Here is a 141,862-nt window from a genome sequence, read left to right as displayed (position 1 = left end):
AACTTTGCCGGACATATTTTCAAATAAGCACTTAGAGGAGGACGAATTCGGGGAGTTTGACCCCGACGATTTCTTAGTGTTTGAGACCTCTCTACCCCTCCTCCATTCCAACAAGAGTGATGAAGGCGAGTGCAGGGTGGGAGGGTTATAATTGTAAAATGACAGAAAGGCGATTTTGTTCGGTCTAATACTTATTCTTGATTCTTGTATTTGTAATTTAGTGGTGTTGTAATTGTAGCTTAAGTGGATGATGAGAGTCTACTAGATTTTTAAGGTAAGGTGGGCTTAATGCCTAATGGTGAGTGGAGGGATGTGAGCGTTTCTTGTAAAGCACGCCAGGCGTTGAAAAATGAGAAGATTTTTATTTCAATACATATAGAAATAAACTATGATGCAATCCATGTATCGCATGCACCCTGTGGCAGAGGGTAGTGTAGTGACTAGTGAGGAGGTGGACACTGGACGGGACACATGTTGAGAATTGAGGGCCTGCCCCCTCTCAATCCATGCGGTTGGCTTTGGTCCAAATAACTGGGCTCCACCTTCACCTATCGTCTCACCTTCCAAGTTGGGTCCGGGTCCCTCTCATGGAAGATATTCAGAGATATTCAACATTAACATTCTTGTATACAAAATTGAGTGCGTGTATGGCGTCGGTCGTCTACATCTGTCAAAAGTGTGTAAAATTCAATAAAATTTAAATTGTTACGATATGAATAATAAAATTGAATTTCATGTAAATATTGTTTTTTTTTTTGGTGATAAATTTAAGGTTTAAGATCAAATAAAAAATTTGAAATTAATTGTTTAATTAAATATAAAATATAAAATTTTCTTCCATTGCTTTTGAAAATGACAAAATGTTTTTCTTGTTTTAAATTGTAAATGTATTTATATTTTAAAAAGGTCATGTCCTAGTCCTATGTCCGAGTTAGAAACTTACAACTTAGAAATGGTTTTTTTTTAATTTTTTTTTTTAACTTTAATTACAAGATTCCTTTAAACATGGAATGGTTGTTTATTGGGAAGCTTTTCCATTCTTTTTATATTCTAGGATTCACAAGATGAGACTGCCCCTTTTTTGACTCTTGATTTATCATTTATATTCCGTATTATTTTTTAAATTAAGGTACCCCATACCAATACATGAATTTTTTCTGTTTCCTCAAAAGAGGGTAGACAAGTCGAAGATTGAAGAACGTGAGAAGGGGAGGATAGACTTTGAAATTTCACAAAGTCATGGTGACACTGGCTAATAATAATAAAGGCAGGGCCCACCTTGGCGGCTGCAAATGTGTGAATCCAAATCAAAGAAGGGCTCGGGGAATGGCTCTTGGGAGGAGACTGGGGAGGGATTTGGTAGGCCCAATGGTTGGTAACCAAACCGATCACAATTCAACTAAATCCCATCACATGGCCAATGGCAGTGGCCACCACCTCCACCACCACCACCACCCTACATAGCCCACACCAACAGCCGCCTCCCACTATCACCCATATCATTAATCCATTATGCCGTGACATGGGTTTTGTCTTCTTTTCAGAAATGTTGTTGTTTTTCTTTTCTTTTTCCTTTTCGTTTTTCTTTTTCTTTTTTTGTCTGGATATATTTTCGTGCGCGAGGCGTATGTATGTGGATTGTGGAGTGGGGTGATGTGCTTTTCATATTTGTGTGTGATGAGGCAGATGACGTCACAGCGACTACCAATACGGTCATCGATGGAAGGCTCGTTCACTTTACATGAGCTGCTCAATCTCAAGTTTACACACGGTAGACCTTACAACTTATTTGAAATTTTTTTTTTTAATTTTTAATTTTTTTGGTTTAATTGAAAACGATTTTTTTTTTCAGAATTTAGTCTGAAAATTCATTATTTTTAAATAAAGAAAAATTTAAAACTTTAAAATCAAGTATAAGTGCAAGTCAAGAAAATGATAAAAACCATTGGCCAACCACCTGCTCACATTTTTGTAAAGGAAAACCAAAGACTAGGGAATGGATACAATTATAAATTAATGGGGAAAGTAGGATGAATTTGGAAAGCGTGACCTGGTCCAAAATTGAGGCACGTGCTAGCCTAGGAGGGCCAGGAGAGGCCTGGTGAGTTGGTGTGGTGGGTGGGGCCCAGCCCACACCATTGACGTATGGCCACCATTCCCCATTAATCATGGATTCATGGGCAGTTGACGACAACTTTTAATCAAAATATCAACACATTGTGGATTGATTTTTTTTTTTAATTTTTTTTTTATCATTTAATCCAAATACGAGATTTGTATTTGTCAGGGTCTTGCAAACCAACAGGTTATGGATAAGAAGAAGCTCTGTCCCCTCCCTTCCATTCTACATGCTACTGATATTTTGTTTGTGTTTTGTACATTGACTTAAAAATATGGTTGACAGCTATTTTAAAAAGTATTTTTAATATTTAAAAAATAATAATTATCAAATATTTAAAATGTTTAAAAAATCACTGTCAAAGTGTCAAGTACGTTTTAAATTATAAAAATTAATATTTAGTATTTATAAACTTAAGTCCAATTCATTGATTTTAAATTTAATATCTTAACATAATGCTTGATGAAAAAAATATTAAAAACAGAAAAAATATGGTAAAAAGGTTGATTTTTTTTATATTTAAAATATAATTAAAATTTATACATTTTTAAATTGTTTATTTTTTGTATTCAGAAAGCTTTCATTTTTTTTTTTATTCACTTTTTCTCTTATATTTTTTAAGAATCGAATGTAGGTAAAAGTTGTAAAAGCAGCTTTTGGGAAAAGCGCAGGTGGGTGGAAAGTAGGAGACACCCACCCCGCTCCATGGGACATGGCATGGGAATTTGAATTTCCTAAGAAATTTCCATTGGCAAAAAGAAATTCACTACTTCCTATGTTTGATTGTAGGAAAGCACCGCCAAAATGGAAATTCCAAGGAAGGTAAGAGCCGTGGCTCGTGGGAAAATGGTCTTGGCATTGTGGATGAAGGCAAATGGGAACATGCTTCCGCCTAATGATACAAGGTCCATGGAATCAAAACCCAAACAAATTTCACACCCCTTATTTGTGTGTTCATCGTAAGATTATCAAAAAGTTTCATTCAATTCGAAATCGTTTCAACCTTCGGCCCGAATTTAATTCTATCTTAGAATTTTTCTCACTAAAGCAACAAATTTCATGGTTGTAGAACCTTCAAAAGTTTTCGTATTGTTAGGTCAGGGCCTTGGTATTTTTTTTTCTTTTTTTTTTTGTCATCTATTGAAATGAAAAACAATCTAAACTTCCAACCGATATGAACACCTGCCTCCTTGAATTGATGCCATGGGCCTATGGCCCTTTTCCCACTCTTGTCAAGCATGCATGTAATCATTTTCCATGGACAAGATTGGGGTTGAGGGCCCTTGGATTCTTTCCCATCCACTAGGTATGGAAGATTTGTGAGGCCCAAGTTGGATACTTGGTTGAGTCACTAACCACAATGCCCATATCCTCTACTAAATCACAATTGTTTTTGAAGGAATGAATTGGAGGGTTAAGCTTTTGGGAATGTGAATAAAGGTAAATGGCCACTCATATAATATTGGATTTGGATTTTATGTACTTTTCACTTGATCCTTATTTAAATAAGTTCTAATGCTTTTTGTTGCCAACTGTTCTTGATAGAATCCCTAAAAAAGCAAGAATGATAAGAAGTTGATAATCTTAGTGGGTGATAGGTTTGTGATAAATTAAATATGGTTGGTGTATCCTTTTCACTGTGTATGACACTTTCACATAATTGGAGAAGTATTTTCCTTTTTAAGTTCGAATATTTACTAGATAGAATTTTATAATATAAGGATTCCATCTTTTGTATATTCTATGAAACTTATACTAGTTTTTTTTTTTTTTTTACAATATTCGAATTAATATTTTTGCTTTTTACATGGTGATGAGTAGAATTCAATCATTGTTTTGAAATAAAAGGGTATAAGATGTGCCTTTCATGAGTTAGTTTAAGGGTACATGACGTTCTTTTGATACTTTATAAATTATGAAAGGCCTCAATGTTAAAAAGCCTAAATTCACATCATCAAAATTGACTTTGGTAGTTAGCGAGCTCTCTTTATTGTGAATGGAGATTTAGTGTATGTTTAGTTATCATGATAAGATATGATGGATATATTTTCAACAAAAATATGCATATCTTTATGCCTAAAGGATATATTTTACTTATCTATGGTTGGTTTGTATAAGTAAGAAAATAAATAAAGTAGAAAACATATTATATTTCAATATTTGATATTTGTTTTTTTTTAAAAAAACTATGTTGCCTTCTAATTTTTTTATTAAAAAAATAAAATTTTTATAAATAAAAATATTATTGTAGACCCCAAAATTTGTCCCAATTTCATTTTTATGTTGATTTTGAGTCCCATTTTATCATTAGTTTTAAAATCCTTTTTATTACTATTACTGTTGTTACCAATGTTTTAAAAACCAGACCAGACCGAACCGGCCGATCCAGGTCCAGTCCAACAGATTCAACCGTTTAGGTATTAGACCGGCATCGAACCGCCTAAACCAACGGTCGGACCGGTGACCCGATGGAACTAGACTAGACGGTTCTAAACGAACCGAACAGTTCAAGTTAACCCCTTTATTTTGCAAACATGGAAGGGTTCCATTGGGTTTAAATGTTTTGGGCTAATGACAAGGCCCACACCTACTCCCACAATTTTATAGGTTGAGCCTTGAGCCCAGGTGATGCCTTTGCCTTAAGTGAGGATGGTTTTTATAGGCATCCTTTGCATCCCATTTCCTCTCATGTGGGATTGTTAACTAGCCAAGAGGGCTTGAACCTTGGACCTCAGGTTCTACTATCAGCCTAGGACACCACTCGATTGCATGCATTTTGTTATCTAATATGCCAAACAAAACAATATATATATATATATTAGATTTTAACGTTTTTTATAATATTAAATAAAAATTATGTAATATTTTTAAAAATTATAAAATTAGTTGAAATTTTCATTTTTAATATATTCACATGTAAATATTATACATATTTCATTTAATAAAATTTAAAATATTAATATGATTTAATTTGATAATATCAAAGATATAAAATAATATTATTGATTTTTAATTTATTCATATATATTTTAATTTTTTTATAATTATTTTTAATTTTAATAATATATAAATTACATATTTATGACATCACCGGTTCGATCGTGGTTCGACCACAGATCCAACTAGTGAACCGTGAATCGATAACTTTTCCGATTCGATGACTGGTCCGGATCTGAAAACATTGGTTGTTACTATTATTATTATTATATTTTATTTTTTTATTTCTTTCTTTTCTTTATTTTCTTCCTTTTCTTTTTGGGAAAATTGTGTTTTTGGCCCAACAGGGCCCAAAAATTAAGCTTTAGTCCATATAAGTTGCATATTAAAGCCTAACACTCAAAGAAAGTGTGAAAATTGAGAAGAAGGATATGAAATGTTTAATTTTCCAAAAATGCCCTTTGCTAGCTATTAAAAAAAAAACCCACATTGGAATTTCATTTATGTTGCCCTAATTTTACTCTACATTTCATTTCAAATAGTGGCGTTTTTCATCTTTCCCGATTTTCTCTTTCGCTTCCATTTCATTTGAGGCCAAAGAATGCCCTAATCTCTATGGCGATTTCCTTATCTCTCGATTTCGTCTCTCCTGACCATTTCATTTCGGGGTGTAGACAGTGGTGTTTTTCATCTCTGTTGATACATTGCCCTTGTTGATCCCCACGAGCATTGCCCTCCGCGCCGAATAGTTGGATAGTTGAGGTTAATAGGTTTTGCAATTTCGTTTTATACTTCATTTTGGCTCTTCAGACCATTTGATTTCAACCCAATTACATTGCCCTAATCTCTCTCCTGATTTCAGTTTGCCATTTATCGTTTCCTCGTCGATCCCCACCGATGGTGCCCTCCGTGCTAACCATTGTTGGATATTTGAGGTTAGTAGGTTCTCTAAATCTCGCCCTAGATTTGTTTAATCCTACATTTTGTTTAATTATCGTTGGTAGGAGGAGATGGATTCTTGTTTTCTGTTAACCTACAGTTTACGAAGTCAATTTAGGGTGCTATTAATATTTTTTGCAAACCTATCTATAAACGGAAATAGTTCTTATTTATTATAGTGTTTTTGATGCTGAGATACATAGGTGACTTGTGAATTTTAGGTGCTTGGCTTTTCTCTTTTTTACACTAATGGATTTTTTTGGATGGGTGAACCAAATTCTGGGGATGGAATGTTTCAAAATTATGCACCATCCCTACTTAATTTTTGGATAGTAGTATTCATCTGTACCCTGTTTTATTGGTGATACTCTCTAGTCTGCCCCGTTTTCTATTCCAAGATAATCAGACTTAGTTGTTATTTGCCTTTTATGAGTGGTTACGAATCGTTCTCCTCATGACATAAATTGAAACTATTCATGCACATGAATACAGTGAGTATCTAAATGGAATTCTATGATGGCACTAAGAAATACAATGTGCTGATATTTTTTTTTTTTTATAAATATAACCATGTTACCCTTCAGCCTTGGGAACTAGGGTCATGGGATCAGATTTAATCAACATTAGCTCACACTTACCTGAATATGAGCATAAACAAGTGTCCCATGTGAAGGAATAGATAGCTTATATGACTCATCAACACCAATTTGTAACTGCACAACACACAACAAATTTAATTGGCATAATTGGCATTTCTTCATTAAATTAAATAGAATAGTGCAAACTGAAACAAACTTCGAACAAATTTTAAAGAGAAACATGTGAATATGAAAATAAAGTTGTAATGAAAAGTTAGGCACTGAACTCCAGCAAGTGTTTATCTATCAATTATAATTGTTCTACTACACAAATTATGTTTATCCATCAAGCTAGATTGAGGGTCATGTCCTGTCTAAATTTAGGGTCATTTGGTCTTATTCCGTCTTGTCCTGAATAGATGCCTGCGTCTAGGTTTCAACTAACATATTCATTTTCTAGTCATTTATCCATCTTAACATCTCCATTTCAACATGCTTATTTGATATGGGCAAGCATCATTAGTATAAGGCCTTTATCTAGCAAAATTGCCTTTTAATGTTAACTTAACAACCCCAAACCATTTCCCTACAACAACTTTCCTATTCTAATCTTGGAGCTAATGTTTACTTGATTCTCCATATATCAGTGATCAATTCAAAGAGAACCAAATATGCATTTGGGCATCAATTCTTACAATTCTTCCACTTCTACTCTTGTCAATATTTTAAAATTCTACTCTAGGTTTTTTTTTTTTTGGATAGGCAAACACTAATATATAAAAGATGCCAATCAAAAAACATTGCAAGTACACGAGACAATTCTACTATAGTTAGTGAAGTTATATTTTATAAAATATAAATTTTGTTTAATTTTAAATCCCTAGATTGAAAGGCTCATTTTCATAATTATAACTTAAATAAAATCCAAACGATTTAAAGACCACATAAGGAAAAAAATAAGTATCTAATGTGAACCTTAACATAACCATGATTTGGAATTGATTTGCCTATCCCTCTTTCAATAATCATGTTTTTCAATGTATCAGTTCTTTATCACATTAATATATCTAGTGTCCATGCTCTCATTCAAAACTTTAACTTCTTGTCCTTCCATCCATCAAATCATTTATGAATACAAGTCAATGAAATTGGGATGGATGCAAGAGATAGAAACATTTCAAATAGAGCTCTCACTAACATAAGATTCCTTGCTTTTGATAAAAGTCTATTTCTCTAAGAGGTTGTCTATCTCTTAACATTTTCTATCACTACTATGATCAATGTAAAGAAGATTGAGCAGTTGCTTGTTTGGGATGTGGAAGGAGGGGGTACAAAACCTAGCAACATTGTTTGGTTGTAGGAATGGGTCATTGGAAATGCTTTGTTTAGATTCCTTTGAGGTGAAAACAACATGAAATGCAGAATTGGGGAGGTTAGCATATTAGAAAAACATGTTGAGGTTCGAACTCATGACCTCCTAACAACTAAGGCTCTAATAGCATTTTAAGCTATGAAATTGGCTCAAATCAGCTTGATGTGCATTATTGTCCCATCATTACCTAACATCTACAAACTTTTGAATCAACGTTATAGCTTAACTTTGTATCAAGGGCCAAGTTGTCAGGAAGTCATAAGTTCAAACCTCACTGTATTGTTTATTTCCCCAATTTTTTGAAACTATGTGCAATTCCACAAGAAATAAAGTAAAGACATGCATTTTTCCTGACTTTCATAATTTATGGTTGATATAAATAAATGGTGATTACTTGGGGTTTGTTTGGATATATTTATTAGCTATTTTTTGTGTTTAAAATCATAAATCAAAGCATAGTAGGAATTTTTATAAAAGATGCAAAAACTCTTTAAGATTGATATATAAATTTTTTGTGGGCAAAATTAAGTTATTATAAAATTTTAAATAGTTTAAAATTTCTCATCACTAAAATAATGATTTCTTAAGACATAAGCTAAAGTTAAATTTTTGCATATATAAATTGTTGTTTTTAATATAAATTTTTTAATGCATTATTCAAAATTAAGGTATCATGATTACCAGTAGCATCCCCACTTCACTGCGTCATTTCCCTTTCTACCTTCCATTTCACGTGCTTCTTCTTAATTACTTGTTGTTGGCTTCAAGTTAAACGAATGAAAAAATAGGTCTCACACTTTGTTTGAACAATAGATCTTGGTGATAAAATGTTGGTGGTAGTAATTCGTATGGGAACAATACCTCTTGTGAGACGAAAAAACTTTTTGGATGACATTGAATATGCATAATTGTTTGTTCAACAATATGAAATTTGTGCTTTGTTTTAATAGGTTGATAGACGCAACAAATAAGATATATTGTTAAATTTTTGTGGGAGGCAAACTTGTCCAAAAAAATGATGGGCAATGGGAATACGTGGGTGGAATAAGCAAAGGTATTCACATATATAAAGGAATGTCATTTGAAGATTTCATTCAAAAAATCTTAGAGAAATTCGACATCTCACTTGATGTGATGAAGATGCACTACACCCTCAAGTTCAACTCCAAAGTCATTCAAGATTTAGAATATGAGGATGACTTGGATAACGTGGTTTCCCACAATGATGACTTTATAAATGTATACATAGTAGTCACCCAATGTGGAAGCCATTGAGGCAAATATACCGAACACACAGTTGACATTTGGGTAATGGACTTTAACATGAATGTCTATTTAAAATATTGTGAATATCAATTTTACACATGATGTAGTCTAATTTTGTTAATGTATGTAAATGCAGAGGTTCACCTCTCACGTTTCCTTCCTCTAATGCATCATGCGATGCAATTGCTAATACTATGATGCTACCAAGAGGTTTTGCATCGCGTGGTGTAGATAGTGAGTACGCTCATTTGGAATCGAATCAATTTCATGAGGCAATATTAGGGTCAGGACATACATTTAAAAATGCTGAGGAGTTTTAGAATGCAATATACCAGATGTCATTAGGTGGGAGGTTTGAATACAAGTACAAGAAAAATTCACCTACGCATATGTTCGTAAAGTGTTTGGTTGAGGATTGTCCTTAGAAGATACGCTGTAGAGGGAAATGTAATCTTGTGAGTTCATACTTACCAAGTGAATCATAATCATATAGCTCAAGACGAGTGTTCATCTAAGGTAAGGGTTTCTTCAAAGAGAGGCGTTGTTGTTGTTGAAGATGTGTTTAAAACCACTCCAGAATATCTTGTTGTCAAAGTTGCAAGGATTTTGAAAGTGATCATGGAGTTCAATTGACATATAACCAAGCATGACACCTTAAAGAGAAGGCAAAAGAGCGCATATATGGAGCTCTACGTGAGTCCTACACGTTTTTGCCTCGGTTATGCCATAGACTAAGGGGAATAAACCCTAACACTATTGCAGAGTACATTTCCCATGAATCACTTCATGCAATTGTTCATTGCCCATACATTTTCAATTCAAGGGTTCATCATGGGGTGTCGACCGGTATTGGCTATTGATTCTTACCACCTAAGCGGTTCATATAAGAGAGCTCCTTTGTCCGCCATTGCATATGATGCAAACGATGGAATGTTCCCTCTAGACCTTGGTGTGGTCAATTTAGAAAATTATGAGGACTAGTATTGGTTCTTGGAGAAATTAAAGGGAGTCCTAGATGGTAAAGAAGTAGTTATTATATCAAATAGACATTAGGGAATCTTGCATAGTGTTTTCAAGTTGTTCGGGACATAAAATCATGCATATTGTTATCGACATGTGAAGGAAAACTTTTCTAGCCTCTTGAATATGCAAAACATTAGAGGAAAAAAAGGAAAAAAAAGATGTTTTGTTGCTTTTGGATAGCATTGTGTATGCTAGGTTGGATATAGATTACAACGAGGCATTTGAAAAACTTGTGCGCTTCAATGACAACCTAGAAAAATGGGTTGTGGAAAACAATCCTGAGCATTGGGCAATGCCAAAGTTCCTTAAAAAAACGTTGGGATAAAATGATAACTAATATTGTAGAGTCCTTCAATGCGTGGTTAAGAAATGAGCGCCACCAAACAATTTATACGTTATTGTTAATGCACATGGATAAAGCTTGTAGCCATGTTGGACACCCATATGCGTGGTACAAAAAGTGGAAGAGCGTGGTTGGACAAAAAACAGAAGATAACCTAATGTCAAATATCATGAGGTCTAGTTCGATTAGTGTGTTACCCTATTTGGGGGGGACGTTTAAGGTATTTACTGGGGAAGTTTATTTGGTTGTCGATATGCATCAATGTACATGTACTTGTATGACATGGCAAATGTCCAGATTGCCATGTTCACATGTATGTGCTGTCATCCGCACACTGAGACACGATGTGTATGAGTATATCGACCCATGTTTTCATGCCTCCACTCAACATTTGATTTACTTGGGTCAGTTTCAACCATTACCAATGCACAATATGCCCAAAGTTTGTGAGAATGGGAGTTTACAAGATGGAGTGGGCAACTTATTTCCTGCTCTCCAACCCCCTCATGTGAGACGTCCTCCAGGAAGACCTTGACAAAAATATATTGAGTGATAGTTTTGCCATAAGAAAACAATTCATTGCTCTCGATGCAATAGTATAGGTCACAATCGCTCTAAATGTAATAATCAATTGCTATGACATATCCCTTTTTGTGTTTGTAAGGTTTTCATATTTTGTACCATCCCTCATTATTCCATTCTATGGTATATGGTGGGGGGGGTTGTTGATTTTGGTATGTATGTATTGGCCTCGTTATAGGCATGATGAACTATCTTTTTATTTTCATGATTTAAAGTTGCTTTGATTAACTAATTTGATTGAAAGTACAATTTGAATGTGGTCTCTTTTCACTTGTTGTTTAATTTCATAAGGGTGTCTACATTATTTCGCATTTCTTGTTCGAAGCCTAAATGAGGATGACAATTTGTTATTAAATTATGAACTTATTGCGATTGACGTTTTTTTTTTTTTTTTTTTTTGGAAGGGAGAAGAGGAAAATGGTTGTCCTTTATTATTTCCACATTTTGGTCTTCACTTTTTATCGCATCACGTTCTGGTTGCATCCATTCGAAGCTGTCATGAAGTCTAACATGTAATAAAAATTGTCTTTCAAGGTCTCTTCAATGAGATAACTTGTTACGTAGCTTGCCACTATGGTTATTCTATAGCAATTTATTCATTATGTGGATTATGGTAAGTTGTTAGGTGGATAGTAGTTCATACAAGTGTTTGCTTCCAAAGTGGAAGTTTTATCCCAAATTGCCATATTTTTTTTATTCATTTATTTTTTCCTTAGAAATCTGAATATGGTGTGCCATTACCAAATTTATTAGACCGATGAATGGTATAACTGTTTAAATGAACATTCCCTTTATTATGAGTTCTTCTAGGTGGGAGATAACTACTATAGAACATATTTCAAGTAAATAGTTGTTGCAAGGTTGAAACCTACAGGGATAATTTCATTCTTCAATGGCCTCTACGGAGGTAATGCATTCTTTCATGTTTTTTTTTTTCATCAATTTTTTTCGAGAACTTGAGATTTTAACCTACTTAAGACACTTACTTGCATTGACTGTTAAGGATTGTTTATTACATAAGCATTCACTAATAAATTATTGATCCACATTAATATTTTTTTTAATTCTCTCTTCCCATTAGCTTTTGTGGATGGTGAGAAAAACAAGCGGATTACCTAACTTTATATAAAAGTTATCATTGTTTAATTCAAGTTTGTAGCATAACTTCAATTTATTGGTTACCTCTGCAAGCTATTTCAAGCATGTTAAGAGAAAAAAATATATATATTGACTCATTATCAAGACAAACTATGAGGAGGCAGCTATTCTGCAATTTGTTAGAACATATGGTTCAAATTTTAATTCCACGTTCAATGGCAAAATTTATATACTCTTGTTTATTCTAAGTTCTTTGAAGCAAAATTAAATATGATAGCTACACGACACAATCCTGTAATTGAATCATATGTCTGGTAAAAAAGACTTAAAAAACATAGGCAATTTTATCTGTAAAATTATTATATATTCTTGGTATATAGAGCTTAGTAAAATGAAACTCTTCTTTAATTCTATTGCACTCTTCTTTAATTATATTGTTGGTTTTTTAAGTACTATTTGTGATGGTATCAATGTTGTTGGTTGTTATTGATGATTTAACTTCACTGCACTACTAAAGTTTCAGTAGCACCTTAATTGTTTCCTTCTGCTTTGGTTTCCCATAGCTAGTATTGTTTGTTTTTTCATTCAATTGTATTGCTTTCTTGAGCATTGATGTGTATTCATATTGATGTTTATACTTTTTTGCTGATTAGTAAAATTCATGTCTAAGCTACTAGTGTCACAACAACACTTTACAAATAATACTTTAAAAAGACAAGCTAGTTACATTACTTCTTACATGCAAATCACCATAACTATTTAACCATTTCAAATATATTAATACTAGTCCACTAATTTTTCCACATTTGAAAGAAATAAAAAGGAAATGAAACAATATAATAACACTAATTCAATTTACCCTTTGTTTTTGTTGTTACCTCCTTACAAAAGTCTAGATAAACCATTCGTGCTTCCATGTGGTAAAGATGTATCCAATAATCAGTCCAAAGAGTAGCCCACTTCCATATCCCATCAACACCATTTTCCTATCAAACCCTTTGGCAGGCTCCAGGTCTTGACCCTATTCAGAGGTTGATGTTTGTGGTAATGCTTGTTTAAGATTTCCACATTTCCTTATCAAAGGATTTCTACACAATCCTGGGTTTCCCTCATAGGAACCACTCCAGTATTGCTCTCATTATCATCACATCGTGGCTACATAAAAGAGGTAGAGTTTGTCACCATCAGATTTTAACATAAGAGTAAAATCAATGAGTGCTAAAAAATGAAGAGATACACAAATGATCCCATAATCTCTAATTTACTTTAGCACTCTTGGATAACAAAGTACCTATAATTCAAGGCTTATGCAAGTTGTTGGCTGTTGTTGGGTCTAACTCTCCCTCACTTTTTCAACAAATAGAAAAAACAAGTCAAGAACCTTACCTCTTGAAATTGAAGCTCTAGCTCCAACTTTGACCAACCACATCATGAAAATAGATGAAATCCCATGGCAGTGGCTATTAATTAGATAAAAATGCATAGATTATGAATGTGCAATAACTTCAATGCACAACTCTTTTTGTAGCTCTTTTGTCCACTACAATTTAAACTTATACTATTTATCCATAATACTCAATTAGCAACTGCAGTTATGTTAATGGAATTTGAGACTAATGATCTCCAACAATTTTAATGCAGGCCACCAGATTGTTGACACGATGTTCATCTTCAAGATTCCTAAAACTATACAACAAGTTACCGGATGAGAAATTGGAAGTGGTTCGAAACCTCCAGTTTGGAGGTCTTCTAAACTTAAACTGTAAGGAGATATGACACAATATATGTCTATGGTTGATCCACCATTTTAACGTTGGATTCAAACGAATAGAGATCTTAGCCGATAAAATATATGATCTTACAACTACTGATGTGGGGCTTGTCTTTGGCTTCCTGACAACTAGATAGATTTTATAAATTCCATCAACCCCATTTAATCATCCGTTTGGTACACCCCCAACATGTGAGGAGAGACTCATCAACTTACTTGTTGGGGAGGAGTTTCGAAGATGCTTCATTTACTACGCTTGTGTGACGATATTGGCGCCCACCTAAAATATTGATGGATGTCGAAACTTGTGGCATACCATCCATGAAGATGGTTTCAGAAACGATGTTAACTAGGGCCGATTTGTTATTAACCAACTTGTAGAGAGTATAAGACAATATAAGCAAAGTAATAGTGTATGGGTACATGGTTACATCATTTTTCTATAGGTATTGCACTTCTTTTACATATGTTACTTGGTAACTTTTTAATTGTTAACATCAGTAACACCAAGTCATGATTGCACATATGTTTATTTCCATGGTGCAACTCCATTATGTCATGAAATTCAAGATTCTTTTCGTTCATGTTCCCATGATAGTGCCCCAACTCTTGGCATGGTCAGAAGAGTTGATAAAGCAGCGACTAACTGCTGAGATAAGGGAGTTTAGCAGTTTGGACATGGCAAGGTAGTCATATAGTCTATATGCATGCAAAAATGTAATTTGATGACATGCAAGTTGAACACCTTAAAGGTTTATATGTTCTTAACAAGTGTCATGTTCTCAATTGTAGGGGTTCCATGAATCGTCACCGCCACCTACACATGTGGAGGCCGAGAGTAGGCCCACAAGTAGTGATGTACACATGATTTTTTGTTATTTTACGAGTTTAATCCGTCTCAATGGAATTATAATTGGGTTTACTTGTCGAAATATTATAAATTAGGGGTTTTAAAGATTTTTTTTGAAGAGTTTTACACTAAATAATTTGGTGGAATTTGGTTAACATGTGACAGGAAATCTTGGAGCAGTACCATGAAGTAGAAGGTGCAATAACGACATATCAAAAGGGCATACAACAACAGTTTGACGTCATGCATGAGCTGATGCATAGATTGGGTGCCAAATGGCAAGAAGTGTACATTCGAGTGTTGTTGGTCACTCTAGGTATGTATCCAATGTCTTTCCCGTGCCCAAGAAGCATGCAAACTCTACCCAATATGACATGACATGGTATGGCATGACACAAAAAAGGTACCAGACACTCCAATTCGACAACCAGCCCCAGATTTTCATATGGAGGCCGGAGGGTCAAAGTTAACACTTAATGGTAACATTCTGGGGGACATTCATTATTGCAGCAGTTCTTAAAAAAAAATACTAATATTATAGTGTCCTTCATTGAACTAATTAGTTGTTAGTCCAAATTAACAGATGAAGAAGAAATAGTCGTCTATAACCACTTTTCTTTGCGTTCTATGATTCTGGCCCCATCCAAGAGGGGTGGGAGGCGATGGAGAATGCATCGAATGGTTCTCAATCTGTTGTCACCATTCATAGCACAACCACAAACCCGACAGTCTGCCATAAAGATGGACATGAAACAAGTAGTTGCAATTGTATTTGATGGAGATTTGGACCTAAGGTATGTTGAACCATATATTACTCCAATTTCAATTGTATGAACCTGAAAAAATTTGTATTACCCTAACATATATGATTTTGGTGAAAGTGAGGAACTTGGCAATGCATGACATGAGTTTAAGCAGAGGCAACCTTACCTCTTTCGAATGAGACAAATGGATTGGGAATGATGTTAATGTCACAATTTTTCCATGATCTTGTATTATTTTAAGTTTCATATTCACGTAACAACTTGTCATTAGTGATTGTTAATATTGCTTACATATTAATCATTTTTTTAGGTCGTGGATGCATATTGTAGGATGCTGCAATTTGAAGATGTATCAAAGACAAAACTGTTTCTTTCGCCATACATAGCTGTAATGAAGAATTTTTATGGAGACAGAATTTCAATGATTAGTTGTTATAACATGTACACAAGTTTTGCTAAATTTGAAAGCTTTAATTGTTTTCATATGATATGCAGGAAATGGTCATGCGCTCCAACACCAAACATTTGACGTGATAAGCAATAATAATCCGTTTTGAGCTATATTTGTATCCCCTAGATGTTTCATACCGGAATGTTAATGAGGTGAGGTAGACTGCATTGTTTTATGTTTGTAATATTGTAATCTCATTAACCCAATATTTTTTGTAATTCATTGTAAGTCGAATAATGCAGGTCTACTTACCGATTCTTATAAATAACCATTGGATGTTATATGTATATGACCTGTAGAACAAGATAATCCAGCTCCTAGATTCTCGGCCATGAAGGAAAATGAGTTGTATGAGTGGAATACAACATAATTTGGTAAAGTAGCTTGTAGTTGTGTATACTTTGTTGCATTGTACATAAGAAGGGAAGTTTGAATCTACTTTGTTTGATTGTTTCAGGCGAAGGTTGTTTTATGGCTTGCTATCTACAAGAAGGAAGTGGTGGATATAGACTTCAAGACGTTTAGTTTCGTCACGCCAGACGTACCAACCCAGCCAAATGAGTGAGTGTTTAAATGAGTGACTAAATCTTTTTTTTCTCGAATGAAGAAGGATCTAAAGGCAAGATCTATGGTGAATTAGATAAATGAGCTTGAATTACAAAGGTAATTTGATCCAATTGATTGATTAATTGAATTTTGGGGATTTTTCTCTTCAAATTATCTTAGATGATTACTACAATGTAAACTAAGTAGATTCATTAAATTCTTAAAGTTAGATTTGATGAGATTGAATAGTTGCATTGTGTGAATCATTGGAAGATAATTTAAGATGAATTGAAGATATGATTTGAATTGATCTTTTGGATTAAATAACCTAATTTGAAGATAAATTAGATCTAGACTTAAAACTACATCCAAAATCGGTTTAGATGAGAATTTAGGTTTTCAATCTAACTTGATGAAAATTAGATCTCAACATCTATTCACTATGGAAATTGTTTTCTAGAAAATCCTAATTTCAAGAATTTCATCTCTTATTAATTTTCTTATATTTTACATTTCATTTTTCTTCTCAATTTGAGACCATTGTTAAATTGATTTTTCACCATGAATTTTCAAATCAATTTCACTTGATCACAATCATTTCTTATCCTCTCATTCAAGCCTTAATTACCAAGAATAATCCATCCTAGTAGACGACACTTAAAAACTACTATATTATGGTAGTTTGTACTAAAACCATTTTTTATCGGGTACAAGCTACTCTAGAGTAGTGAATTAGGTTATAAATTGTGTTTTGATGTAATAAATCAGAAAAATCAAGCGATCACATTCAGAGCCACCTTACTCAGATTAGGTGTTCAGAGCCACCTTACTCAATTTAGGCGTTCAAAGTCACCTTGTCCAGTTTAAGCGTTCAAAGCTACCTTTATCAATTTAGGCGTTCAAAGCCACCTTGCTCAGTTTAGGCATTCAGAGCCACATTTATTAGTTTAGGCGTTCAGAGTCACTTTGCTCAGTTCCACCTTTCTCAATTAGGCGTTCAGAGCTACCTTATTCGGTTTAGGCGTTCAGAGCCACCTTGCTCAATTTAGGCGTCCATAGTCACCTTGCTCTGTTTAGGCATTCAGAGCTACCTTTATCAGTTCAAGCATTCAAAGCCATAGTTTCTAGAGTCTATCATCCTCCATTGTGTGTGATATAGTCTATTGAGCTAATAGCATGTGTTTTGATCGTATCATTGGTACTCCTCGCCTTGTGCCCTTGTATAGAGCATGTGTAGTTTTCCTTCTGTATGTGTTTGTTCATATGCTCCTTGGTGCTTCGGCTGCTACTCGACTCTGACATCGATTTTTGAGTCACTTTTGGAGACTTTTCTAAGGGAGTCTGGATTCATAGTGTAACTTTAAAGGCACCTTAAGAGTTTTCGTTATTGCCATTTTTGTAGGATTTTAGAGTTTATTGTTCTTGTTTTGGTTTAAGACAGCCCGTGTCATACTATAACAAATTTGATGGTTTTTCTTGTTCTTTGGCAGAGCTCACTTCGTTTCGCTTGTGTATACAATCACTTTACTCGTGGACTCTACCAAAGAGGGGCATATTTGTACCCCCAAAATTTGTCTCAATTTTATTTTTACGTTGATTTTGAGCCCAATTTTATCCTTAGTTTTTAATTCTCGATTACATCTTATATTTTTAACACACTCACCATTTAATTATTTATTTTTATTATTTTGTTATTTTATTATTATTATTACTATAACTGTTGTTGTTGTTATTATTATTATTATATTTTTATTTTAGTTTTTTTCTTTTTTCTTTCTTTTCTCTCTCCCCTCTCATATCTCTTCCTACCTTCCCCAACCACTCCACTTACTCCCTCATTCTCTCACCACCATACCTTCCTAATAGATAACCTGACCCCAGATTCATATTCAATTTTTGTAGACATATTTTTTCTAAATAAAGAGTCACAAAGATTTTCATTTTTATTTTGTTTTCCTTTAAAAAAAACTAAAATAAGTGACGACTCCAAGCCTTTAAAAAAAAAATCAAAATTTCACAAGATAAATGAAAAGCAAGTTTCGCCGTCTAGTGAAGATGCATATGAAAAACGCGGGTCCACAATTATATTATGTTGTTAAATATATATATATATATATATATATATATATATATATATATATATATTATTTTATGTTATATTTTATATATTTTTTTAATTCTTTTCTTTTTTAGACTTCAATCTTAATTTCTTAATAAAAAAGTTATTTTAAAAAATGATTAATATAATTTTTTTTTTAAATAGATGAAAAAAATGAATTTATAACTCATGAATTTGGATATCTCATATTTCAATTTAGGATTATGACGATCCATGTCTATGAGATACAAATAAGAGTTTGGATAATATATCTTACTATTTATCATATCTCATATTTGATTTAATATAATTTTATCTCTTATTTTATCACATATTTATATATGATTAATCAAACATAACTTTAAATTAGTGTTTGACATTGTTTTTAAGTATTTGAAAATATTTTTACTTCAAGCATTTGTAGTAGAAGTGTTTTTTTTTTTAAATATTTTCAAGAGAATCACCAACCAAGTGTTTCATTAGAAAATAATATAAGTAATTTTTCCAAATTTTAAGGTTGTGTTGGGTTCCAAAAAAAATACTAAGGAAAGAAAAAAAAAATATAAAGGAAAATGATTTTTTTTCATGTTTGGTTGTCCTGTGAAAAATATAAAAGAAAATCAAATTTAATTAAAATTTTATGTATGTTTAAATTATTTAATCTTTATATGGATGAGTTAAAATAAATAAAATGAGTTTGAAGTAAAAATAAAAATAATTTATCTACTTTTAATCTATTTTTTATTTTTCTTCACTTTTTCTTTCCTTATATTTTTCCTTTGTATTTTCTTTCCCTTACATTTTCCCTTAAATTTCCCTCCGGGAATCAAACATAGCCTAAAAGTATTTCTCTTAAATTTTACAAAATATTTAACCTTTTTTTAGGTTAAAAACGTTTTTTAAAAATAGTGTAAAATCAGATATTGTGTTAACATATGAAATTTGACTTGAAATGAGGTTGGGTTAAAAGTGGTTTAGTATAATTTTTTATATTAAAAATAGTAAAAATATAATTGTGGACCCCGTATTTCTGCTCATGCGCTTCCACTCGATGACGAGCTCGCTTTTTATTTGAAAAATGATTTATTTATTAAGAAAATGACTTGGAGTTGCCACTTATTTTTGTTTTATTTTTAAAGGGTAAATAAAATAAGAAAGAAAAACCATAAGTGTAACTCCTTATTTGGAAAAAAAGTGGTCTGTGAAAAACCAAATATGGGCTCGAGAGTCAGGTTACTTATCAGGAATGTACGAATAAGACCGTAGCACCCCTCTAAGTCCCTAAAAACGGGTCTCTACTAATGAGATGAATCAAGCATAGCGATTGATAAGTAAATCAATGGATACCAAATGAAAAATCAAAACAAAATACCTGAATGAATAAGAGAGGCGAAGAGTGTGCCTGAGTGATAAGCTGATTTACTTCATGGAAAACAAAAGTCAGTGAACAAACAAAGAATAATCACATGCATGTCATAGAGCGGAATAAATCAATCATGTATAACAATCAAATCAATCAATCAATCAATCTTAAAATCACATATGTTGGGCTCCCACCAAAGCTCCATTTATTTTTGCATGAATCAATTCCATAAATTCCATCAGTTGGAATTACGAAATTTAATTCTTGTTTATTTTAAAACATTTTAAAAATCAGAGGAAATGTGAAAATTGCTTGCCAGAAAGAGAAATGACAGCAAAATTTTATTAAAATGGATTCTTGGAACCTAAAAAAATGCTAAATATGATAAATTGAAGAGTTGAAATTATTTGGAAAATCAAAATTTGGAAGATTATATGCAAAATGGAGTTTGAGAATTATTACTTATTTTTTTTCCTTTTAAAATCAAAGATGAAACAATGAGAAGAGAAGACACATGGCCCCAAAAAGGGCCATGCATAGTTGGCCATGCAGTGAGATTGGATGCTTGAATAGTCATCGGATCAGACAATGGCGTTATGGGGCCCTGCTCACCCTTGGGATCCCGGTCGAATAATGATCTTGATCATGATACTAAGGGCACCCTATCTGAGGAGAACATGTCTCACAACTGAGTTAATGTAATCCCTAACAGGTTGACCAGTGGAGACCAAATACCCAACAAACTGATGACGGGGCCGTTCAAACTCCACCACCTTGATTGGAAGGTACTTGTAAGCCTTCTCCACAAAACAACGATGGGATGAATTAACCTCCTCTGCGGCAAGGAAACGTTACCTGTATGGTGCTTCAGCCTTAAAAAGAAAGAATCTCTAACATGACTTTCAATGCAAGTTCAGTATCAAAGTCATTTCAAATCAAAACCTTCTTCAGCTTTCGACAGGTCATGTATGGGAAACGAATAAGGCGATCAAGGCGGGAAACTAGGATTTCTCGTCTGTCCTCTAGTTTTGGGTAATGGATTTGGGTCCACTTTAGTACAAAACCATAAGCAGCATCCTCAGAAACAAACTGGAGATCATCACTGGACAACACTAACTTAAGAACGGTAGAACAATCCATTCCCCAAGATGAATCAAAGCTATGGCCAGCTTTAAGAAATCTCGTTTCCTTTATGCTCACGAAGTGCCATCACAACACGCAATTCCAGTTTTATGCAGACTTCATCCTTCAACAAATACCCCAAAGCCTGATACTCCAGCATGAGGTGATCCATTTCTGTGATCTAAGGCCTGTCCTTTATCTTCTTCTTGTCAGGGCAAATGTTAACATGGAAAACCAAAGTATTATTGTCTTCAATCTTTCTCAACCCCTCCTAGAGTTTTTTGGATCCCAGGTTCCATTTCCAAGAGAATTGACCACATGATAGTAGACATTGGAAGCTATTTGGGCTGCGAGTCTCTTCTGGGCTTCCTTAAATGATAACACATACTTTTCATCTGGAATCCTCTTCTTGAGATCGTAAAGCAAAACATGCTAAAAAAAAAAATCATTGGGTTCTCACTCCGGATTGCAGCTTTTATCAAGCCCTTGGCACTGTAAGGGGTTAAGCACGCCACAATTTGGATTCTAGGTATTGATTGAAAATATGATTCAAGGCGTTGTGAGCGCTCAATCCCAAGTTGCTGACCAACTCCATTGGGTCTTCTGATAACCACTTGTATTTTGAACTGGTCACCAGATATATAGTGGAGCATGCCACAGTTGTTGGAGAGATATAAGAATAAAAGGTTTATGAAAGACATTGGAAAAGGAGAATAGAAGAGAGGATAAACCCAGTTAAAGTTGGAAGGAGACGGGGTTGGGACCCTAGGGTTTCATCAATCACGAGACATTTCTAGAATATCGACGTGGGGTGTTGAGTTGTTCATCATGTGACCATTTCACAGTTCAATGCATCCTTGTGCACCACACAATCGTTTAAGAGTTCCTAATGGATATCAACTTAACTACAGTGTTATAGACAGAGAGGAAGCTGCGAACAAATCCAAATATCGAGTCAGAAGCACAAACGCTTAGAGCTCCTGTGTCTTAAGCGGAATCCCATGCTTATTCTCTTCAGTCGTCCATGTCATCATCCAAATTGTTTCATCGAATTCTAATGGATGATTAGCAGCAGCAAGGACCATCACCCTTGCATTATGATCAATGGTAAAACCTTCCAATAAATTCCTAAACTCAGTTTTCATGTTTGCCATTGTTTCATGGTTTGTTGTCTCACACTGACCCAAAAGGTATCAACCTCAGCAATGAAGATAACAGTAGGTTGGAATGGGTGGTGCCATGAGAAAAATGGGTATAGGGAAGGGTTGGTGGAATGGGTATTGGAAATGTAGTAAGAGAATGGGTTTTGTGGGTGTTGAGAGATAAATAGGTAGGAAATGGGTGGTGAACGAGTTAGTGAGAGAAAATGGGTTCGGTGGTAGTGAGTATGAGGATGTAGAGAGAGATGAGGGTGGTGATGAGTTGGGTATGGTGAAGTGTGAAAGTTGGGAAGGCATAGTGATGGGTAAGATGGTATGTGGAGGTGGGGAAATGAGAGTGGCCCCGCGTAGAAAGGTTCATGCAAGCGGGAAGTAATGGGAATGAATGGGAGGTAGGTCAGATGATGGTAGGTTCGATGAATAAGGTCTATAGGTATGTAGGATAGAAAAAAAATATGAAGGTGGCCATGCGTTTTGGTCTTCATACACGTGGGGAATGATGGAAATGAGTTGGATGGTGGGCACGTTAATGGGCATGGAAGATATGGGATATGATTAGTGGGATGGGTAGTGGAATATAGTGAGATAAATGGGTTTAAGGGGTATGATGGGTCTTGACACTAGGTATGGTGGAGTATGAAGGGTGGAAAGGTGATGAGATGGAGTGGTTTTGACAGTGGAGACAAGGGCATGGGGAACTTATGCATTGAGAAAATCATGTTTCGAACACACTGACGAACCATGGCTGCAATATTATCTTATAAATGGTTCTCAAATGGTAACCAAAAAGCAATAGTCAAGGCAAATGGCATGATGATGAATCCCCTGTAGCTTGATTTGTTGTTAGTCCCACATCAAGGCTGGATGTTAGAAGCTCCATTTTGCTGATAGTAACTGTTGAATGCATGGGAAACTACATTATCTGGTACAAAACAAGGTTGGCTAGGCTGAATAGCAGAGCAGCCCAAATTCCTATGATCACAACTTCGAAGGCGTACACATCTGATTGATGTGTCACCACTTCGATGGATTGGAATTCCGGCAACATATATCCTCTGACACCCTCGAATTGCATCGCTCTGCCATTCGTTCGCTTCAACTCCGGAGATTTCGTTGACAAAAATGACTTTTCTTCCACGATTTCGCTTTCATATTTAGAAACCTGGGGCTGCAACTGATTCTCGTCGATTTCGCCGCATGATTGGGTCGTTCCAAAATGGCATATCTTGGCGTTGTGCAAAGTCTCTACAATGGGTGTACGGTTACTCTTTACAGGTTCTATAATGACAATGTTGTTACTGATACAGGGGGTCGTTTTCATTTGTTTCTCCATAGACTTCATCAGAGGAGTTGTTGACATGAGTCTGGGCTGCAAGGTGCATTATTGCATCAATGGACTTAGTGATGAGAAGGAAGTTGACAAAGCCAGCACTACTAATATTCCCCTTGACAATCGTGACACTCAATTCCCATCGTGGACCTTAGATGTCATGCCATACACCAAGTCAGAATTATCAATAACAGAAGGCCTCTTCACATCACTAGAGCTAACTGAATCACAATACTCTGACAAAATTGATACGTCTATGTTATTTGTCAGGTCTTGGTTCACATACTCCAACCATTGTAGCCACCATTTTTGAGTGACCAAATAAAAAGTATCTCCCTCCTTGATGTGAGCCTCGACAGAAATCACAAAGTCTCTAATCGTGAGCCTCTCTTCCTCCATACTCACCTGCTCTTAGCATTGGCATCCCCTTTTACTTTTCTCTGGCACAGAACTTATCCATTTTTGTCCGCCTAAAAAAAATCTCAACCCATATACAACATTTGTGAAACATTTACCATAAAACTAGGAAAAATGAGTAAGAACAAATGGTGGAAGAAAAAAACATAAGAAGGAGGAAGGTAACAAAACATGAGAAATAGAAACCTAATGAAACCACATCTCAGGATCAATCAATGGGCTCATGCTGGTGGAAAAAAACATAAACAAATTCAAAGCAAAAATGCAACCCCTATTTCTAGATGCTCCAAAGTGAATAGAATAAGGGTTTTCATTAGTTTTTCAAGCTAAATCAATGAAACAGAGGGAGAATCAGAGACAAAGGTGCTTAAACGACCCAAAAACATCCAGCAAAATAGCATCCAAAATGATAAAATTACATAGCTCACAATGAACATACCTGGAGTGTCTCTTCGAACTCGATTTAATGGTCCTTAAGCTCCCTTTCATTTCCGAGAACCAATCTAGAAATCTCTGCTCTTCAACTTCAACTTTCTCCTCTCAGCTATCTTTTTCCTCAAGCTTCCTTCTCTTTTCCTGTAACCAGCCTGCAACTCCCAGAAAAAAAAGTTGCTCCCCAAAGCCACCCTACACTCCTCTCTAACCACTCAAAAAAATATCATTTTTTTTTCTGGCTTGCCCCCCCAACCCTAAAAAAATATCTTACCCCCTCTGTAACCAGCTATCTTAAAGGAATATCTCTCCTTCAACAGAATATCCTCCTCTCTCTCTCTAATCAGTAACAAAATCACCTCCTCTCTAACAACCTCACTCTACTCAGAATATTCCATAACAAGTGTCATTTCTCCATTGCATCTTCAAACCATTAGCATGATTCTTCCATAACCTCTCTTGGGGTAGCATGTAGCTCTAAAAGATCTATCCACCTGGCAAAAATAACCTACAGAAAAGAGCCCCAAAATGGGGGTCTACAAATATGCCCCTCTTCGGTAAAGCTCACGAATGTAAGGAATATGAACACTAGAGTGAAAAGAAAGTGTGAATAATGAGTGGAATGATGTGAGCTCTACCGAAGAACCAAGAAGACCCCCAAAGGGACACGAGCAAGACACAAGCTCGCTCAAGCCAACAGAAGAACCAAAAAGGGCTTTAACCCTAAAAGTAAAGTGGATCTCTCAAAGCGCTCCTGAAGTCGCACTAAGGATTTAGACTCCCTCTAAGGCGTCTCCAAAAGTGACTCGAAAAACCATATCAAATATGAGTAACGATTGAACCACTTTGGAGTACAAGAACGAATGCGTCCAAAAGAGACTGCCCTATGTGAACTACATGAGAATGCTAAGTGTAAAGTGCCCAACAACATGACTTAAATATGTGTCGCGAACTCAAAGGACTATGTCACGTGTAGTGGAAAGGGAAATCTGGAAGAGCAATGATGAATAGGCAATAAGCACAAGGTAACGAGGTGAGGAAAATGAGGACAAGTGCAAACCCATGAAGGTAAGATGTGCAATGTCAGTGAATACGAATGCCAGGAGCTATGACTCTGAATGATACGACTGAGGAGAAATGACTCTGAACGTTAAAAACAAGGAAAGATGGTGACTTTAAGTGCCTGAATGACTATGTACAACGACTATGAATGCCAAAACTGAGAAAGATGGTGACTCAAAATGCATGAATGGGTATGAAAAACAGTTCTCAAATGCCAAACGGAAAATGTGGCTCTGAATGTCGAACTAAAATGAACAATAGCTCTAAACACCAAACTGAAAATGCGATGGCTCTAGACGTCGAAATGAAAATGCGACTATGAATGCCAAACTGAAAATGCGGCTTTGAACACCGAACTAAGGACAAATGACAACTATGAACGCCAAACTAAAAATGTGGCTCTGAATGCTGAGATGAAGATGCGATGGATCTAGATGTTGAACGAAAGAAAGACATGATTACTCTGAGTGTCAAACTGAAAACATGGCTCTGAACACCAAATAGAAGACACGACTCTGAACATCAAATTGAAGATGCGACTCTAAACTCTAAACCAAAGATGTGGCTCTGCACGCCAAACTGAAGATGTGGCTCTAAACGCCAAACTGAAGATATGGCTCTGAACGCCAAACTGAAAGAAGATGCGATGGATCTGGATATTAAGCTAAAGACAAACAACGACTCTGAACGCCAAACTGAAGATGCGACTCTAAATGTTGAACTGAAGACATGGCTCTAAACACCAAATGGAAAAAATGGCTTTAAACGCCAAGCGAAAAATGTGATGGCTCTAGATGTCGAAATGAAAATGCGGCTCTGAACACCGAACTGAAGGTATGACTCTAAACATCGAACTAAAATGAACAACGACTCTGAACGCCAAATGAAAAATCAATGAAACAGAGGAAGAATCAGCAGCAAAGGTGCTTAAATGACCCAAAAACATCCAACAGAATAGCATCCAAAATGATAAAATTACATAGCTCATAGTGAACATACCTGAAGTGTCTCTTCGAACTCAATTTAATGGTCATTGAGCTCTCTTTCCTTTCCAAGAACCAGTCTAGAAATCTCTGTTCTTTAGCTTCAACTCTCTTCTGTCAGCTATCTTTTTCCTCAAGCTTCATTCTTTTTTCCTGTAACCAGCTTGCAACTCCCAAAAAAAAAACTTGCTCCCCAAAGCCACCCTATACTCTTCTCTAACCACCCAGAAAAATATCATCCTTCTTTTTTTTCTCTGGCTTACCCCCCTAAGCCTAAAAAAATATCTTGCCCTTCCTTTTCTTTTTCCCCAAGCCACCCTCATTACCCCTTCTGTAACCAGCTCGCCTAAAGGAATATCTCTCCTTAAATAGAATACCCTCATCCCTCTCTCCAAGAAGACCCCCAAAGGGACACGAGCAAGACACAAGCTCGTTCAGGCCAACAGAAGAACCAAAAAGGGCTTTAACCCTAAAAGTAAAGTGGATCTCTCAAAGCACTCCTGAAGTCGCACTAAGGATTTAGACTCTCTCTAAGACGTCTCCAAAAGTGACTCAAAAAATCATATCAAATATGAGTAAAGGTCGAACCACTTTGGAGTACAAAAACGAATGCATCCAAAGGAGACTGCCCTATGTGAACTACATGAGAATGCTAAATGTAAAGTGTCCAACAACATGACTTAAATATGTGTTGCGAACTCAAAGGACTATGTCACGTGCAGTGGAAAGGGAAATCTGGAAAAACAATGATGAATAGGCAATAAGCACAGGGTAACGAGGTGAGGAAAATGAGGACAAGTGCAAACCCATGAAGGTAAGATGTGCAATGCCAGTGAATACGGATGCCAGGAGTTATGACTCTGAATGATACGATTGAGGAGAAATGACTCTGAACGTCAAAAACAAGGAAAGATGGTGACTTTAAGTGCCTGAATGAATATGTACAACGGCTCTGAATGCCAAAACTAAGAAAGATGGTGACTCAAAATGCATGAATGGGTATGAAAAACGACTCTATAAATGCCAAACGGAAAATGTGGCTATAAACATCGAGCTGAAGGTGTGGCTCTAAACGCTAAACTAAAAATGCGATGGCTCTAGACGTCAAAATGAAAATGCGACTATGAATGCCAAACTGAAAATGCGGCTTTGAACACCGAACTAAGGCCAAATGATAGCTATGAACGCCAAACTAAAATTGTGGCTCTGAACACTGAAATGAAGATGCGATGGATCTAGATGTTGAACGAAAGAAAGACATGATGACTCTAAGTGTCGAACTAAAAACATGGCTCTGAACACCAAATAGAAAACACGACTCTGAACATAAAATTGAAGATGCGGCTCTAAACTCCAAACTAAAAATGTGGCTCTACACGCTAAACTGAAGATGTGGCTCTAAATGCCAAACCAAAAGAAGATGCGATGGATCTGGATATTAAGCTAAAGACAAACGACGACTCTGAACGCCAAACTGAAGATGCGGCTCTGAATGTTGAACTAAAGACATGGCTCTAAACGCCAAATGGAAAAAACGGCTTTGAACGCCAAGCGAAAAATGTGATGGCTCTGGATGTTGAAATGAAAATGCGGCTCTGAACACCGAATTGAAGGTATGACTCTGAACGTCGAACTAAAATGAACAACGACTTTGAACGCCAAATGAAAAATCAATGAAATAGAGGGAGAATCAGCGGCAAAGGTGCTTAAACGACCTAAAAACATCCAATAAAATAGCATCCAAAATGATAAAATTACATAGCTCACAATGAACATACCTGGAGTGTCTCTTCGAACTCGATTTAATGGTCATTAAGCTCCCTTTCCTTTCCAAGAACCAGTCTAGAAATCTCTGCTCTTCAGCTTCAACTCTCTCCTGTCAGCTATCTTTTTCCTCAAGCTTCATTCTTTTTTCCTGTAACCAGCCTGCAACTCCTAAAAAAAAAAAAAAACTTGCTCCCCAAAGCCACCCACTCCTCTCTAACCACCCAGAAAAATATCCTCCTTCCTTTTTTTCTCTGGCTTACCCCCCTAAGCCTAAAAAAATATCTTGCCCCTCCTTTTCTTTTTCCCCAAGCTACCCTCATTACCCCATCTGTAACCAGCTCGCCTAAAGGAATATCTCTCCTTAAATAGAATACCCTCATCCTTCTCTCTAACCAGCAACAAAATCACTTCCTCTCTAACAGCCTCACTCCCTTCAGGATATTCCATAATAGGTGTCATTTCCCCATTGCATCCTTAAACCACTAGCATGATTCTCCCACAACCTTTCTTGGGATAGCACATGGCTCTAAAATAGACCTCCACTTGGCAAAAATAACCTATAGAAAAAAGCCCCAAAATGGGGTCTACAATAATTTTACCTTATTTTCGTAAAATTCAAAAGCAAGAAATCAATAATAATATAAGAAACAACTGAAAAGTCTTCACACAACAAACATAACTATAAGACAAAAATCCTCAATCACTTATTAAAAAAAAATATCTTCATTATAATCATATAATAATATATGACACAAAATTACAACTTAAATAACCATATCGAAATATGGACCCTCTCTCTAAAGCTGTCTATCTTATTTCTATCTATAAAAGTGGCTAGTTATAATCCATCCATAATTTTTAGGAACAAAAAGGAAAATTTTCAAGCATTTTACAAGTGCTCTATTTTTACTCCATGATTATTGACTTGCAGCCGTTGTTATGTTTCTTTCAACTTTTTGAGATTTAGAGTTTTCTACCACACTGCTCTCCTTGTCCATGTGGTCACCACTTGAGCATGTGCACCAGTTTCTATTCGGTATACTTTGGAGATGCAACAACCCAACAACCATCTTTCTACTATTCAAATGTGCATGTTTTTTATACTTGAATTTCTCATTCGAGTACTTCGTTGTCTTTGTAACGCCCAGGCATTTCTTTTAAGGGTAATTTAGGAAATTGTTATTAATAATTTAATTAGTTAATTAATTAATTTAATAAAGTGGAAGAGGGGTAAAAGTGTAATTTTACTAATAAATACCCTAGGTATAAATTAGAAATTTTATTCTTTCCTTTCTTTTCTGAATAGAGTTCCTGTTCGCAGAATTCCAGAGAACGTAAAGTTGGAGTCAGATTTCAGGGTTGAAGAACAGATCTCTATAGGTAAGATTCTAACCCCTAGTTTAATATTTTAGATTTATTGATTAATTTCAAACACATTAGATATATTTTTTTGGAAAACCCCAAATCTAGATTAGGGTTAGATTATTTTTTTTTTAATTCGTTTTAATATCAAATAGTGAAAATCTAAGATTTTGATTTTAGTATTGGAATTTGGGAGATCTTAAGTTTTATTAGAAAAAAAAAAAATTTCCTTGGAAGGTTTTGATTTTAGGTTAGGGTTAATTTTATATAAAAATAAATAAATAAATATATTGTTATTTGTGGTTGAAGAGATTAGAAAATGTTAAAAAAAAAAAAAGAAAGAAAAAAAAAAAAGAAAGGGAGAACGCGTGTGCACAGACGTGTACTGTGCTGGAAGGAGCCTTTATATATATATATATATATATATATATATATATAAAGCATGATGATGGCAATGAAAGGAAAAAAAAAAAAAACTAAACTTGCTTTTTTTTTTGTTTGGTTTGGTGTACCCGAGACATGAGCCTTTATATATATATATATATATATAATTTCTCATCCACCAGTGGGGTGAATGGTTTTTTCTCACCAATTTCCAGTGGGGAAAAAGGGGCTTGGCTTATATCTTGATGGAAATGAAAAAAAAAAAAAAAAGTTGTTTTTTTGGTTTTGTTTGGTATACCCGAGACATTGAGTGGCTTTTGAATTGATTAATTAAAATAATAATATTTAGTTTTAGATTTATAAATAAGATAATAGTAATAATGGTATTTTTGTAATAAATAGAATAAGAGATTTAGCAATATATATATATAGAATTTTATAACGAAATAAAGTTATAATTTAATTCAATTAGTAAGGTGTTATTAGAAACAAATTGGGAATTTATTAGTTTTTTTAAATAAGGAATAGATTAGTTAAATCATAAATAAATAGTAATAATTGTTTCTCTTATGTTATATTAGGTGAAGAGTAGATTATATTTTTTCAGAATTATTCTTCTCCCAAGCTTTCAAGGACTTCTTTTGAGGTAAGGGAAGTTAATGTAATATTTATAAAATTAAATTATTTTATATGTTATTTTGAATTGTGGAAAAGAAAATGATATTTTGTTATCATGCATGGATCAAACTGTTTTGCACTAAATATTATGTTGGAATATTTTGTTTTATTTATGACACAAAATATGAAGATATTATGTTGTGTAAATTTGAATACTTGAACAAAAACATCATTCTGGTTTATTTGGCCCTTGTCAACGGGATATAATAGTTGACTATTCGGCCCTGTTAACGGGATATAATAGTTGACATTTACATTTCATGGTGGGAATGTAATTGATTTGGACCCCAGCCTCTAGGGGTTTCGGTTAGAGGTTACTAGTACTAGTAGTGTTTGGTTCCGTCCACCAGGAACAATTTGAGGCTAGCCACCCATTTGAAAAGTCCCACCTAACTGGGCATTTGACATTTGATAACCAGAGTAATGAAAAATTGAATGGATTTGATTGAGTCTGATGTGAAAGTGTTTGAATTTGATATGAAATTGGTTGGTTGAATTTTGAATATATTGGTATTTTTGAAACTCTGATATTTGATGAGAAAAAAAAAATTGATATCTCCTATTTGAAATGAAAATATTTGATCCATGAATTGCATTAATATTCCTTATTGGGCTGTGAGCTCATTCCCAGTTGTTGAAAATTTTTCAGGTACTCTTAGTTCGGGTGAGGAGTGATGGCTAGGCTGAGGAATGGTCATCATTAGGATTTGACTTAGGATTTTATGTTGGATTTTGTTTAACTATTAGTTATGTTATTTTGGATCTTTTGGTATTTGGAAGTTATTTGGAAATTGAACTTTGAGGATTTTAGATTTTGTTTCCGCTACTCTGAGCAGGTATTTGGTAATTGGTATCATCCAGTTACAATATGACTGTTTGGGTCAGATTATTCTTTAAGCCTTCGGGTTTGAGGTGTGAAATGACCGTCACGCCCTTGGAGTGGGTCTTGGGGCGTGACAGTCTTGCTTTCCTGATATTTTGGTTTTTATTGTATTTTTTGCTACGAAGAGGAACGATGAATTGCTCTGAGGCCTTGCTGAAAATACTATCCCCTTTTGTTGGTTAGTGACTCTGTAAATATTCTCTAGTGTTGACGCTTTTTTAATGTCGGCAAATCCCATCATGGTTTGTGTAGTAGTAAATGTTCTCACATCTAGATGGATAAATTTAGCATGTTGATCAATGATGCAGGACTGATCTAGGTTTGCATTGCTTCTCTTAAACTTGCTACCAACTTGGAAGCTTGTGGTTGGGTCATGGTTGTGCCATTTTTAGGGCTTTAAGAGATCATATGCTGTTTGATGAGGCATCTTATTGTTTGATTTGTATGTGCATGCATGCAGTGTGGCTCTGGGCGACCAGTTGCTCCAATCAAGGCTGGTGGGTCTGGAAGTTGAATATGCTATCTAGAGTCCAAACCAAGATTTAGTGAAAATATTTTTATTAAACTTAATAAAAGCTTCATATTATAATAAATTAAATGATCCCATTTCACACTTACCCAAGAATATGAGTTTCCAGATCAAATTTTGATTTATAATAATATTAATATGTCATTTTATAAATCATAAGTATATTAATTTTATATTTTAATACATATATATATAATTTCTTCTCATTCTGAAAATTCCATGTTCAAGACCAAAAAAGAAAAGAAATGTTTATATATTCTTTTATTTATTTATGATAATTGTTATTATTAATCACCAGATGTTTGGAGCTTTAAATTAAAGAGGTTTGTAACGCTTTCATAAGCTTTTTTTTTTTTTTTTTGTATAAAATTATTATAGAGTATCCGGTTGAACATGACTAAAATAAATTTAAAATTGGAAGAAAAAAAAAACCCTCACTAGTACTTTAAAGAAATGATTTATTTTTAATATTTTTATTCGTCGTTACTCTTTTTTTTTTTTTTTTTAAATGAAGTCCAGAACTTTAGAACAAAGATCAATCCACAAGGAAAAATGATAATTTTACCTATTTAAAAACCTCGAAGGAATGAATTTCTCTAATTTTTTTCAACAATAGTGAATCCGAAATGTAAATGCTTGCCAGCGAGATGCAGTCCCTGTCCTTGTTCCGCAAGAAACAAATAGGCGCGACGTGACGGCCAAGGAAATGGAAAGTCCAACTTGACTACTTTGGTCAAATAAATATAAATAATATAATTAAAAATTTTAATGACATTATTTTTAACCAACAATGAGATCATGAGAGGGACTATAAATGGGCTGCTTCAAGTTCATACCCATCACCTTACATCTCTCTCTGTAGATCTTCATCATGTACATTAGCTCTGTTTCAATTCCAGAAAGTAGGCCGGAAAAGAAATTGATGGCCTCCACGGACGCATCTGCTGTCTTCTCCTCTTCTGATCTGCCTTCGTGTGTTGTTTTTTCTAGTCTGTATAAACAGTCCAACAGACCAAGGCTCCAGATCCTGGTGGCCTAACTAAATAAACAGGCCAGGCCCAATTATAAAATAAACGGGCCGATGGGCCTAGGCCAGTTCATGGCGTAGTCAGTAGGGGAGCTATAAATGGCTATAGCGGTAGCTTGAAGAGTGGTTACTTATACAATCTGAAATTGAAACCCTAGTCGGAGCCGATAGCAGCGTCAGACAGATAAGCGCAAAGCCATACAATCTCAGATGTACGCCTTCGTTATCCTTCTTAATCTTGGTCTCCTTTTTCTTCTTTCTACTCTGCAAATAAGGGTTAGGGTTACGCCGGTGGACTTTTCAATAGTTGCCATGTTTTGATTTGATTTTATCTGTTCGTTGTTCTTGGTATTTGTGGTGTTTTGATGCTTTGTTTTTATTATGTAAATCGATGGTTTAGATCTTAAGTGAATTCTGCTGTCCTCGATGAGGTTTGATTGTATATTTCATATGCGTTACATGGATTTCTCAAATGTTTGCATTGTGGGATGAGTTGAGGGCTTACGATCCGTTTGGATTAGGGAGGAGGAGTTCATTTCCTTTTTTTTAATTGTATATTGTGGGGTTAGGGTTTTTATTAATTAAGAAAATGGGTATCTCGAATTAGGTTGTTTTGTTTGATTGTGATAATGTTATTTGCCAATCGATAGAGCTTTGGATGGGATGCTTCAGGAAAATTAGGTTTATTTGTTTAGTTTTACTTTCCCTACAGATTTTGGTTCAATCATGGCAGACGAAAATCAAAATGAAGTGAAGGATGAAGTGGCAGAAGTAAGTTTCAGTCTTTTAATATTTAACCTATAATTATACCTGCATGTACAATTCATTTTCAAACGGATTGTTGCTCTGTAGCTTGCCCCTTTCGATCCTACTAAGAAGAAGAAGAAGAAGAAGGTTGTAATTCAGGACCCTGCAGATGATTCTGTGGATAAGTTGGCTGAAAAAACCGAAAGCTTGTCAGGTATGTATGGTTAACTGTGATTGGCTGTTTGACAAAGTTATTTCTTAGTTTTTATGATTCGGTTTTTTTTTTTTCCAAGTATTTGTAAAATGCTAGCACACATTACTTTTTATTGGGGACTTACCTTTCTTCACCTGCAGTTTCTGAAGGGGTTGAAAATACCTTCTCTGGTATGAAAAAGAAGAAGAAGAAACCTGTATGTGGGATTGGCATTTTCAATTAACAATTTGAGTTTTGTTAATAGTGCATCTTCAGCAGCAATTGATATATAATTCTTGGAGTTATTTTGTAGGTAGAAACTGATATCTTAAATGACGATGGTGGGGATGGCAAGGAAGATTTGGATGGTAAGAAGTGTAATTTTTAGAGCCTCCAATAGAAAATGTATTACAGAAATAAAAACTAAAAAAATATGCTATGTTGGAAGGAGAGTAGCATTCTAAGGGCATATATATCTGAAACTGAAAGTAAAAATTTGCTATGTTAACATTCTTAAATTGAATTTTAAAGATACGGTTCTCTCTACCCTTTTAGATCATAATGGTGAGGATGAAGAAGGAGAAGGCATTGTCCTACAACCACGGTATCCTTGGGAAGGAAGTGACCGAGACTACAAATATGAGGAGGTATGTGTTTGATTTTAACTTGATTAGGATTTTTTTTTTCCAGATAGTGTGAATAAAGGTTTTTTGAGTTGGGTGTCCTTAATATTATGATCATAATTAGTAGTTTAACATCTTCTGGCACTTAGCATGCTGGATGGTTAAGGTTTGTAAGTTTACAGCTAGTTGAGTTTGATTGGACTGTAGGGGGTTTTAATGTTTGAAGCACTTTTTGTTAATTGGCTTGGAGGCAATTTTAATCCTTGATTTGATATTATTTATTCTATGATAATATGCCTTTCTTCATTTATTTATTTTTACCAAATTATTATTCATGTTGTATTAGTACCATGATGCAGTCCTTGTAGGATATTGACCCTTTTTGTACTGTGCAGCTTCTTGGTAGGGTGTTTAACATTCTTCGGGAGAATAATCCAGAGCTTGCTGGAGATAGGAGGAGAACAGTTATGAGGCCCCCACAAGTCCTTCGTGAAGGCACAAAGAAAACTGTTTTTGTGAACTTCATGGATCTGTGCAAGACGTATGCTCATGTTATTTTGCTTCATCTATTTTATATATATATTTAATTAGCAAGATTTCTGTTGCTCTAGCAAGACTGTATTTGCACTGGATAATTTCATTCTTTCCATTAAGAATACACCCATTAAAATTTCATTCAGCTCCTTTGAATATTAACTTGTGTCTATTCTGATGTTCTGTGGATGTCTTTGGATGCATATATGTTTTTGCTTGTTGTTTATGTTGGTGGGGGAGGGGGGAATCATATCTTGTGGAGGAGCTTTATGTGGTTTGGTTTATCATTTTACTGCCCTAGGTTGCATCAGGTTGATTTGAGCTCATTTTAGTATGCAAATATTTTATTGTGTTCCCACTTTGCATGCAGTGGACTTCCCTTTGGTTCGAATAACAGCTGCTCGTTTGTAGGGATACTCTATATGTCAGGAATGCATTGGTATTTTACCGATGGTGTGTTCTCACATGTGCATTTGTAATGTGTGTGTGTGTAAAGGGGGCTTCCTATAGAAAAGGACTTTAATTAATAAACTCTATTGTGTAATATTATTACCAATTTGGATCATGTCTATAAGAAAACAAGTTCATGGTTTTTAGGAATTTAATATTTATTGGCTAATTTGTATTTCGGTGGTAATTTTGTATGTCCTCTAAACTAAGAATGTTTTTGCATTTTCGGTGGTTTTTAAATTTATGAACAAGGAATGTGCAGAATGGTGAATAATAATCACTAGTGAATATTGTTTTCTACTGCTTTGCAAGATATGTTTCCACAATTATTATTGATTAGCAGAAAGGTGGAGAGAGCATGGGAAGGAGTGTCGGTGTGGGGATAATAAGCTGTACCTATTGCATCCTTTTTCCTTTTCTTGATTTGGGGATTTGCTACATCTGATATTCCTCATACAATGTATGATTCCAATGTCTGTGTTTGGGCCTTGGCTTTCCTTTTGAGACATGAACTACTCCATGACTGCCTCTTATCAATATATTTTCATCGGGGAATTTTTTGCAAAAAGTTTTAGGGTCATAGTGGGAATTCTTGTTAATTCATGTATAATCTTTAGCAATTTGTTCCAATTCACTTGTTCTGAATTCTTGTTTTACCTTGTTCTGCAATCTAGTTCATTGATTGTGATGTTGTTTATATGTTTGGATCTAGATGTTGTTTGAAGTTGTTTTCCTAGGAAATTGTTCTGGCAAGCAAAATATCAAAATTTAACCTGCCTATCTTTTTCTTATTTTTCAGGATGCATAGGCAGCCAGATCATGTCATGGCCTTCTTGCTGGCTGAACTTGGGACAAGTGGATCGCTTGATGGACAGCAAAGATTAGTTGTGAAGGGAAGATTTGCACCAAAGAATTTTGAAGGGATCTTGCGAAGATATATCAGTAAGTATTTGATTATGATTTGATTTATTGTGTTAATGATCTATAAGAGATGGATATTCTCTAAGAGGAATACCAGTAATGCATGAATACACATTCAGAAATTCAGCTGTGTCCCCATAAAGTCAGCCATGGTGGAGACAGGATAAATGAGAGGGCTCTTGTATAGAGAAGAAAATGTTAATAAGTTCAATGCTTTCTGTGAAATGCTGTACTCTTGAGGTGCTTGCTTCAAGCCGTACCAAGTACCATCCTCAAATTTTGGATAAATTTGATAAACTTGAGATTGTTTGGAAGACCTCCAGGGTCATACTATTCTGATGCTTAGATGGCAATCCATGTTTTAGTCAGACTGGCTGAGTAGTACTCTCCAGTTTACCGCACAAATCTGATAGCACTTCTTTAGCTTTTAGTAGCAACGTGGAACTTAAAGATGGAACAGGTTTGTTCTACTTCTTGTCCTGCCACAACAATAAACATATAAACCTCTTCCCAGTCTTAGAGCATGTTTGGCACTGATTTTAGAAAACTTTTCTAACCTTTCTAACAATTGAATGATAAAAATTTTGAAGTGTTAGAAAGGTTAGAAGCGTTTCTTTGAATCATTGCCAAACGGGTTCTTATTTATGTGCATTTATAGATATACTGTTTTCTGCCAATCATTATGTGCTGGTTGACATGGAGTAGCTTGGTGAAGGTTTTTGAAGCGTTTTATGGTTGGTGTTCTATACCAAATATCTGCCTAAGATCCAAAATTTTTGCTGCCATGATGGACACATGGATGTTTCTTGTAGCCTATGACATTCTTAACTCTTTTGATGGCTATTTGGTGTGTCCAGATGAGTATGTAATATGCCTTGGGTGCAAAAGTCCGGACACAATTCTTTCAAAGGAGAATCGTCTCTTCTTTCTCAGATGCGAGCAGGTAATTTATGGTCCCTATACCCTCTGGTTGCACTGTTTCTTTCTCTCCATCTCCTAGGTTATTTATATTAAGGAATTTCTTTCTGTACTGGTATTTGCTTTATTCTTAGTAATATTAAATGAATGGTCTTCAAAGACAACAATATTCAATTATCTAAGGGTGGTTCTGAATTATAGAATGGATTCAATTTCTAACCATCCACTGGAATCTTGGATGGTTCTGTGATGTTAAATTTCTCTTGGATTGGTTACAATGAAGTGAAGTTTCTTTCAAGAACTTGTTGGCTTTCTAATCAAGGGAACACTCTTCTGTTGGTTGGGTTTAGTTCTAAACATTTTAAAATTTATTCATCTTTCCTGGGTTTTCACCTATGGCAACTCATCATGTGGCTCATAAAAGATGATTCTTTACCGTGCCCATGTTTTGCCTAGTCTGCATTTGCATTACCCATGAAAGAAAGCTTCCTAGAAGAAGCTAGTATTGAATTATGGTTGGCTTTTTTTATTAGAACTGCTTTGTATGATCAAATATTTTGTTGGGTCGGCCTGTGATGACTAAAAGAATTTGCCTACATCGTCTGATCCTTCTTATCATGAAGAGGAACGATGGAACGATGAATTGTCCTGAGGCCTTGTTGAAAATACTCCTTATGTTGGTTAGTGAATGCAAATATTCTCTAGCGTTGATGTTTTTTTATTCATCTTTTCTGAGTTTTCACCTATGGCAACTCATCATGTGGCTCATAAAAGATGATTCTTTGCTGTGGCCATGTTTTGCCTAGTCTGCATTTGCATTACTCACGAAAGAAAGAATCCTAGAAGAATCTATAGTATTGAATTATGGGAGGCTTTTTTTCTTAGGAGAACCACTTTGTATGACCGAATCTTTCTGTTGAGTGGGCCTGTGATGATTAAAAGAATTTGCCTACATTGTCTGATCTCCTTATCATGAAGAGGACGATGAATTGTTCTGAGGCCTTGTTGAAAATACTCCCCTTTTGTTGGTTAGTGAATGTGTAAATATTCTCTAGTGTTGATGCTTTTTTAACGTCAGAAAATCCCCATCATGGTTTGTGTAATAGTAAATGTTCTCACATCTAGATGGATAAATTTAGCATGTTGATCAATGATGCACGGCTGATCTAGGTTTGCATTGGTTCTCTTAAACTTGCTACCGTTTTATCATACACCAACTTGGAAGCTTGTGGTTGGGTCATGGTTGGGCCATTTTTAGGGCTTAAGAGATCATATGCTGTTTTCAATTTCTAAGATAAGGCATCTTATTGTTTGATTTGTATGTGCATGCATGCAGTGCGGCTCTGGGCGATCAGTTGCTCCAATCAAGGCTGGTTTTGTGGCTCGTGTTGGTCGGCGGAATACTGGAACATGATTTGGGCAGTTATCCTTTCACCATTTTTGGAGTTGATGAGAAGACTTTTGAGACCCCTTCATGTATGGTTTTATGTTTATCACACACCTCTATGGCTATGGCCGGTTGAAGCCGATTTTGACTGGAAGTTGAATATGCTATAAAATCCTTTTAGTCGTGGGGTATATGGATATGGATGATGTAGAAGGTGTGAATGTTTACTTTGAGCAGGCTTTATATTTGCTTCGTTATATGATCTGACACCCATTTTACATTGTGGAATTCATGGTGTGGGTGTGTGTGAGAATTATATATGTTAATAAGTGCATCGCCACAGTCGAAGCCAATTCTTTTTCCGCTGCCTCATCCTTGGATCTATTGGGTGTTGTTTGTGTTCCAATTAAATTGGAGGCAGCCCTTTGGACCATCTTCCATGATTTTTTCCAGTGCCCAAGCTTTCTTATTAATCGTATTTGAAGGGATTGATTCTCTATTAATTGGACTCGAAAGAATTAAAGTTACAACCTCCTCTTGTTCTTCCAGTGGAATTTGACACATGACCTTCCATACTACTCCCCTGGAAACATCTGTGGCATTGCTAGTATTGTTCTCTATGCATAAGGCACGGTTGATAAGTGGTTTATACTATGTTACAAATTTCATGATACCCTGCCAATTCACGCATTCTTTGAACCAAGCAAATGTGCAACTAAAAATGAATGTAAAAAGTAGTATAGAAGGAACATTTGTGGTGAAACATGTTTGGTTTATTCATGCATTCTTTCAATCAAACAAATGTCCAGGGAAAAATATGTTCCGTTGCCGGGACTTGAACCCGGGTCTCTCGGGTGAGAGCCGAGTATCCTAACCAACTAGACTACAACGGAAGTTGGAAGTTCGTTTCTTCAAGACGATTAATATAGTTTACTCGTTCTGACCTGTAAACTACCTACTTCATTATTTTACTATGGGAGCTGGTCAGATGAAGGACAACAGTGCTCACTTGTTCTTCTACTTATCTATTTATCTTTATCTTTCAATATTCAGCTGCAGCGTTAGCTAGAAAGCCCACGAGCATAACAAGAGCCGAGGAAAAAGGGACTTCGATCACTCTCCCAAACAAACAACTCAGATGGTGACACAATCATCCTGCTGCTCTACCATCTCATTAGTGTCACCTGTGAGTGAATATGCATATGCTGGCTTCAGATAGAGAGTAGTAAGCTACCTTTCCATTATGAGACATGTCAGATTGCAGTCACCCCCATGTGAGAATTGTATTAGGACCAGGTGGATCAGCACCAGAGCCATTCCAACTTCTTACACCTCCACTCCTTCAACTCTTTCTTTCTTGTTTATCTTTACTTAATTATTGAGTTTATAATTAGATTATCATTTAATTTTTTAACTGAATGACAGTTGCTATACATCCTACCTCAATTAACAAGCATTAATTCCTTTTCCCTCTAGTTTCATATTCAAACACCTATCCCTTTTCAATTAGACTCAGAACTACCACTTGGAGATAAAAACTTTTGGAACCAAAGGCCAGGCCATTCATGCAATAAGCTCAACATGATGTGCCCACTGGTGGATGGGGCCTTACACTTGAGAGACATGAATCACCTGGACGTGATTTGGTATAATGCTGCTTTCAAGAACTGGAACATGATTGCAGTCTTTGGTGAGCTGTGTCTACACTCCATTATAGGAGGTTATGGACTCTGGTGGCCCCCCATCATGGCTGTCTTTGTGGAAAGATGTTTAATATATGGAGGTTTTGCAGAAGGATGGGCTATTCCTTTTCTGGGTGTGTTCTCATTCTATTGTTTCTTAAAGGGCTTAATTATTGGTAGATGGCATGTTTGGAAGCAACTTTAATGCATAATCATGATTTTGAGTTTTGGGCATTTGCTAGCTGGCTTGAGCTTCATGTATCATCAAGTGTGGATTACTAGGCCCAAGCCCCTGATTTGCCTGATTTATTCTCCCCTTTGGTTCCCTTGTTAGTTTATAGGTTTAAGGGTGTGTTTGGTATATTGGAATAAACTTGAAAATGAATCATGGAAGAGGAAATTGAAATCATATCAAGAGTGATATTTTAAATTTTCATTTTTGTTCTCATTCTCATTCTAGAAAACAATTCAAACAATTAATGAATGGTAAATGGAATTGACATGCTATTCTTATTCTCTATTCTAATATTCTAAACATAACTTAAGGATATGTTTAATATGCGGAAATAATAACAAGAGTAGGAATATGAACAAAGGAAAATCATAATACTACGTCAAAAAAAATGAATCAATATCCTTACATGGCTGGTTTTAATTTTTATGATAATGATTTTTTTTTTTTCTAATACATAATCCAAATCTTGAACAACTACTTTGATACAATTTGTTGACATTTATGTAAACACAACTATAGTTATTATTGAGCCACATGAGTGAAAGATAGGGTGTTACGTTCATATAAATTTAATATATATGATTGCATCTTCCTAACAATTTAGGTAGTGTTTATTTTTTTATTTAATTTTAAATAGAACCTTAACGTTTAATAGTGTTAAATATTATATTGTTTGTTTTTGTAGTATTTCATTTCTATTAAGTATTAAAAAGTAAAGAAAAAACAATATGTTATTTTTTCTATTTAAAAAAAAACTATATATTTTGGTTTTTTCTATTTAATGAAAAATTTATAATAAATTATGAAAAAAAAAGTAAAAAAACAAATAACTTAAATTCTGAAAACAAATTATTTTCAGCAAAAAACCAAAAAAATAAACATCACCTTAAAGCTTTGGATCAACATAGTATCAAATCACTTTCATATGTTTCTTATTATGTTAATATGCGAATCCAAACAATGTTGCAGGAGAGACATGGTACGAGAAAATTATAACTCAAATAAATTAATAAATATATATTTTTCTCAACAACATTTAAAATAATCTAAACCAATATAATCATATTGAGAAGCTTCTAATAAATTCATATAAATTTAATATATACTATTGACCATACTCCTTAAAGATTGGCTAACATATTGAAAATGCGGCCAAACACAGCCCCTATATATCCACGTGGATGGTGAAGTTGGTTGTGTAATAATGTGAAATGGTAGTGATGCATTTTGCCTAATGGGATTTTTTTGTTTGGCTACATCCCACAAGGAAGGCGGTTGGGCTGCTTTAAATGCCACAATTACAGCAATAAATTAAGCTTAGCTTCTCATTTGTTTTTCTAATCTGATTTTTCTTTTCTTTTTTCTTTTTTCTTTTTGGCTTTTAGGACTAAATTTTATGCTTTCAAGACTCATTTATGAGTTTTATCCAAATATATAGCCATATATTCCTCATTTATTATTATTTATCTATAGAATATTTGATGTTATGATCACGACCAACAATAATTTTACTTGGATTTTTTCAGATATAAATAGATTGAAAGATGGAAAAGTTGTGTTTGCGACCGACTATTTGAAAGTAATATGACAATCAAACTCCAATCAACTGAAATACGAGATTTGACAAGGGGAAAATATTATATTTCTCATGCACTCTTTGTTGACTCCATTTTATGTTCCTAGATTGCCTATTCATACCTCCACGTCAGTTGCAACCCTATCTCCATATCAGCAGGAAGCCTTCCATGTCACATGAGAGACTGAAAATTAATAAGACAAAAAAATCTGAATTTAAAACCTATGAAAAATCACTCAACCTAACAACCAGTTGTAATTTCCCTAATTTGAAACTTTTCTTCTCTCTGATTTGGGAGCATTTCTCTGTCTCTCTTGGTTTCATCACCCACACGATCTCGAGACCCATCTAAAAATTCCTAAAAATTGTCTTATTTGAGAGAAAAAACCATTAATCCAAAACTCCAATCTGCATGTTTCTCTCTTATCCACATAAAAGTGCAATGAAATGGAACATTCCATTCTAAAAACGTTGTTAAAAGACGACTTCAAGAAGCACATCTGTGATTATGAATTTACCATAACAATGCGTACCGAAATGGGAAAGGTGGAATCCAAAATATTGGCTTCGTGAACAAGATATCTCTTCCTGTCACTGAGTTGCATTTTTCCGTAACCCCAAACCAAAATATGATGGTAAATAATTTTCATTTATTGTTCTTTAGTTCATTTCTTTGAAATGGAGCACATCAATGATTTTGGAGTCATTGGTGGACTTGAACTTTTGTGTTGGGTTGTGGGAACCATATTATTCCCAAATAACCATATGACCCATAAGTCATATTGAATCCAAATGGAACTTATAGCATATCTGGTAGTAAGTTGCATTATTATTTTGGGTATTGTATCTTAGGTACTACCTTAGGTATCACCTTAATCTACCTTAGGTACTACCTTAATCGACCTTAGGTACTACCTTAGTTAAAGTTGAGTACTACATATCCAAAGTCTCGGACCTTCCTTTATAACCCTTAGAGCATGTCATTATGTGATTATTTTGTATGTTCAATTGGTTCACCTTTGGTTTTTTGCGAACTGTATCTTAGGTATTACCTTAATAGCTTTTAGGTACCACCTTAATCTACTTTAGATACTACCTTAACCGACCTTAGGTACTACCTTAGTTAAAGTTGGATATTACCTATTCGAAGCCTCGGACCTTCCTTTATGACTCTTAGAGCATGTCATTATGTGATTATTTTGTGTGTTCAATTGATTCACCTTTGTTTTTTTGCAGACTGTACCTTATGTACTACTTTAATAGCCCTTAAGTATCACCTTAATTTACCTTAAGTACTACCTTAATGCACTTTAAGCACTACTTTAATGCATCTTAGGTACTACCTTATTGTATCTTAGATTCTACCTTAATGTACCTAAGGTACTACGTTAGTGTACCTAAGGCTTAATGCACCTTAGGTACTACCTTAATGCACCTTACGTACTATCTTTGTGAACCTTATGCATTACCTTAATGGAGCTTAGGGTAGTTCATTTGTGAACCTTGGGTACTAAGTTTATCGATCCTAGGTAGTTCCTTGTTGCTCAACCATAGCAAAATTTGTTTAGGAAAGCATGGATTAGGCTTCTTTAATAGGATTTAGGAATATGCAACTTTGACAAATTATTTTCTGTTTTTGTTTTAATTAAGTGTATATAATATTCATGTAATCCCTAAGATTAATAAAAAAAAAAATTATATCCAATTTTTTATTCTCTTCAACATATATTAGAGCATCTTATAAACCATGTGTGAACCTTACCCATTGTTGTTTGTGCAAAGAAAAAGAAGAATCGAGAGATAACCAAAAAATCCAATTTCATTGGTCTTTTGATTTATGAAGTTTAGTTCCCCTCTATTTGAGGTGGCTTGGTTTCTTCCCATACAATTAAAGTTGGTCAAATGTTTAAGAGATGTGAGTTTTCTTCTTTTACTATTATTTCCTTCAGGGTTGGTTTCATCCACTATGCCTAGCATATAGATTTTATTTATTTATTTATTTATTATTAACTTTGATGGAACTTGAGTGCTTTTTGTGACTTAGATCATACCCTCCTTGTTAGACACTTTATGTACCATATATCCTCTTAATTTTCCCATACATGTGGGATTGCTTGAAGTTGATAGTACTTAATAGATTGAAAGATCTTGTAAGAATTGGCAGCCTGCAATGGTTTTTGTTTTCAAAAATAAAAGCATACAAACTTAGGCGATAAACGAAGATTTTCCCCCAAAAATATGCTTTTTAAAAACAACCCGCTTTTACCTTGTCATTTATAAAACAAAGAAATATTAGGTATTTTGGGAAATAAGAGTATGGATCGAGGGCAAAACGGTCCTTTGAGTAGGTAAAGTTGCAAAGGGGTTGAGAAGGAGAGGTCCGAAGCTGATTCACGACTCACGAGAAAAGGGCCAAAGGGAGAAGAAGAGTGAGGGGTCACTCACTTTTGTTTGTTTCTTTTATCTATAAATAGGCAAGGAAGTCTTTGACTTCATTCTTCAGTACTCGGATTCAGACTTCATCTTTCCCACCTCCATTTCCTCTTCCTTTCTCTCCATCTCATCTCCACACACTCGCTGTTGTTGAAGCTCTTGCGGCAGCTCAAGGTACGCTCTTCGATTTTTCGATTTTCATATCCAATCTGATAATGTGATTGTTTTTCTGCTTCGGATTTTAGTCATGTGCGTCATTTTATCCTATTCGTTGGATATTTGTTCAAGTTTGGTGCGGAGGAGGATCGCGGAGTACAGATCATTGAATTTTTACTTCTTTTTTTTAAGGAATGTTTTAGTGGAAAATCGAATAGTTTTCCGTGATTCGCGATCGAGGCTTCTGAAATAACTTAAATTTAAAGCAGTTTTTGCAAGGAATGATCTTGTGGAGACTGTTGACTCTTTTTCCAATCGGTTTTACCATCATTTTTCCCTTTTCTTACTTCTTTTATGTCCTCCAATAATTGTTTTTTTTTTAGAAATGTTTTAGTAGGAAATCGAATAGTTTTTCACGATTCGCAACCGAGTTCTATGCAAATTGAACTTAAATTTAAAGCAATTTTTGCCAGGAATGATCTTGTTACTACTGTTGAGTCTTTTTTTTAACCGGTTTTACCATCATTTTTCTGGTTTCTTAGTTCTACATGTCCCCTCCATTGGGTTTTTTTTTTTTTTGGAATGTTTTAGTTGGAAATCGATTATTTTTCCGCGATTCGCAATCGCTGTCTGCAAATTGAACCTGGAGTCAAAAGCAATTCTTGTAAGGTATAATGGTGAAGAGACTCACAGATTCTTTTTCTATCCACTTTTACCATCAATTTTCTGGTTTCTCTACATGTGTCCAAGAATTTATATGACTTTTATTTTTATTTTTGGGTCGGTGTTTTGTGCTTGAAACGCGTGTATATAGCTGGAGCTCTCGCCTGGACAGTTGTCTTAATTTCAAGGTTCAGGCAGAAATTAATCCCCAGAGAAATGCCAAGTCCGCGCGCTTTCTGTGCGCGTGGGGTCACGCTCCATGTTGGTGGTTTTTTCTTGCCTATTTCTTTTCCCCCTTTTTTTTAACACCTTTCTGTTGTTGGTTGGGCGACCTGTAGTTATTGACTTAATTCTGACGCCAATCCAAAAGGATCCAGCCACTTTCTTCAACGGATATCAGCCCCTTGTCGATATAAACTGAGAAGCTTGGATTTACATTTTTCAATCTGCTATCAACAAAAGTATCAATGTAAGTTTTGCCTCTGGAACCGACTCGTTGTTCTAAGTTTTCCATTCTTTTTCATGATGGTTTTATTATCAATTTCAGTTTTTGTTTATAATGTTTATTTTTTTTCAATAACTTATAATAAGTTGATGATTCGATAATATTAAACTTCTTGTTCAGGCCTTTCTTTGATGATTTTTAATCACTCTTTTTTATTGTAGATTGACAGTTCTGAAAATAGTAGGATGCTAGATGGTACCATGCCAGGCTTTTCATATAGTTTGTGGGAATAGTAATTGTGAACTCACGTGCATTGTGCTTAAACTGAAATTAAAGTTCTGTAGTTCAGTTAAGTATGAAATAATCATTTAGGGTTAGGTTCTTCCTAGCACATCAAAGATGAAAAAGTTATGTTATACAAGCCCATTCTGAATTATGTGGCCATCATTTATGAACCTTCCATTTGAAATCATTTTCCAGTTTAAACTTATAATCTCAATATAGATGTTCTGATGTTGCATATTAGCCTCTGATTGAGTATTGTTATTGAAGCCTAGCTGCAGATACATTGCAAAATAAAGCTCTGAGAGTCTATTGGATCCAGCCCTCTAAATCAACTCTCAAACTTCACCAACTTAGCAGCATGGCTTCTTCCTTGGTAAGAAAAGGAACTAATTGGGATATATGGATGTGTATGCTCCTTCTGTCTCTTGTTTCCATTTCTTCTACAATTATTTATGCATCTCCCTCAAGTATTTTCCATAAATTTTTATAGTATACACTTTCTCACTTTAAATTGTTTACCTTGACTGTAATTAAGAAAGCAAAACAACATATATTTCATAAGTATTATTTTGGTTACTCATTCAATTTGGATGAACCTTTGATAATGCTTCTTTGGATTTGTGCTCTCATCCTAAAACTATTATTACATGGGAAAGTATGTATATTTAGAATTATAAATAAATAGAGCAAATAAATTTGTGGTCATCCAAGAATTCACTATCCCAACAAATGAAAATAATCCATGGGATTTGACAATTTGAATGTAGAGTATGAAATCCAATAAATCAACAAACAGGGATTTGTGTAACCTATTAGTTGAATAGAATGTGTGTTGCTATATCCTGGAAAGTTCACAATAGAGGACAAGTACATGAACAGTCATCATGTGGCAATAATGCAGCAAGAATACATTATGCTCCACCCATCCTTCACTTTATGCTTTGTTTTCTTTTCAACAAGGAAAGAGGGGAAGGAAAAGGGAAATTAACCACTTCTTTTGATGCACATGTAAGAACAATATTGATAAAAGCGCCTAATGGAAGGAAATGGTGCACCCCAAGTACACAGGGTATTCAAAGGGCTGCAAAAGGAAACAAAAACAGCATTGACGATCAACAAAACACTACCTGAAGCCCAGCCAGTCAATGAAGTCTAACAAGGATCAAGGATTATCATGTTGAGGCTGATGGGAGTCAAGGGACAATTGAAAGAGGGCATAATTGAGGGAGTGTTTTGAGTGGCTGATCCAAATGCTTCACACCATCAAAGGATCTATGATTACATTCCCACCATATGGTCCAAAACTAACACCAAACTTTCCTTCTCTTCCCAAAGAACTCTCATGCCAGCACAAAAGAGCCTTTCTCACTAAATTGAGGAGAATCCTAGAGATACCAAAAGATGAAAACAAAAGATGCCACAGTCCTCTTGCTTTCCCACAGTGAATGAGGATATGACTAGCAATCTTCTTCTCTCTTACAACCCTAATCCTTAAATCCTAAACCTTAGATGGTAACAATTTGCTGATTACTCTATGGCTGTGGTTATATTAAATTTTAGAACAGAGAATGCACCCCAACAGGGAGGCATTTATTCCAAGTGCCTGCGAGGCAAATCCCCCCTGGGTGATATGCACCCATCCGCACCACTTAAATACTGGTGAGATCATTGTTAGAGGTCTCACTACCACTGAACTACACCCTGGAAGGCTTCCCACTTAAATAATGGGCAGATCATTGTTAAAGGTCTCACTACTGCTGAACTACACCCTGGAAAGCTTCCCTTGCCCCTAATTTTTTTCACAATAAGAACATCTGAATGCATGTTGGCTATTTTGTAGGTCTGGTATGATATTGTGGTTTTTATTTGTTTTTATTTCAGGTTAAGTCACAAAAGAATCTGAAGAGGACAGAATCTAAGAAATCACATTCCTGGTGGTGGGATAGTCATATCAGTCCCAAAAACTCCAAGTGGCTCGCTGATAATCTTGAGGGTGAGCAACTAATACTGCTATTTGTTATTATTCTTGTTAGTTTTCTAATGCCTGACTGCAGAGCATGCTATACAAAGAGATCATAAGAAGGGCACATGCCACCCCTTATGCATCATATATTTTAGGAAATAGTAGAAGTGCAAATATATACAAATGAGCTTAATCCTTAATGTTAGTGATCCATCGTATTTAGGACTTAATCAGCTGGATATCCTTGATTAGGTGGTTTAAACCATCTTATGATGGATGTCCTGAATTGATAGTCCTGGTCCTCAAACTTTGTAGTGACCTAATTATAGTGTCTTGTGTGGATTGCAATCTGTGCTAAAATTAAATTTCAATCCATTCTCTTAGCCATTTCTCTTGAAGTACTGCAGGTTGTTCAATCTTTTTTTTTATTATATTTATTTTCCCTACTATTTCAGACATGCATTGTAATATCGACAGGGTAATGTAGACAGTTCTTTCTAGGAATACCGATAACCTTGTTGTGAGGTCCAATCTTTTATCAACTTTAAGTTTTGATGTTGATGTTCTAACGGAAGTAAGGTTTGTGTTAAGACTTTTAAGATCAAGTAGTGGATAATGGTAGATATTTTTGCCACTGCTCTTGCTCAACACATTAATCTGATAAACCTATAGATATTTGTTGTTAATCCTAATTGTCTCATTGTTGAGACAAAATAATGTTTTGCCAATTACCCTGTGTAAATTTTAAAACAGTTTTTGAATAGAAACTGATAAAAGGGTACTTGGCCTCAGAGATGGACCAGAGTGTGAAACGGATGTTGAAGCTGATTGAAGAGGATGGGGATTCATTTGCAAAAAAGGCTGAGATGTATTATCAGAAGAGACCTGAATTGATCTCTCACGTTGAGGACTTTTACCGCATTTACAGGTCGCTGGCTGAGCGTTATGACCATGTGACAGGAGAACTGAGGAAGAATATTCTATCAGATCTCCAATCTCAGGGCTCAGGCATTTCTGACCTTGGCTCTGAACCAGCCTCTACATGTCCTTCTCCTGATCAAAGGGAGAGGCGACGTAAATCTGGTCGTCGAGCTGCTGGTTTTGATTTCTTCCTCGGCTCAGGTGGGAGCAGCTCTGATCTGTACAACAAAGGAGATGAGTCATCTTCACTATCGGATTCCGAGTCGGGATCTGATGATTCCTCTGTCAACAATTACTTGGGCGTGCCAGGAAAGCAACAGATGCAACAGGAAGAGAATGCAGACAGGTCATTGAGGGGAACCGGAAATGGGAATTGTGAAGATCTACTTGGAAAAATTGCTGGATATGAAGAAGAGCTGAGGGCTGCTAAGGAAAAGATTCAGCTTTCAGAAGAAGAGATCGTTCGGTTGAAAACTGAGCTCCAGAAATATGGACCCTTGAACTTTACAAATAATTTCCAGGCTGAGCTTGTTGAATTACCACCTAGAGATATCAAGATGCAGGAATCCGAGCTGGAGTTTGCAAAAAAACAAGCATCAGAATTTGAAGAAGGGGCTGTTGGGTTGGAAGTGGATTGCTCAGACCCTGGTCTTAAGATTCAAAGCCTAGTGGAAGAGCTGAGAATCACAAAAGAAAGGCTTCAGGGTTCAGAGAAAGAAATTGCAACTTTGATAGATGAACTTGCAAGTAGAGGATCCTCTGAAAGTATCAGCCATATGCAGGAACAGCTTGAATTGACTCATAAAGACATTGCTATGTGGAAAGCCAAGCTCGATAGAGAGAAAAGGGAGGTCTCCAAGCTTCAGGAAAGGGTTGGGAGGTACAAAACTAGTTTATCAGATCGGGAACATGAGATCAGGGAATTAAAAGAAGTCATCTCTGATGCTGACCATAATTTTGAGCTCGAAAAATCACTACTAATGGCCAAAATTTCAAAACTCTTAGACGACCAGTCTCATTTGGAGGAGAAGCTAAAAGAATGGGAACTACGCTGCCAGTCTTTAGAGGAGGAGATCAAGCAAGTAGATGCCGAAAAAAGAGAAACCAAAGCTCGCCTTGAAGAACAGGAAAAGTTATGGAAGACCGAAATCGAGCAGTTAAAGGCAGACACTGCTGAGAGTGGTGATCGCATCAACGACCTGAATAAAAGCCTAGACGCACTAAACTTGAAACATGACACTTTAATGTCGGAAAGAGATGAGCTCAGTGCAAGAGTTCATGCACTTATCTCTGAACTAAGTTCCAGAGATGATCAGAAAATTCAAATGGATAAGTATTTGCACCAACTACGAATAGAACAAGCAGAGCTGGTCGCTGGAGCTGGAGATGCACGTAGACTGGTAGAGGAGCTGAGATCAAAAGCTAAGCAACTGGAGGAGGAGGTTGAGAGGCAAAAGGGTTTAGTCTCAGAAGCAGCAGAAGAGAAGAGGGAGGCGATTCGCCAGCTTTGTTTCTCCCTTGAACATTACAGGAATGACTACAATCGGCTTCGCCAAGCTTTTACAGTCCACAAGCGGCCTGCAGTTTTAACATCCTAATCTGGTATGTGAGCTTGGATAATGTATGTATTGTCTGGATGGTGAAGGTTAAGTTACCCTGAAGTTTCACATAGGCCTTACTTGGATTGCTTTGTGGTTGAAGAGCCCAAAAGTTGCTGGCAACTTTAGGTATTGATGGAGAAATGCTGGAAATAAATTATCTTCTGCCTCAGCTCAGTTAGTCGAGGCTTTCAATGTGCTTGACCCTCTGTGGGTGTGAGTTAAAATAAAGGAAGATGTGAATTTAAAGCCTTTATTGTGGTTCCTAAGGCTTGAAAGAAACAAAGACGATCTTAGAAATCAGAGTTCAAAAATTTTTAAAGTAAAGAAAGGAAGAGTAATGGCAGTTGGCAATCCTGGGAATGGTCAATTTAAATTGACTTTTGAAAGGTAAAAGAAAAGTCCTAAATCACACCTTGTGTTTGGTTACGGTAGAATTTGAGGTGGGGGGACGACGAGAAAGTGAGAAAAAAAAATAGAAAAAAAAAATAAAAATAAATAAATTTAAGTTAATAAATTATTTTTATATATTTATTTAAATTTCTTCTTCTAGGAAAAAATTAAATAATTTAAAATTATATAAAATTTTAATTACATTTTTTCTTTTCCTTTTTTATAATAAATCGAAAAAAAATCCTTAATATTTCATTCCTTTCTTTATATACTTTTTTAAAATTAAGTATAGCATAAATTCTTAAATATTTTCTATCTTTGAAAAAATGGTCTGTTAAGTTTTTTTTCTCTAAAAAAGTAATATTATTATTAGTTTTTTTCTCTAAGTTTTTATAATTTGAATTTACCTGCTAAAAGGTATAAAGTAACAAACTATCTTATAATGTACTAAAAAGTTGCTTTGGAACCCAAAAACCAAAAGTAATGAGCTAATCTCACGGCGAAGCAATATATGGAAAAAATAAAATAAAACGCGCCAGATAGGGGTCGAACCTATGACCTTCTGCTTAGGAAACAGACGCTCTATCCACTGAGCTACAGGCGCTTGTTGTTAAGATGGGTACTTCTACATTTATAATTAAAAAAGAAACGAAGCAATTTCTTAAAATTAGAGAATGGTTACAGTGAAAAGATTGAATTTACCAGTAGCGTCCCAACTCCCAACAAGAGTACTTAATCCCTTGATTAAATAGGTGAAATAAGAATTAGCCTTTCGAGGTTCATGCATCTCATATTCAAAAGTCCATTTGTGGCACAGATCTCTTTTTCCCTTCAAAACCATGAAACACAAGCTCTTCTTAATTCTCAATTGGCATTAAATCGACCAAATATCATAAATTTTCTTTTTCCCAGTTCAGTCGTTGCTTAAAACAAGCATAAAGGTTAACCTTCCTCTGCATCCGTGCCAGATTTACGAGCTCAACCTGAGCTGAATATCAAGACCAAAGCCAAACTCAACCCCAAACCTCCACATGAACACCATGGCTTGTAAATGTTGCGCCTGAGCTTGCTAATCTGAATAAATTCTCGGCATTGCCAACACGCCTCCCCACCCCCACCCCGGCATCGCGTGTGTCTGAATAGGCTTTTCTTCATCACCTTTCGGCTGTTCAGCCAGCATCAAAGCGATTCCCCCAGAACCAAATTAATGTGTATTGACACCAAATTGAAAGATTTTAAGTGATCGACTCTCAAACCATTTCTTGGCAATGCACAAGACTTTAAGAAAACTAACTGCAATTTGTGAAACATGCTGATAATAATAACCAGTCCTACAAACTTTAAAAACATCTATTAAGTAATAACCAGTCCCAGTTACATGAGCTAACTACATTAATTGTGTAAAAACAAACTTACAAAAAGTTCATCATCATTGACATCACCTTGTACCCCAAGCAACACCTACAAATATGCATATTACCCTCATCAATATAACGAGGCAATGTCATGCAAACCACAGGCAGGCACAAGGGCATGAATGTGTCAAACTAGAAAAAACTAACTTCGCAAACAAAAAGATGTTCCGGACCTTGCTATCTTGGATACTTAAGACATAGGATCATTAGCCATCTTTTGTAACAAGAAGTACCAAATGGGAGACCTTTTTATATCAGTCATCCCAAGCATCATCTGCTGCACCTTCTGTCTTGATGCTCGAGGGGCTCATCATGAACCTATACTTTTCCTCTATATTTAATGATGTCGGCCCCATCAATGAGAGATTGGACAATGCAATCCTAGCTTCTTTCTGTGCAGCTGCTGCTTCTCTCTCCTTCTTTCTTGCAACCTAGAAGTCAATAGTGATATCAGATTTACAAAGTCATGGAAAGAAGGGAAAACACTGAAAGTGAAACACCCTTTCAAAGAAAAATCTAGAAATTTAACCTAACTTATCCTCCCATGAGTTAACAAAAAGCTGTTAAAAGTATAGAAAAACAATGTGCAGAAAAAGGGGGGAAACATGGTAAATGTGAAGCAAAAGAAACACATGGATTTTGAAATGCAACTTATAGGGGAAAACCATACTTTCCCAGTTGCAAATGCCACAGTATTCCCAGATCCAACATCAGCAATTGCTTTCCTTATATGAGCCACAAGGAACTACACAATGTGATTGAAGAAGATGAGTCAGTATCTATTAACAGAACTACTGAAGGGAAAACCGAAATAAAGTACAAGGAAAAGGTGGAGTAAGAAGATACCACATCACGATCAGTATAAAAAGAAGTAGCTTGGCCTGTTGATCCTGCACGCCCCGTCCTTCCAATCCGGTGTACATAATTTTCCATTGCCTATAATTGAGGCATGCAGAACTTAAGCTTTAAGCTTGCTATTTTTTATAAGCAAATTAATAGTGACAGAAAGGAGCAGGCAAATGAGTTGCATAAAGAGTCAACAACCATAAGCTTATTTTATATTGTATATTGCCCTTCATATTCAAGAAGATTACTACCTACAAAATATTCTTTCCAAATAACAACACCATTGAATTACTATAATGACAAGTCAGACCAGCAAGAACTCCAAAATCTTTTAGGAACATCCAAGACTTGTTAGTAGGTTTTAGGTGAACTCGGTAAGCAAAAACTTTCACTTGAAGCCATAAATACCTTTGGAAGATCGAGATTAATAACATGGGCGACTCCTGTAACATCCAGACCACGGGACGCAACATCAGTGGCAACCTGCATAGAAAGGTTTAAAAATAAGCTACACAGATAAGTATGGGGTCAAGAACCATCCTGATTCTGAATCAAATCAAGTAAGAAATCATGTTAGAAATCCAGAAGAAGAAATACAAACTAAATGACGAAAATCAGAGAGAATGGGAAAGAAGTGTGAAATGAATATGAGGTCAATGGCCTCACATAATTCTCTGCATAAAGCTAATAATATTGAAAAACAAAATTCAGCATTCATATAAATTTGTCGTCCTCATTATAAAGCCCATTCTCTAAATTGATAAATCTAAACTTAATGATCAATAAAAGAAAGAACAAACAAAGAACTGGACCAAAAGACCTGAAACTCACTAAAACAATAAGGCAAATTAGACTGTTGAATATAATGTATGTATTGCATAGTATACTATCTTTCCTTGTTAATATAGGTCACATGTATGGTAGTTAGGACTCCTAGCCTTGTATATATATATCTCTCAATTGTAAGTAGAGATTACAATGAATGAGAATAAGGTTTTTCTCCTCTCTCTCTCTCTCTCTCAACATGGTATCAGAGCCAAAGGAGAAAACCTAATTTTTTCGGTTTAGCCGTGTACTCAATTCCGGCGAACCGTCGAGTGACCGTGTTTTCACTCCGGTCCCCTCACTCTCTTTCCGAACCACCCCGGACAACCTCATCGCCGTCGGATCTCCACCACGCCGGCAACCTTTTCCGGCGACCTTTTTTCCGGGAAAAGACCACATATTCCGAACCGCCGGAGGCTGATCTACATGCCAGTGGAAACCCCACCGGCAACCGGCATCTCACGCGCCGCCCTTCTCCTCCGGCCTGTCACCCACGCGCCGGCGCGTGACGGCGCGTGGCTCACTTTCCGGCCACTTCCGACACCTCTCCAGGCTCGTCCGGCGCCGTCTTGGCCTTCTAGCCCTCCGGCAGTCCTCCTCGAGCCCTGCATCTCCATTTTTTCCCTGTTTTTGGCTTTCTTGCCATTCCGGCCACCTCCGACAGGGCTCCCCCTCCATCCCCGAGGCTTGGTTGCTGCTTCTCTTCCTCTCTAGGCACGTCACGACCTTTTTTCTCCATTGATTGCACCTCTCACAGCCATCTGAACCCATCTTAGGGCTCTCTTCGATCCAAATACGTGAATATGACCACCAAAAATCAGATCTTTACGTCTGTTCTCGCTGGATCTCCTCTGATTACCTCAGAGAAATTGGTTGGCAGTGAGAATTATCTCTCCTGGTCTGCCTCTGTTGAACTTTGGTTTATGGGTCAAGGATATGAGGATCACTTGGTTACCCAGGAGGCAGATATCCCTGAGGTTGACCGCGCACAGTGGAGGAAGATAGATGCACAGTTGTGTAGTGTATTATGGCAATCGGTTGATCCCCGGATTCTTCTTCATCTTCAGGCCTATAAAACTTGTTTTAAATTTTGGACTCAGGCCAAAGGATTATACACGAATGATATCCAGCGTCTTTATAAGGTGGCTTCTGCTATTGTCCATCTCAGCCAACAGGACTTGGATCTATCTACTTATATTGGTCAGATTGCCTCTCTTAAGGAGCAGTTCTTGACTGTGATGCCTCTTACTCCTGATGTTGGGGCTCAACAAACACAGCTTGACAAGTTCTTCATGGTCCTTACTCTTATTGGCCTCCGTCCAGATCTTGAGCCTATTCGTGATCAGATTCTTGGTAGTTCATCAGTTCCGTCCTTGGATGATGTGTTTGCTCGCCTCCTCCGTATCTCGTCCACTCAGACTTTGCCATCTGATAGCGCTTCAGATTCTTCTGTGTTAGTTTCTCAAACTACCTCTCGAGGAGGACGCAGTGGTACCCGAGGTAGAGGCCAACGTCCTCATTGCACCTATTGCAATAAACTTGGCCACACTCGCGATCGTTGCTATCAGTTACATGGAAGACCTCCTCGCACTGCCCATATGGCCCAGTCCTCTGATTCTCCGCTGCCTCAGCCTCCGAGCTCCTCCGCATCTCAGACATCTCAGGCTTCTATTGCCTCTGTTGCCCAGCCTGGTAATGCCTCTGCCTGCCTTACCCACACATCTTCTCTTGGACCCTGGATTCTAGATTCTGGAGCATCTGATCACCTATCTGGTAATAAGGATCTTTTCTCCTTTATTACTACTACCTCTGATTTACCTACTGTTACCTTAGCTAATGGTTCTCAAACTGTGGCTAAAGGTATTGGTTTGGCCCTTCCTCTGCCTTCTCTACCTCTCACTTCTGTCCTTTATACTCCTGAATGTCCTTTTAATCTTATTTCCATCAGCAAAATCACTCGTACTCTTAATTGCTCTATTACCTTTTCTGATAAATTTGTGACCTTGCAGGACCGGAGTACGGGGAAGACGATTGGCATAGGACGTGAGTCTCAAGGCCTCTATCACCTCACCTCAGATTCATCTCCTGCAGTTTGCATTTCCACTGATGCTCCTCTCCTCATTCACAATCGTCTGGGCCACCCTAGTCTCTCCAAGTTCCAGAAGATGGTTCCTCGTTTTTCAACTTTGTCGTCGCTTCCGTGTGAGTCATGTCAGCTTGGGAAACATACTCGTGTTTCGTTCCCAAAGCGTTTGAATAATCGGGCAAAGTCTCCTTTTGAGCTTGTCCACACTGATGTTTGGGGTCCTTGTCGGACTACGTCTACTTTAGGATTTCAGTATTTTGTCACTTTCATTGATGACTATTCTCGATGTACTTGGTTATTTTTAATGAAAAATCGAGCTGAGTTATTCTCTATTTTCCAGAAATTTTATACTGAAATCCAAACCCAGTTCAATATTTCTATTCGTGTGTTACGCAGTGACAATGCCAGGGAATATTTTTCAGCCCAATTTACTTCGTTTATGTCTCATCATGGGATTCTTCATCAGTCTTCTTGTGCTCATACTCCTCAACAAAATGGGGTAGCTGAACGCAAGAATCGACATCTTGTTGAGACAACTCGTACTCTCCTCCTCCATAGTCATGTTCCTTTTCGCTTTTGGGAGGACACTGTTCTTACCGCTTGTTATTTGATTAATCGTATGCCCTCCTCTGTCTTACACGATCAGATTCCTCACTCCCTTCTTTTCCCTGACCAACCACTTTATTTCCTTCCTCCTCGTGTCTTTGGTTGTACTTGCTTTGTTCATATTCTCACTCCTGGACAGGACAAGCTTTCCGCCAAAGCCATGAAGTGCCTCTTCTTGGGATATTCCAGACTTCAAAAGGGTTATCGTTGTTATTCCCTTGAGACTCATCGGTACTTTATCTCCGCTGATGTCACCTTCTTTGAGGACTCACCATTCTTTTCCACCACTTCTGAGTCTCTTCCTGTTTCTGAAGTCTTGCCCATTCCCATTGTCTCCCCACCTGATGCTATGCCCCCTCGACCACTTCAGGTTTATCATCGTTGCCCTCGTGTCGTTGCTCCTCTCCCTTTTCCTGAGGCACCTGCTGACTCACTTCCTATCCCTTCGGCTTCACCTGCCCCGGCTCTGCCTTCTCCTAATGACTTACCTATTGCTGTTCGGAAAGGTACTCGCTCTACTCGTAATCCTCATCCTATTTACAATTTTTTGAGTTATCATCGATTATCTTCACCCTATTATGCTTTTGTTTCTGCTATATTCTCTGTTTCTCTTCCAAAGAGCACCCATGAAGCTCTTTCCCATCCAGGCTGGCGACAGGCAATGGTGGATGAAATGGCTGCTCTGCACTCTAATGGCACTTGGGATCTTGTTGTTTTACCCTCTGGTAAATCTACAGTTGGTTGTCGTTGGGTCTATGCAGTTAAGGTTGGTCCTGATGGTCAAGTTGATCGCCTTAAGGCCCGTTTAGTTGCTAAAGGCTATACTCAAGTTTATGGTTCTGATTATGGTGACACATTCTCCCCTGTTGCCAAGATTGCTTCTGTCCGCTTGCTTCTCTCCATGGCTGCTATGTGTTCTTGGCCTCTTTATCAGTTGGATATTAAAAATGTCTTCCTTCATGGTGATCTTGCCGAGGAAGTTTATATGGAGCAACCTCCTGGTTTTGTTGCTCAGGGGGAGTCTGGTTTAGTGTGCAGGTTACGCCGTTCTCTATATGGCTTGAAACAATCTCCTCGAGCATGGTTTAGCCGTTTTAGTTCTGTTGTTCAAGAGTTTGGCATGCTTCGCAGTACAGCAGACCATTCAGTTTTTTATCATCATAACTCCTTGGGGCAGTGTATTTATCTGGTTGTTTATGTGGACGACATCGTCATTACAGGCAGTGATCAGGATGGTATTCAGAAACTAAAGCAACATCTTTTTACCCACTTTCAGACCAAAGACTTGGGGAAACTCAAGTATTTCTTGGGAATTGAGATAGCTCAATCTAGTTCTGGTGTGGTCCTTTCCCAAAGGAAGTATGCTTTAGACATCCTGGAAGAAACCGGTATGTTAGACTGTAAACCGGTAGACACACCTATGGATCCGAATGTCAAACTTGTACCAGGACAGGGGGAGCCTTTAGGAGACCCCGGGAGATATCGACGGCTCGTAGGTAAATTGAACTATCTCACCATTACTCGTCCAGACATTTCTTTTCCTGTGAGTGTTGTTAGTCAATTCCTACAGTCACCATGTGATAGCCATTGGGATGCCGTAATCCGTATCCTTCGATATATCAAAAGTACACCAGGCCAAGGTGTATTGTACGAGAACAGAGGTCATACTCAAGTTGTTGGTTACACAGATGCAGATTGGGCTGGCTCACCCACAGATAGACGTTCCACTTCAGGGTACTGTGTTTTTATTGGAGGTAATCTAATATCTTGGAAGAGTAAGAAACAAGATGTAGTGGCCAGATCTAGCGCTGAAGCCGAGTATCGAGCTATGGCTTTGGCAACATGTGAACTCATATGGTTGAGACATCTTCTTCAGGAGTTGAGATTTGGAAAGGATGAACAGATGGAACTCATCTGTGATAACCAGGCCGCATTACATATTGCATCCAATCCAGTCTTTCATGAAAGGACCAAGCATATTGAAGTTGACTGTCATTTCATTAGAGAGAAGATCGCATCAGGATGTGTTGCTACAAGTTTTGTCAATTCAAATGATCAACTAGCAGACATCTTCACTAAATCTCTCAGAGGTCCTAGGATTAAATATATTTGTAACAAGCTTGGTGCATATGACGTATATGCTCCAGCTTGAGGGGGAATGTTGAATATAATGTATGTATTGCATAGTATACTATCTTTCCTTGTTAATATAGGTCACATGTATGGTAGTTAGGACTCCTAGCCTTGTATATATATATCTCTCAATTGTAAGTAGAGATTACAATGAATGAGAATAAGGTTTTTCTCCTCTCTCTCTCTCTCTCTCAACATAGACCATGCCAAGAAAACTGAGTGGCACCATTTTATAGCATGCAAAAGTAGATATCCACCATTGTGAGTGAGACCACCATGCCAAAAGGGGGAGTTGGACACAATTTTCATTACACACTATGCATCATCATCAGTCACAACACGCTGAACAAGCCCATTAAAAATGCAATCATCAATACTATTTGAGGATATACACAGGCATACCAAGATATTAGTAGCACCATTCCTAAAATCACGAAGGGCAGCCTCTCTTTCAGCTTGACTGCGGCCACCATGAAGAGCAACTGCACGCAGACCTTGAGCTACCAAAGCTTCCGCGACTTCATCGCACCTTGTCTGTATACATACCCAAATTCAAGTACTAAAAATGTCTCCTAAAGTTTAGTAAAGTAACAACACCAACAGTTATCCTTTAAACACTATAAAAATAGAGCCAGTTTATATATGAATGAAAGAAAAAAAAAATCAGATAAAATATGTATACATATATAAATTGTACTCTTCATCAAGCACCATAGCACTGACATCAAACCATGCCTTGTTATTAGAGAACCATGCTAAGACCTCATATATTAGAGGAAAACCATACACACATACAAACATATAAGATAACAAAATCATTTGTACTCTTCATCTAGTACTATAGAACTGACATCAAACCGAACCATGCCAAAGAAAAAATACACAAACATAGATCAAAGGAAGAAAAAACTTGCACCATATTAACCACGTTTTCTGCCCCTAGCAAAAAAATCATGCATCTAGGCAGCATTTCCTAAGTAAAGAATGACAAACTTTCTTAAAACACTAAATTTTCCAACTCAACTTCAAGAAATACAATACCCTACATGTGATGGTTAGTTAAGATCGTCACATTGTGTTGCTGTTCCAACATATCTTTGATCATCTGCAACAATTTTATTATGTTATGAACATTTTGCACTTCGATGGTAAATTCATGCAAAGATGTTCAGAAGATATAATCTGGACTAAGCCATAACATTAAAAAGAGGGCACTCAGAATTGGCAATGAAAAGCTGGTAGATCAATCTAGAAATTTTTTAAATGCCAGTATAGTTGACAAATAAATGGGCGCATCTAGGTGCCTGTGTTTAGACTAAGGAAAAAAAGGTTGGTATGGATGGATTCTACAGAAGGAAATTATCACACAAGATGCTTAAAGTTATAACCAGCATATTAAAATTTACAGAGTATAAAACAGGTAGACCAAATGTATACAGACATCAGAAATACCTTCCTCTCAACAAAAACGATGGTTAAAGGAAAGGGACGACCACATCTTTCAGCCTGGGATGCCTCCTCCACAAGTAAAGCTAGAAGTCCATCAATCTACACATATTTGACACTGTAACAAGATTACCATCAAAAGAAAAAACTCACAATCAAAGGACCCGATACATCTAAAAGCATAATAGCCAAACCATGGTTGATTTTAAGTACAAGACAATCAAAGAGAATAAGCAGGATAAATGAATAAATGAATGGTAATGACAACGGAAATGACCATTAATGAAGGAAAATTAAACCTGATTCAAACCATAAGAACTGGCAGCAAGAAGAAAAGGGACACCTGACATTATCTGCAGATTGTTTCAGTTCATTCTTATGTTTGTGTGTATCAAACCACCAAGCATACATATGCCTAACCCAACTGATTAACAAGCTTGAGCTGAAAGGAGCATCTGATTTGTACTCATTATCATAACATAGTTTTCAAATAATATGGTTTGCAACTGCAATGGATAGAATGGATAGTGATGATGATAATAGTCTTATCTACATAGAATTTTTGGATTTCCTGAGACTTTTGGATAGTAATAGATATATTCATGTCAAAAGACAGTTTTGCTGTCCACACTTCTTTTCTTATTTTAGCCCATAATTGTTTCCTTATTTCTCCATTTATTATTCTGTACAGTTAGCATACATTATTTGACATATTATAGTTTACATGTATAGGGCTAGAATCATGCGGGAATTTATTTGCTTTTATTTGCTTTCCATGTATAACATCCTTGTAAAGTCTATATATAATATACAAAACTCAAGGCCAAGGTATTCGGCCATTCACACAATATTTTGACATGGTATCAAAGCAAGGTTGCTAATTTTTCTTCCCTCAAATTATGTTCTGTCTTCTCGGTTTCGGAGGAGCCTCTCGTGTCTTTCGGTCAAGTCTGTGTTGATTCGTGCTGCACCCAACCACAACCATTTTTCTCGGTATTTCTGTGATTGTCGTGGGTCAGTTTTCTTCTGGGATTTTTATTTTTTTGTGGTCCACCCTTTTGTCTCGAGTTCTATTTATTTTTTATGGATTTCGCACTTGTGTGTGTTAAGTTTACAGGCACAAATTATTCTACCTGGGCATTTCAGTTTGAACTTTTTCTCAAGGGAAAAGACCTTTGGGGCCATATTGATGGCACGGATGTTGCAAAACCATCCACTTTTGACAAATCTCAAGATGTTGGGTCTTCTCCTTCATGGGTTGTGCTTGATGCACGCATCATGTCTTAGCTTCTTGGTTCAGTGGAGCCTCATATTGTCACCCACTTACGGCCCCATTGCTCCGCTCACTCTATGTGGGCTTACTTGAAGAAAGTTTATAATTAGGATAACGATGCTCGTCGCTTTCAATTAGAACATGCGATTGCCATGTTTCAACATGGTAGTCTTTCCATCCAGGACTACTACTCGGCATTTTTGACTCTTTGGCATGAATATGTTGATTTGGCTACAACGGATGTTCCTATTGCCGTTCTCTCAACTATTCAGACTATTCACGCGACTACCCGGTGTGATCAGTTTCTTATGAAACTACATCCGGAATATGAATCTAACCGCTCCTCTTTACTGAACAGATCTCTTGTTCCCTCTCTTGATATTTGTTTTGGTGAGTTACTTCGCGAAGAGCAACGCCTTAGTACTCAAGCTATTCTGGAGCAATCTCATGGCAGTTCCAGGATGGCAACCGTAGCTTATGCTGCCTAAGGACGCGGACCACCTATGCATTCTAAAAACTTGCAGTGTTTTTGCTGCAAGGAATATGGGCATATTGCTGCTACTTGTCCTAAGAAGTTTTGTTCTTATTGCAAGAAGAAGGGTCACATTATCAAAGAATGTCGTATTCACCCCCAGAATCGTCAGGCCCAAGCATTTCAGACTTCGATTATTGTCCCTCTTGTAGCAACTTCTGCAGCACACGACTCTCCTTCAGTTGCGTGCTCTGTTCCTGCACCAAATTACTGCACCCTAGAAATGGTGCAACGAATGTTAATTTCAGCATTGTCAGCAATGGGGTTCCAAGGTAACAATTCTACTAAACTCTGGTACGTGGACTCGGGGGCCTCTAATCACATGACTAATAATCCCACCGCTTTGTGTCATGTTCGGCCCTACGCTGGTCAATCTTCCATTCAAACTGCCAATGGCAGCTCTTTGCCCATAGCTGCTATCGATGATGCCTCTTCTAAGTTCACTAATGTGTTTCTTGCTCCTCAACTTTCCACAAATCTTATTTTTGTTGGCCAATTAGTTGATAACAATTGTGCTGTTAATTTTTCTAGTAATGGTTGTGTTGTGCAGGACCAGGTAACAGGGGAGCCAATCACGAAGGGCCTAAAGTGGGGCGCTTGTTTCCACTATTTTTACCTGTTCCAGATTTTTCTCCACTTTCTTCTATTAAGTCTTTTGCTTGTAATAATGTTTCAAATCTTAGTATGGTGTGGCATCGTCGTTTAGGTCATCCCAATACTCAGATCTTATCTCATGTATTGAACTCTGATTTACCTGGTAATAAGGATCGTTCTTCTTTATCTCTTGAGTGTGATTCTTGCAAACTTGGTAAAAGTAAAACTCTTCCCTTCCCTTTGCATGCAAGTAGAGCATCTCACTGCTTTGATCTTATCCATAGTGATGTTTGGGGACCTTCCTCGGTTAGTTCACATGAGAAATTTAAATATTATGTGACTTTCATTGATGATCATAGCAGATTTACTTGGGTCTACTTTCTTCGCTCTAAATTTGAGGTCTTTCGTACTTTCACTGAGTTTTTAGCGTATGTTGACAATCAATTTTCTACTTCTATTAAGACATTACACAAAGATTCCGGTGGTGAGTATTTGTCTATTGAGTTTCAAGCATTATTGGCTTCTAAGGGTATTATTCATCAACGTTCATGTCCCTCTACTCCTCAACAAAATAGAGTTGTCAAACGTAAAAATCGTCATCTCCTAGATGTGATACGTACTCTCTTGTTAGAATCTTCTGTTCCATCCATGTTTTGGGTAGAGGCTCTGAAAACTGCTACTCACTTGATTAATCGTTTACCTTCTCAAGTCCTAGATATGGAGTCTCCCTATTTCCGCTTATTTGCTAAGCAACCTAGTTATGATTACCTTTGTATTTTTTGTTGTGTATGCTTTGTTCATTTACCTCCTCATGAGCGACATAAATTATCTACTCAATCTGTTCGATGTGCTTTGTTGGGATATAATATGTGTCAAAAGGGATTTGTTTGCTATGATCCTACATTACATCGTACACGTATTTCTAGGAATGTTATTTTCTTTGAAAATCAACATTTCTTTCATGTATCCTCTTCTACTGTGTCATCCTCTTCTACTATGGTTCTCCCCTCCTTTGAGCAACAGTTCTCAGATCTTCATCCAGTCAATTCTCGCTTTCAACCAGGTATTGTGTATATGAGACACTCCCGCCCACAGTCTCTTTCAGTGGCTCACCCGATATCTAATCTTACCACACTCCAAATTCAGTCAGTTGCAGCACCTCCAGCATCTTTAGTACGTCGCTCTCCTCGAGTGTCTGTACCTCCGAATAGGTATGGATTTCCCTCTTCCAGTTCTGGAAATTCTATTTCAACTCTTACTGCTACATTGTCCAATTTTGATATTCCCACATGCTGCCAAGCATGATTGTTGGTGACAAGCTATGCAGGAAGAAATTGCCGCTCTAGAGGCCAATCACACTTGGGACATTGAGCCCTTTCCTCCCACTATTGTTCCTCTGGGTTGCAAATAGGTTTACTCAGTCAAGGTCCGATCTGATGGAAGTTTGGATCGTTACAAAGCTCGGCTTGTTGCACTTGGGAATAATCAGGAATATGGTATCAATTATGAAGAGACCTTTGCTCCTGTGGCTAAAATGACTACTGTTCGTATGATTCTAGCTCTTGCTGCTTCCAATGATTGGCCACTACTACATCAGATGGATGTAAAAAATGTTTTTCTTCATGGGGATCTTAAAGAGTGTATTTATATGAAGTCACCCCTGAGATTGTTTTCCTCTCCAACTTCACATGTGTGTAAGCTTCGTCGCTCTCTTTATGGTCTCAAACAAGCTCCGAGGGTCTGATTTGATAAATTCGGCACCATTTTATTACAATTTTCATTCAGGCAGAGCAAGTATGACACTTCCTTGTTTCTTCGGAAATCAGACATGGGTATTGTTGTTCTTTTGGTTTATGTTGATGATATTGTGATCACTGGTTCCGATTTTGCTTTACTTGGTCAGCTCAAAACACATCTCTCCGAGTCCTTTCATATGAAAGATCTTGGGTCTCTCACATATTTTCTTGGTCTTGAGGTGCATCATAGTCCCTCTAGTATTTCCCTCAATCAACATAAGTATGCGAGTGACTTGGTGGCTACAGCTGGTCTACAAGGGGCTACTTCTGTTGATACTCCTATGGAATTAAATGTCAAGCTTCGCAAAGAGGAGGGCGACTTACTTGCTGATCCCAGTTTATACAGGAAGTTGGTGGGTAGCCTTGTTTATCTCACCATTACTAGACCAAACATTTCTTTTTTTGTAGAGCAAGTCAGTCAATTCCTTCAGACTCCTCGTCATCTTCATTTGGCTGTTGTCCATAGGATCATGCGCTATGTTCAAGGCACTTCTACTCGTGGCTCGTTCTTCCCTGCAGGCAATTCTACTCGCCTTGCTGCTTATAGTGATGCTGATTGAGTTGGTTGTGCGGATACCCATCGCTCCATCACTGGTTGGTATGTGTTCTTAGGTGATGCATTGATCTCTTGGAAAAGTAAAAAGCAAGACAAAGTCTCTAAATCATCTATGGAATCTGAGTACCGGGCGATGTCTCTTGCTTGTTCTGAAATCATTTGGCTTCGAGGTTTGCTTGCGGAGTTAGATTTTTCTGAGACCGATCCTACACCTCTACATGTCGATAATACAAGTGCTATTCAAATCACGACCAATCCTGTCTATCATGAGCGCACAAAGCATATTGAAGTGAACTATCACTCTATCCGTGAAGCCTTTGAAGCTCGTGTCATCACTCTTCCACACATTTCCACTGACTTACAAATTGTTGATATCTTTACCAAGGCTCTCCCTCGTCATCGACATTGCTTGCTAAGTAGCAAATTGATGCTTGTTGATCAACTTGCATCAATTTGAGGGGGGCTGTCAAAGGACAACTTTGCTGTCCACATTTCTTTCCTTATTTTAGCCCACACTTCTTTCCTTATTTTAGCCCATAATTGTTTCCTTATTTCTCCATTTATTATTCTGTACAGTTATCATACATTATTTGACAGATTATAGTTTACATTTATAAGGCTAGAATCATGCGGAAATTTTTTATTTTTTTTTTATAGATGAACACAAAATATATTAAAAAAGGTCGAAAGGCCACAAAGCATACAGGGAGTATACAAAGCAGCCACAAAGCAAAAAACACATAAACAGAACAACCTCACCAGCCCTTAAGGAGCCGCTAACCACTCCAAGAAGCCTAAAAGTGAAGAGGACTCATCTCTCATATACCCTAGCCCAACTCCACAAACTACATACAAAAAAATTCTTGAGTGTCTGAATAGCTAACGAATCCCCTCTAAAAGCTAACCTATTTTTTTCCTTCCAAACCGTCCAAAAAATACACAACGGGATGGAATTCCAAATCTTTTTCCTCTTTTTACCCACAAAAGGGTCCCTCCAACAAAATAACACCTCTTTAACTGTCTCTAGGAACACCTACTGAACCCCAAACAAGGCAAGGACGATCTCCCAGAGGACCCTGACCACTGTACAGTGTAAAAGAATGTGATTTACATTTTCCTCTTCACAACCACACAAATAACAACGATTAGGGAACTACCACCCTCGATTTTGAAGCCTGTCCAACATAAGGATTTTTTCCCAAGTAGCTCCCACGCAAAGAAAGCAACTTTGGTTGGAACCTTATCCACCCAAATGCTCTTTTTCGGAAAGACAAGGGGATTAGGGGCAGCCAGCAAATTATAAACGTCCCGAATCCGAAAAATATCAAGACCCCCTCCTTTCTATAACATTGAGTCCTCTTCTGAAGAAATCCTGAAGTCCCTTAGCAAAAGAAGCGGCTCTTCTATTAAATCCAGTTCCCAATCATTAGAATCTCTATACAATCTGAGATTTCACCCTCCTTGACCAAGGCTTGAATCCCACACTTTATTGATCATTGCGTTTCTAAAGACCATCATGGCATAAAGCTGGGGAAAATTTTGGGACAGTGCTGCGTTGCCGCACCAATGGTCAGTCCAGAACTTGACCTTAGTCCCCCTCCCCGCCTTGAACTCAATGTTATCCCAACACCAACTTGCCTCCTTCAGGATCTCCTTCCAAACCCCCACTCCAAAAGTACCACGAGCTTCATTAGTTCTCTAACCACATCCCTCTTGGCCATACTTCACCCCGATCACCTTCTTCCAAAGTAAATCTTTTTCAAAGGCAAATCTCCAAATCCACTTACCCAGCAAAGCCTTGTTCAATAAAACAATCTTCCGAATGCCAAGACCCCCTTTCTCCTTTTGAGTACACACCGCCTCCCAATTGATTAAGTGGATTTTCCTTTCCAGGCTTCCCCCTCCCCAAAGAAAATCTCTTTGTAATTTTTCAAGCCTTTTTACCACTAACTTGGGCATTCGGAAAAGGGACAATTGGTAGATAGGAATATTGGCCAATGTACTTTTAATGAGGGTAATTCTCCCGGCCTTAGACAAATAATGCCTTTTCCAAAGAGCTAATCTTCTCCTCGTTCTTTCCTCCACCCCATCCCACATAGACAAGGCCTTGTGATGGGCTCCAAAGGACAGCCCCAAATACTTAACAGGAAAATCCCCCACTCTGCACCCTAACTCCACAGCCATTTCCTCAATATCTTCAACCTCCCCAACAGGAATTAATTCACTCTTGGCCAGATTAATCTTAAAACTAGAAGCCGCCTCAAACTACGCCAAAATCCAACCAAGATGAGTTAGATGCTCCTTCCTTGCTTCACAAAAGATGATTGTGTCATCGGCAAAGAGTAAGTGGGACACATTCATCTCCATCCCCCCTCTCCCTCGAAGTCTGCAACCAGAAATGAAGCCCCCCTCAACAGCCCTTCTTATGAGTGCACTCAGCACTTCCATACCCAAAACAAAAAGGTAAGGAGAAATGGGATCTCCTTGACGCAGCCCCTTAGAGATGGAAAAGAAGCCTACTGACACCCCGTTGACAAGAACCGAAAATTTTGCAGTTGAGATGCACCACCGAATCCACTCCATCCAACGAGACCCAAAGCCCATCTTATGCAAAACCTTCATGAGGAAGTTCCAATTAATACTATCATAGGCTTTTTCAATATCCAGTTTGCCAACCAGCCCTTTCTCTTTCCGCTTCTGCCAATAATCAACCACCTCATTAGCTATGAGAGAGGCATCCAGAATCTGTCTTCCCCTCACAAATGCATTTTGATCCGCCGAGACCACCTTACCTAACACCTTCTTCAACCTATTGGCCAGCACTTTGGCCAGAAGCTTGCATAGCCCCCCTAAAAGGCTGATGGGCCGAAAATCCCCGAGATCCTTAGCCCCACCTTTTTTTGGGATGAGGACCAAGAAGGTAGTATTTAGGCTTTTAGCAAAAGATTTCTGGTCATAAAATTCCTTAAACAGCTCTACAACCTCCTCCTTCACAAAATCCCAACAAGATTGCCAAAAGGCCACAGTAAACCCATCCAGGCCCGGAGCCTTGTCTCCGTTCATTTCCATCAGAGCTAAGAAAATTTCTTCCTCAGTAAAAGGCATCTCCAGAGCTTCAGCTTCACTGTGGTTTAGACATTGAAGGTGCAGCCCCTCAATGCCAGCTCTCCATCCTGGCTCTTCCAAGAGCTGATGCTGAAAAGCATTCACAATCCCCTCCTTCACCTCTTGCTCCTCAGCCAAAGAATCATGCGGGAATTTATTTGCTTTTATTTGCTTTCCATGTATAACATCCTTGTAAAGTCTACATATAATATACAAAACTCAAGGCAAAGGTATTTGGCCATTCACACAATATTTTGACAATACAAATGCTAGCTATAAGTATCATAGCTAGGGCATACTATATTTTTTTTTTTGTACCCTACAATCCATTTTGGATTATTTTATGCAGTAGTCTATGCTTATCATAGAATATCTTCCAATACCAAGTCTCATCACCATTATAAAAGCTAGCACTGATGCCCTAAACCATTGCTGAGAGTATAAACCTGATAAATGTTTTGAATTGGAGGATCAAGGATGGGACTGTAAGTTTTCCTTGCTGCAGCCATCCCCACCCCAAGGAAAAGGCCAACCTCAACTACTCCAAATATCATCTCTTCTTTAAATGTCCTAAAGGAACTTCCAAGCCCAGAAAAAGCATAGAAGAAAATTTGTTGTGGTCAACTTATCTTTATACAACATCAAGCCTGGTGTCCACCACAATCTTTCCTCATACATAGCAATAAATGAAAGAAACAAGTCTTCATGGAGGCTCATAACCCATTTAATTTCCCAAAAGAACAAAACAAATTTTTGAAAAAATGAAAAAAATAAAAAACCACCAAGAACAAGTACTGACTGCAACAATTGCAGTATGCCAGTAAGTTCTAAGTGTCTAATTTGATTAGCCTTATAATGTATAGTCTTGCTATCACTACACATCATATCTCTCAAGTCATTCATCCAGCTACAAGTTTACAAGCAAATAACCTCTATCTCCAGATTCATACCCAATTTAGGATTGACCTTCCATTTAGAAATCTAACTTGTTAATTTAGACAAGGATAAATACTAAAAGTGATAATGGGACTCCAAGTAATAGAACTTGAAGCATACATGTTGAAGAACAAAAGAACATGTCCAAGCTCCTCCCCTAAAAAAGACTCGTGTGTAAGATCAGAAAATTGTGATTAAAAAATTAGAGGAGAACTAAGTGAGATTTCAGGAAAGAAAAAATGTATCAAGTGCCAAAATAAGCATACCTTCTCACTTTCAGAAACCTTCTCCAAAATCTGAGAAACATTTGCTGTTGGGCAACTCACTTTTCCCACCTTTACTTGCACAGGATTATTTAGATACTCCTAAGACGGCACAAAAAAATAAAGTCAAATTATGCCAAAATACTTCATGCTAACATCAAAATCAATCCAAATAAATACAAAAGAAGACATAATCGTTCTCAGAGCAACTTCTAAAAAAATTTTGCTTAATTTTTACAAGACTTAACAATGTCATCTTGGAGGTGCCACACACGCTAACACCAAAATGAGAAAGGCATTTGATACCTCTTCTCAGAAGCATCCATTGTTTGTAGGCTCATTTTAACACCAGAAAGATTTTTAAAAATCAGAAAAAGTGGGAAATCCACATTATGCAGAAGAAAGCACTGCCAAAGTTGGGAATGTACTTTTCTTTTAATGTACTTTTGGAACCTATAGGAGCATTCAATTACACTGATTTCAAAGTCAGACTCAGTTTTCTCGAACTCCAAGGTTAAGTGCTTGATCATATCCCACAAAAAGAAAGCAAAGAAGGGAGAAAAAAAAAAGGCAAATATACAGCAGAACCTTATTTATTGAGTTCAGATGCTTTCCAGAGGGACATCTAGAGGATATTGGATGAAACTCTTAATCAGGAGGACAAGGCATGGACTTACATCAGATGTAAAAACTTCACAGTACAAGTTTAACACAAACTCTGGGTTCAATTTGAGCATGAGGCAATAAAAAATGGAATCAACTTCTTGACAAGATCACCATGATGTGAAACAGAAAATACTCCCAACCTGTGCTAATGTTTCAATCTCCATTGGCATGGTTGCACTGAACAGCAGTGTTTGATGCTTTTGTGGCAGATTTTGCATCACCTGAAATGGAATGAAAGGGAGTGTAAAATGTCTTCTTCCAGAAGGTTCACAGACCATATGCTGAGAATGAGATGATGATAGGTTGCAACCAAATGCAAGTAAACTGATTGCATGTTTTTTTATTAAAGCATGCAAAACATTGCAAAAGCAAGGAAAAGGAAGGACACAAAATGTATAGATAGATTAACATGCTTACAAAGAAAAGAGAGACACTAGGAACTGGAGCATAAAATGAACTAAATAAAGGCAGAGCCTCTTAAGTAGCAATGATATAAGCAAGTGGGGAAAATCTAAAAATGTGAGTATATGGATTGGCATGTAATATACCTCTCTTATTTGTGGTTCAAATCCCATGTCAAGCATTCTGTCAGCTTCATCCAAAACAACAAATGAAATTCTGGAAAGAGACGTGTTTCCTTCTTGTAAATGATGAATGAATCTTCCAGGAGTGGCAACCACTATATTTACTCCTGCTCTAAGTTCAGACCTCTGTTTGGTGTCAAGCAACAAAAGAAACCAACAAAACATATATGCGTATATAAGATAGGATTGGAAACCATTTTTTCCTGCACCAAGGAAATGAAATGTAAACAGCAATAAGAAGAGACAGGACATAAATTTTTCCTTTTGTTCTCCTGCAGTCCTGCTCAGAAATGAATAAGGAGAAACTAGGACAACGATTTCAATTTTCAAAAACCATTATGAAATGAAATTATCAAGACAAAATTGGTCACCTGCTCGGAAATGTTTGTTCCACCCACAACTATCGCAGTTCTAAAGGAATCAAGTGATCTACTAAAAGCCTTAACCTGGACAGGAGACATCAGATTGCTCAACATGGTAATTTGAGAACGAAAGATGATCTCAAAATAGATCAGATATTAAATGTAAATCAAAAGATACAACTCATAATTCAAGGAGAAAAAAATCTCGCTAAATTATTCATCTCATAAATCCTAAATAAATGATAATATTGGTTCTTATTCATTCCCACAAATGTAGAGAATAAAACCCAAAAGAGAAGGAAAAATGTGCTCACCCTTCAAATAAAATAAAATAAAATAAAAACCAAGTTTGAAAAACAATACTTAAAATGATATGATGTGCTAGACCACATGCAATAAAAGAATGATCTCATCATTCACCAAGCTAACCCTTCTTAGATAAGCCTGGCATACTCAAGAATTATCAGCTTTCATGGTTCAGACATATTAATTCCATTTCCAAATTGACCAAAGAAACTAATAAAGGAAATAATCCTAGTTTGCTTTAAGGTTCTAAAGAATTTGGAGAAAATGTTATTGGGTCCTATTTATGCATAAATATTCATATTCAGAAGTAAACAAAATCCAACGAATGCATGCCAGTTTAATATAACTTTCATATCTAATAAAAAAGTAATCGAGATCAAAGAATATAATGAAGAATGTGAGAGAGTGCTTTTGTGTATCCGTTCAGCAAAAACAAAGAACAAAATGGCGAGAATAATAAACATATAACAATTCAACACGCCAAAATGTCTTTGTTCATCTAATTGGGTTGGCAACATGAAGTCCGCTCTAGATTAAAACTAACAAACATAATTAAGAACCAAATGTGAATTCAATTTTGACAAACACTTGCAGCATCGTTATAATGTGGTTTAGAAGAAAAAACATGAACTATTACTGCCAACAGTTTGAAACTTAGATAATCCTAACAACAGCATTCATCTTCTATTCACAAAAAATAGTTGGCACCTCCTTTTCTATTTGTTGGGCAAGCTCTCTTGTGGGAGCCAAGACCAATGCCAATGGTCCATCACCTCGCCGAACAGGAGGTTGAGCCAAGCAATGCTGCAAAATTGGAAATGGAAGATAGAAAAGTAAGGCAGAAAACCATCAATTAGCCAGATATATATCCAATTGTTCAATTTCCAAGCAAACACTAAAACTCAAAAGAAAATATAAAGTTCATAATAGTCCATTAAAATCATGAAATAAAGACCTGAATCATAGGAATAGCAAAAGCAGCAGTCTTTCCACTACCAGTTTCAGCACATCCCAGGAGATCCCTTCCGCTGAGAGCAACTGGCATGGCCTGAGCTTGAATAAAGGTGGGCCTAGTATATTCATGAAAGGTAATATCCTTCATGATGCTTTGGTGCAGACCCTGAAAAAATAAAAAACCATATTTTCTTAACTTGAGATTTTATTGCTGCCTCATTAAAGTAGCTTTGATCATATCACCAAGACACATAAATGCACAAATTTACCATGTCTGTGAATGATTCAATTGGTGCAGGTGCAGGAGGCAAGTCTGGAGCAACAGTAACATCAACATTAAGCCGCAATCGGACCTCTTCAATCTGTATGTAAATGCATCATGCCAAGATAACAAAAACATTAATTCAAATTCAATATTTCAAATGATCGCTTTGATGAATATGCCAATATTCCAATTTCTCCAATTTCAGAATACAAAAATGATTATAATTCAACCAAAAGAATCTCAGGCAGAAAATACGTTTTAGAGCACAAATGAAACATTGAACCATAAACTAACTATTGCCTTCAAGTCCAAATATAACGCAATGACTAAAATTAACAAAAAATGATACTCCGGTTGGTTGTTGAGAATCAGGCAGAAAACTGAAGGAGAGGACAACGAGCAGACCATGAGAACAAAAAGTATCAAATTTTTGGTGGTGTCATACCTCTTTGAGCTCTCTCACTGCCCAAGTCACATTTTTCCTTAATTATGCCACATTTTTTGAACCTTGGTCATATTCAGTGACATTTTCTTAAGTCACATTCTTTATATATTACAGAATCAGAATCATATAATTTTCCAAAGGATAATTGAATCTTACACTATCCACTGCTTCGGCTCCTCCAAAAACAGAATAATCATCTCACTTAAGTTTTCTAAGACTATTTTTTGACTGATGTAACTTAAGCTCTCTTTTTTCTTCCAACTAAACAACAATAAAAGAAACGTTGACTTTTCCCCTTCTCATTCATAATTATCTCAGCAACCAAACAGGGCCACAAAACAACACAACAACAACTCCAAAAAGAACGCCAAAATTAGCATAGTAGTGAAATTAATTCAAGCAACAACCCACTCAAACCACCATAGCCAAAAAAAAAAATCAATCAGAGAACCATAAACATCAAACCTGTTCAGGTTTCATAAGGAAAACACGGTCGGAAGGCTTCCACTGAGGGAAAACGGGCTCCGGAACGGAGGGAGTCCGAGGCACGGCGGCGGCATTGGAGGAGGCCCAACGAGAGAGAGAAGGAGAGGAAGAGGCGTTGGAATGAGAGAGATGAGAGTTTGTGGAGGAATAGGAAAGGTTGTTGGTGGTGCGATGAGTGTCGTCTAGGGTTACCGCGGAGGTTTCGGTAGGTTTGGAGGTTCGAGAGATAGAAGAAGAAGGGTTCCTCAGGTGCGGTGGCACATAAGACATTGCTTGAGACCGAGAGAGAAGGAAACGTATATTGACAGAGAGAGTGCGTGTGAGCAGCCGAGGGAAGGGCTCGTGGCTTCGTGCTAATCTGAGCTAAGGATGATGGTGAAAGCCTGAAACTATATCAAGTATATGATACCTCTGTCTCAGCAACTTTGTGGGCTGAAAGAAATGGGCCTGAAAATTTTGGGCCATTTTGAACATCGTAACTGTTAGTATTTTGGTCCCGTTGAAGTTAGCCCATATTTTGCAATATAACTGGATCAAGCGGGGAGAGAGGCCCATGAAATGGTCTTCCAAAGTACTTGCGTTCCCATAGTGCATCCATTTGGTGAATTTTGGACAGAAAATAGTTTTTCTATAATTTTTCATAATTTATTCTAAAAATAGGTTATTTTAGAACAATTTTGAGGTATTTTAAGTTGTTTGAATAGAATCTTCTAACAATAATTGAAAAGATAGAAAATACTTTAAAAACTTTATATGGTATTTAAATATATGGTAATCTTCTAACAATGGAAGAAAGAAATTATGATTGTGCTCCATGGAGAATCCACCAAGGTTGAAGATGATTTGATTTAGGAGATTTTGGATAATTGGATGATGAGTGGGGTATAATTGCGGGAAAACATTATCTAATTGGTTTTTAAATTGACTCAAACACTTAAAAAAACTTGATGACAAAATACCAATATTGGTTCATTGTTTTATCTTTAAATGGATTTCTTTAAATTTATAGGAATATATATTGATTGTTCCCTAAGTGTTTTTGAGCTTAAAAGTTGAAAATTTTCAAAATTAAAAAAGTGTAAAAAGTAACGATCAATCGATTTAGTATTTTTGTAAGGGCAAAGCTCAACTAATCGAGTTTCATCTCAATTAGTTGAGTTGAGTTGTGTTGTGCAAACTTTTCAAACAGTAACCCTCGGTGTTGTATTGAAGTGGTTAAGGTTTTACCTCAACTAATCAAATATCATTCAAGATTTTCACAATCCATTGGTCATCTCCATATATATTTTTAACCAAATCACTAGTTCTTTGATTTATCATCTAGTCAATGAGTTGACTCGAAACTATGGCCCGTGACTAGTTTCAAGTATGGGAAAAAATCTAAAATCAAAACAAAAACTAACGAACAAAAAAAAAATAAATTGAACAATTATGGTTTCACCAACATTCAACAATCATTATACAAACTAATTAAAGAGCTTGCAAAGGTCTCTTTTCTTGACAAACAAAAAATAAATAAATTGAACAATTATGGTTTCACCAACATTCAACAATCATCATACAAACTAATTAAAGAGCTTGCAAAGGTCTCTTTTCTTGCACCATCCTTTCTTTTGCTAATCGTATTTTTTCATCGTACTAAGTCTCAATTTGTAAACAAAAAACCTCACCATTTAAGTGTTTTGAACTTATAAAATATGAAAACTTTTTTTCAAACATGACAAATCACTTGAAGGAATTGTAAAGATATTACATATTTGAATCAAGTGTAAAGCATTGAAGACTTTAGTTAAAGAAAACTTTGGAATTAGTATATTGAAGTATGAAAAAATGGACATAATTAATTGCCAAACCTATTGTTTGCATGTCTCTATTTTTATCTTTTTTCTTTCTTTTTTTAAAAAAAAATAAAAAATACTTACAATTATTTTGATTATCATCTTTTAATGTCGAATTAGCGTTATGATTATTAAGCAATATAAAAGTCTAGTAATAATATTAAACATTTAGATTTTTTTAAATTAATAATATTCATAATTATTAAGATTTTTTTCTACTTTATTACTATTCTCTATATTTTTGTTTTCCTTTACTATATAGATAAAATTCAAATTATGTGAATATAAAAGATAATTATATACAAATATGAAATAAATACAATGAAAAGTAATCGTATATAAAATAAAGAGAATGGATAAAAGAAAATGTAAATACTCGTTTTTATGTTGGTTTAGTACAACTTAACTTACATCTACTCTTCTCAAACTCTTAACCGAATAAGGATCCACTATTTCAAAGCTTATAACCTAAACCTCTAAATTTTACAATTTGATTATGGTTCAAATGAACCCTCTTGAACTAATGGTTCCAAACAACTTTTACAATCCTCAAAATATACATAGTTTTAAACAATCCTTTAAGTGATACCCAAAATCCCTAAGTGATACCTCGACACTTAAATTTCCCTCTCAAAATCTTTATAGGAAATGATAGAAAATATTCTCATAAAACCCTAATATAAAATTTATGCTCAAATAATACAAGATAAATTAAGATTTAATAGTGTACTAATGATATACAAGTTTTGAAACAATGTACACTATAAAACACTCCCCAAGGTTCAAATATATTTTTTTTTTAAATTACGATATTAAGTTTACAAAAGAATGAAATTTGGAGGATTTTTTTTTTTTTTTATTTTATTTTTATAGGAGTTGGAAAGTCAAATTAGTCATTATGCACAATTTGGGTTCGTTTGGTCAAACATCATGTAGACCCCCTTTTATGAGGGGCCCGGGGGGAGAGTTTTTTTCTCTCTTCTGGGTATTTCTCTTTTAAACAAAGGGGGGACCACCAGATGGGAGGGGAGAAAGAGACGTGGCAGAGGCCATGCTGGAGTTGGAGGAGCCCATACCGGCTGAGAGATGAACAGGGAAGCAGGTAATGGCTTGCCCGAGAAGGTAGGCGACGGCTAGAAAAAAAAAAAGAAAAAAGCAGAGAGTAGGAGAGATTGGGAGGGGGGTTTTCATTAGAGAGAGAGAGTATTTGTAGAGCTAAGAGCAGCAAACTGTGGGAGGGAGTGGTGCTATTGGCTGCCGTTTGGAGGGATTTTTTAGGGAGCCAGAACTGAGCAGAGAAGGTTGGTTTGAAGCCAATCAAATTTCTACTTGAGGGGAGCACGACTAGGTAAGATTCTTTGGGTTCATAGGCTATTAATAATCATCAGGCTTCTCTATTTTCTGGTTCATGTGATCATCTTGCATTGTTTGTGAGGTTGTTTTGATTTGGTTATTGTGGTTCCATTCTCTATTTCTCTGGTTTCATTCAAGGATAACCTGACTGTGCTTGGTTTGGTTGTTAGATATTTGAAAACTTTCTTGTATCTTGGATTTATTTTGTCTCTTAAGATGTCTTCTTAGTTTAATCCATCGACCTTCAAACCCACGGATAAAGAAAAATGAAATAGGTTTCTTCATATTTGTTGGGTGTTTGGTCTTTGTTTATCCTTTTTTAAAGCTTCATTCCATTGTATTCTCTGCTTCCTTTTCCCTATTATGTGTGTGGGTGTTTCCATCCGAATCTCTGTTTTTGGCTCCCACACTTGAGGTTTCCTTCTACGAGTGAAGGTCCCAGAAATGGAGTTTGGCTTCTTGTAATTGATAAAATAGCTGGAGCCATGCATTGGTTCAAATGAAGCAGGAGTTTGTTAACCGGACTGTGTTCATGGATGCTCTGTTTTGGACCTCAATGAGAATGAGACTGGTTTGGTTCTATCCTTGTGGATGAAAAGGCGATTAAAAGGATCCAAGGAGGAGGATGCAGGTGGTGAGTAGGGTTTAATGCATGGTTTTGCTTTCTGGTTTGATGTCGAATTAAATGGGTCTGTAGGATTTTCATTTTTTATTTATTTCCTGCTAGTGGCTGATTCCATTACCTTGCCCATGTCATCATTCTTCAATACCCACTCATCAATCTTCATGCAAAAGTTGTTTGCTCAGGTGGTAAAAAATAAAATAAAATATGTAAAATGGGTTTATGGGCATTACACTGGAGACGTGCACTTAAAGATGACCACAATTCACATTTCTTTTATTATTTCTTCACGTTTTGGATATCAAAGTAATTCTCTAAATATTCCGGGTTTTCGAAATTTAATTTTCCGATATTCCATCCTTAAAATAATTTTTCGGGTTTTCACTTTTCGAAATTTAATTTTCCGGCGTTCCATCCTTAAAATAATTTTTCGGGTTTCCACTTTTCGAAATTTAATTTTCCGATATTTCATCCTTAAAATAATTTTTCGGGTTTTCACTTTTCGAAATTTAATTTTCCGGCGTTCCATCCTTAAAATAATTTTTCGGGTTTCCACTTTTCGAAATTTAATTTTCCGACATTCCATCTTTAAATAATTCTTCAAAATTCCAATTCCCAAATTTAGTTCTCTGAAATTCTAACCTCTTTCAAATTCATTTTCTAAAAATTCTCATTCTCACATTCAATCACTAAAAATCTAATTTCCAAATAAACTCTAAAACTCCAATTTTCTAGTGATCTTCGAGATTCCAATTTTTCAATTAAATTTCAAAAATCTAATTTTCTCTCAAATAGTTTTAATTCCACTTTGGTTTTCAAATAATCTTCTTTTTCTCTTAATTTTATATAAGCGTGAATGTCATTTTCATAATTTCAGAACAATGGAATTTGTGAGATTAATTCGTGCAAGATCAATCGGGCTTTGGTGGGGGCCCCACATACGTGATTTTATGATTGATTGATTTGTTTGTCACGCGCTATTTATTTATTCTGCTCTACGACGTGCATGCTATTATTTCTTAATTGTGCACTAACGTCACTTCTTGATAGCGCTTCATGGATCACTGCCCAGGTACGCATCTACATCCGCTCTAGTCATTTTCGATATGCATGTTTAAATTCTCACGTGTGCATGATCACTCTGAGTATTCATTGATTTCCTCATCAATTGCCATGATTGCTTCATTTTATTAGTAGAGACCCATTTTTAGGGACTTAGAAGGGTGCTACGGTTTTTACCGTACCTTCCTGATAAGTAACCTGACCCCCGAACCCGATCTGGTTTTTCACAGACCACCTTTTCCAAAATAAGGAGTCACACTTAGGGTTTTTCTTTCTTATTTTGTTTACCCTTTAAAAATAAAACAAAAATAAGTGGCGACTCCAAGTCATTTTCATAATCAATATAAATCAATTTTTCAAATTAAAATTCGAGCTCGCCATCGAGTGGGAAACGCATAGCGCAATCGAAATGCGGGGTCCACACATCAATTTAATTGAAATTCATTAGTTGTTAGCAATTAATACTTATGATATGTGATAGTTGGGTTTTGGGGCTTCAATAAGATCTTAACTAGTCCTATTGAGGCTTAACCTCAATTAATTGAGTACATATTATTGGAAGAAAAAGTGTACAAGTGTACTTCAACATGTTGAGTCAATTGGCTCAACCAATTCCTCTCTGCCTTGTACTATAAAGTGCATAAAATGCCCTAATTTGAGGTTTGAATCATTTAGTAACTTGTATTTTATTTTGTAAAACCTTTTAAAGCAAATTTAAAAAACATTTAACACGTAGTTTTAATTGAAATATGAGATCATCCTATTATAAAATAATTTAAAACAAATTAATACTTTGATGATTTTTTGTGCTTAAAGATATAATGCATAATCCTAGTATACTATCAACCTTACAAAATATTATAGACAAAGTCTTGAAAACTCGTCTTTTATATATTTTTTTTAAATTTGATTTGTCCTTATAATTGCCACTTCAAAAATCTTATTAGCTAAAACATACTTAAAAAGAAAATATTAATTTTAAACCTTGTTTTGTTCTTATTAAAATTGAAATGAACCAAACCTCGATTTCGTAATCTCCGACAAAACCAAGGTTATAAAATGCTCTCCTCAATATATGCTCATTGATTTTTAAAAGCTTTAAGCCCCTACCTAACCCATTCAATTTTTACCCATATCAATCTAAATATGGAGTTGATTACATAAAATCAACTAAGTTATAGTCCTACTACTTATAGTTTCCATACCGCTCAAAAACATAATATGATCCGATCATTACAAAAAGAAGTTACAATCCCACTACCTCTAGCGATACCATTAACGTTATTAATGATCCTGATCATAGAAAAAGGGAGGAGGACTTTTTTTGGGATATAATCAAAGTTTCCATCGGCTCAAAAGGATATAAAAGAGTTGCTCTTTATATCGAGTCATTAGTCATGGGAAAATGTTTTTCTTTATTGTCCCACAAAAAAAAAAAATATGTGGAGCGTATGTGCTGATGGGGACTCACCTAGAGAAGACGCCACATTGATTATTAGAGATCGCCTAGGGAGACAAATATTCATTATTATAGATGGAAGGGAGTTAGTAGTATTATTGGTCGAAAGGTACCAAAAATAAATCATTTTTCACAATCTTGATGGAGACTTGCAAAATTCCACCTTACCATTATAATTATTTTTGCAAGATTGATTAAAGTATGATATCTTTTAATTTTTATTAAAGAAAAATTAATCAAATCGGGGCATAGTCGATTTTTATTTGAATCAAAATCGAACCAACCTTTTAATAATGGAAACATAAAACCAAATCAAGTTTATTTAAAATTGATTTGATTTAATTTAGATAATAAAAAAATTGAATGGAAATTAACATGTACGTTAATTAAAATCACTTTGGATTTGAAATTCATATTATATCTAAATTTTTTAACCTAAAATATAATAAATATGTTTAAAAATTAATTTCATCATAATTTAATAATCATAAATTACTTTAATAATGTTTATACAATATATAATAAATATAAAAGAAAACTCATATGGCATTGGCCAATTCTCATTGGTTCTAACTTGGAAGACTCTCACTGGAGGCTAGTAATTGCAATTTGCAGAACCCGCCAAACCCAGATAAGGTTTTAAATTGTGCAATAAATGAGAAAAACAAATAATGCTGCAGCCAAGGTGGACGGTCCAAGTTTGATAGCCCACGGAAGAGGAAACCATGCCACTGTGGAACGATAGATGACGTAGGAAAATAGGATTATTGACATAAAGATGACGTGGCTAAATTTGATCACTAAAAATGGGGGGCGGTGGTGGAGGTAGCTTGAGGCACTGCTCGTGGTCTCTTTGTTGGGGGTTAGGTATGATATTTGATTACGTCTCTATCCACGGTAGTAGGTAGGCCTTAGAAGTGGTCTCCTTCCATTCTCTTCCCATCTGCTTTGCCCTCTCTTTCCTTTTTATAATCCACATTCATTTGGCTACCTAGCCTCCAATTTTGAGGAAAGGTATATTGTATTGGTTTGATCACATATTTCTTTCAACAATGTCGTCACTTGCATATAAAATAAAATATAAATTCTTGAATGTAAGTGTAAATATAAAAATTGACATATTAACAAATAAGTATTATGTGTGATGGTTAGGTTTTATCGCTCTAAACCTTGAGATTAGTAAATGCCCGCATTAGGGGATGATCAAATTTTATTACGAGCCTTTTTCTAGTTAAATTCAAAATAATATATCATAAATTTAACTTTTTTTAAAAATTGATTTTTCAACAAGACATCAAAACTAGATTTAATGGGATACGTTACCAAAAGATCACTGATTTTAAAATTTTGATTTTTCAACGTGATGTCAAAACTAGATTTAATGGGGATACGTTACCAAAAGAGTATTGATAGGTGCCACGATAACAATACTCATTTGCTCATTTCCAATACTTTAATATAGTAAAAGCCATGACGTAGGGAAAGAATAGGGCAGCGGAAAAAACTATAATATTTTCGCGTTTTTTTTATTTGATTTACGGAACCATGAAAGCGATAGAATATATAGTTTAATAAAGGAGATGGTTGCAGGATTATAAGGTAAGAAATGAGCGGAGGATGAGATTTGCCGGCAGATGGCACGCGGTACCTATAAGGTAGTTCCCAAAACTGACCCATGACTCAAACCAGGCAGCCAAAGAGGGCGCCTGTAGTTGACTTTTGGAGGTTTTCTCTTATTTGTACTTCTCCAACAAAATCTCCATCTTTTTTAAAGTTTTATAATAATAATAAAAAAAAGAGGAGTTGATGTAGTCCATGCCGTTCGTTTAAAAATTAAAGCTTTTTGAATATCAAATTTATGGAGTGTAAAGGTTGAAAAGGGAAAAAGATCAAAAGTGTCATTGTCCGACATAAACTTAAAAATATTACATTTGCTTTGAATTTTCAAAGTTTCGGGCCTGGCAAAGATGCTATTGATTTCGTGCATGAGTAAGCCTTGTTTGTTCGAGTAATTGTAATTGTAATTGGCCAATTTTAGGCCCATCAGAGGCATTTCTGATGGCATTTGGCTGACTTTATTCCTATCAAATTGGCTTAATTTACACAACAATGTTTAGTGCCATGGGAAGGCAACCACTTAGATTTAATGTAAAAGCCAAAAAAAGGGGCAAAAAAAAGAGAGTGAGTCAGAGTTAGATTATTGTCCGAACCTAGTTAAAATTTTCAATTGATTGAATATTAAATAATTAATTATCTAGCAATTTTGTTCAAGAATTTACCTTGATTATCAAAAAATTAAAAATAGAAATATTTATGAAAAGGATTTGAGAATTACAAATTTATTGATATATGTAGTGGAAATATAATTTTAAATAATTTATTAATTTTAAATTTATTTTTTATTTTCATTGATTTTTTAGAAATCAAATATAGTAGAAGAGTGGGATCTTAAAATTGAATTGATTTAGATTTAGGACTTGAGTTTAACAAGTGAGTTGAATCTCAAAATTTTTATATTTATCTTAATTTCAGGTGGAATAGATTAAAAGGAATTATCCAATTATTATTCTAAATAATTTGAAGAATGGAAAATATTGAATGTCACAAGTATTAATGGTAGGAAATCCATGATGCAACGAATAAGGAAACCGTGGCAAATCCTCCTCAGCCTCAAAACCAAATTCCCCGCAATTCACCAGTCACTGCCACATAATGTTATAGGACCCACTATTACTAACTGGCGCAAGCAGTAATTGGATGAGATTTTAAAACTCCTTGTGCACGAAAACTATTTAAACAAAATTATTATAATGTGTAGTGCTAGAACATATGAGTAGGTTGGTCACGTGAAAAAATAAAATGAGAGCCATTGGATTAGAAGGATAGTTGGAGTGTGGTGGGGGTACGCAGAGGATAGGAGCTCCTTCACTTTGAAAGGTCCATCAATTTGACGCTTTCGCTCCACCCACCCCCTTACCTACTCCCTTCAAACTCGTCACCCTGAATCTGGCGGACCTACCCCTCAAAAGCGCCGTCACATTTCACGCCGTCAATATAGGACTCTCACCCACTCCCTCGCACTCGCCTACTCCCACCTAACGATTCCCGTCAGCCCGAGCCGGCGCTATTGCTTCACTCATTTCCCTATATAAGCCCATCACTACACCCACCATCAACCATATCCACCATCCGCCACCCACCAGCCCTCAGGCACCATCCACCGCCACAACCATGGATCTCATACTCATAGAGAAAGCTCTGTTAGCGGTGTTCTGCGCTATAATTCTGGCCATCACCATCTCTAAGCTTCTGGGGAAGAAATTAAAGCTGCCTCCAGGTCCTCTGCCGGTGCCGGTTTTCGGGAACTGGCTGCAGGTTGGGGATGACTTGAACCACCTGAACCTCTCCGACTTAGCGAAGAAATTCGGGGACATTTTCATGCTGCGAATGGGGCAGCGGAACCTGGTGGTGGTGTCGTCGCCGGACCTGGCGAAGGACGTTTTGCACACTCAGGGAGTGGAGTTCGGATCACGCACAAGAAACGTGGTGTTCGACATATTCACAGGTAAGGGCCAGGACATGGTGTTCACGGTGTACGGTGAGCATTGGCGGAAGATGCGGCGGATCATGACCGTCCCTTTCTTCACCAACAAGGTAGTTCAGCAGTACCGCGTCGGATGGGAGGACGAGGCGGCGCGTGTGGTTGAGGACGTGAAGAAGAATCCCGAGGCCTCCACCAACGGAATCGTGCTGAGGAGACGGTTGCAGCTCATGATGTACAACAACATGTATAGAATCATGTTCGATAGAAGATTCGATAGTGAGGAGGATCCGTTGTTCGTGAAGCTCAAAGCCTTGAACGGAGAGAGGAGTAGACTGGCTCAGAGCTTCGAGTACAATTATGGAGACTTCATTCCCATTTTGAGACCATTTTTGAGAGGCTACCTGAAAATCTGCAAGGAAGTTAAGGAGAGAAGGTTGCAGCTCTTCAAGGACCATTTTCTTGAGGAGAGGAAGTAAGTTTTCTATTCCATTTTTTCAGGATTCTCCATTCATAAATTCGATTTTTTTCCCTCTTTTGAACCTGATTTAGGGTTAAAATTAGCCAAATCCATAAATTTTCCACTTACAACGTAGAAAGTGAATTACATGGTCAACCTTCACTATTCGTACAAATCAAGAAAAGAAAATCTAAAATGGAAACTGTGATGGTCTGCAGGAAGCTGGCAAGCACAAAGAGCACAGATCACAACAGTCTGAAATGCGCCGTTGATCATATTTTGGATGCTCAGCAGAAGGGTGAGATCAACGAGGACAACGTCCTTTACATTGTGGAGAACATCAATGTTGCTGGTATATCCCCTTTCCCCCTTAACTTGTCTCCTATAAATTTGTCTGTGTTCTTCGCGTCAGAAATCGTTTAGTCTCTTTTTCAATCATGGAAAATGATCATTGTTTTTTTACTCAATTTAATATTTAAATATTAGGTTGTTTTTATAGTATTTTATTTTTATTAAGTATTAAAAAATAAAAAAACTAATATATAATTTTTTTTATTAAAAAAAAATTATATATTTTGATTTTTTTTATTTAATAAAAGATTTACAATAAATAATAAAAAAATAGAAAAACAAACCCTGGAGCCCATCTTTGACTCACGGGAGTAAGAGGTGTAAGAGGGTCATTACCCGACAATCCCATGGAATATAAGGGCGCTACGTGCCTCAATGGGAGTAAGTAATTATATGAGATCCCATGGGAGTAGTTAGATTCCTTTTTAGGATTACTTCAACTTTGCACCGTGGATTGGAGTTGATTTTTCAATTTTATATATTGGACAAGGTCAGGACTGGGCTCCATGGATAGATTGGGAGTCGCTGTCCAATTGGCGCAAGATAAGCTATAGCTTATACTAGCCTCTGAAAAACCAAAAAAAATTAATGGAGAGAGATAAGCTTTGAGGGAGACCACCAAGGGATGAATGTCAAGTGAGAGATAGGGTGCACGTGACATCATTGTTAGTTTGTCCCAATTCAACTCATGTGGTTGATTTAGAAAAGTGGGTTAGGTGTTAAAAGCTTGGGTTGAGTTGGGTTTACTTTAGCTTTCAAGCTCACCTACCACAGCCCAATCGGAGCGCCTCTGTTTGTGCTTTGGTGTTATGATTGCTTGTTTGTATGGTTGCCCAAGTTGTACCCTTTCTCACATTAGGATAACTAAAAGTAAACAGGAGAGAGAACCTTGATTTTGTCTCCCTTGTGGCTTGGAAAACTTCTAAACCTTGACTTTTTCTATCTTAACCCTTCAAGAGTTTCTAAAATGAGTTCTTTTGTAATGGGTACTAGTCAACTTTTAAGCATCGGTTGGCATGATTGAGAGATCATGAACTGCCACATCTCTTTATGGTTGGTTCTTTGGTTGGCTGTCAGATGGTGTCTTTTCAAAGTATGAATAGAACGATAAAAACTGAGATGAGGCCTATTGTTTTTCTGGACTTCCCATTTTGTCCCATGGCACCATGACCATATCTTTACCGACGTTGAACTACTTAACTACCCCTTTTTAAGCCATTTCTACCATAGAAAAATCTCCTTTCCAATTATCTTTTTTATATGGTATGAAACATCAACTAGACCATATGTTTAAGTTCCCAATTAGAGATCTAAAACAAAAGGGTTGACCCATCTTTTGTTAAGCTGCTGGGAATAATGTACACTTCCTCCATAGGCGACCTCAGACCATGACATAAAGTCAAATAGTCAAATAAACTGTAAAGATTTAGATTATTGGGTTGTGGATCAATACTGCATGTCAGGCTAACAACCCGAGTTTACCTTTTAAATGATTCTTTCCTAACATTTTAAGAAATGGGTTGGGACTGGAACCATGTTAATGTGAAAAATTTGTGTATGCAGCTATTGAAACAACGTTGTGGTCAATCGAGTGGGGCATTGCAGAGCTGGTGAACCACCCTCACATCCAGAAGAAGCTCAGGGATGAGCTGAACACTGTGCTTGGACCTGGCGTCCAAGTCACCGAGCCTGATATCCAAAAGCTTCCATATCTTCAGGCTGTAATCAAAGAAACTCTCCGGCTAAGGATGGCAATTCCTCTCCTGGTCCCCCACATGAATCTGAATGATGCAAAGCTCGGTGGCTATGACATTCCTGCTGAGAGCAAAATCCTGGTGAACGCATGGTGGCTTGCTAACGACTCTTCCAAGTGGAAAAAACCAGAAGAGTTCAGGCCAGAGAGATTCCTGGAGGAGGAGTCCAAGGTTGAGGCCAATGGCAATGACTTCAGGTACCTCCCGTTCGGTGTTGGAAGAAGAAGCTGCCCTGGAATCATTCTTGCTCTGCCAATTCTTGGTATCACAATTGGACGTCTGGTTCAGAATTTTGAGCTCCTCCCTCCTCCTGGACAGGCCAAACTTGACACCACAGGAAAGGGTGGGCAGTTCAGTTTGCACATCTTGAAGCATTCCACCATTGTGGCAAGGCCAATAGAAGCTTGAATTTCCCACTCTCCACTCAATATCTTCCTTTCACCCCCCGCCCACCCTTTTTTTTTTTTTTTTGTCCTGTCACTTTTGAGGTTTTTAAAGATGAAGATGGGAAACTATTATGCTTCATGTGGTTTGTGACTGTAAGTAAATCTATGAATTTGCAATAATTTCATGTTATTCCTTCTTACTTTCCCACTTTTTCATGTTGCCACATCTTTCCATGTCCAAAATGTTTCTTCAATTGGTACCCTGACCTTGTGGGTTACTAGTATCTTTTGCCGCAGCTACGTGGCAAGATTCATACCATGTCCCGCAAAAGGTTAGGGCATGGCGGTAGCCGGTAGGTATGCTTTTATCATTGGAGTCGATGAGGCATTTTATCAAACACTTGGAGGGAATAGCTCTTTCAAGGTTTGCAACCTTAGACGTGTGACCATGGTACGATGGCATTCGTTTCCGATGTTGGCACACTCATTTGAAAGCATTGATAGCCCACAGAACAGGGGTTGGTGTAGCGTGGGCTAGATGGGCAGCAAATGCACCAACGGTCACTCGGTCAGCACGCAAGATGACTGTGGCGCCGGTCATCTACGCGGCATCGCATAGTCTTAGGCAGGGAGGGGAGCGACGTGGTGCGCACTGCAGCACAGCCAAGTGCACACAGGCGGCAACCGATTGGAGTTAGAATCTTTGGTCCGTGCCAAAATGAAATCCGGTAGGCTTTCATACTAGTATTTAGAAGCCTGGATAAACTATAAAGCTTTTAAGCTTTTCCTAGTAATTTTCAAAATAAAGTATCCCCGTGAACAGGCCAAAAGTTTGATTCACCTCAATAAAAATTAAGTGCCTCTAAATTCGACCACCTGTAAATACCTCGAGGTTTCCTATACCTGAGAAGATTTGCATAGAATAAAAAAAGGCTCTTACAAGTAAGAAAATAATTAGTCATATATCATTAAATTTTTGCTCTATGCAATTCAATTTTTACTTTGCACCAAAGACTACAAAAGAAAGAAAGAAAAAAAGTAATTTCTTGAAAGTTTCATGATCAAGGAACCTACAAATAGCTCCTCCTAATTGAGAGAAGGGCAAATCATCCTCTTCCATTGATTCCTCTCTATATCCACCAAGCTGATGAATAAAAATTCAATTATTAATGGATGAATTTTATCACCTTCGTGTATTTAACATTTAGGGCTTATTTGGTTCTTGATCGGGTAACAAGTTACATGGGCATCACATACATCAAGTTTGATTTTCACACTAAGGACCTTCCCAAGGCTTGTTTAATTATTGTTTGATGACAAGTTGTACGGGTATATCATGCCATAAAAACTAATATGATGTATCAAACCAAAATGACTTATAACTCTTTTGGGAATAATTTTGAAAAGGAATAAAAGTGTTTTCTTGTAGAAATTAGGTGATAGTCAATTTTTTTTAAATCACTTTTAAAAATCTAGAAAATCATTTAAAGTGATTTTTACACCATCACTCCAATGATTCTTTAAAAAATCACCTTTTATTATACTATATTTTATATAAAAAAATGCTATTAAAACATTTTATTTTTATTTTTGCTTATATCCAACACAAGTGATTTTCTTTAAAAAAAAAGTTTTCAATTGAAGCACTACCAACAAAAATGCTTCAAGATAAAAGTGTTTTAATCAAAATCATTCCCAAACATGCTCTTAATTGACAAAATATTGTTACATACGCAAGTGCATTAGAAATTGGATATATATCACATTTAATAACTTTTCTAAGATTTGTTTGACTTTTGATTATGCAACAAGTTATATGAGCACGCAATGTCGTATGTATCAAGGTTAGGTTAGTGCTAGACTAAGACAACAAAGATGACGGAGTAGATAACCAACATGACATGATTAACCATATATTGCATAAACAAAAGTAAGCATATTAGAAGGAAAATTATATGGTATGACTTTTAAAAAGATATTATCACACCTAAGGACCATCCAAAGGCTTGTTTGACTTTCAATTGGATAAAGTCAAGTGAGCACAAGATGGAATTATGTAGAGGAGGCATGCATCAAGTTTATCACTATTAGAGAGCGAAAATAATGTGGTAGACTTTGATAGCCAAGATGGTTGGATTAGTAAGATATTGCATGCATAAAAGCACATTAGAAGAAGAAATATATGGTGTGGCTTGATTAATGAGCTATGGTTACACCTAAGGGCCTTCCAAAGGCTTTTCTTTACTATTAATTAGATAACAAGTCACGTGGGCACATGATCAAATCATGTAGACATAACATGTATCAAATTTGGTTATTGTTGAACAACCCATATAACATGTGAGACAATTAAGATGACCATAATAGTAATATATTGCATACACAAAAGTATATTATATGAAGGAATGTATGATATGACTTGATTAATGAGATATCGTCCCACCTAAAGGCCTTCCCGAGATATTTTCACTTTTGATGAAGCCATGAATCTTCATCAAGACTATGCATTCATCAAAATAGAAGCACCAAAATAAATCAAAATAAACTAGCAACCACCTCCTTCCTTCAATAATTAATATGATTTTTCTCCCTTTTTGTAACAAATTGGCAAAAATGTTCAAGAAGACATTCCACAACTCTCCTTGAAAATGCATACTAATAGCTTATGTGAAAATGGGGTAGAAATGGAGAAGGAATCAATGAAAGAGAGAATTGAGGAAACATATACTACTTTCTCCCTACATTTTCAAAAGAATTTCCTCCCTTTCAATTATCATGATTTTTATGTTTTGGAACATATATTCAACAAAAATAATAAAATTGACCTTGACACATAATTTTGTACACATTCACTGCATTTCATGCTCACAAAAAAGCCCCAATATTTCATTGAGAAAAAGAGGTTAAATTAATATTGATGCATCATATTCCAAATGCCTTGTATATTAAAATAAATTCAAACACATCTGGGTCATACCAATACCCAAATACTCCCATATTCTATTTAAGGTTGTAATTTGATGGGTTTGTCTAATTCAATTATTGACCATTTTTAATATTTAATTTGACTTAAAATGAAGTTTTTTTTTAATTTAAACTTAATTTGAGATTTAAGTGACATTTGTTTTTTTGACTTTTGCTCAAAATAATTTATTTTTAAAATTTAAATTATTTTTTTTTCAGTTTTTCATTACTTATTATAAATTATTTATTAAATAGAAAATTTCAGAATATGTGATTTTTTTTAAAATAAAAAAATAACATATTAATTTTTTTTATTTTTAATAATTAATAAAAATAAAATAGTAAAAAAAAAAAACAACCTAATATCTAACACTATTAAATATTAATATTCTAAGTTAAAAAACAAAGGTGAATAACCTGACCCTACCTATCAGATTTAACATCTTTATCATATTTATAATTTGTATTATCATGGATAATAATATTTATTTTATTTTAACTATAATATCAAATTACAATTATATCGTATAGAAAAATGCATAGATTTTGATTCGTACACTCCTCCGATCAACTCAACCTAAGTGTAAAGTTAGGTTAGGTTGGATTGAGATCGGGTACTCTTGAGGTGGGATGGGATTAGGTTAGAGTAGGGTTGATTTTTAGTTAGAGGTGGGATTGGGTTGGTGTTAGGGTTGATTTTTTCAAATTCAGATTAGACTTAGTAATCTGAAAACAAAAACAAAATATTACATTGTCTTCCCATTTTCAAAAACAAAAAAAACAAAAAAATAAATCTCATCCGAAATAAAAATAACAGTATCATTTGAATCTAAAAAATTATGTGTTTCGAAGATGAGGAAAAGAAAAAAAAAAATGTAGGTCTGATCCAGGCCCCCAAATCAAAGCCCCGAAAGGCATCAGAGAGAGCAGACATGATGACCTTAGAATTCAATCTCTGTGCACATTACCATGCTTCCTTCATTATTTCTACATCCAGAGCATCGGCTTATTGTACACAGATCACCATCCTCACAAGATTTGACAACAAACAAACAAAAGAATCGGTTGAGAAAAAGAATCGAAGCACAAAATCAAAACATCTATTGAACAAGAATACCCCAGTATCTGAGATTTGCTCATAGCCCCAAACGATTATTTATAGGCGATACGAGAGACCTGCTAGGGTTTTGCACCAGAAATCACGATAAAACCGCTCTTATCTCTCTAAATAACGGAACTGCACCTCTACTTGCTTTATTGGGCCATTTCGTGTTGACCCAAAACTGGACTGGACCGGTCCAATGTAAGGAGAATATCGGGCCCATGCAGAGTTGATATATTAATTTTCGGGATTAAGTTAAAAGTCAATTAGATTGCATTCGATGTGGATTTTTCTTCTTGCTTACCGATGAAAAACTAGTTGTATATTGTGCTATGATTGGTTCCGCGACCATTCATTACCTAACTCGTATTGGACTAAAGGATTGGGCTACAGTTGCCTGAACTAAGTTTGGGCCTGGCCTCGGCAGAGTAGGGTCCATGCTTGTTTCTTGGGCTTAAACTACCCTTGACACTGGGCTCGGTTGGGCTGGGTCTAGCCTAGCCTCTTCAACTTGACTAGCCCAAAGCTCTCTGCTCAACCCTTCGTACAATATCATCCCTTAATTTTATAAAAATTAAGATAAAAAGCAATAGGTTTTGTTTATGGTACGGACGGGCTGCTTTGGGGTAACTGATTGCAAAACGTCATGCGTGTAGCAAGATCACAATGCCTTGTACCTTGTAAGTGATTCTACTACTGTACTTTATACCTTGATTCAATGTAATAGTAATCTAAATCACGTGTTTAATATGATATCGAATCACTACCATCCGGGGCAAAGCCAACCAAGGTACAAACCCCTAAAAAATGTTTAAAAAAAAAAAATTAAAATTTCACTTTTCACAAGAGGAATCAAACCACCGACTAGCTTCTACTTCTACTGAAAAGTGTTCAAGCTGAGCCATTGGGTTAAGACCCACATCTTTTATAATTGGCAAAATTTAATTTATGGATCTGAGACCACCCAATTGGTGAAGCCCATTACCCAAGCAGCTCACCCCTGGGCCCAACTATAGCATTTCAATTGGACGAAATTACCCTTTCATTTCTCATCAAAAACTCATCAGTCCTCCCAGTGGCAGAATTTTCCCTCCATCCAAACACACAAATTTGGAGGTCGGTGATCACCGCTGCAATCTTCAGGTGATCTCTTCCTCTGATCATTATCATCATTGTCGTCGTTTTTCGGCTTCAGTGCCTGACCAGTGGAATTCTTTTCGGAGTATTCTGTATGGAAAAAAAAGAGGATAATTCGTTGTAGTCTTAGTCTATTCTTGGTTTTGAGTTTGATGGTCAGAACACTTTGATTCATTTCATGTCCTTACCGACTCAGAAAGCTTCTTCTAAAGCTGCGACATCTTGAATGCCTCAACTCCTCAACCCAAAATCCTTTTCTCTATCTCATATAGTCTTGTGGTGTATTCAATCCACGTTGTGGTCCTTTTGTGGATTGGTACCAAAATCTCTTGCTTTAGGTTGGATTATGCTCATAGAGTAGGATATCATTATGTCTAGGTTTGAGTTTCTCATGTTTAATTTTGTCATTATCATTTTCTTCCTTCTTTTTCTTTGGAAGGACCATTTACAAATTGTTTGAAAATATACACTCAACTTAAAAATTTGGCGTGCCAGTGCTGTTATTCATCACTCGTAGACTTGCAATTGCCTTTCCTTCTGCTCTACTGCCATGCTCATGATCAAGATGTTTTGACAACTATGCCTTTGCCCTCCATTTTGTTTCTTGTTAGGTTGCAGATTTTGAATTTCTCCGTCTTTATTTTTCAGAATTTATAGGATTAGAATTTTGTACTGCTAATACGAGTATTTAATTTAAATCATACTTCCCCTTCCCTCAATAAAGTTTTCTTATGAAGTTGATTCCCAGATTTCCTAAATTCTGCATAATATTAGTGGAATTCTTTGCATTAGAGTACTATTGCATTCCCAACTTATGCAATTTAGCAGTGAGAATAACTAAAAACACTTCTAATGAATTTTCATATCCATCGTAATGAATTTTGCAGATAATCTTGACTCTTGAGCAATTGGATTTATGGTAACTATTCACCTCCATCTGGATATTTGTTTTAAATTTTCATAAGTTCAGCAAATCATGTTAGGTGGGTGGTAGTTTTTGTTCTATTTTCACTGCATGTGAGGAGAAAGGTTGTGTATCTTGCAATGCTGCAATGGATGGGAGGATCAAGGCGGAAAGTGACAGCTGTAAGTGCAGTTGGAATTTAACTTCTACTGAGTTTTGTAAGCTGTAATTGTCAACTGATCAAGAATTCATTGATCTTAGGTTGGTAAAGAGTCGTTTAATTCTCTAGTTTTAAAAATGTTTGTTCTATGTGATTATAAGTATTTCAGTACATGATTAAGTTCATGAAGAGCAAAGTCCAACTAAGTCATTTTATAGATTAGCAGATGTTGGCTAGAAGTAATGACTTTCTGCAGTAGGCCACTGCAATCAACCTTAACTAATGGTGGTTTGCTTTCCCAAAGAAATACTAAACTGGATATTCGGTGATTTTCTTACTGTAACATATTCTTTACAACACATCTCTGAAACAACAGCATAACCAGTTACACTAATGTAAAATCCTTCTTTTCCCATTTTGCTCAAGATATACGAGTTTGCACCTCATATGCGTGTTGGTAGAGAAACTCTTGATGCTTCACTTTTTCATCAGTAATTTGAGATATTTGTCATTCAAGTATACTGTGACGTGTATGATTATTATTTTTTTGTTTTATTCATTTATTTATTTTTTTGTTTTGTGCATGATATTGTTTCTTGTGATGAAAATGGGGAATGATTCAGACAAGAAAGTCAACACAAAAGAGGTATAGGAGATATGTTAATTTTCTTTATGTTTGCCTCAAAATTCATAAATCTCATTTGGTCTAGCATGGAAATTTGCTCTGAAGGATTACAGTATTCAATGGATTACAGTATTATCATGGAATATAAAGCTCACAGTTATTATGTTGATGCTAATTGTTGTTGCATGCTTATTTTAAAATTTGAAATGGCATCAGATGCAGTAAATAGACCAGTCTTTGCCCTAACTTTTGATTTCCAAAGGCAAAAGCAATATTTTGAGCAAAGAAAGCGACAACAGCAGCACCATATAGCTGGACTAGAAAGCTATACTGATGGGGTAAGCTTATTAGGGCAAGACAACAAAGAACAACGATCACTAGATGTTCTCAGCTTGCTGAATTTGTCATCAATTGCGCAAGAATGCAAAACTCGCTCCAATGGTAAGTTTATCAGTCTATTAATTTTAAACTTGCCAAGAAGCTACTGCCAGCATATTTCTGTTTATCTCCCTTATATTGTTTAAAGTGGTTGAAATCAAGTTATGGTGCTGAATCATGTGGTTTTATTAGTAAAAATGGATCAGATTTATAAGGTTGTATATTTTCACAAACACGGCTCAAACACTCAGAAGCATGATGCTCAATTATATAAGCAAACTAATCTCTTATGAAAAAAAAAGCCAACAAATCCAGAGAACAGCTTTGATTTTATGGCTACAAAATTTACTATTTTATACAACTCAATCAGTTTTTCCCTTGTACAAACCTCCATCCTCATTCATTCAAAAGTATTTCTTAGCACCACAACTATGGCACTTCTATTCCTAACTCTGCAGTTAGTTTATGGCTTTTAATTTATCCAATGAGTCAAAACTTGGAGAATTGGTGGGGTATGATCATTCAAATTCAGAAGGGCAACCATGTGTTAGTAATCTGAATTGACTTTTTTAGGAATGTTTCTCCATGAATGATATGTTCGTAAGATTGGTTCTTGCTTTAAATATTCTGTTTGGATGGCATGATACATTTTGTGCATGTTATTAGTGGTGTTGTTCAAATTCTAATATTTTATAACTTCTCTTTATCTTTTCTTTCTTCTGCTTTCCTACTTCCATAACCATATAGTAGGGGAAAATTCAGAGGTCAACACTTCCACAGTGAACTATCAGGTTAAGAAGGGTCCACCAACAATCCTTACCAATGGAGAAACTCCTGCAGACTATGTTGAATTTAATGAAAGTATGTTTTTTTAATTAGCTGTACATCCTTATAAACTTAGACCGAGTTTACTCACAGAAAGTCATTTTTCTCTGAAATTTGTTAATTTTGATATAAGATTTAATATTATGATGGTTATATGCTGAAACAGGAGCTTCATCAGGCTACCAAGTGGAGATTGTACCCCCAAAGAGGTGTCTGTCTGCATTGGTTCTAACAGTATTATATGAACTGATACAAACATGGATTAGTAGTATTCTTGCAGTACTATTGAGCAAGGGGTTCATTATGTCCATGTGTTTGCTTGTCTGCTGGTTGCTGCATCTGTTTTGATTTCTGCTCTTAGTTGTTGCATGTATCTGTCTGTTTACACGCATCTGTGAGGTTGTTCTGCAACAGTGCATCTTGTCCTTGTGGAGAGTTGATTATTTTTTATTGTCTTGTTGGGTATTACTCAGTGATGCTGATAGGCATAACAACGCTTTTAATGGAAAAGGTGACAAACCAGATAATTGGAAGACAGCCACAGAGCATCGTAAGTAACAATATCCATCAAACACAAGTTTTATACTTACTCCCTTACATGTTCACTATGGCTTGTGGTTTCTAATGTTTAAGTTGTTTGTTTCTGGAGTACTTGGTTAATGCAGCCTTTCTATGTGGACATTCACCTTTCTTGCTGCTAGGTTTGGTCATTATAGATATGTCTGAAGATTCATTCTCTTAACCTTTTTTCCTTTCCCTTCTCTGTTTTCTCCAGAGCTTTCTGTTTTTGATTTACTTGGTGATGATGGACCATATGGCAATTTAGAGGGAAGTCCAGTATGTGAAGCTCATGTTGCATTTTCTGTTGAAGGTAAGGCCTTACTAGATTTAGAATTCAGAGCAGGTCTTATGCTTCCATTCATCATTTTCTTGGCAAGCTTAATTTGAAGATAGATGATTTATTATGCAAAACAAATTATTTCTTGCCACTGCATCACTTGAACTTTGTTATTTTTAATTCTAATCCATGGTTAAGATATATCTAAGGTAAAAAGAAAGCTAGCCTTGTAAAACAGGAAAACTTTTATGCCAGAAACTAGAGAAACTCTCTAATGGTAAGTTGGTAACAAATTAGTGATGAACTCTGAAAATTTCAATGAAATTAGATTAGTCTGTTAAAATTGAACTAATTCCTCAAGAAATGCAGCTATTCCATGTTCGTTCATTTTAACATTTCCTATGGGAATGAGAAATGTGCAGTCTTCATATGATTTGTCTTACCAAGCATCTCTACAGTCAGAGAAGTCTGTCTTCAGGATGTTTGCTTTACATAATGTACTTTCAAATGCAAGCATAATAATTTCTTTTTTCTTTCTTTATCAAGAAATAATATCCCTTAATGGCTGTATAAGGCTTTCATTTTATTCTTCCTGCACTAGTTTTGTTTAAGCCCTGCTCTTGCTCATCAGGTTTAGGTAAAGTGGGAACAGAAACACCTGTTCATTCACCGCACCAACCTCACAGGTAATTGTAACACATTTAGATTCAAATTTTCAGAATATTACAGTAAGTAAGACACTGAAATTAATTGGGATTGTTTATGGATAATATACTGTGGTAATGAAATTCTGTTTTGGCATACATAATTTTCTGTTACCAGGCCTTATTCCTATTTATTGCTGTCATTGTCTGATTGTGAAAATCCTTTGTAATATTCCGCTTGCTCAATCCTTTGTTTTGAGGACTATTCCACATCAAATCACTATAACAGAAACCAGTAGGAGATTTCTATGTTTTCATTGCAACTATAATTGAATAAATGGACTAAGCAAGTGGTATGTTTTCATTGCAACTATTTTTGAATGATTGGACCAAGCTTTCATGGAAATGAAGCTATACAAAATAATTTTTGTGTGCAACTGCTTGAGTTGATAAAAATGTTTTTATTAGACATGGAGAGAGGATGTTCTTGTTGGTTATGAGCTAATAGTTCATATCCTGCATTACAATTGGGCTTAGGATTGTTCTTATGGCTCATTTATTTGGTGAAAAATGTTTCAAGGTGTGTCTCAGAAATTCAGTTTCAATTTTTTAGTTTGCACCAAAATAATTTATGTAGTTTTATTAAAAGCAACAGTATAGATCTGAATACTTCCACCAAATTTTCAATTTAGTAGTGCTAAGTGGCAAACTAAATTTTATTGGAAGTGCCAATGTATGTTACTTTGTTAGTATCTGTGATATATACTAGAGAAATGATTGAAAGTTAAAACACCATAGTTTCAGTAACTGATTTGTTCTTTCACTGCTCTGCATCTACTCTAGGCATACTTTGGCCACTTGTACATTCACAACAATAAGTCAAGTGCTGTGCAAAACATCTTGTCTAATTATTAAGTTTGATAATTAAGAAATATATTTGATGCTTTGATTTGGTCACTTTTATTTTCATCATGTCATTACAACCAAGTGTTGTCCTCCAGCTCTTGTGGAAGCTGGTTCTTTAATGCATTCTTTACCAACTGAATGCCAAATCTTACATTTGATTTAATTTAAGTTCCTTAGGTGTTCCTGTATCTTGCTATAGACAAAGAAAGAGACTTTATCTGAACAGCACATTAGTTTTTGTGTGATTATAGAGTCTCTTCATATGATTGCTCATTACTGAAGGATGCAAGGCAACTTCGCTCTTCCAAGAATCTTAATTTTGTGCTGGACGACCTTGAAGTTGAAGTGGTGAGAGCATTATTGGTTACCATATTGTTATTGACAATAGTTGCTGCTGCATCGAACCATTTCTACTTAGCACATGTGTTATAGCTATTAAGTTTCTTTATAGGTTCCAACAGTACTCTTTTGTAATGGTGCCCTTTTTTTTTCCTCCTTGAAGCATTCACTTAAGATGGTTAGCCTTGTATGAAAATTTCAATTTTCTTCTTTACTCTGTCTATTTTGCTTCTGAATCATTAATAATAAGAAGATTATTGATATTTCTTCATTCTGTCATTGAAGCTATGCGTTCTTCCTGTTTGGTAGTTTACAGGCATGTCTTTGTGGATACAGTTCCATCTGATAACTGTCCACTTCTGAAACTATTTATATATGATAAATAACATGAGATCGATGTGTTAGAGGAACCCATTCTAAAGCCAGGGATTAACTGTCCACTATGCTTTATTGATTAAGAACGTTTTGCAATTTTTTATTTCACAAATAGATTTTAGTTTATTCCAGCTTTGATGTGAACAATGCAGTGAGACTTAGTTGAAACTTGCAATAGGAAGAGGGTGCATTTTGCTAGGGTAAGTGAGGAGTTGAAAAGCCCTTACCATAGGAAGGTTGTCAAGACTTCTTTTGCCTGGCTCAGAAAAGTGGAGATAAAGAAGCTGCTACACGAAATTAGGCTTTGCTTATTATTTGGAACATGGGTTCAGGCTGTTATGTAAGAAGAGGCATGATGGGCAAAGGTTTGCAAAATATAGGGCACTGGATAGAGCTTTACATGCAGCTAAAAAGGATTTAGTTTGATTTGGTTAATGGATGAAATAAAAATTAGGTGCATTAGTTTTGTGGATCTAATACCAAGTCAAGAGGGTACTGCGAATAAAGAGGTCACTGATTGTAACTTGGATCCCTAGGGGAGGGTGGTGGCATTCGATAACATTATTTGATAAGAAATAATAAGTTGAGGACTGAAGAAAAATGATATATTGATGGTGTTATAAGATGCATTTGACAAGGTACATGCTAGAAGGGCTCCACCCCAAGGGCAGCTCAATTGGTAGGCGCACCTGCAAGTAGGAGTACTGCAAATTGAAGGTTGTTTTTTTTAATTAAAAAAAAACGAGTGAAGGGAAAAAAATCGAACATATTAGATGGAATTCATAAGAATATTTTGCTAAATCGATGGTCTAATAAAGAATGTTATCTTTGTTAGTCCAGGATAGTGTAATAAGTTTTGTGCTGCTCCCAACTAGTTGTGAATAGAAATTGGCAGCCTTCAAAGAGTGAAGTTATATTTTATTATTAAAATATTAAAATGTGCTAACTTGTGTTCTGCTTCTGATCAAGTTGGATCTCTATTTTTTAGCAATTATTTAGTATATTCAGGAATCATCTACTGGTTCTCCTGAGGGGCCTTTATATTGAACAATAAATTCATTCCAAGATTGATGAATTGTTCTTGGTGTCTCATTTTATTTTCTTGTACCACCTACCTGAATCAACCTTTTTTCTGGATGATGTCAATCATGATTTCATATAGTTGTTTGTTGCTTCTATAGACTGAACTGAATATTTTCTATGGTTCATAATGTCCTACCATTCACTTTCTTAGTTACTTTTGTTGGAGATCTGAGAGATATAAGTATGATGTGCTAAATGCAGGGTTCCAAGATGCAAGATATCAATATGTCACCTAGTGGCAATTCTTTGGAGCTACCTTTCTACCCCATGGGCATAGAGGATCCCTTTAGCAACCCAAAGCAGGGAGTATCCACTTTCAGGGACTTCATGCATCATGGCGGCCATAGTAGTAAGATAAGGCGTTCTTTTGGTGATGAAGAAACCTTCTACAACATTAAAGATAAAAATGAAAATATATGGAATGGTAATTCCTTATTTACTTCTTTAACTTCTTTCCCTTTTTATATTTTGTTTGGTTTCAGACATTGCAACTTCTTGTGGCTTCTAAAATATTCAAGAAAATTTCCCTATCTCAGTTTTAATTAATATTCTGAGAATAGATTTCATATCTTTGACAAGCATCTATAATAACCATCTACATGAATATGTTTTTGTTGACAGTCAAATCTTAAATGAACTGTCATTTAATTCTGCCTTTATTGATGTACTCTAGCTATGTGATCTATTATGAACCTCTCTATCATCAATATAATAGCAATTATTGCTTTCCTTTTTTGTTTTTATTGAAAGTTGGCTTGGGTTGATCAGAATCTTTTTCATTTTGTTTACCAGGTAGTGTTGGCTTCCCAGATTACAACTCTCCTGATGATTGGGAATGTGATCTATCTTGGAAACACTGGCCAGGTCAAATGGATGGCACTTCTGCTGATTTTGTGAAAACTGGGAACCATGAACTATTAGATTTTACATCTGAAGGCCACTGCATATCGAAGAAAAGGTGTACTTATAGAAACTGACCTTCTCCCACTGTTTTAGATCACAATGTTTATCTTCTTGATCAAGTTTTTATCTGTGCAGGAATGCCATGAAAGCAAGAGACAGATTCAATATCTCAGGTGCATTTTTGTCATCAAAACTAAGAAATATTAGCCTCAACTTACATTTTTGTTTTTTTGGTCTCTAAACATTATGAAACTGAATGTTCTTCATGCCATTCTTTGTTCTCTTCAATCAGTGCATTTGTTTGTTCTGGTTGACGTGCAAGTAACAAGTAAAGCAAATTATTAGATTTTGTGTTCATTCTGCCATGATTAATTCAGAGATGTTCTGACATTCATGACCAAATTCATTGAGTAATATTATCTGGTATGTATTTCAAAGGACAGGGGATATGTTGATTCTTGTGTTTTCTCTTCTTCCTACTGATCTTGTCTGATTCTCCTGAAGAATATTGCTTAGGAAAAGGATTCTTTCTTCCTTAGCTTTTAACGTCAACAGAATCACATTGTGAATTTTTCTATTGGAGTTCAAGAAGGATCATGTGTGTGGTACTGGTACCATAGCTGTCTTATTCTACATTTATGTGTCATTTCCCTTTGATAAAAAAATTAAGATATATACTTAGATGCTTTATACCCTTACAAGTTTCAAGCCTTTTTTGTACTTAATCATTTGGAACATCATGTAAAGTTAGGGTTGCTAATGTATGTATCCAGTATCCCTACTTGTGTGACTTCTTGGTCTGAACAGAGCAATACTCCTTATCCCTTCTATTCCATTTGGTTTAGAAATTGGGATTTCCCTCCACATTTTCTAGGGTCCAGTTGTCAAAAGTTCCCAGAGGCAAGTCAAATTAGTTATTTAATCCACAGTTTGAGTTTAATGTATTTATTTTTTTATATACTGGCTCATTCCTTAGAAAACGAAGAAGATGCCATTTCTTGATTGAGCAAGATGGTTGTGCCTTGAATATTTACCTGTTGAATTAGAAGGTTATGAGATCCTCTGGGGGATGATTATTGCCCTGCATTAGTTTGTCTGAAGAGAAGGTTCTGATTCTAGGGAGTGCCCAGAGCAAACTTCATTCCCTGGGGTTTCCGGAGTTAACATGTTCACAGGAATAAAATTAGCCTGTCAGGCATGATGTGGCTAGGATTTGTATGTTTGTGTGGAGTGCAAAGGGAGATGAGGAAGTAGAGGGAGAATGAATTTATTAAGCAACCATGGTACTTTGTGAGATTCAGCACTCTCTGAAGAATAGAGATAAATTAGGAAGTTGCTTAATCTAAGGACATATTTAATTATTCACAATCCGGTGATATCTCTTTTTTCCTTCAAGACTGAAAATAGAAGAATAACTTGCTCTATTTCTGGCATCAGCACAATTTTGGTACACTTCATACAAAATTTATTGGTTTAAATGTACCGGCTTTTAGATTTCGTGAAATAGAGAATATTGGCATATGCTTGTTGGTTTATGTTTGATATTTTGTCATTTTTCTTTGGTAACCAGATTTATCTGCCCCTTATTTAAGGCACCAAACATCAGAAAATGATCATGACTTTGCGACTTCAGATGGCACCAGGTATGTCAAGTTAGCTAAGTGGGTAAATGGGTAACTCATGCATTTACTTGAAAGACATTTCTTGTATTCTGATGGTAGGTCTCCTATGCTAGGAAGGATTTGGGGCTTTACAGGTGTCAACAACCAACCAGATTGGCCTTCATTTGCGACAGAAGATTCAAGGGACAGTTTGAGTTTGCTTAGGTAAATGCTAGCCACTCTCTTCCTTATGTGGTGAATGGCATTTGTCCCTTCTGTTTATCATCTAATTCAGTACCACCTTTTGCAAACTTTTGACAGTGAAGAGTCATGCACATCCAGTGCAGGTTATTTTCATTTATTGTTACTGATGGTTCAATGATTTGGAATTTTTTTCCCCATTTTCAACTGAAATGTTCAATAAACTGAAATGATCTTTCTCGATAATTATTGTTAGTGAGGGGTGAGGCAACTTATAATCAACCATCAAATTCAATGGTTAGGAAGAGCTTGAGAAGACACGACAAAGGTTTTTGCAGCCGGGTAAATAAGTACAGTTCGAAGAATATGCACACCAAAGAAGCATGGTACAAGAATGGGGATGATATAGGATCAAGACCTAATAATGCAAATGGGTCAGGAGAGTTTACAAAGAAGTCACACCCATCAAGTTCTAAACCAGCACATCACTCAAACTCTGCATTTCTGGGAAAAGAAGGACCACATGAGAGTTGGTTGTTTGGGGATGGATATACTTCAGTTGATATAAATCCAGATTTCAGCTCTCTGTATCGAACCTCAGAGACAAAAAAAGCACCCCCTGGCCCCAAGTTTTGGACTGACAAACTCTCAGGTGCATTTCCAGTTCCTGAACTACAGATTGGTGCCAAAACATTGTATGAGCAATCCATAAGGGGTTTCCCTGTAGAATATTCACCTTCCAGCAGTTCTTTCTATGAAAAACCTGCATTCTACAAACCATCAAACCATACACACACTTATGGTTCCTCTATTTTCAATGACATTGGGGCCAGACCTGATGAGCCAGATTTTTCTCTGAAAATGGAAAGCAAGCCTCCAGATTCATTTCATATCGCTGGTTCTCTTGGAGATATAGAGTTCCCTGACATATCAGTGCAGGAAAGTGTTAGCAAATATGAGGAACACGCATCAAGTATCCAGCCAACTGATTGCCAAAAATTTGGGCTGGAAAAGGAAATTTCCAATGGGAACAATGGCTTATCCTCAGAAGCTAGGAAGCCAATGGACGCTTCAGATTCGAAGGACAACTGCAGTGGATGCCAAGAAACAGAAGATGAGACCCCAGAAATAGTAGCAAAAAACTCTCCTAAAAATGCAGAAGAGGCATCATCAGAGGTGAAGATCACGGAGAGGCTCGAGGGTAGTGAAGAGGGAAAAGGGTACGCTTCGACATCATAAAATCATTATGTAAAATTTACTACTTTCCTTCTCTTTTCCCTTGTTTTTTAAACTCAAAAATCATCATCATCATAAAACTCATGTTTTCCTTCTAATAAATTCTTGCACTGTTGTCAGATGTCACGATGATACACAATTACCTCTTGCATTCCTCAATAGGAATAGAGGTATTTTTCCATTATTTTGTTGGATTTTCTCCTGAGCTTTGAAGCTTATAGTATTAAACAGGTCTATCCGTTTCACTGACTAGTAAATCAAGAAACAGAAGTTCAAGGGTCTGAAGAAAGACTGGTGATGAGGAGAGAACAGAACAAATGTCTTGAGACTGTCGACCCGTCCTGCCAAGTGATGATGCTTGAAAGCTATGTTCTTCAACTTCTATGTGTGCAGAAAGTACTGAAGGAAGCATCCGCACAGGACCCTGAGAAGAAGGTATGACAAATTTCCAACATTTGTTAGGGACCGGAATCCTTTTGAAACCACGGGGTGAAGCAGTTGGCCTTTGTAGCCTGCTGTGTTCAAATGACTCTGATTTTTAACCGCTTAGTCTAGTGACAGAGTGTGATCTCTTCTTTCAGTAGTTCCGAAATTTTTTACTGTACGAAATCCGGCTCCTTCACAAAAGCCAACGAATACACCTTAATCTGCTTCTAAACCAACCTAACCATAGAGGGAAAGCAAATGCCACCCACCAAATGAGAGATCACTTTATGTCACCATTTTCTTTCATTGTCGCTCCTGAGAGACTTCCCTGCATTTTCTTGGCTCTTATAGGAAGGTTTGATGAATCATGAATTGTCATGTGCCATCTCAGTTTCGTTTACGTTTGCTTTCTTTAGACTTAAGCACAAGCCACCAAGCTCCCAACAGCAATGCCAAAAAATACACGGCCAGGGAGAGGTGACAAATGAAGTCTATGGCACAATTGGTTATTTCTTGGTTAACTAATTTAAATATATTGAAATTTTTTTTGGAATAAAACTAAATATAAGAAAATTATTTTTTCTTATTATTTTCCTGAAACAGAGGGTTAGCATTGCTTTAACCTTTTTAAAGTTAGCCTGGCAATTATAAAGTTTATTTTTCAATCCTCAAAAGAGATGCGCAAAGGAATCCTTAAGATAAGTGCATTAAGGTTTGAAGCATATCATTTGGCGAGAACAAAGTGCTGCATAGCTCACATTTGATCTAGGTAACTTACCATTCAAACAAAATATCACAATTGGTAATTTTTACAAAATTTGGATATTATGTTCATTGTAGCATATTTTGAGAAGCGTCACTCATGAGTGTAACCACAGGATTTCAACGGTTGTACGGATAGAGGTACTTATTTCAAGATCATCAATTTATGTAAATAAATAATCTTTAAGCGTGCTTTTGGTACATGAAAATATGATAGTGATGGAGTAGGATTTTAGTTCCATTCCATTGAATTCTTTGTTCTTAAAATTATCGGGAATAAATCCTCTGTAGCCGTGCCGGTTCAGTACTTACGAAAGCTCACACGAGGGCATAAAGATGAAAGAACCTGGTGACTTCATGCAGGTTTATCTAGATCTCTTGCCTTCTCGGATTCGACCTTTTTCTTCACTGCCAGTGAAAACAGTAATTCCAATTTCCGGTTCTTCAATTTTGCCACCATTAAAACTTTGAAGTGGAAAAAGCCAAGTGGGTGTCTTTGACTTCTTCATTTGATTGTTTATCGTTTCCTTGTTTCCTTCTCAACCGCCCACCGATATAATAAATGCCTACGTCAAGATATAAACCAATGGATATGATTCATGTATTGTAATATATAAAAATCAATAAATAAGTCCAAGTTCCTTGTATATGAAAGCAAATTAGAATATTCCTTTTTCCTCGGCAACTTGAGAGAAGCAAGTCAAGTGGGGAAAAAAAGAGGATAAATCAAGGTTAGAGAAACAAATTATGGCAAAGAAATAAAAGAAGGAACAATGAAAAACTATGGAAACTCCACAAACTTTATTTTTGAAAATTTGAGGGAAAATGTGAGGAAAAGAAAATAAGAAGGAAAAAAAAGTGAAGGAAAAAAATAAACCAAACAAAAAAGGTAGTCATCTTCCTTATATATTTTTTTTCTTTTTCCTTCTTACCTTCCTAAAACCAAATATAGCAAAAGAGAAATAAATAAATAAATAAAAAGACTAAAAAGTTAAAGATACCATGTGACATTTAAATTTCAATCCTTTTTTAGTTAAAGTTGGTTGCTATTGTAAGCAGCACATAAATGACTAAAAATGATAAACATAACATTTGAAAGGAACATTTTTTTTCTCGCCAAATTTGTAATTACCAGGCTATTCAGATAAAAAGTTCCTCAAGCCAATAAATTAATTACTCATCATTAAGGTGTAGCACTACAAGAAAATTTATTTCTACGACGGAAAGGAAAAATATTATTGATGACCAACTGGCCTCTTTTAACCATATATATTAGTGTGATGAAGTCCTTAGCAACATGTAAGTGCTTCTTGACAAGCAAACAATGTATTTCAAGAAGCAAGTAGTTAAGTAAGAAAGGGATCCGTGTAGTCAATCAAAGGCTGCTAGAAATTTGGAATGAACGCCTTGGGGTATAGATGTGCTAAATTATATGAGTATATTCAGGTTTTCAAGTTCTGCCTATATTATCTTTTACTGGTAACAAGGGTCTTAAAATCATAAACTAGAAAAGAATAAGAAAATAAGTCATGTGCTTAAATGTTATCCTCTTTATTATCAAAATATATTATATTTCATGTTTTCCCTTTTGTATTCAGAGGAGCAATCCAAGCCCTCTAAAACTTGAGATGTATTTATCTGTCAGCATCTAAATATTCACATATCAATAATCAGAATCATGACAATCAATAACTGATATGAAACAATGGGCAATGTGGTTAAGGCACTAGACATCAGGCACAATTAACCACACCATCTTTCACCACCATCAGGCACTAGGCAAACACAAATAACAACTAGGTACCACTTGCAAGTGTAATTGAGACAAAGCAATAAGCACTTGTAGAGTGCCTAAATGTGGCACTAGGCAGAAAATAAACATCTTAAAAGTATGTGCAGTTTGTAAATTTGTGTCTGAAAAGGGACAATTTTCATTTTTGTGATAAATTTTAGTTGATTTGTTAATTTTCAAGAGTATAAGAGTTGTAGAAGCAATCTACATAATTTTGGATATAAGATGTAAAGAGAAACACTAACTAAAGATACATGAGGTGGTGGGAAATTTTACAAAATGACCATGTATGATGTCTTATTTCTTGGACTCCACATGTTGCATGCCATGTATATAGTTTGCAACACATACCTGATCATAAAGCATCATGGGTCTTGCAATCCAATTGCTATATAGGCAAAAGGAAAATTCTCCATCAGCATGGTATAGAGCATCCCTACCTTCCAGACAATTTTGATTTTTTGATAGGAATAAAACCTTGGAAAGGGCACAAAAAGTGCACACGATATATACTCATATTTCCAGATGAATGCAGAGGATGGCCACCTCTATTCTTCCTTTTATTTTTTTGTAAGCAAATTAAAAGTTAATATATAATTTAAAGTGTGCCACCTCCATACTTCCAAGCTCATCCACCACATATGTCCTCTTGGGTTGCAGTACTGGAGTACTTGGGCATGAATGCCTACCTTTGGTTTAGATGTCTGATCATTTCAAATTCCCAGGATTTAGAGGGGTTTCTCCTGCTTCACTTCCAATAGAGGTGACACCCTATGGGTCTCACCAAGTGCAGGTCAATGGCCTTCTAAGATGGGCATTCACTTGATGACTTCTTACACCTCTATGAAGGTATCATGCTTAGAACATTTTGATGCTAATAGGCTACTGCCCAACATGGAATAGGTGAACCTTGATGGTGAGTCTAGTCCTCCTACAATCGAGTACTTCAGGATTGGTTTAAGGCTCCTGGTACAATTGCTACAAGAGGCTCACAAAGGAGAGATTGGCATGCATGAAACCCCTTTCATTAATGTCTACAAGACATGTGTCAACACCAAAAATTTATACATTTAATGGGAGTTCCTTTTAGGAAGTAACGACTATAAGAGGGTCCATGCATGATAACAAATAAAAAACAACTGAACTTTGATCTCTTGTGTTGTCAAGTTCTTTCAGAATTTGAGGTTCACTATCATCCAAATTTCCTATACAAGACAATTGCCACTCCTTCTAACCAGCACTCACTCCACTATGCTCTTTTGCCAAACTTGAATATCTCCCTTTCCCATGTGGTTGGCCTCCTCTAGCTAAAAATCCAGCACAAACACCACAAAACCTCCCCACTCAATGAATTATGAGTTTTCAAAACTTGCTTAAAATATAAAAATAAAACTGCAGGCTTGTTTGCCATAAATATGAGTAGACACCAAATTCTGCATCTCGTATACAATATAGAGACACTTGCATCCCCATGTTGAACAACATTTCTTTCTAAAAGCTACAGAGTTACAACATATTTTATGAACCATCCATTATGCATGCCCTTTTTCTACTGTAAACTTTAGCTTTATTTCATTTTCCCATGCCTCTGGTTTGTTTTTAAATACAAAATACGCATTGTGTTTTATAGGCAAAAATAACAACAGGAACAATATGCTTATTTTATTTCTTTAGCTCTCATCATTCACGTTTTCTTCACATTATTTTGATGTTTTTATGTTCTCCCCACCCCCACTTCCCTTTATTCCAAGACATGGGAATTTTTGCAATTTTTTTTGATAAATAAGGTATTTTTGCAACAATTTTAAAAATTCACAAAAATCATTTTTGGCCCATTCACGGAACTTAAAAGTTAAAAGTTCAAAAACTTTACAAACGTGTTTTAATCCTATTGGATCATTTTGAAAACAAAAAAGAAAGCGTTTTAAAGCTTTTCTTTTTTAAGCTTTTCCTTTTTAAGAGAAAAAAATGATTTCAAAATTCAAATGTCAAAAAGGCCTTTTTCAGAAGAGTCCAAAATCACCGCTTGTTCTCTCTATAAAAGGAGAAGATTTCCCCATGAATTGATCTTATCTAGGGTTTTTTGGGTGTCTACTCAAGGGTCTCTACAGGGAAGGCTCATTTAGGTTTCCACCATTTTAGAGGTTCAGAGAACTTTCATGAGGATTTTGCTTTCTTTTTAAGTGTTTCACCATTTTTAAAAGATTCCAGGAGAAAGGAACTTCATTATGCTTACAAGCGAAGAAAAAGAACTACAAAATGGGTTTGATCAAGAATGAAATATTGAAGCTTTGACAAGCAATGGAACACCTTTTCTGTCGATCACCATTAACTCCGTTAAGGTAACTTCTTTCCTATCTCATATTGTATGTTTCTTTATTATCAAACATTTCTTCATGTTGAACAATCAGATGGCTACAAGTTACTCATGGAAGCAATAGTTCTCATTCTTTTTCCAATTTCAAATTTTGATTCAAACCATTATGGCTAAATCACCACCCTATTGTCAATCTTCTTCTTCGCCCTTTTTTTTTTTTTTTTTTTGATTGGCCACCTTGCTCTCATCATCTTCTATTCACAACACATCACAACCCCACAACTTTATTTGACCCCAAATTTGCTCATCATAGCCCCACTCAAGATAGTTTGTCCTAGGCACACTAGTTTGATCATGTAAGCCCTCTATGCCCCAATTGGATACAGAATCACCTAGTTGGATTGATATACTTTCGCAATCGACCAAGTGCCTCCCCTAGATGTTCTTCCTTGAATCATCTTTCCCTTTTCCTTTTCTCTTTGTACCTCATTAATCCGTTCCGCTCTGTTCTTGCATTGTATGATTCATGCATATTTAGATCTAGGCCATATGCCATGTATTGCTTAATTGTTTATCTTCCTACATTATTTGGTGTGATCACCAAGCAACTTAGTTATAGTCTTAATTTATTCACTTGTGAGAAGGTGTGCTATTCATTTTTTATTTTTATTTTATAAGCAATAGAAGCAACTATAATTAAAAGCGTCAAAGAAACGACACAACAAGGTACACAAGAAGCATACAAGTCATGCCTTAATGAGCAAAAAAGGAAAGAGAGACCACAAAAAACCCCTACTTTCACTTAACAAGGGCTTAACCACTCTACAAAATCTAATAAAGACATGAGATCTATCTCTATGTATACCTTCACCTAAGAAAGAAAAGTACCAAGGAACAAAGACTTCAAATAATGGTCTAGATGCTCTTTGTTATCAAATGACCTCTAACTCTTTTCCTTCCAAACAATCCAAAAAATACACAAAGGAGCCGCTCTCCAAGCCTTTTTCCACCTCTTACCTACACGAGTGCCACTCTACCCTAGAAGAGCTTCCTTAACTATGGCAGGTTGAACCCACTGGATTCCAAAGAGAGCAAATAGCAAATCCCCCAGAATCCTAACTTTGGAATAATAAAGGAGGATATGATCTATGGATTCCTCCTCTTCTCTACAAAGAAAACACCTATTTACCATAGTCCACCCTCTTCTTTGAAGTTGATCAACTATCAAGACTTTTCCTAAGCTAGCATCCCACACAGAGAAGCTAACTTTAGAAGGAACCCAAAAGTTCCAAACCACACTCTTTGGGAAATTAAACCTTTCCCCCAATTCCAGCCCATCACATAAAAGCTTAACAAAGAACTTGTTGTTGCTTGAGTTCATCCACACCACCTTATCTTCCTCCTCACCAACAACTGTCTTCCCTTGCAGTCAAGAAAAAAGCTCCTCTACAATGTCAACCTTCCAATCCTTTAAAGATCTAAAGAAACAATGGTTCCAAGGTGAGCTAGTCATTAACTAATCAAATCAATTCTAAATTTTCCCTTACATGGTAAACACTGCTACTTTATCAAACATGTGTGGATATCTAACACTATTCTACGCTATCATTGGAATCTTGACTCATCCCTTTAGGCTGCCAAACAGTGCCATTGCCCATGGAGTTGGTGGGAACATTTTTTTTTATCTTCACTCCCTTAGGGAGGCACAAGCCTGCTTCCTTATCATCCTCAATCTTTTTTTCTTTTCACCCTTTTTCAATGGCCCTTTTCTCTTTTCCCATTTCCCTAAAATAGGTTACAACTGCTTTGTTATTCAGACATGCATGCAACTCACAGTTGTATGCCACGTAACAAGGTCCAGGATCTATACACAAAAATAGAGGAACCGGTTTATGAAAAAAATAATAGTGATAGAAAGAAGGAAAAATATTCATGACAATTTGAAGAATCCCAATCTGCTAAAAGATTTCTGTGGCCTAAAGGCATGAATCTGTCACTTACAATGGATTCATACCCCATAAAAAATAAAAATAAAAAGGAAAAGATGGTGTTTTGATAATAACTATAATCATATTATCAAAATTTAGTGAATCAAATATCACAAATTAGGGATACTGTCAAGTAAACGTGTATAAATAACTTCAAAATCACCCCATGTCTGAAAAACATACCGTCACTGATCCTACCTCTACACTTGAAACTACATTACTTTGAGTGAATTATTATGACATCATTTCCCATAATTGATACACAATCCAATTCAGTAAATTTACTAACTTCCAATATGCTCCAATTGGAAATTCCTAAAGAAGAAATGATGATTTCAATTTCACCTAAGATCCAAATTCAACAATATCTAGTATACCACTATGAAATCCAAAAAATATTAATAAAACAAAAAAGCACCTCAACAATAATAAATCACAATTTCTAGTGAAGATCTTAATCAAACAAATAAACGAACCACACCTAAAAAAACGCAAGTTCAGTAACATTACCTCCGAAGCTCGAACATCTTCAAGCAAGATCCAAATTTTCCTCCAATTCCTCCACAATCAACTAACAACACAGAAACAATAAAAAATCACATGTACTGAACAACTCACAAAACTACCAACACAGAAAGGGGAAAAAATAGAGAAAAGAAAAAAGAAAAAGGAAGGAAAAACCTTTCAATCAGATTTCGATTTACCAGTACATTCGTCCGATCCTCATCCTCCATTTTCTCGGATTTTGCTTCAAAGTTCGAAAATCGATTGTATGGCGACACCGCCCAATTAGGATTTCTAACGCGGGATGCGTGGTTGTTGTACTTGTCCACCGCGGTGGGCCTTTTGTGGGGTTTTTGGGTTTGGCCCACTTTAAATCGAGACAGGAGATTTTGAATCTTAGATAAGATCATAAGAGCACAAATAAATGAAATTAACGCGTAATCACGTTATTTATATACAAAACAATAACATCACAAATAAGATATATACGGATATAAACAAATAATGTTAAAAGATAAATACGTAATTTATGTATAAAATAATAACATTATAAATAAAATACAAAATAACGGAGGTGGACAAAATAAATAAATAAAAGAATAACGTTTTATTTGAAGTTCAAATGCTAACCTCTCCCACCTGGCTTAATTTTTTTAAAATTTAATGAGTATTTAATTGTATACTAAATACGAATAATTTTAATTGTATTTTCAAATAATGGTCTTGCAAAAAAGGCTGCCAGATGGGATTTTGAACTCGTGTTTCTCCAAAAGGGCAAAAACAATTTCCACACAACAGAAGCTGACAAGGCAGAACCCACAGATAAGCACATTACTACTTTGAAAATAGTACATTACTGGCTTGTTTTGGTTTACTACCCTCTTTGGACTCTTTTAAATCAGAAAAACGCGTTTTTTTCACCCATTTGACAAACAAGCCCTTTTCGACTTGTGGCAATGGGTAAGAGCCGAGCTGTCCAAATAAACATGGCAGTTGGGGGAGTTTTTTAATTTAGACTGGTTTTTACCGAGACGTGTTGCGCGCTGACATGTGTCGCATGCAAAATTAGTGCGGCCATGGGTGACCGACATTGGACAATGTGGCGGCAGTCATGACGCCAACGAAACCGGCGGGTAAGGATATCACTGTCCGAAAGTGAGACAGAGGAGAAAGTAGAGGGTGGTGGTGGAGGTGGACGATTCAAAACGCTGCGTTTTGAAGTGTCGTGCATGCAATTTATGCATCTGTTGCTTTGCATGCACTCACGCTTTCTGCTCTCCGCCTCAAAATCCACTCCACCGCCCCGGCCTTTCTCAGTCGCCCAGTCCACCGCCGCCTTCACTGAGCTTACCTACTTGGCTTGCTCCCGTGAGGTTCAGGTTCTGGGTTGAAATTTTGGAAGATAAGAGAGGAAAAAAGGAATTGGACACTGGTTTGTTATTCTGAGGTTGATTGGTGGATGAATCATTGGAGATTGGATGAGGGTGGGTGTCTTTTGTTCTGTATTTCTCTCTCTCTTTTTTCTTTACTATCTGATGCTGTCTCTGGTTTTTTTATTGTGGTGATCTGTGGGTCAAATTCGATGGGGATGAGAGTTGTCAAAAAGGGGTTTTAGGGTTTTGATTTTGATATGCTTTGTTGATTGATTTTTCAGAATGGGTTCGAGGATTTGCAAGAACAAATGGTGTGGTACGACAGCGTCGTTTGAATGGAAGAAGGGATGGACTATAAAATCCGGTGCAGTTGTCGACCTTTGCTACAAATGCGGGTAACTTTTCTTCCACTTCTAGACTTGCATTCTTGAAAAATTTTCATGTATGGGTGGTTTATTGGTAGATTTGATGCTCCTGGTACTGTTTGGGGATGTGGGTTTTTGTTCTGTTTGAATTTATTTTTATTATTTATTTATTATAACAGTGTCTGATTTATGTCCAGTAACTGTTCAAATTGGAATTTTGGGTTTATTAAAAGTTAGTTTGTTTTTGTGTTTGATTTTGCTATTTATCTGTTACCTTCTCCCCAAGTGGGATTTTGAAACTAAAAAGAGATTAAGGTTAATTGGAAATATGATAAATTTTCATTTTCATATCTAAAATTAAAAAACTTAAATAGAGAAAAGAAAGGGGATAGAGGAGATCCTTGTTGACAAGTAATTGCCTTAGAAGGACTAACCTGTTTGATAAATTTTATTTAATCAATACTTTCCATTAGTTAATCACATTGTGGTTGATAAAGGGCCAAAGTTTTCTAAATCAATCTTCAAAGAGCAATTCGCTAATGCCATTTTGTAATGATAACTATTCCTATAGGCTATAGTGGAATAGGGATCATTCTCATTATTTTTAGTTTTGATTTATTTTATTTTTTTAATAGTGATGAGATTTATGTGAGGATGAGGAAGGAATCTACTATTTTTGCTAAGAAGAATTCTTTGGATGAGTAGCTTAATACGGCTAAATGTTGAATTGTTTTATTTATTTTTAACTTTTATTTTTTGTTTCATTCTTAATCAATGATCTCTATGTGAATACCGAGTTAATATCTCACAACCAAAACATAACATAGAAAACATAAATGTTAAGAAGGATTTTTCTTGAGGTTCAACTTGGAGTAACTTGAAAGTGGGAGTTTCATGTTTGAATCGTAAAATACATGTCCAACAAATTGAGAATGATGTTATTACCATCGGAAAATCAGTCTTTGAGGCTTGGTTGTAGTGGCAAGGGTTTGGGGGTGGGGATGTGAGAATTCTACACATCTCTACCCTGATTTGAGCTCATGATGCTAAGCAAAACAACTTGACTTGGAAGTTAGGATATACAAAGAAAGCAACACTTGAAGAATGGAAGCTTGTATTGCACTAGAATGCTTTACAATGCTTTTAGAAGCTTTAAGTGCTTGGCGCCTTAATCAAATGAGGTCACCACCTATTTACAAGCACCAAGTGAACTCTCTGGAACCCTCAAAGGTTCCTTACATATTTAGAATTTTCTAGAAATTCTACACAAATGTTATGTACATGTTATACACAAGAGTTCTCATGAACTCTCCATCCACTAGTAGAGATGTGTAGATGACTCTTGGTGGTTCTAGAAGCTTCTTGCTCCTTATAAAAGCTCAAGTGAGGGATCATTTGAGCAGGTTTTACATTTTGCTTCCTTGCTCCTATACATCAACTAACAAAGAATGTCGCTTGTACTTCTATCTTATTTTTATATTTACATTTTTTATCAATGGAACATATCATATCATTCTAATAACGTTTTCTTTTAAAGTTTTCTGCTTGGCTCTACCTAACTTGATATCTTATGTGCTTTAGTTCCGCTTATGAGAATTTAGTTTTCTGTGAAACCTTCCACCAAGAGGAAGACGGTTGGAGGCAATGCAGTTTATGCCACAAGGTAATGTCATAGCCTGATTTTCTTTCTCTTTTTCTTTTTTTTTTTTCCCTAACTTTACCTTGTAAGTGAAATTGAGTTTGGTATTGCAGCGTATTCATTGTGGATGCATTGTTTCAAACTATCAATTTGAGGCCCTTGATTATGGTGGTGTAAGGTGTTCTAGCTGTTTAAAGAGCCCTCAATGTCATCCGGTGAGATCAGTTTAAATAATTGGTTATGCCATCATCCTAAAATGTTACAATCACATTTGTTTAATTTCATTAAGTTGTAGGTTTGCATGGGTTGAAGATTTATTTGTTTAGGATCAATTGTTATTAATCATGTTTTGCAATATAACATGATACATTTTTTTGAAAGTCTCCCTAACTTTGGACTGTATGTTCAATTATGCAATGTGAAACTAGAGTGATAGTATAATTAGGTCAGTAACCTTAGAGTGCATTTGGGAATGATTCTAGAAAGCGTTTCTAGCATTTCTAACACTTGAATGATAAAAAATTTCAAGTATTAAAAATATTAAAAGCGCTTCCTAGAATCACTACCAAACGGGCTATTAGTAGTGTTAAGTATTTTTCAGAGCATATTTGTTAAGCCCATGCAAAGACTGATTAGTTAAAGTATTAGATTTGATGTATTCTATCTATAAGATTTGGATAGTTTCCAAATACTTCTTTTCTATGCAGAGATAGGTCCAGTTTGCCCGTACGCAAATCTGGTGTAGTGTTGGATAAAATTATTATGGGAAAACCTTTTGTCTCCTTGCAGATTTTTTATCTTAATTTAGATTTGGCTAATTTAGACACTTCTCTAGGCATTTCTTAAAATATTTTACTGTTCAAAAATCCTGTTTCCATTTCATATTGCTATTTTCCTGCAGAATTAGAGATATCATAGGTAATACTCTCCAGAGTTTCTATAGTCATTTTACAAAAACTTTCTGTCAAACCTATTAGTAAATCAAGCCTTACATAACTTTTCCACTCAGATGCAGAATGATGAAACTCCCAATGAATTTGGTACATCAACTGCAAATAGCATCAACAATTTGCAACACCCTTGTGTTGAAAATAGAATGAATTGCAATATTGTTGGCAAGGATAATTTTATGCAATTGGGAAAAACTATGGAGGCCGATGAGCTCAACCACTTGCTTCAATCTCAGAAAGGTGATGCAAATGTATCTCTTGGACAAATCAAACAAGATGATAGCATGCATGCAGTTAGAGAAGTTAACACTATCTTTCCAACCACATCTCTACCATCCATTGGACCATCTGAATTTGCCAAATCAGACAATAGTATACCGATGTTAATGGGTAAAGATGTGTATGAATCATTGGTTCAACCATCATTGAATATCAGCTTGAGTTCCTCTTCAGGGCCTCCAAATTTTTTGTTACCTTTTCCTGGTAATGCTGTTGAAGGAATGGAACACAGCAAATCAGCTTTCACTTTTCAACAAGGGCAAAGGACACGGCATATACTGCCCAAACCTCCAAATTCTAGCCTCTCGATAGGTTCAGAGGCAAATAAAAGCATGGTTCCTGAGATTCGCATTGCAAGGCCACCTGCTGAGGGGAGGGGACGGAATCAGTTACTTCCTCGATACTGGCCAAGGATTACCGACCAGGAACTGCAGCAATTATCTGGAGAGTATCCATAAATATTTCATACTTTAATTTTTAAGTTGATTATCATCATAATAGAATGTGATTTTATGTAACATTCAATGTGTTGGTTTGTTCATTGATTCAATTAAGTGTTTACCTTACATATGTTATCTTCAAGTTTGAATTCCACCATTGTGCCATTATTCGAGAAGGTTCTGAGTGCTAGTGATGCTGGTCGAATTGGTCGTTTGGTCCTCCCAAAAGCATGTGCTGAAGTAAGTTTTCAAAAGTAGTCATCCTCAATACCTTTGTTTCTTGTATGCTAGCTTGTGTTATTTATTTTGTGGAGGTTTTTCTTCCTTTTCATATGTATAAACTGTAAGTCAATACAGGCATATTTTCCTCCTATTTCTCAATCAGAAGGCCTTCCATTGAGGGTTCAGGATGCAAAGGGGACAGAGTGGACATTTCAATTCAGATTTTGGCCCAATAATAACAGCCGGATGTATGTTTTAGAAGGGGTAACCCCTTGCATACAGTCCATGCAATTACGAGCTGGTGATACTGGTATATTTCATCTCATTCTTTCTCAGTGGGTGGTATACATTACCCATCTTTGATATACATGTTTTTCATAGTATTTTGTATGATTATGCTTGTGTAACAAGGAAGTGTGCTTCTCATAGCTTGAGTTTGTACAGACAGTGCATATAGGCTGATGTGGGAAGGGAAAGTTTTGAAGTTGACAATAAAGGCCTTTTTATTTTGAAATATAAAGGAGGGGCTCTGAGCATGTTAACATGTCTAGACTTTCTGTTTATTCAGCATTTCTCATTCTTTGATTGATATTTAGATTTCCTTTTAATGGAACTGAGTTTTATAATTCTTGTAACCAGTAGGTACAATCCTAAAGATCTCAAGAGATATTTGTGTCTATTTTTTCTCTTGCTTTCTATGTTAGTTCTTGAATACCTGTCTTCTGCAAATAGTTATGTTTTCTGCATTTTGATTGGTTCATTACATACCAAAATTCTTTTTCAAATGAATTTTAACTGCAAGTGGATGGTTCATTGCTAGTGGTAACTTGCAAGCAGGGCATATGCGGATGAAGGGAACAGTTGTAATATTACTCATCATGTGTGTACGGTCATTAAGCATGTTTCAAGATGAACAGAAAAAATTGTTGAAAGCCCAAAAAGAAAAAAAAGGAGAGATGTGCTTTCTATGACAGTACAGAGATATACTTTTTGTTGTTATAAGGAATTGTTCAGGCACATGTATGCCTGAGAACATACCTCTTAATTTTCATGCCTATCTTTAAGTAATATTGATGGGTGCATGGAAGTTCTCATCCTAGATAATTTGCTAGTTTTTTTTTTATATATATTTTATTTTATCTGTGACATGCTTCCTAAATGGAAATTGATACAGATTGTGTGTTACTGTTCTCTTTCTCAGATTTCATTTTTCATTGCAGTTATATTTAGTCGGATAGATCCTGGAAACAAACTTGTCATTGGATGTCGAAAGGCATCAAATTGTGTTGATGTGCAGGTCAGGCATCTTAATTATCTTCAGCATTTTTGCCTTCTTGCATCCTCTTTCTTTGGGATCATATTCATTCATTTTCTGTGACATATATTAAACAGGATGCCCAAACATCAGCCCTGTCTAATGGCACTATTTATGGAGGATCTTCTTTTTCTAGTGTCACTGAAAACCTGTCTACAGTAAGTAGTTGCTCTTGGTCTCTTCCAATCTCTGAAAGGAAGCAAAGATCCTCACCTAAGTGCTGTGTCCAAACATTTCAATTTTATCTGATGGTGATATTGTTTGGCATACAAATGAGAAGTGTGCAGGCAAGATGAATGAGGATTCTCCACAGCAATCGCTGCTGATTCCAGAGAAGAAGAGGACTCGAAATATTGGGTCCAAAAATAAGAGGTTGCTCATGCATAGTGAAGATGCCCTGGAGTTGAAAATAACATGGCAGGAAACACAGGACATACTTCGCCCACCTCCAAGTGTTGAGCCAAACATTGTCACTATTGAAGGCTATGAAATTGAGGAATATACTGTAAGTAATACCCAATCAGAGGATGTCTATTTGTTTTTAATATATTATTGAGGGGCAGCCCTTCTTGTTTGTTTACTAGTACAAAGCCCTAGATGCCATAGATTTATGCTATGTTTGGTTCCTGGAAAATTTTAGGGAAAATGCAAGGGAAAGAAAATAAAGAGAAAAAATAGAAGAAAAGAAAAAGTGAAGGAAAATAAAAAAATAGATTTAAGATCAATAAATTATTTTAATACGCTACTTCAAACTCATTACTTATTTTAACTCTTCAACATAAAGATTGAATAATTTGAAAATGCATAAGTTTCTAAATAATTTTAATTATAATACAACTAAACATGAGAAAATCATTTTCTTTACTATTTTTTTTTCTTTTCTTAGTACTTTCCAAGAACTAAACATAATCTAAGGAAATTTTGAATTTGTACTGCATTTTTTTTTTTTGTGGTAATTTGTTGTTAATGTTGTCTCATATAGGAACCTCCGGTTTTTGGAAAAAGGAGTATATTCACAGCCCGACCATCTGGGTAAGGATTGCTTCAATATATTTTCTCATGTTTGTCATGAGTGCACAGGAAAAAGTAAAAGTAATGTATGAGAGCTTAAAAATCCTTACTCCAAAATAGGCATTAAGTGAAGTGGTAGGATTCCAATATGCAAGGTCACTAATCTTCATGGCTGTATTCTCTTTTCATTTGAAGTACTTTAGACTCGTGCTTTTCTAATGTCATCTTTCTTCCTCATTCACCATTTTATTTCCTTGGAGCTCATTGACACATGGAGAAATGAAATAGCTCACACAAATTAGGTCTACACCTTGCATGCTGTGTGTACTCTAAATCTGAGAAGGGTGAACCTTTGAATTCAATTTCCATCAGCACATGCATAATTAAGACACCTGGATTTAGTGGGAAAGAAATACTAATCAGTGACAGTAGTTGAATATGTCCATCTTGTGTTGAAAGAACAAGCACACTGTTGTCCAGGGGGCAGGATCAATGGGGTCAGTGTGATAATTGCTCCAAATGGCGAAAGTTGCCCATAGATGTTTTTCTCCCTCTCAAGTGGACATGTGCAGACAACATTTGGGATTTGAGCAGGTGCAATGCTTTTTCTTTATATGTTCTTTTATTTATTTTCTGTTCTTAACAAGCATGAAGCATCTCATGAGATGAAAGCTGGTTGACTAATCTACATCTTCATGGTTTATGATGCGCTTCTAGGTGTTCATGTTCTGCACCAGATGAGTGGAATCCAAAGGAATCAGAAAGTCTTTCCAGACTTGGAAAGGGTATGACTCAAGCCTATGTGGTTCCTTGGATATTCCATCAAGAAAGGCTTTATGATGTTTGTTTAGAAAATGGCTTGTGAATAAAAGGTGGTTTATGATTAGATACTTGTGAGGCTTGATGCTTTATAAACAGATGGTGCATGTGTTTCTTTTTCTCTCCCTCTTTCATTTTTTGTCTTTGGCTGCACATTCAGGCTGTCCCATTACATCAAGAATGTGTCATCTATAATTTGTCTATGTTCTATGCATAGGTACAACTGGCCACATTGTAGGATGTTTATGCCTGTGCATTGATTTGGTAGAAGACTTGAGATCTGCATGCTTTACAATGGATGTTTTTTGTGCTTATGCATGTGCTCATATAATGTGATAAGAAGGTGGAAGAAAGTAGTTGTATGCCATGCTCATAACAACTCTATGAGTTTGTATGACGTTGGAGAAACCTCCATGAGCAACAGTCTCATGAATTTGCAATGAAAATGATGTCAAGCTGCAATTGACAGAAAAATTTTGACCTCTATGAACCTGCTTTTCAATGACTTGGAAAGTTGGAGTAACTGTCTGGACGGTAAAAGTTGCCCATTGTTCTGGTTATCCTTGTCAGCCATGAAATCAGTCTCATGGAAATCCCCTAGTTCAATGGTCATGGTGCCCTTGTTCTATTATTAAGTTTGTTGTATAGGAAGTTCACTTTTAATCCTCTATAAATCTGAAACCTTTATTTCGTGCCCAGATTACAAGAGGCAAAAATCCATGGAGAGCCATAAATTAGCCCAAGAAGGTGAGCCTACTGGCTTAGATGCTCTGGCCAATGCTGCAGTTCTAGAAGAAAATGGAGGTGACTCTGGTGAGCCATCAGCTGAAGCCACCACCAGACACCCTCGGCACCGCCCTGGCTGCTCGTGTATTGTATGTATTCAGCCCCCAAGTGGAAAGGGCAAGCACAAGTCCACATGCATATGCAATGTGTGCATGACTGTGAAGCGCCGATTCAGAACCCTAATGCTGCGCAAAAAGAAACGCCAATCAGAGCATGAAGCAGAATCTTCACAGATTAAGCACCAGATTCACCCCATCAATGAATCAGAAATAAGCGGCATGGTAAGAAATGTGTCATTGCAGAGAAACCATTCAGACGGTGAAAACAACCAGAGCAAAATCCAAGAAGAGGTAGTCGCTGAAACTGGTACAGGACAAATAGACTTGAACTGCCGTCCTGACAATGAAGAAGACCTGCTTCCAGGTGTAACAGGAGTGAGCATGACAAGCCTTGTTCAAGCAGCAAGCCATCCATTGGATTTCTACTTGAAGCAGACTGGGCTCACAAGTTTGATATCTGACCAACCGATGAGCTCAAACTCCCGTCCCCTCCCCCAGGTTACTGGAGGGGAAGATGGACACCTAACTGATGAACGGTCCCTTTCACCTCTAATCTGGGAGCATGGGAGTGGAGCTGGTGAAGGCTACCACAAACCTGATTTGGACTGAAAATCACCCGTCTCCGTGGCCTCTACTTTTCTCCTTCCTGAACATTTTAAATTTATTTGTGGTCATGTTCCTTTCTGTAGAGGAAGGTTTTTGTTTGTGATACATTGTTTAATTGAATGTTCTCCTGTTTGTTTCTTGTCATGCATATCTCCTTCTCTCTCTGTGAATATTTTTCTAGTTTTTATACATTTGAATTGACCAGACGGGCTAAACAAAGAGCAGAGCTTGGTTGGTTTCCTAGTGAAGATTTCATTGTTATTGTCCCTTGATCTGCATCTTGGTGGAAGATTTCTCAAATCCCACAGGTTGAACCATGTCTTCATGTTAATGCTACCACAAACAGTGAAATTTCTCCACACAAGTGATTACTCTTAGGGGAGATCCATAGCTACAGTATAACTGCTAGAAGAAATGGGATTATTAGGCCTTGTACAAAACTTGAAGGATCCATGGTTGTATATCACAAATCCTTGAATGGTTTCCCAAGATTCTTTCAGTGCAGACGGAGTAAGCACGGTGGGGCAGAATATATTTTTTTTTAAGAATATCTAAATCAAACTCATTGAAATCCATCAAACTAAAATAATCCCAATGTTGAATAAGCATGGCTTTTGACTCTTATCATCAAGAAAAGACAAATGGCCAGCAGGAAATTAAATTGGTATCGGTGCAGTCCGGCCTATGTTTGTTTTATGCCTCATCCAGTTGATAGAATCCAGGTTGTACAAATCGCCAAGCATATTTTTAGAACAAATTACTTAATGAGCTAATCTTTCCATATTTATACTTGGTTGTAACAACCTGTACCTCCCATAGTTAAGAGGGACATTTCATGGTGTTTCATGGGATTGCAAGCTAGACACACATCCTTTGCCAAGTCAAATAAGTCTCATATGAGGTTTCAAATAAACTCTTAAAATCATTTATAATGACTCGCTCTCTCCATGCAGGCAATGTTAGCTATACATTTTGTAATGATTTCATTATTTCCGTACAGACAATATTCACTCTAAACTCACAGATCTTATAGCTTTAAAACGTATTTATTTGATTAAGAAGACCGTGGTGAGAAGCAAAAAATATATGACAATTGGTTTTGTATATGATTATGGGAAAGCAAATATAAAAAATACAGTCTTGGGCTTCATGTAGACCACCAGCTAACAGCCGAGTTGTTGCAGAGAAAGTTCAAGTTCAAATTAGAATTTCTTGGGCACATCGAAGCTCTAGCCAACCTTTTGACCATATCCTTTTGGCCGGCTGGTGTTTCATTTTTCTTTCTCAAAAATGGTTCACTGTCATCTACCATGGTTATAATATAAATGGACTAGATATATTGGACTTCTCCTTAGAAATATTTCTGGACAAAAGTAATAACATATAGTACTGCAGGTAGAAGAGCATTCGTCATATACAATAAATTATGAAGAGTGGTCGGGCGTCCATATGTTAAGACAATTTTGCTGGCTATGATAATAAAATTTTGTCAGAAGTGAAGAAGATAGCCAGCACGGGGAAGTATATAGCAGAAGTGGAGGTGAAGAGGCAATGAATCTTCAAAGTTCCTACCTTGTAGAGGAATCTCTATGCTTGAGGTCAATTATGCTGAGAATCTGGCAATTTTCTAGGACTAGGCCAGCATAATTGGACTTTTATCACTGTCTGTATTTTCCACCTTCGTTACAAACTACACAAGCCCTTTTTGATCTGGCCGTTTCCTTGGCAGTCCACACACAGGCCTGACCTCTTTATTTCTCTAACAACTGGAGGGTGATCAAGAAACTAGACCAATTGAGAGACTGATGGGTGATTTAACAACATTGGCGAAGGCAAGAAGAGAGCTTGAAGAATTGTATCTGGGGGTTCCTGATGAATCGGTAAACCTCACGTTTGAGGACCTAGCAGAGGTGACAAAAAATGTCGTCCCCCAACCAGAGAAGAGGAAAGCCATCTCCATTGAGTCCATCCCAGAAGGCAAATCAAAGAGAGAAGGACCATCACCCTTGAACAAAATTCCCAGCCTTGATTTCAACAGAGGCTTGCAAGCAGCTAAAAGCTCTCCTCCTCCTCATCATCAGCATAGTCCCTATCATCACCATGTCAACAAGGATAGAACTGATTCACACAGGGCTCCCAGCCGCCACCACCACCACCACCTTGACGGAGAAGGCATGGGTCATCATTATGCAGACGGTGAAAACTTTTCTAGCCATGCAAGTCCCAATGGTTCTAGGAGGCACTCAGGGTATAGACATGCAGTTGAGAGTAGCATGGCTTATGATGACAGAAGCCATATGAACATGGCTTCTATCATGAGCCCATTTTCAGAGAGAGGCGGACGCCGCCGCCCTGGGATTCCTCACTCCAATATTTGTACTATTTGCAACACCTACATCTATATTTTCCGTCACCGATGCCTGGTATGAATATTCTATCAGTTTCCTTTTGAATATATGGATATAGATGATCGACAAGTCTATGGCCTCACAATTTTTACGTAGAATTAATGAAGAATTCAAAACTGTTACTAACTCCAATGCAAACCTATCATTTAAAAAGAGAAGGAAGTGTTTGATTTTCAGTTATTTTGGTGAATTGTTAAGAATGATGATGGGATAATTGCATGTGGGCAGGTGTGTGGCAGAGTGTACTGCAGGAGCTGCCTAAGCATGGGCATGGGGGAGATGACAGAAGGGAGAAAGTGTATTGCTTGCTTGGGAAGAAGGTTCAGCCAAAGGTATATATATATACACACACCCCACATGCTCCTTTCTTTCAAATTTATCAATGGTGGACACTTTCAAGAGTGAATATTAAGAATGTACGGTAGATACAGACAGGCCTAGTTTAACAAAATTGATGCTGCAGGTATATAAAAAGAGCAGGAGATATGGGGTGTTGTGCTGGGTATCCAAGTATGGCAAAGCAGCAAGAGCTGTCATGGGCAGAGAAAGGGCCAAGGAGGAGCGGTGAGAGGGGCCGCAATAGAAGCATGATGATGTCTAGATCAAGAAGTCCTGTGACCCCAAGAACCCCCACAAGGTCCCATCATCAAACCAGCAATACGCCTTCTTTTGTGATGAACTCACCTTATTCTCCTTACTCTCCTTCTCACCACCACCCCATTCCTTTTTGAGAACCCTCATGACTTACTACTACTTTTTATGTCGAAATATTTCATTAATGTATTAGTTTGATTATTTCTGTTGTGTGTTTGAATTATTCCATGTATGCTTTCTTTGCCATGAAATGAATTTTTTTTCTTGAGAAACGAAAGGAATTTTTGTAGGAAGGCAGGGGAAAAACTTTTTCCAGCCAAGCCATCTTCAAATAATTTCAGCATCACCTAAGCAACTTCAGTTCTCAAATAATCTATTATGATCTGAACAACCCCATTCCTCAGACTTCTCTTTGCAGTTTGTTCCTTTTTCTTCATAATCTCTAGCTCAACTTGGAAAACTGTGAATACATGAAGACGCCAAGAACAACAAAGTAAGCTCAGCCTGAGTTCTGATAGAGAAGTTTGAAGGAAATTGGCAAGACCCCACAAAATGCTCACCCAGGGCTGATTGATCTGATGAGTCTGAACAGAGCTTGGATGGATTTGGCTGTTCATTTCAATTAAAATATCAGCTCTGTGGCGGCTTCTACACGCATACAAATCTAATTTGACTTAGGCTGGCTTATATAGTAAAGAAGAAATTTTCTTTTTTTTTCTCTAAAAGTTGCAATTAGGCCACCACAGGGACAAAGGCAGGTCCCATGGTTGACACAAAGATTAGCTAAAGCGTGAGCAATTATTTCACTTTACCCTTAAACAACACCCTTGAATCATGGCACTGGCCTCCACAAATCATTCATGGGTCACAATATCTACTTCAAGCATATTCAAAATTTGAAAACAGAGGGGTGTTTCAGATTCTGAACCAGATTAAAGAGAGGCAGATTGTAATATGGTTACACTAAGTTATAACAAGAAAAAGAAAAGGTTTTTACAAGGAAAACTAGTAAAACATACTCTTTGACCCTGTACAATGATAAACAGAAACCTTGAAAAGCCAAATTTAGCCACCAGGTTCAATTTCTGGTCACAGGATTCTGACAACCAGCTCCTCCCCATTAGAATTTGTTGGATGTTCAAGCAATGGTTGGCGACATGTTGGGCAGGAAGAGCGGGACATCAACCATGTGTCAATACACTTAACATGGAAACCATGATTGCATTTTGGTAAGATCCTTACCTTGTCTCCTTCAGTGAATTCCCCCAGACATATGGGGCAGTCTGTGGCTGGAGTAGTTAGACCTGATGAGCCATACACCACAACTGGAATCTGGCTCAGGGTGCCCTTCTCAAGGCCTGTTGTGGCTAAATGCGCAGCAACCTGATCTGGGGTCTCAAGGGAAAATCGATTACTACAACGCAAAGCACAGCGCACAATTGAGTTCAATCCAAGCGCACAGATCAATGCGCATAGCAGGGCTGCTAGGATTATCACCATGTTGCTGTCAAAGTTCGCATCATTGGCATATGAGCTACTTCCCCTGCTTCCATTCATTGGTGGCATAGCAGTTTCTGTATCCAGGAGCAGGCGACGAGGCCCAGCATACAAGTTCCAAGCCATAGATGAAAGTCCACAGCCCCCCTCCTGTTACCTCACTGATGAAAAGTGATCTTCTTGACTTGTAGGTTCATGCTGCTTCAGACATCGAACCTATGAATTTCCGTAAATTTACCAAGCTACAAACAAGTGGAGATCCCCAAAGTGTCATGAGTTTCAGTAGTTGAAAGACAGGTAGAGTACTTTTGGATTGTTTTGAGGAATGGGGTCTTTAAGGATCCAATCCAACCTGGAAAAAAACAATAGAAAGAGCATCTACTTGCACTCAGTTGGATAAGGCAGTGAATGAATAAAGTGTGTATATAGCAGTTATCCTAACCTTGGGACCATGGAATACTGGAATCAACCTTCTAGATTAGAAATGGTCCTCCCTAGCCAAATGGGAATTCCTTTCCACAGAGAGAGAGTGAGAGAGTTGGCTTCAGTTGCTGAAATTCTATCTCCCTGGAGAGCAAATATCTTCTTCCTGTTATCACCCGCAGACTCGAGTGACTTCTGTGGCAACAAGAGAAGAGAGAAGTTTTGATATCTTGAAATAATTAAACACCGAAATCCAAGATGAGAAAACAAGAAGAAAGTGAGGATCAGATATTTTTCTTTTTCAAGTTGGGTGGGCAGTGGAAGTAAGATTTAGATTTGTAGGTTTGGTGACCTTTCAACTTCTCTCAGCAGTTGGCCATACGACAAGCAATAAGCCATCTCTAGAAACGGTGCTGCAGTAGTGTGATTGTGAAATCTGATCCCTTCATAGCCCCCCACCTTCATAATTATAGAGTTGGAAATTGTTTATTCTTGGCTCCAAATCCCTCTCCCACCCTCATTATACTGACAGTGATTTACCTGTGCGTCTATCAAACACTTGCCTTCCATGGTGTCCCCACTTCAACGTGAAAGTCCTGATCAAGTCAGACACTCTAGATATTTTTCTAGCCACCGTCATTTGATGAATGTTTGCGTGAAAAAACTGGAATGGTACAAGCACCTCGTGATGCTTGTGGGTCACCTTCACTAGATCAAAAGAAACAAAAAAAAATCATATCAAGTTTACAGTCCGATAAGAGATAAATGTCCGTCCGCTTTAAAGCTACGAGGGTCAATGAATTCAAATCAAACAATTAATATCTATTTAAAATTAGCGGGGCGTGATAAATGACTAGTCCCGATCATCATCATCATCTCAGTAAATTGATTGTTCTCTACTTTTGGCTAGCATTGCTTATGTTGGATTTGGGTTATTGTCTATGGGAATCTCCAGTGAAACCTAGATCCAAAGTAGCCAATGTTGTACATATCATTTTTATCACTTTTTTTTTTTTTTTTATCATTTTATTAATTAAACTCTAATTATTTTTTATTATATTCAATTGCCATTTACTTAAAAATCTGTTACCTAGTTTACTAGTGGACCCTCTGGTGGGGGGAGATGACCCAATTGGGTCAAGCTTTGTCCACTCAAGTTCCATCACATACGCTAACCTTTCATATTGTGGCCCGTTGCCACTCATTACGTTGATTGGGGATTGGATTGGTGGAGAAAGCAGAGAACAGAGGAAAAACACTTGCCCATTGGCAACCCAGCAGGGTTGGTCAGGAGCTGTGATTATGGTGAATGGACATCAGGCCACGCTCAATGACTCATGGGGTCATGGCTCCTGGCCCCAGTAGGCCTCAATATCTCCAAAACCTTTGAGTTTATGCTCAAGTGAAATGTCTTTATCTGTTTCTCGATGGTATGCCTTGGCTTTGTTTCGTTTGTGTCAGTTGTTTTTTCTTTGATTTTATATGTTTATATTTTGATCCGGCATGTTTGGATCCCAATTTCTTTATATTTTGACTTTATATATTTATATTTTGGTCATCTTTATACTCCGATTCATGTATTTTTATTTTATTTTCATATGTATGTATCCTCGTTTAGAAGTAAAAAGTTTAGTATATATATTAATAATTAGAATTAAAAGTTCGATATGATATTGAATCGATATCATAGATTTTTTCAAAGATTTTACATATTTTATGTCGATGCCCTGCATAAATTTTGTATCATGTTCTCATCTTAAAAGCTATTACTCGCATAATTCAAAGTTATTAGTGGTCATCTCCAAGATATATAATAATTAGAATTCAAAGTTGATCTCAAGAACTATTAAACCTCATTTGATTAGCTTCTAAAAAAGTTCTTTAAAAATAAAAAAATAAAAAATAAACATAAATAGAGATTTTTTATAACATTCCATCCCTATGAAATCATGATCTTTAATTACTATCTCTCAATTGAAAAATTGATAATTTTTGTCATTTTACAAAGAACTTCTATCAAAAGTTGCTCAATTTATAATTTTTGTTGAAAATACTCTCAAATTGGAAAAAAAAAAAGAAGGGAAATTATCGAAGTGATATATATCAAATTTTCAATATGAATATTTAATGTATATGCTGATGAATAATGATATAAAGAAATGAATCAATGATATAAAGAACTAAGATCAAAGTATTAAAAAAATGTTATTTAAATACAATTGAGCGAGATAGATTTCAAATTACAAAAAAATTAAATAATTTTATATTTGAAAATTTATGATTAACTATCAATTTTTTTTTTTAAATTTTGATATGATATGGAAAAGTAATTTTTCGGTATCATAAAATAACCATAAATTGAAGAAATTTTTACATAGCCAAATACATTATAAATAAACTCGGATCAAATGGAGTCATAGTAAATCAATTACTCTCTTAAAACATATTGATTACCACCTCAAAATATGCATAATCCATACAAAAGATAGATTGTCACCTTTAAATAATGGAAGACTATATTAAAACTTATTGGTCCGGATAAAAAATTATATAAAACCCATTACATGAAATTATAATTCTTATTTTGTTTTCGTAACTTCAAGAATTTTCTTCTATTTTCTTTTTTTTTTCTTTTTTTTTTATTTATAAAAAAAGCCATATCTATTCGTTTAATGGACAGTCAACGACTCAACAACAACGCTTGTTATAAAAAGGGTCAACCAGGTAGTGGAAGATTCCCAGTAAAACGACGTCGTAATGGGGGGCGATGACTGCGTAACGAATAACGATTTTAACCTTCCCAGATTGTCTGCGGCTTTGAAAGGAGGGTAGAAAAACAGAAGGCGAAGCAACGTCCATGAAAATGCAAGATCCATCTAGCTCCCACAATGCTCCCAAAAATTCAACGCCGGCGACGATGTACGGAAACCCTGCTACCTCCTTCAGAGGTCCTCACCACCGGCGAGCTCATTCCGAGCTCACTTTCCGGATGCCGGACGACGTGGATCTATCCTCCTCCGATCCCTTCAACGCCTCTGCCGCCAGCCTCGAAGAGATCGCCTCCGAGGACGACCTCTTCTCCACGTACATCGATGTCGACAAGCTCGGCGCCGGGGGGAATGGTGCGGATCAGAGCGGTGAGGCGGAGAAGAGTGTGAAGCCTCGGCATCGGCACAGTAATTCGGTGGATTGCTCGTCCTCCAAGGGAGAAGAGGGTGTTTTTGGTGAGATTATGGACGCTAAGAAGGCAATGCCTCCTGATAAGTTGGCTGAGCTTTGGAATATTGATCCTAAGCGCGCCAAAAGGTGTGATTGTCGTTCAGTTTTGCGGAATAAAAAATCAATCTGCTGGTTTTTTTGGATGCATTGTTGTTTATGAGTTTCCTTTGGTTGAAATTATGGATAATTTAAGCTATTTTAATCATGATTTGATATGTGTAAACGAAAAGGTTAGATCTTGCCACAAGTTGAAATATTTTTGAATGTGGGAACTGAAACTGGTTTTTCCCTCTTAAGTCCTATGTGTCTCTTTAATTTGCTTGTATTTCGTTCTTTATTTTTTGTGATTCATCTGCGACCGGGACCCAGGGTATTACATTACAATATATCGTGAAAGTTTGTAACTTTTTTCTGTTCTAAGATACTTTGCTGGGGCTATTTTTTAGCTTTATATATCTGGTTGCATTTGTCAGCAATATATGGAAACTCGCTGGCTCTTGTAGTTGTATAACAGTTTTCAATATTGGCTGATGTGATGTGTATGGCCCAAACTATCTATGGATGATTTGTTATTGATAAAGAGGGTCATTGGTTTATTTGGTGTACCTGAATTTTACACATACCCCAAAACATACTGCACAGGTTAGGCATATATTGACATGCCTAAACTGCAAAAGCACTTCTATTTGTTGTGCCAAGGGGCACATAAGTTAATTGTTTCTGGGACATTTGAAACAATTTATTTTTAGAAAAAAAATTCTGATCTTAGTAGGGGCTCGAAGCAGTTGGATAAGGCCTTGTAGGGTTTACCTAAATTGTATGATTCATTTTAAAATTGTTTTAGTAACACTTATAAGGACTTCCTGAGTAGTTACAGTTTGAAAATCAATAGTAGGTTAAATTTCAGTAAAAGGGAACTATTAAGGAAAATTACAAGGGATCAGATTTAGGGCTTATCTATAAGGAAACATTTAACTTGAAAGGAAATCTCAATTCACCTGAAGAACAAACCATTTCCCAATTGCTAAGGTGTTCAACTCCTCCTATGGGCCTTCTCAAGAATTTCAAACTGGGTCTTCCCCAAGCTCTAACCACTTAGGTGCAAAGAATAGGAAATAGAAATATGTATCATATATTCTCTTTACCAATTTATTTCATGTTTTATGTTAGTATGAAAGAAAGCTGTCTTAAAAATTTTGGTAGAAGTTGTTTCCACTACTTTTTCCAGGCAATTGTTACTGTTTGAAGCCATTTTTGTTTTACACCTCTTCCCTGCACTGGACTTTTAAAGGTGATTCAAAACTTGCAATGTGAAATACTAACAAACATGTGTGTGTGTATTAGAGAGAGGGTATGTCTTTATGTATTTATCTTTAGAAACATGTTCAGTTGTATACACAAACACATGTATGTTAAAATCTGTCATATTCATTTTTAAGTATTGGGCAGACATTTTTGGGAATTCCTGCTCATGCTTTAGTTGCTAAATACAGGATTCTGGCAAACCGGCAATCTGCTGCTCGCTCAAAAGAGAGGAAGGCCCGTTATATATTAGAACTTGAGCGAAAAGTTCAGACCCTTCAAACAGAAGCCACCACTCTTTCTGCACAACTCACACTGTACCAGGTTTGTTTTGATGGATTCTTAATCTAGCATATATTTTAAACCAGAATTATTTGTAGGTTCTATAAGATGTAATTGACTTGTTCTGCAATATAGAATACGTGGTTAGTTTGCATTTCACCACTCTTGCTAATATATCCTTAGGCATGATCTTCTTATAGAAAGTTTTTTTACGCTCATGGTAGATTTCTTTGATGGATATGGCATACGACTGATGTGTATTGTATATGGTAAGGTTGCAATCCACTGCCCCCTTTTCTTTCTAGTCTTGCAATATTTTATTGTATGCTATTTCAAATTAGTTTTAGCTTAACTCCAGTTAAATTTTTTTTTTGTAACTACCACTTCCATGTTGCATCAACCTTGAACCAAACAAATTATTAGGTTGTCAATTAGCTTATTAATCCATTTTGGGCATGTTCGATGCTGCAGATCCAGGCTCTGGAAAAAGAGAATACAATCTAAATATTGGTGTACAATGTCATCTTATAAACAAGGGTTCTTCTTAGAATCTTCCTGCATAAAACTTTAGAAGGACAAACATCAGAATAGCCTTCTCATGCGAGTGCTTCAGGAACATGTGGGATTACAGGATCTTAGAAGCATGAACACAGGGTTAATATAGATTTGTCAGATGAACAAGGATCTGCCATCTATCATTGATGAAAAAAATCTGAATCTACTTTAGCAGAACAAGATGTGTACTGCAAAGTGATAGTTATCAAGCAAAACAATAACTCTAAAAAAGATCATTTATTTTTATTGCAAATACGCATTTAATTTTCAATAACAAAGCCTCAAATCCCGAGTACTTGGGATGGCTACATGAAAATTTATTATTTAAGCTATTGATTTTTTCCCTTGCAACGCATGCAGACATTTGTATCTAAACCTGTTATAGAATTAGATGTATGGCACACTTCCTGGCTGTGATGTCATTCATTTGTGTGGAACTTTGTAACATTCCACATTGTATTATGAGCCTTTATATACATTTCCTTGATATGGTGAGCTAGTTCCATAATAAAATAAGAATGACAGGAATTTAAAGTTGATCTTTTTACATTTCTTCATGTTAAACCTTCAGAAGCTTGTGTTATGAAAATGTGCAGTTCATTTTTTTATTCCTTTAATTCTTACTTCATCCAATTACTGCCTTCACAAACACTTACTTGTGCCTGATTTCTTCTTCTTTTCTCATTTAGAGAGACACAACAGGTCTAAGTACTGAAAACACAGAACTTAAGCTTCGGTTACAAGCTATGGAGCAACAAGCTCAATTGCGTGATGGTAAGTATTTTAATAAGAAAATCAATATATTATTACATTACTTCAAAAACCAAAATGGTTATTTTCTCTTAGTGCATTGCCAAGGTTATCTAAATATTGAATTTTGTTAATTATTATTCTAGCCTTAATTTTTCATATACCTGGAGGTCTCTGTTGCTGATGATCAACATCTATTATGCATTTAAAAACCACATTAAGAATTTGATGTTTGTTTGGTTAATGATCCCTTGCATGTATGACACTGATGAGTTCCTACATCTCTTTACCTATATATAGATGAAATTATGGTCATTTCGTAACACTTGCATGCTATATGTTCAGAGGCTAGTGTCACAGGATCTCCCTTGAACCAGACATCGATTAGGTTTTTAGATAGAAAGCTTTAATCTAGCCAATAGAAGGTTAAAATTTGTTCATTTTGCATGAATCAGTACTACTTAATTTCAATTACTCAACTGAACTTAACAAAGCCTTGTTATATACCACAACTATTTCGTGTTGGTTATACAGATCCTTTCTGCCATTTGGCTCTATTAAGTGAAATCCCTCATGAGAAATCATAGGCTATCAACATTTCCCTTCCACCTCAAGACTAGTCCCTTGCCCTTGTGGCACCTTCAACTTAGACTCAATTGCTTTCTTTGCATTCCTTCTTTTTCTTTTTTTTTTTCTGTTTCAGTCATTGGTTTTATTTCACTTGATGAAGCGTCTCATATAACTTTCTGTAATCCTGTCCTCAATTGGGACAACCCTAGCTTCATTTCTTATATTACCACTATGGTTCTGTTTGTAAACTTCAATACAGGGTCTGTATATGAAGCTCTTGTTTCAACTGCTGATTGTTGTAACTTTTCTTTGACAAAGTAGTACACATATAATGCCTGTTATGTATAACTTCAGCTTTAAATGATCTTTTTCTATAATGGAATTAAATGAAAATGTGAACCCAATATGACAACTTCGTACATGCTCTTGAACATGGGTCAACTCATGCTTTATGCAATTTGTTCTGGGACTGCAAGTGAGATATTATGTGCTAGTAGATATCACTATTCTGAATTTCATTCTGTTTCAAAATGGAATGAGTTATTAGGAGAAGTAAAAAGTAGAACAGAGCATGTTTTCTTAAAGAGGAGATGGTAGTTGTTACCTATCCTCGTGATTCTTAACTCAGCGTACAAATTTCATCCAATTGTCTACCCTTTGTTCTAAGCCTCAGCAAAGAAATGCCCAAACAATGAAAGTTGTTTAGATCAAGGCTATTCCTTCTCTTGTAGCAAATGCTAATATGTTGTCCTTGGGGAAGTCCTAACAATACTTGATATCTTGCAGCTCTAAATACAGCATTGAAGCAGGAAGTTGAGAGACTAAAAATTGCCACTGGGGAAATAATGAGCCCCTCTGAGTCATTTGACCTGGGAATGCAGCAAATGCTATACACCCCATCATCCTTTCTCTCACTTCCTCAACAAATTGGGCCTGCTGGCCAGCCAAACATGCAGTTGCCACCATTCCATCATTCCCATTCTAACATGTCAACTCAGTACCTGCAGCCTATAAATTCTCAACCGATCTCAGAAATTTTGCAGAATGACCCTCTTGGCCGATTACAGGGCCTTGACATCAGTAGCAGAGGCTCACATCTTGTGAAGTCTGAAGGCCCTTCCATCTCTGCCTGCGAGAGTAGCAGCACGTTTTAATTCCAACCAGCCACTGACTTGTTGACTTTTCCATTGCGCAGATATGTCTATAGACTGACATCCCGTTGTTAGAGAAGATACTATATTTATTTTATTTTTTATTCATTTGGTAACTAGTATCCTACTTTGGATCATTTCCTAATTGTTTATTCTTGGGGTTGCTTCCCCAAGAAAGGGAAGCTCCCTTAGGCTTTATTGCAATGTTCATGTGTTCCTCTTTACAATATGAAATTTTGTTTCTTGGGGTTCTAGGACCAGTGGGAATGAAAGGTCATTTCCACTGGATGGAGAGACACCCATCTTTCCATGATACTACTCCCTTGCTTTGTATTTTCAAACTCTGTGTTCTCTTTGCTGTATCCAATTTCAAGGATGAACTGTCTTCCCCTCTCTCTCTCTCACACACACCTTTTTTACAAGCAGAGCAGACAAACTACCATCTTATCACAATTTTTTTGATTTCTTGATTGATAATCATCTTGTGTTTACCTGTAACTGCCGTGTATCATGCTGCATTTGAACATACAATTTAATACTGTATTTCATAGTGGTAATGTCCTTGATTTCAATAATGTGGTTCCCACTTTCTTGTTTTCTTTTAACAACCTTCTTGTCCAGACATTGCAGATTGGCTTGACCCCCTGTAGTTCCTTATGAACTTTTTATCTCGTCAATATTTTGAATGGGAAAACTTGGAAATTGTGCGGCCTAACCTTCCTTGGCTTGTTCGGTGACTATTCCAATCACAGAAAAAACAAGCTCCCATCTTCCTTGTCCCAGAAAACTTGGATTCCTTGAAGATTATCCATGTATTCCTCTGTTCATTTTTGTCCTGGTTTGGCACAAATCAAAAGGAGCGGCTGCTGCTATTTTCCAGTATTAAGGCCCTATGTGAAGACTTAGAATTAATGAATAGTTGAGATCTAGTCGGATGAATTTTGCTTCTTTTTTTCTTTCTTTCTTTCTATTTTCCCGGATTAGGTCTACATTTTGTCACATGCCGAGACATGTCATTGTGCTGGTTCCACCATTTAGAACATGGTACACATTTTGGGCTCAAATCCCATCATCTAGAGGTTCAAATCCAATTATCTTGATGTTTTAGGAAAGTTGGTAATTCGACATGGTATCCAAACTTTGTTTAGTTGAAGGTCTCGGATTTTCTGAAGTCTCTGCTAGTCTCGAGTTCAAGTCCTCCTTCCATCTATTTATCTGCTGTAAGCTGTTTGTGCTAAGCAGCTCAAAGCTTTGGTTGACCAGAGGTGTCTAATTATTTGTGACGACATGGAAATGGGATAAAATTTGTAATTTTTATTTTCAGAAACTAAGAAAAAACAAAATAAAATTTCTGTTGTTGGATTAAGGTTGAAAATGATACATCTTGCAAACTTTTCCTTAGCTGAAAAAATGAAAAAGATTATCCTAAAAGAGCAATGTAAAGTTTTATGCTATTTTCTAACATTTTTATTTTTTTATTTTAATGCCTTTCAATTCCCCCTCCTCCCCCCCCCCCCCCATGCCGGGGTCTTTTGTTGCATCTCTTTTCATGTAGAATGAACATGTGTTCCATGAGTCTCTCATCTCTCAATCTAATGCTGCTACCAAATATCCAAAGAAAAGGGGGCGGGGGGAAGGACAGAACTGATATTTGTAACAAAATTTCGTCTTTTATTGAACCACATGATCATAATGAGGCGGAACATGCATTCCACACGGACCACGATTTTATTACATGATTGAATTTCAAATACAACTACGAGAAGGCAGGCTTCGAACAATGGAAATGGACACTAGCTTTCCAGGGTCACAACCTTCTTCCCACAAATCTTTATTCTCTCATCATTAGGAATCCATTTCCAGATTTGAAGACTCAGTTGATCCTGCAATAAAGTCACGCCAATGCCATTAGAATGCTTTCATGCTTAAAATTTTGTTACAGACTTTGTTCTATGATAAGTAAATAACAAAAGAGGGTGGCAAGTGTGCAGAAGATGAACCTTGAGCAGTCAGTGGAGGGACTGATCTTGTAGGGCAAGGAAACCCCACATTGAGATGGGAGGGAGGCGACGAGGTTATAGTCGATTCCAGGGATCATTGCAGCACCATCCTGGATGCAGCTGCATGCAGTTCTCCTATCTTCTCCAGTCTTGGAAGCTGCTTTAACCTGCTTTACACCAGCACAACAGGAGGAAGGTATCGCCCCCCCATAGATTAGGTAGTTGACACAAGGGTTCAGCAGCTGTGTCACCTGGCTGCATGTTACCGTGGCATCTGCCTGAGGAGCAGTTACCAACAAGCACACAAGAACTACAGTGCATGCTAGCTTAAGGACTGTAGAATTGGCCATGGCAGCAAACTTCTCTTCTCTCTCTCTCTCTTTCCCTATTTTTTATATCTCAATTCTCTTGCACACATACACAAAGAGTTACAGCCTTTAAATAGAGCTTGGACGGGAAGAGGTTGGTGGAGGGTTTTGGCTGTTTCTGCTATACATAGCTATGAGTTGAGGACTAATCAGAAGAATTTTCTGCAGAAATTTAGACTGCTGGCTTCTAATTAGTTCTCACCACTGTATATCAGTTCAAAAATATTAAGATGTAGCCAACATTCAACCTTTTCATCCATGGTGGAGGCACTGGGAGTTTATATAATTTCAGGGACACTGAAGGGCAAGGGCTTTCTGTCTATAAAATTACCTTATGTAGGGCATTTTTTGAAACATGATTAAAGTTGAAATGTTGGATTTATGCCTTCAATTTTTTCAATAATAATGAAAAAAAAAAAGCTTTGTTGAAAATGGTGTAATAAAGGTGTTCAATTGTTTTGAGAAACAAAATTATGTTAGGAAATGCAAATAGAAAACAATTTTCCCAACCTATTTTCCACTATAATATTATACACTTGTTACAATGCCCATGTCTCACGAGCTCAATGGAACATATGAACCTTATCCCCCTCATGTTTCATGATGTTAATTCCCAATAGACCAAGAGCTTCTTCTTGAATAGTAATAAGCTTGAATAAACCCACCATCTAACTGATAATAGAGGTAGACCACCACAATCCTATCACGGATCCTGGTAGAAAGGAACTCAAATCGAACTGGTACACCCATCCACCGTCATCCGACCACCAGAAAGAAAACGTTCAAGACAAAAAGATGGCATATTGGTCGTTCTAACCCACCAAAAATGAAACATAAAGTTAAAAGGCTATGAACAACCAAAATCACTATTTCATATGTAGTTGAACTTTGAAGGTCCAAGGCACTGTGCCATACAATGACACAACATAACAAAAAGCTATGAACAGTTACAAACACCTTTGCCCTACTATCCCTGGATGGATTTTAGATTGCTCCATCTTCCTTAGCTGGTTAGGACATAAACTACACCCACTTCCTTCATCAGGACATGATATACAGAAATTATACAAGTTGTTCCAAAAGGTAGAGTCTGATAATTACGGTTCATCCACAGCGCCTCCTTAGCATTGAAACCCTGGCTGAAGTGTGATGCATGGGCAGAAAAGTATGAGATGCCATAAAAACAAGGACAAGGAGCATACTTCTCCATTATATAGCACAAAAAACAGATGATGACTGCATGAAGTATCAATACTTGGTCATGTTTCTCCACTTGTCCTTAAGATCAACCTGAATGAAACAACCACTCATATAAAGTCTAACCAGATTGTGAGAGCAAACAAAGATATTGCAGATGAGTATGCGGCCAGTTTACCTGGGTTCTCTCTTCAAAAATGTCCCGGTAGCAGTTTAAAATGAGTGTCCAATTTCCCTTACCAAACCTTTTAGGAAGGAAAAGACAAAAATGAGAGTGTATCAATGTGGAAATTCATATTCATCAAAAACGATATTAGCGTCCAACATTAATTTGCTTAAAATGAGCAAAAGGTAAGCATAGGGCGAAATACATAAAAAAGAAAAAAAGAAGAAGAAAACTGCCTTGACATTGATATGGAACAAAATAGTATTATAAATTAAGGAGCATGTAAATAAGAAGAATGAGAAATTCTACCAAGTCACAAGAGGAAAGAAGAGAACATAAACCGCAGCATAAAGGAATAACCCCAGTAACTGAACCCCCACACCAGGTTTAAAAACGGAAGTCTCAAGGGGGAGATGATCTCCCACAAAAAGGAAGAAGAAGCTCATCTCTTAGCCAGCTTTTCCTGGTTACACTTCAAACAGAGAGAGTGACCCATATCTAGACAGCTAAATCCAATCTAGACACTATCCTTCATAGTCAATGACCAATTCTCCAAGGTCTGCCACTGTCATTGGTCATCCAGGAGAGACCAACAGCTAAATCCACTCCCAGTAATCAGACAAGTAAAGCAATTTTGCAGCCTTTCAAAAGTGCTAGAATCTTTCCCCGCTATAATATAGATGGTCCATTGTCGATAGAAAAATGAATGGGCCAAATGAAATTTGAATATTTTTGGGCACTTGTTTTCCAAGGGCACCAATATGAAATCCTAGATCATAAAGTTGGCATCCTAGCAAATCACAAACTTCTTATCACCTGATGTCAGAAGGATTCCCCCTCCCTACCCTAGGGAACTTCAATAGGCATCTTCTGATGAAGGTTTTATTCCTAATACAGAATCCTCCTAGAACTAAGTGCCCTCAGATTGAGTACTACAAACTGAATTGCATGTAACTAAATGAATCCTCCCCCTCCTCCTCCTCCTTCCTAACACCTAATCATGAGGAATCGCTATGGATTTTCACTATTCTAGATACAACTTCTTGTGGGATCTAAAAATAAACAGATGATAGGTCTGAACGTCTTAGACAACCTTCCTCCAAGGTAAAAAGGCTTTTTTCCACCCATTCAGCTGTTTAAATGCTTTCTCCATAACCAGGTCCCAAAGATAAGCATTAAAATTAAGTGGGAAGCCCATCTGCAGGATATGGTAGCATACCATATACTATATCATCAGCTAGAAAGAAAAGAAACGCATGCCTCACCTAGGGGTTTAAAACCTTCAATAGAAATAACTGGGATTTCAATAAAATAAACAAATAAATAAAACCTATACTATTCATGTTGAAACAAAATAAATATTTTTCATGTTGAAGCAAAGTAAGTTCTAGTTATATTCTCCACTGATCCCAGTAATCACTTACTTCAGCACACCAGTCCTCAAAGTGTCTTCCTCCAGTATACTCCATTTCTTCATTTGTCTTCTCTTAGCAAGTTTAGTGATTTCGTACTTCTTCAAAGGAGAAACCGCCTTTCTCTTTGGGCTAGGTAAGCAAATGTTAGTATCACTGGACAAACCTTCAGGTGAGGCATCAATTGAATCATCCCACTACAAAGAGAAATAGAAGTTGAAGAGCATGTGTAGAATAACATGTGAATAAAAATCCACAATTCTTATAAAAGAGTAGACCCATAAATAGCACAGTTCAACAAGATTTTCAGCTACAATGCAACTTCATGGTCTTGGCATAATTTCAAAGAGGAATCTGCTATCATTATTTCATTAACATAAATCTGAATAAGATTTTATGGTGAGGAAGGGGAGCACTAGATCACCAGATCTCATACATCGTAAATCACCTATAACTGGTTGATCTCATCTCGGAGGAATCTCCTATCATTATTTCATTAACATAAATCTGCATAAGGTTTTATGGCAAGGAAGGGGAGCACTAGTTCACCAGATCTCATACATCGTAAATTACCTATAACTGTTTGATCTCATCTCCATGCTTGATGAATCAATCAGATGTGGCTCAATCCACATAATGAAAAAAAAAAAACCAGAAAAAATTTCCTAAGAAACAGATAAGCTGGAAACTTTAATTTCAAAATACATTTGATACAGAATGTGTTTTCAATGAAGTGTGATGCCCGCTTTCTGCAGATGTCATAAGACAACTAAGCATAGGTTCCAACTTCCAAATAGCAAATACATTAATAAAACAATCAGTGTGTATCAAACAGCAAGCGGCCTGCTTCTAATTTATGATAAAATAGAAAACAAACGGATCTAATATGTGGATAGACATGGAAATAAATTAAATAATGTGTGAAAATGAAAAATTGAAGCCATTTTCCCCTTAAATAAAAAAAAAACGAGTTAATCAAAGCAACAAAAGACATATTACCTCACAAGTGCGAGCAGTGCCATTCCTTGCCATTAAGCTGGGTCTAGGAACATTATTCTGATCTGTAGTACATTGATGTCCACTATCAGCTTCATTTGTTTGGTCAGCAACGAGATTCTTGCCAACAGAAGGATTGGGTGCAGCTACATCTATTATGCCCTGGTCTTTAGTCAATGGCTCATGATTCACATCTTTTTTTGCCAAGCCAGATATTACAGCTTCAGCCAATTGTAATGCTTCAGGAAGAGGGTCCTTCACCAGAGCTTGCAACTCCAAAGAACTGGATTTAAGTGCTGCTTGCACTCTATCAACCTCAGGACTTGGCAGGCAATCATATTTGCTACCCGATGTTTGTCCTCTCACTTCTTCAGTATCAGTAATCTTAACTCCTCCTCTGGAGCGTCTACCATGGCCACCAACATGCTTGCGTTTGGGCAACATACTAGCCTTCAGTGTTTCTATTAATTAAAAAAATAAATTATTTAACAAAATTAGTTCTGAATTGTAGATGAAAAACTCCAAAATGTCAAAAACAAGCTTGAATAGAAATAACTGTGGTGGTCATTGGATCACATAATCATTTAAGTACAATGCTTATCAAGTTATGGAAGAAAATACACTCAGGCCATTTGGTTGCTTTCAAATTGGGGATCTGAATTTTAAATTGGAGGCTCCAATTTCAGTTACATTGACTAATTCCTTTCTATACCAATGGATTTGAAATTGAACTCCAGAACCCAAAACTATAAAAACTATTTCACAACAAAGGCATAAATTTTGAAATTCAACTCCTTCAAATTCTAAACCATATACAGTCTTAAGTGTGTTTGGTTGAAAGGAAAGAGGCCTTGGATTTGGGACCCAATTCCATCAAAACAACAGAGCTTCACAAGGAACACTCCACAGCCAAAATAATGATTTTTAATTCCATAGAATCTGAATTCCAAATCAAAACAAATCTTGACAAATGGCCACATCTCGCAGCCATAAATTTTCTATCCCGTGAAGTTTGTAGCTTTGAAATGAATAATACAGTACATTTAGCATAAAGCAATAAAATTTTCCTGTCCTTCCAAAAGATGGCATTACAAACATGTAAACTCAGAAGGAAAAAAAAAAAGAGAAAAACCCAAATGCAGAGGAAAAAAAAAACTATGTACCAGAGCCTACTAGACGTACCTTTATCTTTATCAGGGACGACCAAGTCTGTAGCCACATTGGGCGAACACGCTGCAGCTTGATTACATGTTGAACCGTTACCTGCCCCCGGCAATCCTTCCACCAACTTGATCGCTCGAGCAGCCAATTCCAGGAACGGAGGACCCATGATGGCCCAAGCTTCGGCTACATACGCCCGAACCAACCTCAAAGCATCATTTCGAGTATTTTTTGCCAATATATCTTCACAAACTCTCGCATCCCAAACAGCAGCCTCAATGTCATCCCTCCATTTCCGCAACTGGTCTGAAACCAACCCCGCCGTCGCCGAACTCTCCATTTTATGAATTTTCCCCCTCCAAATCCTCTTCACTGCATCAAAATACTTGCCCTCTTTCCCACCACTCCCGACCAGAAACTTCACCGTGCATTCCACAGCCACCGCGCAATACGCGTTCTTCATCGAATCCAAAACAGCGACTCCCTCTTTATAATCCAACTCTTCGATAATTTCAAGCAGTTCAAGGATGGTCTCCGAAACAGAGCCATCGGAGATTTCCGACTCGATTTTTCTCAACAGCACGGTCTTCTTCATTCGCGGGTGGCTGTTCGAAAGAGGAAGAATGGAGATGAGACGTCTGACCAGAGAATCGCCGATGGGCTTCCGAATCATGAATTCCAGAATCCATCGCGATACGTCTTCGTCCATGGATGCTCTGATGGAACCCTAGTTTTGGATGAAGCCGAATGAAAGATGATCCATTCCTCGGGCACATGCGAAATTGGGGCCCCGTACAAGCTGCTTCAGGAGGAGCTTTGACCCAAAAGACTACGTTTTAAAAAAAAAAAAACCCATAAAGTACTCCATTTCTAAAATAATGTCCAATGTTGCGCACGTAGATTACCACATCATAAAATCATAGTTGATAACTACGATTTTATTTTTTAAAAATAGTCAAAACCGTAGTCACCAACTACGACTTTAACTTTAATTTTATATATAAATATATATATATATATATAACTTTAATTTTTTTAAATAAAATATTATATTATTTTGATTTTATATTGATTAAAAATATATAAGTGGTGTAATAAAAATATTTAACTTTAATTGATCTCATTATTTAAGGAATAGTAATTAAATAATTGATGTCTTTAATTTGATGTAAAAATATATTTTGATAATTTTATTAAAATATTTGGTACTACACTCAATATAGATATAATTAGTTATAAATATACTATTTTATAAGAATATTATATTATTTT

At 36.4% G+C, this 141,862-nt stretch overlaps 11 protein-coding genes, 1 long non-coding RNA gene and 4 other non-coding genes across 37 annotated transcripts in view; 8 read left to right on the top strand and 8 right to left on the bottom strand.

Annotated features, from left to right (window-relative positions):
- Nucleotides 1-397, top strand: part of LOC100246641 (pathogenesis-related genes transcriptional activator PTI6) — a 1,840-nt gene extending 1,443 nt beyond the window's left edge. The window contains exon 1 of the mRNA XM_002265703.4: nt 1-397. This exon is cut by the window's left edge and continues 1,443 nt beyond it. Within this exon, the coding sequence (XP_002265739.1) occupies nt 1-151 (151 nt within the window). The 3' untranslated portion in view covers nt 152-397.
- A 32,597-nt stretch (nt 398-32,994) lies between these two features.
- LOC100263785 (eukaryotic translation initiation factor 2 subunit beta) lies at nt 32,995-39,362 on the top strand. The gene is made up of 10 exons (XM_002265811.3): nt 32,995-33,448; nt 33,949-34,007; nt 34,089-34,197; nt 34,338-34,393; nt 34,490-34,544; nt 34,732-34,823; nt 35,195-35,340; nt 36,583-36,725; nt 37,562-37,647; nt 38,959-39,362. Exons 2-10 carry the CDS (start codon nt 33,963-33,965, stop codon nt 39,034-39,036), a joined length of 810 nt encoding a protein of 269 aa, XP_002265847.1. The 5' UTR covers nt 32,995-33,448; nt 33,949-33,962; the 3' UTR covers nt 39,037-39,362.
- LOC132253988 (small nucleolar RNA SNORD34) lies at nt 38,544-38,627 on the top strand. The gene has a single exon (XR_009465938.1). It is a non-coding gene; the product is annotated as a small nucleolar RNA SNORD34 (small nucleolar RNA).
- A 467-nt stretch (nt 39,363-39,829) lies between the features above and the next one.
- Nucleotides 39,830-39,902, bottom strand: TRNAE-CUC (transfer RNA glutamic acid (anticodon CUC)). Its single transcript has one exon. It is a non-coding gene; the product is annotated as a tRNA-Glu (tRNA).
- Nucleotides 39,903-44,824: 4,922 nt separating this feature from the next.
- LOC100248527 (protein NETWORKED 4A) lies at nt 44,825-51,218 on the top strand. Of its 4 annotated transcripts, none has more exons than XM_010652506.3 (5): nt 44,825-45,109; nt 46,093-46,223; nt 46,752-46,857; nt 48,366-48,477; nt 49,240-51,218. In XM_010652506.3, the coding sequence occupies exons 3-5, from the start codon at nt 46,843-46,845 to the stop codon at nt 50,964-50,966; spliced, it is 1,854 nt and encodes a 617-aa protein (XP_010650808.1). In that variant the 5' UTR covers nt 44,825-45,109; nt 46,093-46,223; nt 46,752-46,842; the 3' UTR covers nt 50,967-51,218. The 4 variants fall into 4 exon arrangements, with proteins under 4 accessions (XP_010650808.1, XP_010650809.1, XP_002276254.1 ...); XM_010652507.3 differs by having other exon boundaries at nt 44,903-45,109; nt 46,763-46,857; XM_002276218.4 differs by having other exon boundaries at nt 44,903-45,109; nt 46,757-46,857.
- A 672-nt stretch (nt 51,219-51,890) lies between these two features.
- TRNAR-CCU (transfer RNA arginine (anticodon CCU)) lies at nt 51,891-51,963 on the bottom strand. Its single transcript has one exon. It is a non-coding gene; the product is annotated as a tRNA-Arg (tRNA).
- Nucleotides 51,964-52,675: 712 nt separating this feature from the next.
- LOC100258635 (DEAD-box ATP-dependent RNA helicase 20) lies at nt 52,676-74,220 on the bottom strand. 2 transcript variants are annotated; one of them, XR_785913.3, is made up of 15 exons: nt 73,819-74,220; nt 72,913-73,005; nt 72,645-72,809; nt 72,398-72,493; nt 71,393-71,467; nt 70,986-71,147; nt 70,578-70,658; nt 69,775-69,873; nt 60,723-60,818; nt 59,673-59,804; nt 54,029-54,103; nt 53,621-53,710; nt 53,445-53,519; nt 52,948-53,205; nt 52,676-52,820 (listed from the first exon to the last, which is right to left on the bottom strand). XR_785913.3 is itself a non-coding variant. In XM_002266121.5 (14 exons), the coding sequence occupies exons 1-14, from the start codon at nt 74,107-74,109 to the stop codon at nt 53,029-53,031; spliced, it is 1,707 nt and encodes a 568-aa protein (XP_002266157.1). In that variant the 5' UTR covers nt 74,110-74,220; the 3' UTR covers nt 52,676-53,028. The 2 variants fall into 2 exon arrangements, 1 of the variants encoding a protein (XP_002266157.1); XM_002266121.5 differs by having other exon boundaries at nt 52,676-53,205.
- Nucleotides 74,221-83,039: 8,819 nt separating this feature from the next.
- LOC100253493 (trans-cinnamate 4-monooxygenase-like) lies at nt 83,040-86,865 on the top strand. The gene is made up of 3 exons (XM_002266202.4): nt 83,040-84,189; nt 84,393-84,526; nt 86,089-86,865. The coding sequence occupies exons 1-3, from the start codon at nt 83,405-83,407 to the stop codon at nt 86,685-86,687; spliced, it is 1,518 nt and encodes a 505-aa protein (XP_002266238.1). The 5' UTR covers nt 83,040-83,404; the 3' UTR covers nt 86,688-86,865.
- Nucleotides 86,866-90,500: 3,635 nt separating this feature from the next.
- LOC132253993 (small nucleolar RNA snoR100) lies at nt 90,501-90,613 on the bottom strand. The gene has a single exon (XR_009465944.1). It is a non-coding gene; the product is annotated as a small nucleolar RNA snoR100 (small nucleolar RNA).
- Nucleotides 90,614-91,766: 1,153 nt separating this feature from the next.
- LOC100853672 (uncharacterized) lies at nt 91,767-103,466 on the top strand. Of its 14 annotated transcripts, XM_010652511.3 has the most exons (20): nt 91,767-91,874; nt 92,756-92,787; nt 92,863-92,954; nt 93,556-93,578; nt 93,820-93,998; nt 94,683-94,796; nt 94,927-94,969; nt 95,234-95,310; nt 95,536-95,631; nt 96,230-96,284; nt 97,400-97,496; nt 99,147-99,369; nt 99,738-99,903; nt 99,984-100,021; nt 101,419-101,491; nt 101,570-101,674; nt 101,771-101,796; nt 101,907-102,870; nt 103,007-103,056; nt 103,140-103,466. In XM_010652511.3, the coding sequence occupies exons 3-20, from the start codon at nt 92,913-92,915 to the stop codon at nt 103,325-103,327; spliced, it is 2,559 nt and encodes an 852-aa protein (XP_010650813.1). In that variant the 5' UTR covers nt 91,767-91,874; nt 92,756-92,787; nt 92,863-92,912; the 3' UTR covers nt 103,328-103,466. The 14 variants fall into 14 exon arrangements, with proteins under 14 accessions (XP_010650813.1, XP_010650811.1, XP_019076075.1 ...); XM_019220533.2 differs by lacking the exon at nt 92,863-92,954 and having other exon boundaries at nt 91,768-91,874; XM_019220531.2 differs by lacking the exon at nt 91,767-91,874 and having other exon boundaries at nt 91,935-92,787.
- A 753-nt stretch (nt 103,467-104,219) lies between these two features.
- LOC104879514 (uncharacterized) lies at nt 104,220-111,136 on the bottom strand. 2 transcript variants are annotated; one of them, XR_785914.3, is made up of 3 exons: nt 110,853-111,136; nt 110,682-110,742; nt 104,220-104,640 (listed from the first exon to the last, which is right to left on the bottom strand). It is a non-coding gene; the product is annotated as an uncharacterized LOC104879514 (long non-coding RNA). The 2 variants fall into 2 exon arrangements; XR_785915.3 differs by having other exon boundaries at nt 110,876-111,096.
- Nucleotides 107,880-120,787, top strand: LOC100260494 (B3 domain-containing transcription repressor VAL1). Of its 2 annotated transcripts, none has more exons than XM_019220539.2 (14): nt 107,880-108,208; nt 112,330-112,443; nt 113,995-114,076; nt 114,166-114,267; nt 115,068-115,729; nt 115,865-115,961; nt 116,079-116,253; nt 117,164-117,240; nt 117,336-117,416; nt 117,539-117,763; nt 118,241-118,290; nt 118,750-118,863; nt 118,987-119,054; nt 119,788-120,787. In XM_019220539.2, exons 1-14 carry the CDS (start codon nt 108,168-108,170, stop codon nt 120,540-120,542), a joined length of 2,643 nt encoding a protein of 880 aa, XP_019076084.1. In that variant the 5' UTR covers nt 107,880-108,167; the 3' UTR covers nt 120,543-120,787. The 2 variants fall into 2 exon arrangements, with proteins under 2 accessions (XP_019076084.1, XP_019076083.1); XM_019220538.2 differs by having other exon boundaries at nt 115,062-115,729.
- Nucleotides 120,788-124,436: 3,649 nt separating this feature from the next.
- Nucleotides 124,437-126,056, bottom strand: LOC100248379 (RING-H2 finger protein ATL74). 2 transcript variants are annotated; one of them, XR_009465857.1, is made up of 3 exons: nt 126,002-126,056; nt 125,481-125,656; nt 124,437-125,390 (listed from the first exon to the last, which is right to left on the bottom strand). XR_009465857.1 is itself a non-coding variant. In XM_002266704.5 (3 exons), exon 3 carries the CDS (start codon nt 125,162-125,164, stop codon nt 124,631-124,633), a length of 534 nt encoding a protein of 177 aa, XP_002266740.1. In that variant the 5' UTR covers nt 125,165-125,390; nt 125,481-125,656; nt 125,814-125,930; the 3' UTR covers nt 124,437-124,630. The 2 variants fall into 2 exon arrangements, 1 of the variants encoding a protein (XP_002266740.1); XM_002266704.5 differs by lacking the exon at nt 126,002-126,056 and adding an exon at nt 125,814-125,930.
- Nucleotides 126,057-128,241: 2,185 nt separating this feature from the next.
- Nucleotides 128,242-133,679, top strand: LOC100243248 (transcription factor RF2b). The gene is made up of 4 exons (XM_002266756.4): nt 128,242-128,767; nt 130,174-130,306; nt 131,509-131,593; nt 132,926-133,679. Exons 1-4 carry the CDS (start codon nt 128,319-128,321, stop codon nt 133,291-133,293), a joined length of 1,035 nt encoding a protein of 344 aa, XP_002266792.1. The 5' UTR covers nt 128,242-128,318; the 3' UTR covers nt 133,294-133,679.
- A 1,261-nt stretch (nt 133,680-134,940) lies between these two features.
- On the bottom strand, nt 134,941-136,404 carry LOC100250042 (non-specific lipid-transfer protein-like). The gene is made up of 2 exons (XM_002276336.5): nt 135,291-136,404; nt 134,941-135,173 (listed from the first exon to the last, which is right to left on the bottom strand). Exons 1-2 carry the CDS (start codon nt 135,638-135,640, stop codon nt 135,164-135,166), a joined length of 360 nt encoding a protein of 119 aa, XP_002276372.1. The 5' UTR covers nt 135,641-136,404; the 3' UTR covers nt 134,941-135,163.
- Nucleotides 136,405-136,508: 104 nt separating this feature from the next.
- On the bottom strand, nt 136,509-141,436 carry LOC100244907 (uncharacterized). 2 transcript variants are annotated; one of them, XM_002276359.5, is made up of 5 exons: nt 140,612-141,436; nt 139,433-139,890; nt 138,446-138,630; nt 137,034-137,100; nt 136,509-136,948 (listed from the first exon to the last, which is right to left on the bottom strand). In XM_002276359.5, the coding sequence occupies exons 1-5, from the start codon at nt 141,297-141,299 to the stop codon at nt 136,907-136,909; spliced, it is 1,440 nt and encodes a 479-aa protein (XP_002276395.2). In that variant the 5' UTR covers nt 141,300-141,436; the 3' UTR covers nt 136,509-136,906. The 2 variants fall into 2 exon arrangements, 1 of the variants encoding a protein (XP_002276395.2); XR_785916.3 differs by lacking the exon at nt 138,446-138,630 and having other exon boundaries at nt 136,864-136,948.
- Nucleotides 141,437-141,862: the final 426 nt, after the last annotated feature.

The sequence above is a fragment of the Vitis vinifera genome, chromosome 6 (assembly GCF_030704535.1).
Source record: "Vitis vinifera cultivar Pinot Noir 40024 chromosome 6, ASM3070453v1".
NCBI lineage: Eukaryota > Viridiplantae > Streptophyta > Magnoliopsida > Vitales > Vitaceae > Vitis > Vitis vinifera.
Note: the sequence above shows the minus strand (reverse complement) of the source record. Positions and strands in the feature narration are given on the sequence as shown.

What these genes read in the sequence shown, in the direction of transcription:
- LOC100243248 (XM_002266756.4), top strand. Translation starts at nt 128,319, where the DNA reads ATGAAAATGCAAGATCCATCTAGCTCCCACAATGCTCCCAAAAATTCA. An exon ending in CACAACTCACACTGTACCAG is followed by an intron (nt 130,307 to 131,508) that starts GTTTGTTTTGAT and finishes TTTCTCATTTAG; the next exon opens with AGAGACACAACAGGTCTAAG. An exon ending in ACAAGCTCAATTGCGTGATG is followed by an intron (nt 131,594 to 132,925) that starts GTAAGTATTTTA and finishes GATATCTTGCAG; the next exon opens with CTCTAAATACAGCATTGAAG.
- LOC100263785 (XM_002265811.3), top strand. Translation starts at nt 33,963, where the DNA reads ATGGCAGACGAAAATCAAAATGAAGTGAAGGATGAAGTGGCAGAA. An exon ending in AAAAGAAGAAGAAGAAACCT is followed by an intron (nt 34,394 to 34,489) that starts GTATGTGGGATT and finishes GTTATTTTGTAG; the next exon opens with GTAGAAACTGATATCTTAAA. An exon ending in TTCATGGATCTGTGCAAGAC is followed by an intron (nt 35,341 to 36,582) that starts GTATGCTCATGT and finishes CTTATTTTTCAG; the next exon opens with GATGCATAGGCAGCCAGATC.
- LOC100250042 (XM_002276336.5), bottom strand. Translation starts at nt 135,640, where the DNA reads ATGGCCAATTCTACAGTCCTTAAGCTAGCATGCACTGTAGTTCTTGTG.
- LOC100248379 (XM_002266704.5), bottom strand. Translation starts at nt 125,164, where the DNA reads ATGGCTTGGAACTTGTATGCTGGGCCTCGTCGCCTGCTCCTGGATACA.
- LOC100248527 (XM_010652506.3), top strand. An exon ending in GCTCGCTGATAATCTTGAGG is followed by an intron (nt 48,478 to 49,239) that starts GTGAGCAACTAA and finishes ACTTGGCCTCAG; the next exon opens with AGATGGACCAGAGTGTGAAA.
- LOC100244907 (XM_002276359.5), bottom strand. Translation starts at nt 141,299, where the DNA reads ATGGACGAAGACGTATCGCGATGGATTCTGGAATTCATGATTCGGAAG. An exon ending in TTGAGGACTGGTGTGCTGAA is followed by an intron (nt 137,101 to 138,445) that starts GTAAGTGATTAC and finishes CCTTCCTAAAAG; the next exon opens with GTTTGGTAAGGGAAATTGGA. An exon ending in TTTTTGAAGAGAGAACCCAG is followed by an intron (nt 136,949 to 137,033) that starts GTAAACTGGCCG and finishes TGTTTCATTCAG; the next exon opens with GTTGATCTTAAGGACAAGTG.
- LOC100853672 (XM_059737538.1), top strand. Translation starts at nt 93,590, where the DNA reads ATGTTAATTTTCTTTATGTTTGCCTCAAAATTCATAAATCTCATTTGG. An exon ending in ACGACCTTGAAGTTGAAGTG is followed by an intron (nt 97,497 to 99,146) that starts GTGAGAGCATTA and finishes TGCTAAATGCAG; the next exon opens with GGTTCCAAGATGCAAGATAT. An exon ending in GGTAGTGAAGAGGGAAAAGG is followed by an intron (nt 102,871 to 103,006) that starts GTACGCTTCGAC and finishes CACTGTTGTCAG; the next exon opens with ATGTCACGATGATACACAAT.
- LOC100253493 (XM_002266202.4), top strand. Translation starts at nt 83,405, where the DNA reads ATGGATCTCATACTCATAGAGAAAGCTCTGTTAGCGGTGTTCTGCGCT. An exon ending in CATTTTCTTGAGGAGAGGAA is followed by an intron (nt 84,190 to 84,392) that starts GTAAGTTTTCTA and finishes GATGGTCTGCAG; the next exon opens with GAAGCTGGCAAGCACAAAGA. An exon ending in GGAGAACATCAATGTTGCTG is followed by an intron (nt 84,527 to 86,088) that starts GTATATCCCCTT and finishes TTGTGTATGCAG; the next exon opens with CTATTGAAACAACGTTGTGG.
- LOC100258635 (XM_002266121.5), bottom strand. Translation starts at nt 74,109, where the DNA reads ATGTCTTATGTGCCACCGCACCTGAGGAACCCTTCTTCTTCTATCTCT. An exon ending in TTGAATCATTCACAGACATG is followed by an intron (nt 72,810 to 72,912) that starts GTAAATTTGTGC and finishes TTATTTTTTCAG; the next exon opens with GGTCTGCACCAAAGCATCAT. An exon ending in TTGAACCACAAATAAGAGAG is followed by an intron (nt 70,659 to 70,985) that starts GTATATTACATG and finishes ATTCCATTTCAG; the next exon opens with GTGATGCAAAATCTGCCACA.
- LOC100260494 (XM_019220538.2), top strand. Translation starts at nt 108,168, where the DNA reads ATGGAACACCTTTTCTGTCGATCACCATTAACTCCGTTAAG. An exon ending in ATTACGAGCTGGTGATACTG is followed by an intron (nt 116,254 to 117,163) that starts GTATATTTCATC and finishes TTTTCATTGCAG; the next exon opens with TTATATTTAGTCGGATAGAT. An exon ending in TTCACAGCCCGACCATCTGG is followed by an intron (nt 118,291 to 118,749) that starts GTAAGGATTGCT and finishes ACTGTTGTCCAG; the next exon opens with GGGGCAGGATCAATGGGGTC.